General features: G+C 39.3%; 5 protein-coding genes, 2 non-coding genes and 2 pseudogenes across 10 annotated transcripts; 2 read left to right on the top strand and 7 right to left on the bottom strand.

Annotated features, from left to right (window-relative positions):
• Nucleotides 1-5118: 5118 nt before the first annotated feature.
• Nucleotides 5119-24914, top strand: LOC104602568 (AMP deaminase-like). 2 transcript variants are annotated; one of them, XM_010266296.3, is made up of 20 exons: nt 5121-5832; nt 7983-8164; nt 9467-9674; nt 10970-11148; nt 11293-11344; nt 11463-11590; nt 11694-11873; nt 12441-12508; nt 12601-12743; nt 14314-14375; nt 14878-14991; nt 20159-20299; nt 21186-21338; nt 21722-21775; nt 21860-21970; nt 22057-22230; nt 22340-22420; nt 23542-23640; nt 23960-24082; nt 24321-24914. In XM_010266296.3, the coding sequence occupies exons 1-19, from the start codon at nt 5448-5450 to the stop codon at nt 24026-24028; spliced, it is 2583 nt and encodes an 860-aa protein (XP_010264598.1). In that variant the 5' UTR covers nt 5121-5447; the 3' UTR covers nt 24029-24082; nt 24321-24914. The 2 variants fall into 2 exon arrangements, with proteins under 2 accessions (XP_088753319.1, XP_010264598.1); XM_088897193.1 differs by lacking the exon at nt 20159-20299 and having other exon boundaries at nt 5119-5832.
• Nucleotides 24450-26262, bottom strand: LOC148802164 (tetraspanin-8 pseudogene; annotated as a pseudogene). Its single transcript, XR_016082445.1, has one exon. The product of XR_016082445.1 is annotated as a tetraspanin-8 pseudogene (transcript).
• On the bottom strand, nt 24450-52696 carry LOC104602569 (uncharacterized; annotated as a pseudogene). The gene is made up of 8 exons (XR_016082444.1): nt 51836-52696; nt 51523-51708; nt 48973-49076; nt 43486-44158; nt 42051-42231; nt 40171-40260; nt 37603-37751; nt 24450-28150 (listed from the first exon to the last, which is right to left on the bottom strand). The product of XR_016082444.1 is annotated as an uncharacterized LOC104602569 (transcript).
• Nucleotides 52697-61269: 8573 nt separating this feature from the next.
• Nucleotides 61270-63286, bottom strand: LOC104602571 (UvrABC system C protein). The gene is made up of 5 exons (XM_010266300.3): nt 63149-63286; nt 62897-62991; nt 61765-61826; nt 61598-61656; nt 61270-61508 (listed from the first exon to the last, which is right to left on the bottom strand). Exons 2-5 carry the CDS (start codon nt 62971-62973, stop codon nt 61491-61493), a joined length of 216 nt encoding a protein of 71 aa, XP_010264602.1. The 5' UTR covers nt 62974-62991; nt 63149-63286; the 3' UTR covers nt 61270-61490.
• On the bottom strand, nt 61992-62136 carry LOC148802163 (small nucleolar RNA snoR136). Its single transcript, XR_016083330.1, has one exon. It is a non-coding gene; the product is annotated as a small nucleolar RNA snoR136 (small nucleolar RNA).
• On the bottom strand, nt 62301-62382 carry LOC148802162 (small nucleolar RNA SNORD25). Its single transcript, XR_016083201.1, has one exon. It is a non-coding gene; the product is annotated as a small nucleolar RNA SNORD25 (small nucleolar RNA).
• Nucleotides 63287-76947: 13661 nt separating the features above from the next.
• Nucleotides 76948-79357, top strand: LOC104602701 (endoglucanase 12-like). The gene is made up of 6 exons (XM_010266478.2): nt 76948-77208; nt 77345-77758; nt 77892-77978; nt 78107-78259; nt 78483-78764; nt 78888-79357. The coding sequence occupies exons 1-6, from the start codon at nt 77005-77007 to the stop codon at nt 79203-79205; spliced, it is 1458 nt and encodes a 485-aa protein (XP_010264780.2). The 5' UTR covers nt 76948-77004; the 3' UTR covers nt 79206-79357.
• Nucleotides 79358-85773: 6416 nt separating this feature from the next.
• LOC104602572 (uncharacterized) lies at nt 85774-88475 on the bottom strand. Its single transcript, XM_010266301.3, has 4 exons — nt 87945-88475; nt 87733-87830; nt 87576-87641; nt 85774-87144 (listed from the first exon to the last, which is right to left on the bottom strand). The coding sequence occupies exons 1-4, from the start codon at nt 88370-88372 to the stop codon at nt 85988-85990; spliced, it is 1749 nt and encodes a 582-aa protein (XP_010264603.1). The 5' UTR covers nt 88373-88475; the 3' UTR covers nt 85774-85987.
• Nucleotides 88476-97152: 8677 nt separating this feature from the next.
• On the bottom strand, nt 97153-102008 carry LOC104602573 (xylan O-acetyltransferase 1-like). Its single transcript, XM_010266302.3, has 5 exons — nt 101081-102008; nt 100729-100900; nt 100406-100605; nt 100155-100313; nt 97153-97660 (listed from the first exon to the last, which is right to left on the bottom strand). The coding sequence occupies exons 1-5, from the start codon at nt 101902-101904 to the stop codon at nt 97312-97314; spliced, it is 1704 nt and encodes a 567-aa protein (XP_010264604.1). The 5' UTR covers nt 101905-102008; the 3' UTR covers nt 97153-97311.
• Between the last annotated feature and the right edge of the window lie 22890 nt (nt 102009-124898).

Here is a 124898-nt window from a genome sequence, read left to right as displayed (position 1 = left end):
GGCCAAAAACCGTTGATTTGGTCAGCAAATCACTGATCTGGGCAGATAACAATTTTTTATCATTATTTAATTTTTCAACTTTTTTATTATTTTTTGTCAGAACGGACCATCCGTTTGATTCAAACAGTTAGATCATTTGACCCAGAAACCAGACACAGACCCAGTTATTAGATATGATCCTTTATATTTGCAAGCCAATCTACTATCTGATTTGTTTACTTATAAATGTTGACTTAGTAACATTAAGGCTCCATTTGAAAGGAGTCAAATACAAATATATAGAGCACAAAAATGTAAGGTTTTGCACTGTACATATTTGTATTTGTACTTCTTCCGAACTGAGCCTAAAGCTCAATTTGAAAATAGTGCAAATACAAATGTATACAGTACAAATCCTTGTATTTTACATTGCTAAGCCTGTATGTACATCAGTTTGGATGTCCTACCCACACCCATCCTAAACTGAGCATAAGAATCAAAATATCAACATTAATATTCCCCATATTAAATGTATTATATCTGTATCGGTGGACTTGAAGACACATGCATAGCATAGCATGGATGCATTGAGACTTATAAATATATAAGTGACTTCATCGATCCCCAAAATAATTGCTGGAATGTAAGTAAGTTACAGAGTTTGTTTGACCAAGGCACTGTTAACCTCATTTGCAATCTGGTGGTGAAAACAAACTGGTATGGACTCTAGACAATAAGTCTATGTTTGGTTTGAAGGAAAATGCAAGGAAAGGAAGGGAAAGGTAGGGGAACCTTTACAAACCTCGTATAGGTTCCCCTGTTTTTCCCTTCCTTTCCCTACCTTTTTCCTTCAAACCAAACATAGCCTAAAGGAAAATTCTCAATAAAGTCTGCTTATCATCTGGCTACCTTCCTTCAACATAACTAGAATGCTAGAGGCAGTCGTGTTATCTTGACCCCAAAAACATGGAAAAAGACTTGGGCTTTAAAAGTCCCCCCTAAGATTAAGCATTTCATCTGGAAATGCTGCCACAACAGTATTGCAGTGAATCAGGTTTTAGTCAAAAGAAAAATTAAATTGGACCCACTGTGTAATCTCTGTGGAATAGAGGAGGAAAGCATCTTGCATTCACTCTTTTCATGCGAACATGCAAGAGCAACCTGGTTTGGTAGCAGCTTGAGGGCCTGTTTGTTTCCTCTTAACTCTTATCTTTTAACAGGAATCTTTTAACTTTAAGAGAAAAATGGTTGTTCATTTCCTCTTATCTCTTAAAGTTCAATCATACAACTTTTTGTTTTTCAATAATACCCCCAAAAAGACAAACAAAAACTCTCACATATATGGGGTCAAAATGGATATTTGATCATTTTTAGAATTCAGAACAACATTCTTTGCATTCGGAGTTAAGAGGAAAGAAAGGTTCACCAATACCAATATACCTCTTAATGTAATTTTTGCACTTTCAGATGTCAGACTTCAGAGCAAACGAACAGGCCCTGAGTCTCGCTTGTTTAAATTTAAATTCATTAGGAAGCTTTGCAGAATGGTGGACTTGGTGGCTAAATCAGGACATTCATAATGCCGAAAATCCTAACCAGTTGCTAGAAGTATATATTGTTATTATCTGGAATATTTGGAATGCAAGAAACAAATTTGTCCTTGAAGAGGTGCAGCCTAACCCATTTGTAACTTTGATTCATGTAAACAGGATGATGAAGGAAGTGTGGAAAGCTTCCCATCCAGAATCAACTGATTCTTCTCTAACTGAAGCTGGTGTGAGCAAAGAAAGTGTGCCTTCTTAGAAGTTAGAAGGTTTCCTCTTCATGTAGAGCAAAAACATATGACAGTTTTTGTAATAGTGGGCAGGGGGGTTTGGTTTTTGGATTTCAAACGATTCAGGTTCTTTTTTGTTAGCTGGGTGTGGTATGTGTAAGTCTGTCTCAGCTGAATTCTCAGAATTGATAGCCATTTTGGAATGTTGTTTACCTGCTAAAAATTTGGATACATCTAGCATCATCATTGACTGTGACTCAACTAATATAGTACCTGTGCTGAATCAAAGATCTTTTGATTGTTCTCCTCTGCTGTGGCCTCTTTTACAAGATCTGTACTCTAGCAGATTTCTCTTTTCAAGTCAGATTCTGTAACAGATCTCAGAATGTTGGTGCTCATGAATTAGGTTGGAATTCTGTTTGGAGAAGCCCCCCTTCGTGGTTATTTTGGTTGATGCAGAAGGATAATGCAATCTCAACCTCTGCTGTGTGGGAGCCACCTTAGTGTGTGTGGAATGGTGGTTAGTCTTTTTTTTTTCTTTTTTCTTTTTCTTCCTGGTATCTCTGCTTCTGTTTTGTTTGTGTTCTGTTTTCTTGAGGAATTACCAAAAAAAAAAGCATGGATGCATTTATATACACCTGGTTGAAGGGTTTTAAAACCTAACGACTAACGACTATTACTTGATGTCCCTCTAATGCTTATAAAATATAAAAAAAAAGAAGTATCAACTTTATCCATACACATCCATACCCAAGCGTTGGGATTTGATGTATTGATATTTTGACCATTGGGTGATAAGAGCTTCATAGTCTTGTAATACTTTGTCAGATCTCTATATTGGGCTATTAACTTTCCATGGAGCTTCCAATTTTATGATTGTAGCACTTGTTCACTACTTCGAGTCTCTTTCAATTTGGATGTTGCAGTGCTTATTAAACTTGGAGCTTCAATAAAGTTTTTTTTTTTTCTTACAAAATATTAATAGGCTGCATTTGGTTGAAGTGCAATTTCATTTTGCACCAGTATAATGCATGGGAGTTGGTGCAGCACAATCTGGGCATTCTTAACTGGCTGAGAGTTGGTTCCTAGCAGTGATGGACGACACCTGAGAGGAAGAAGAAGGTGAAGGGTTCCCTAGGAGCTCTCTCGGAGGGAACACTCCGATGGCTAAGTTAGAACTTAGGGGAAAACTCAAAGAAGACACAGAGAGTTAAGAGTGCTGAAAGTGCTAGCTTCAATACCTTCGCTTCGTGAGGATTGGGGTCCTTTTATACCGGAGCTCGGTCACATCAGGTGTAACCGCCACTGCCCTAGCCGTTACCGCCAGGGCAGAGGTGGCAGGTGCAGGCTGCTGCTACAGGCTGCTACTGCAAGGTACGGACTTCGACAGGCATGCCATGCTTTTCAGAGGCGGTAGGCAGAACGTCGCCTGGCAAGGGATCCGGTAGGTACGGATGTCAGGCAGGCACGGATGTCAAGCAGATCTCCCTGTAGTCCGCCGAGCTACTGTACACCGAACTACCTGGGGCAGATTTGCCTTGCACCGAGGTGCCCGCATTGGAGGCGATCTTTAAGCAAGTTCGAACAGGAATCTCGATGGTGCTGCCCCGAGGTGTTTCTCCCTCGGGACACTTAGCCAAAAGCCGGGGTGCTCCCTTCTTAGGAAGGGAGAGCTCGGGCCCTGAGAGGGGTTCGGGATCTCCCACACTTGGTGGGAGTCAAGGTTGGTCGGGCGCTAGTCCCCGACGAGTCACTTAACCCGCCGAGCGGCCAATGTTAGACTTGGCGGGTCCCTCCTGTCGAGTCATGGTTGTGTTGTTAGGCTAAGCTGTTCATCGAGCCAGGTCACGCACACGTGTCCCTGTGCTACGAGGTCGGGCCAAATCACCTTCCATCAGGAGTGCAAATAGGCTATGTAAATCCTGATTTACTTTTGCTTTAGGTTTGATTTATCCTGTTTGTTTGTGAAGAGTAAAATAGTATGGTCTCCACCTTAAATGCAAGAGAATGAGGGGTAGTAAAGGGGTTATTTGTTTGGGAGTGAGATAGGAAACAAAGTGCCATAGTCCCCAATTTTATATGAAAGGGAATTGAGGTAGAAAGAAGGTGATACAAATTTGCATCAATTATTGAGATGCAAAATTAACACTGCTACTGAATTGAATACAAATGAGACAAGGCTAATTTAGACCGGATTTTCAGCCCTTCGGTCCTCACAAAAATGGTGCTTACTCACAACCACTTTGCAGCTGTGCATTGAGAATATCTCCCCATGAATAATAAAAACATACAATTATGGAGATATTTTCAATACACGGTTGCAAGTGGCTGTGAGGGCGGTGTGAGGACTGAATCCAAGTTAAGGCTCAGTTTGGGAAGAGTACAACTACAAATATATACAATGCAAATACATGCAAAATAAAACAAAATACAAATTTTTGCACTCTATGTATTTGTATTTGTATTCTTTCCAAATTAAGACAAAAACCAAAAATACAAATTTGGTATCATATAATAATGCAAATTATAATTACAAGCAAATAGATGCAAATTTGCATTGCAACCAAACACAGCCATGGAAAAAGTTTAACTCACAGAGAGTCCGAATCTGATACTCAAGAGCACTCCTTACACCAAACTCACAAGTCATACATTGATTTTTGGGAATAGTACTTATATGTTTGTTCATGAAAGATGTTCTCAATACACAGTAAGATGTCTTTTGTGAGGAGCCCGATTGAACCACAGCTTGGAATCTTGTGAAAATGGAAGAATATTTGGGGGTTATTAATAGTTTTATTTGCCACATGTTCATCATTCTTGCCACGTTGGACGAATGATTTACTGGCGCCATCATGAGGTAAGGTCTGAAAAAACGAAACGGAATTTCTTAAAATTAAAAAATCGCATAAATATTCTCGATGTGCGGCTAGATGCCGTGCTTTCACGATATTTGGACGGTTTTTGCTTTCAGGAGATCGGGGTTGAGAAATAAACACAAACAATTTAGCTTCGCCCCAAAATAGTCCCAATAGGGAATAGGCAGGCGATAACGAGAGGGACCGGGTACTCTACCGTCCACAGTCCATAGTTCCACACCTCCGAGTACGGGACCACGCCTTATCCCAAGAGACCGGATCTTCTCCTCACACCTAACGCTCACAGGCGTCTCACATACATCCTAGGAGCACTTTCCGTATTTGTTTGTTATTATTCACGCGAGATGTTTTCAATGCACGGTGGATGTGCATGTCACTTATCGAAAATTCCATTTCCGTACGAACCAAGCCATGGGTCCCACAACCACCAAGAGCTCCACCGGCCCACTCCCGCGAAATCCAAAAGCGGCAAGTGCTACAGCTGAATGCTGATGATGCAAATACAAGAGAGGAGAAGGCAGGAAGGTAATTTTCCTACCACCACCACCACCACCACCAGCTCAAAAGCAGATATACATACAGTCTGAAAATACCACAGCCAGCATCGGAATATGTCCTCCTCTTTCCTGTCTTCTTACACGTTATAAATACTCTAACAAACCTCATGATCTCTTCCAGATAAAGACGATCTCTTTCTCTATATCCACCTTCTTCTTTGGTCGTGTATTGAGTAGGGTTTCTGCCATTTACAGTCATACTCTTAGAAGAACCGAGTTAAAGATAGCGAGAGAGATAAGCAAAATAGTGAGTTTATAATGGATACATACACTCTGCATATGGTCATGGCGGCTTTCTTTGGGGCTTCTTTCGTGGCCGTTTCCGCCTACTACATGCACCGGAAAACCCTAACCCAGTTACTGGAGTTTGCGAAGACGGTTGAACGAGAGCGTGAAGATGGCGATGAGGTGGTGGACAAAGATGACTCGTCGAGGCATTTCAAGAAGCACGCAGATAAGCGGAGAAACCATGGGAGGCGTAAGGCAGCAGGGTATTACCGACGAACGTCCGCCTCGTTGCCGGATGTTATGATGATTGCCGCTGCTGCCGAAGTAGAGGAGAAGCGGAACGGCCCGCTTTCGGCGGAGGACCGTAATTTTTCGATTCCGGCTGGGTTGCCTCGTTTACACACGCTTCCTGAAGGCATGTATCTTCCTGACTTCTCTTTCTCTATGAAGTGAAAAAAAAGCTAACGTATTTGACGCCTTTTGGTGGTGAATTAGATTTTGCAGGTTTTGCTGCAATGTTATTCATGTTACCAAATAGATTATAAAACTTTTTTTTTAAAGAGATCATAAAACATTGGCACATTGCTGGTTTTACCACAGTTTAAACTCTCCATCGTATTCTTATATGTAGAAATTTGTTTAGGAAAAGTCAAATGAAATGCTTGATTTTGATCATTTTACTGACGACGCTGAATGAAATGAATGTCAAATGAGCATTTTGGGCTCTGGACTGGGCAGAAGAGACAGAACTATCATCTATGGACGATGTAACAACAATCTGCATGTACCAGGAGTGTGTTTTTTTCTTCTTCTTCTTCTTCTTTCCTTTGGCTGCCTCAGACTAACGTATTTTTTGTTGAGCTGACTCACTAAAATACTTAGGTCATGCACAGCGTATACTTGATTAAGTAGTCTTGGATTAACGCATCCTTTTTCTTTGACACTCATTTTTCTGGATCTCAATGCATTGTTCCACAGAACTCTCTTATCTTCAGAATACTTTACCCTCTTGGGGATTGGGGCTCTGACAAAGCTGCACCTTGAATTCCCACCTTGTAAGACAAGAGAGAATGTTGCCAAGAAATCATTATTCTGATCCTCATAGAATAACAGAGTGGAGCAAATCCTTTTGGCTTTCAATATGACTTTTTTAAACCGTCTTGCGTATTTTCTTCTTATCCAGGTATGAGTTTCCCACAGAGGGAGGATGGAGAGGCAAGTCCAATAATGAATAAAGGAGTAGTAATCAGTAACCAGAAGAAAAAAGTAGTGGCCAGTGTATAAAAAGCTTATGCCTTGAGGCTTGCCTTGATGCGAGGCTTAAGGAAAAAATGCTTGATGCTCATGCCTGAAAGCATAAAACCTTGAGACGCCTAATGCGTGTGTGGATATATGTTTATGTATATTTATATACATGTCTTAATGATTATATTTATGTTTGAACATATTTAAAGAGGTTGCTTTACGTTTAAAGCTTTATAAATTATTAAGTGGTTTTCAAGTTCCTGATATTCTTATAGTTTTTGTTTATATGATTATCTATTCATTTATATGTTCTTCTTGTATGCTGCTCTTTTCCTTGAAAAAAAATGGTAACTTATGAGGCTCATGTCTCTTGCTTCAAGGCTTTCTCCTCACACATCTAAAGGCCCAACCTTATGTCTCTTGCTACAAGGTCCCACCTTGCTTCAAGGCTCCTTTCCTTGTACATGTTTATTTTTTTTTTCAAAACCTTTTCAGAGGGGTTAGTTTAAGGCCTGTGGCCTGCCTACCCCCTGAAATGAGAAACCTTGAAAAGGGAAAAGAAAATGATGTAATAGTCAGATAAAGCCACATTTGTACCTTTCTGAGGGCTTTTCTCTTATCCTTCATTGTATGAAGAATCAACATCTCATGTTTTCAAGAGACAATGATTAAGATTGCAAAACATTAAGCATTGAAGATATGATACTCCCATAAAGAATCCTGTAACAAGTGAAAGCATGTCATTTTGGCTAGTATTTATGTGGATAAAATAGAAAAAAGCGAACCATTCAGAAGTTAGCTATTTCTTTTATTGGTAGGTTTTTCTTGTTAAAATTTGAAGCTTGCATTCTGCTCTTATAATGTTAAGAATTCTTGATGTTTCTCTCTCAATTCAAGGATTCAGGATGTAGATGTCTGAGATATTATAAAAGTTCTACTCTTATAATATCAAAACTTGTATGTGTTTTCAGATGTACCAACTAGAAACTAGAATGTAATGAGTTGATTAGAGTATGTGTTGTACTCAGGTGGCAATTATAGCTTGACTCCAAGTTACTTATATTCAATTTTGCTAGTTTGTTAAATGAACTATTGAAATGCATCTATCTGTGTCTACATCTACTACTACCTCTTGGTTATCTTGTAAGATTGGCCTCAGTGTCTAGCTAGGCACAGATGATGCCAGAGTCTTTCTGGAGGAGTCAAATTTTCATCTCATTGAAAATTACGAGCTACTATTTGCAATCTTCATTAATGATAAAGCATATATTTTTTCTGCCTCCATTGATTGTTTAATTTATTTTAGAACTGTTGTTTCAGGACAATCTGCAGGGAGAGCAAGCTCAACTAAGAGAACTGGACACATAATGAGACCAACTTGTCCCAAGTCTCCTGTTGCTAGTGCTAGTGCCTTTGAGAGTGTTGAAGGATCCGATGAAGAGGATGATTTAACTGATAATGCTAAACTAGACACTACATATATGCACGCCAATGGAAACACTGTAAGTTCATCATTCACTTTTGTATGTGCTTTTGCAATGCACTCATCTTTTTTTCTTTTTTTTTTTTTGATAAATGAATGGAAGTTTTATTAAGAAATGTAAAAGTGTACAATCATCCTAAGAGATGGCACAAGATGTTACCTCCCCTTAGAAATGAGAAAATGATCACACTCTAAACAGAATTACTATTATAAGGTAGCCCAAAACAATTCACCCCTTGATACCCCTTGTTTAGACAAAGAATCAGCCATTGTTTTGCCAATCTGCTAACCCACTGAAATCTCACTGACATGTTCCTTGTAAGCCAATTAACTTTCTTGAGAAGATCCCTGTAGCCCCAAAAAACTGTTTCTGGATCCAATGTCCAACCCACTACCACCTTAGTGTCCCCTTCAACTATCATGTTCTCCACTCCAAGTTGGTTAGCCACCTGTATTCCTCATTTCCTTGTACTGCTGCTATTATCTCAGACCTTGTAGAGTCACCAACTCCCACTGGTCTGGAAAATAAATAAGGATAGGATGTTGCTATCCTTATCTCTCAAAATCCTTCCTATACCCGAGGCCCTGGATTGCCTTGCAATGCACTTATCTTTGCAAGCAATGCGAATTCCTGCACATTGGTGGGGCAGCTTGGCATTACATTTGCATAAAAGCATACATTCTTTTAGATAGGTACCGATCTACATGTTTGTGTATATGTATGCATATTAGCATATGTATATAAACAGTACTATGGACCATCCTTTCTTTTCTTTCTGCACCCCAGTTGTAGACTTGTAGGTTCCTATAATCTCATGATAGTTGATATTTATATTCTCAAGGAATTTTATTTGTGTTAGTCCACCAAGCTCATCCATATTGTGGTAATACCAATGTTGCATGGACTCTCCTAAATAGTTAAAGTATCTGTGTTGGATGTTTATTAGATTCCGACAATCAGTAGATTATTTAGGGATGCGTCCACATAGCAATTTCCTTTTAAGTCTAACATAAATGAACAACTAATATACATGATGAATAGTATTTTTCCTATAGAACATTCTTAAAATAACAAATATAAGTTTTAGACCTTTTCCTATGGGTATATGTTATTAAAATTTGAAATATATGGGCTCTTTATAGTATTTAGTATTCTATAGAAGTCTTTGTGTGTCCATGCTTTTTTGTCTTACCAAGTCAGACTCCTAAACATGTATTGGGTTCTGGTTCCTGTGTCCATGTCCATACAACACTGGCTTATACATTATTTTGACAGTTGACAGAATCTTAAAAGAATGTATTTTGTATCTCTGATGGACAGGGACCTGAGTGTGGAAGTCTTCTCCAGAATTTGCCTGATAATATTAATGGCAATACCGAGGAGAAGCCAATAGCTGCTGCTAGCATGATCCGGTCCCATAGTGTATCTGGTGACCTGCATGGGGTTCAGCCTGACCCTGTAGCAGCTGATATTCTTAGGAAAGAACCAGAGCAGGAAACTTTTGTACGGTTGAAAATTACTCCAAGTGGTAATCACATCCTTCCATCTCTTGTCGGTGTACATCTTTGCATCTCGGAATTCTTGTATTTGTTATTAGAGTGGTTTTACATGTTTTAGTCAGTCTGTATTTGGATCTTCTCTTTTTGTCCATGTACACAGAAACTGGTTGCATTGGCTTGTAGATCCCAGAATGGAAAAGCAGCAAGTAGAAATGGTTTGTTCATATGTGTTCACAATTTTGGAAAAGATAATCATCTTGTGTAGAAAATAGTGTCTGTCAGATTCTTCTTATATAGGCCATTAAGCAAAGGAAGTAAACCAATTTATGGAATAACATAAAATTCCTGAAGCCAATTATTGTTTATTTATTTATTTTTTAGTCTTCCATTAATATACTAGACTAGTAGAGTTATATTTTAAGTTAAACTTCAAATGCAAGAAGAATGTAGTGACTAACTAGAAATTCAACCAAGGCAATCAGCATTGCACTATAAAGGGTTCTGGAATGAAGGCAGTGCAGACTTGACAGGAAGCTTACAATCCTTCAGATATTTTATGTTTTTATTGTTTAAAAAAATAGTTAAGTTCTCCTTATTATTTCCGTAGCACTATGTCCAAGTTTGCTGACAATGATGCTACTAGATGTTGTGTAACCATAGGCTATTAATTAATTAACTGATTTAGCAGTTAGTTTAGTTAGTTTGTGATTATTAAAACAGGTCTATTTGCTTCCAAAGTGGATCCTGAAATGGGTCTTGCTTTGCTTATAGTGCCTGGTATATGACATTCCACGCAGAGGGTGATCACAGCCATTAGTTTCTTGTTTCTTTGAGCTGACTTGTGAGTATAGTTCCTAATGTGGCACATGTTTTTCTAACTTCCATGGGGCTTCTGGAAAGCTGCCATATAATTTCTGATGCATACATACATTATGAGGCATCTTAAGATGTATAGAAAATTTAACACAAACATTTGTGCATGTATTTTACTGTTTTTTTAATTCTGGTGAAGTATTTTAGTCTAAACAAGCTACCTGATTTTTCTCTATTTTATTATTGTGGTCTGGATGCTTATAAGTTGCTATTTCATGGTCTACCAGTCAAGCAATTTAAAGGCATTGTGTATTTAATCCTGCATTGATATTGAGGCTGAAATATAACTATTGTAAATTTATTTGTAATAATGGTTGCTTATCAATAAAAAAGTACTCTTTCATTGTCTGTTGGCTGAACAATTTAAAGGTAACGTTACCATGTATTTAATCCTGTATGAATATTGAGGCTGAAATGTAATTATTGTAAATTTATCTGTAACCTTGGTTAGAGGTACCATCTCCGGATGAAGTGGAAGCTTATCTGGTACTTCAAGAATGCCTTGAGTTACGAGAAAGTTATCTGTTCAGAGAGCAAGTTGCTCCATGGGAGAAAGAAGTAATAACAGATCCTAGTACTCCAAAGCCTATTCCAAATCCATTTTCATATTCCCCTGAGGGGAAAAGTGATGTAAGTTTGTACTTTGACTTCTTACTTTTTATAATAGGTGCTTTCTATTTTTCCAATCCAGACTAGTATTAAAATATGTAATTTCATAAGTTGGTCTTTTCTGATGCCATTTATCATTGTCTTTTTTTTTTTTTAATTTCTCAGCATTATTTTCAGATGGAGGACGGAGTTGTTCAAGTTTATGCGAATAAATACTGTAAAATGCAAATCCAGTCATTTCTCTTGCCTTTTGTTGTTTGGTCTGTAGTCTTGATTCTGGAATACTTCCCTGTTCCACCCAAAATTCATGATATGCATACTTTGTCATATTTCAGCCAAAGAGAAACTTTTCCATGTAGCTGATGCAACGACCTTCTTCACTGATTTGCATCATATCCTTAAAGTAATTGCTGCAGGGAATATTCGAACTTTATGTCATCATAGACTGGTTCTTCTGGAACAGGTTTTATCCCTGCTGACAAATGTTTATTACAAGAATGAAATTTATATACTTAATGGCAAAATGCTGAATGCTGAATTGATTTTTCACCTTTACTTCCATTCAGAAGTTCAACCTTCATTTGATGCTTAATGCGGATAGGGAATTTCTTGCTCAGAAAAGTGCACCCCATCGTGATTTTTATAATGTAAGGAAGGTTGATACACATGTTCACCACTCGGCATGCATGAACCAGAAACATCTTTTGAGGTTTATAAAATCGAAGTTGAGAAAAGAACCTGATGAGGTACTGATTTGGATCAACTCCCTTGTACTGTTGCAATACTTTTTTTCTAAGTCAGTTCACATAAGAAGAACCTGACTTTGAAACCATTACCTCTTTGGAACAACTTAGGAATTAGGATCTATGCTATGTAGAGACCTGTGCAAGGGTGCCGTATTGTGTTGGATAGTTCAATTTTTAGTGTAAATTTCTTATCCAACACCTTGACCAGCTGTTTCCTTGCTGAATCTTGGCATCATTAGTCTAGGACTGTACTGTATAAGCAAATATGGAATCAAAGACTGCCTGACAGAGTTGCATACTTGATTACTTAGAACTAATAACTAGAACATTTTATTTTGAAGATAAGTTGCATTTGCATTACATTGAAGCCTTTAAATAGTAGCTTTGAATGTTTTATCTCTTTAGGACAGCTTAGGCTCTTATTTGGGCAAGCAACAGGACTGAAGCCTGTCCAATAATTCTACCATTGTTTGCCTGGAAATTAGTGACAAATATAACCTTTCCTTTTGAAAGCAAGTCACATTGCTATTACACTGAAGTACTATGCTTTCATGTACTTCTATGCAGGTTGTAATATTCCGAGATGGGACATATTTGACATTGAAAGAAGTTTTTGAGAGCTTGGATTTAACTGGGTAACATGAAATTCAGTTTTACTATTTTAAAATTGTCTAATATATAATGTATTTTGAGACTTGGTTGATAATTATGGTGTTTCTTCTGACAGGTATGATCTTAATGTGGATCTGCTAGATGTTCATGCTGATAAGTGTACATTTCATCGTTTTGATAAATTTAATCTAAAGTATAATCCTTGCGGTCAAAGCAGACTCAGGGAGATTTTCCTTAAACAGGATAATCTTATCCAAGGTACACAGTACACCCTATTAATTAGTTAATTTTCTTGTTTTAATACACAAACCTTGAAAGAGAGATTTTGAACATTCCAATTCTACAATCCTTGTTTATTATGTTTGGATGCTATGAGACTTGCACTGCATTCACCTTATTGTCATCAATTTAGCTTTCCTTGTTATCTCAATAGTTTAGATGTGAACATGGAACTGACCTGGATTGTCCAAAACTGGATGGTTCAATATGATTAGCGCATTCTTTTTTTCTAATATTCTGATGCAGGTCTACAGAATGGAGCCACTATACATGGTAAGTAGCAGATATTGGTATCTGTGGATGTGTCGGTCATCCAAATATCTTAAACATGTCAGAAATATCGAAAATATCATATGAAAATATTGTAATAAAATTCTAGACATGATGGAAAGTTGGAAACATTGTGAATATGCAAAAATATAGAACGATATGTTATGAAATGATAAAAGTAGCGTACACAGACCTTTTTAAATTATTATCTTGTTCTAAATCATTAAACAACTCTAAGAAACTAAGGTTGTAGACGAAATAATATATTGTCAAGTTGTCCTGTAAACCTTATGGCCCCGTTCGTTTGTTGGTAAGCTACTTTCCCGGGTAAGTGCATTTACCCATGTTCTTTTATTTCCCAGGTAAATAAGGCAATGGCCATTTTGTCCATAAAAATCCATTATTAAAAGGTGCATTTTTGTCCCATTCAAGTGTTGGCAACTTTCCCCCTAGGTGGGAAAGTTATTTACCCACCTATGAGATGGGTATCACTTACCCCAGGAAAATAAATTCTGGAAAAAGAACATCGGTTTCTTGGTCAATGGGAACCGAAATCCCATTGACCAACTTTCCCCCTCTCAAAATCCAAAAAAATAACGCCCCCTAAGAGTCAAAACTACATAATAGAACAAATTCAAGCAAAAATTAAAGTCAAAGAAAACCAAATGATTCTAGTAGGCCAACCAAGTAATCTATTACACAAACAAAAACTGACATTTAACTTCCTTTTTTTGGTAGAAATATGTAACTTCATGTTTGAAAAGAATATTGAACTCTCAAGTGGTAATCATGTCCATTAGGCAGGCAATAACATTGCTACTCCACATATTTACAATATTGTCACCAACTTATGTTATAACACTCTCTCTCTTCTACTCCTCATAGTGCTTGTGGTGTTCAGTAGGGAGTGGAGAATATGTTGATTCCTGTAAAATTTCTTGTCAGTACCCATAGAAATGGAAATATGTTGTGGAAATGTTAGGAAATTTATGGATATTTTAAATCATGAGTGGTAGTTTGTTTTTGATTTTCATTCACATTTGGATTCATATATTTTTTCTATGACAGAATAGTACTGAAATTACTTAATATAAAAAGTGAATAAAACAGTACAGAATCCAAAGTAGGGGTCTTGCCTCAGCTAACATACATGAATACAATCTGATAATTTCTTTGATTAGCCTGAAACTATGTTGGCAATCTTGCCTGCTTTCCAGTTGTATTTTGCCCATGATTCTGTTATTAAGGAGTAATTTTCATTTGCTTTCCTAACCAACAGGTCGTTTCCTTGCTGAGTTGACTAAACAAGTGTTTTCTGATCTTGCTGCAAGTAAATACCAGGTGCTTCATAGATCCTTTTCTCAAATATTTATTTTGTTCAGTGCTTTGGATTTAAATCTGCCATTGTGTTTTTTTTTTCAATAAAAAAATACCTTTTTCAAAAAAAAGTTTGATTTTTGGCTGAAGCAGATTCTTTATTGTGGCCTACGTTTCTTAAACTTGTTGGTTCAATGGGGTCTCATAACTGTATGGATTCTCAAGATGGGATTCTTGGATTCTTTCCAGGATTAAATAAAGAACTTAAGAGAGATTGGGGAAGGGCAGTGGAAGCAACATCAAAATCTTTTTAACTTACTTTCATAGAAAATATTCGGTTTGGAAATCTTTTATCTGGTTGGTGCACTTTTAATTTGGTAGGATTTAGTTTATTTAGAAGGATATGCATGGTTGGTCTTATGGACTTTGGTATTATGAATTTATGATCTTAAAGTCCAGGTGGTTTGTTTTTGCTTTCACGTGCCAAATTGGCAATGGTGACTGACGTTCATTGTTGTTTTGGCAGATGGCTGAATACAGGTTATCAATATATGGTAGAAAACAAAGCGAGTGGGACCAATTAGCTAGTTGGATAGTGAATAACGAACTATACAGTGAAAACGTTGTTTGGTTAATTCAGGTATTTTATGTCTCGTTGAAATTCACTACAAGCTGTACTGATAAAATATATACTCTATAATATGGTCTAATGCGTACTGTCATCTTGCTTGTATAACCAGTTACTTGGGTTCAAGGTGCAAGGACATTTATTTCTTGTTATATTTAAACATTTGATCTATTTTTTTGTACAAATAATGCACTTACTAACTTACAGTGTTAAATGGATGATCATTATATTAATGTTCCTTTAGTTTCTAGAACTTCCAATTGTTTTATAAAATTATTATGTCCTGAACAAATAGTAATGCAGCACAAGTAAGATATTTCTTTAGCTATTAGGAGCTAATAACTTCAACTAAAAGTGTTTTTTTTTTTCCTTGAGAAAGAGAAGTGTATTTGTATTATTGAAGTATAAATGGGACTATGGGAGGGACTTCCAGTATCACATTACAGCAAATGTCATAAAACTGAGAGAATTTGTTTTCAAAGACTATGCAGTTCCTCCATCCAGATTGACCATAGGACAGTGGCTGGCAGCAGGCGCCAAATAATCATGCCTTTACTGCCCAGTCCCTCAATATGCCAATTATCGAGGAAATCATGAGTTATCTTAGGGAAGATCCAACTCAACTGTAAATTGTTAAGAAAATGAACCCAGATTTGTCTGCTCATGGAGCAATGCAGGAAGAGATTTTCCACTGTCTCCAAGTCATAGTTACATAAAGGACAGCTTGTTGATGAAATGTTTATACCCCTCTTGATTAGTTTGTTGTTGGTTAGACGTTGTCCAAGATCAGCTGTTCAAACTAGAAAGGCCACCTTAGATTGTACATTACCCACCAGAACAGATTTATGGGGGAAGCTGGGAGCATTCGAACTTGGAAGTATGATGATGTATCGTGGATTTAAAAGCAACCAGATTTATTCTACCTCCCAACTCTTCTGTCCGTGTAATTGACATTGATTTGGTAATTTTGGAGCTGACAGAGCATCTGAATTTGGGGGATCATTATACAGATAAGTTCAGATAGAGAGAACATTTCAACCACAATGGCCTCCTTGTATCGTGGATTTAAAAGCAACCAGATCTATTCTACCTCCCAACTCTTCTGTCTGTGTAATTGACATTGATTTGGTAATTTTGGAGCTGACAGAGCATCTGAATTTGGGGGATCATTATACGGATAAGTTCAGATAGAGAGAACATTTCAACCACAATGGCCTCCTTGTTAGCTGCAATGTTAAAAGAAACTTGGGTAGGATTCTACTAGGGGCCTGTCTCCAAACCAATAATTGTGTTAAAATCTTAATCTTGTTCAATTGCCTAGTTTTAGAGTGATGCCTTAAAGGAAATGTGGTTGGGCTTTTATCATTCATCAACAAATGAGGTTGAGCTTTCTGAATACCCTTCCAAACTGATCACCCCCCATTTATAAGCCCATAGTTGGATACAATCATCTGTCTCCACCAGTTGTCCCTGTCAACATCGGATCTTGAGAGGCATTTTCTCAGGAGAGTTAGGTTTGTATCTTTTGTTATGTATAGTCCCAAACCACCCAATTGCTTCAGAGAGCAGATTTTTGCCCAATCTACCAGGTGGATCTTCTTGTCATCCTTCCACCCATTCCACAAGAACTCCCTTTACAACTTTTCTGCTTGTTTTTTATTTTTTATGGAATGTGATACAGCCATAGGAAGTGGCCAGTCATAACTGGCCTTCCATGAAGAGAGTTTTATATGACAAGCAACAGCACACTATACAATTGGATCCCACAGAGAGCAGGAGGAACCTTTTACACCAGGGGGAGAAGCCTAAGTAGGTAATAGGCTATAGGTAGAAAGGTAACCTTGCAGCTGAGGACATTTGCAAGGATCTGCGTTTGGTACTTGGTTCTATGGATCAAGGAGATCTTTTTCTAGGTTGATTCACAAGTCAGAAACAGTGAAACCATCTTAGGGTTTGTCAATGAAGAGGGAGAAAATTTGGTTACAAATCAAAATTTTGAGAACACGGTTTTGGAATTAGAGAGGATTAATGAGAAATCTAAGGATCCGAAGGATTTCAGGGAGACTCCTGCTGTGAGAATATTTAAGAGTCAGAGAAAACATCAATATGTTCTAGTTTCAAAAGCTTTCGATTGATTGAAAAGGAGTTCATTTGGGATAGGGCCAAACAAGAAGGTGAAAAAGAGTCTTTAAGAAGTAGAGTGGTTCATGTCCAAGCTATTGGAGAGATGAACAATGATGATTTGAGTTTGGAGTGTAAAGCTGATTGCATGCTTTTCTTGGTTTATAGGATTGTTGGCATTTGTGGGGGTGTGGTCTGTTTGTTCTTTCGGATGGGTTGGTAATTTGATTGTTTGAGCTTGTTGTATGGAAGTTGATATGTGTGGGCTGTCTGGTTGTTTGAGTTTGGATGTATGTTTTTTGATGTCACTGTTTGGAGAGATTGGTGTCTTAGTGATTGTTCTTGTTAGAGTGGTTTTTAGGTTGGAGTTGGTTGGGAATAGGTCTTGTCTTTTCTTTATTCTCTCAATTGACTTACGAGAGGTCTCTAATAAGAATAAAGTGTTGCCAGCAAATTGGAGAAGGCAGGTCTTGGGCATGTTGCTACTCATTTCAAATCCTGAAATATAACCACCTTCCATGGCTTTGTAAGTGAGGGTGGACAAAGCTTCAATGACACAAATGAAGAGAAGTGGGGAGAGGGGGTCAGATTGACAGAGCCCCGTTGAGCTCTTGAAGAATTCAGTTGGAGATCTATTGAGAAGGATGGAGAATTAGGAGTTCAGATGCATACTTTTGTCCAGATTCTCCATTTGCCACCAAAATTCATTCTTTCAAGAAGATGAAAAGATCACATTACCTAATATTGGTCCCAGCTGGCATGATCACAAGCCTTTTCTATATCTACTTTACATAGCACCCCTGACTTCCCTGGTTTCAGTCTCAAGGCAATCAATTCACTGGCCACTTAGTACTACATCTAGCATTTGTCTACTTGGGACAGAAGCTTCTTGGGAGTTTCTGATGATGCTGGATAAATTTCATTTGAATCTAGTTGTAAGCAGTTTCACCAGAATCTTGTAAATAATTCCCACTAATCTGATTTAGCCCAAAGTCCTTGATGTCAACTGCCCCACCTTTTTTAGCCATTAAGGCAATGAAAGTATTGATGAGATGTCTCTCAATAGAGTCATTTTTGTGGAAATCTGCAAAGTCTTTCAACAATTCAGGTTTTATTGTTCTCTTAGCAAAGTGTGCTTGGTAAATCATCCCTGCCATTGTGTTAGGAACTATCTGGGCTGAAAGAAACAATCGAATTTTTTGTAACAAGAAGAGGAGTCTGGATGTTTTAATTCAGCAGGCTGTTAGTAGAGTTGTATCTTGGGTCTTGGTTGTAAAAGATTTTAAGCATCAGAATGTGTCTCTGTTGCTTAAGTCTAGAAATTTGTGGGAGGTGTAATCTGTTGTTTCTTCCTGGGTGGGGGTGTTCACCCTAGGAGTCTGTTGTACCATGCTTTTCTGTTTTTTAATAAATTTACTTTACCTTTCCTTCAAAAAAAAAAGTTCTCATGGTGAACTCTTGAAGAAACACATGTCAAAATCATCTAACCAGGGGCTTATTTTGTCCTTGATTACTTCCCAAATTTCCTCACTTAAGGGGGTTTCAATGGCAGGCTGGCAGCTTGTTGGACTGAAGTTAATTGCTTGAACTGAAGATCATCTAGGTTGGGTCTCTTTGTTGTTTATTTCTTATATAAGCTCTTCCTTGTAGGTAAGTCTATCAAACATCAGCTTTGAATTGACTTGAATTTTTCTCTCCTCTTGGGAAATGCTTCCCAATTCCTCCTATATGTGTATTTCTTTTCCTAATGTTTTATGCATTCCACCAAATTCAAACTTTTATCTTTGAAGCCTTCTTCCTCAAGCCAGTGATTTTCCAAGTGGAAAGGCCCAGGAGCTCAAAAGAAAATGCCCCCAACTAGAAGCAGGGATGAATGGTGGGATGGGGGTCTGGATAGGGCTTCTTGGTAAGTGGCTGGGCATCATTCTAATCCCATTATATAACTCATGACTCGTATACATTGAAACCTTGGAACACTATATACACGATATCCTAGACTTTTAATATTTTGCATTTTTCTAGACCTAGGTACTTTCCTACACTTTTGTCCCCAAGAATGCCCCATTTTTGGTTTTTCTTTACCCCATAATATTTTTAATAGATTATAAAATTTAATAAATAGAAAAAGAAGGGAAAAGATCATTCGAGAAAATACCCCTCACCATTCCATCACCTGGAGGCCTAATAACTATAGCAAATTTTGCAGTGGCCATTCTCAGGCTCAAACCTGCATTGTATTGCTTTCCAGCCCGAGCTTTTACCATCATACCAAGCAATGTCCCACACACCAATTAAGGGGCCACTTGATAAACAACTGAAGTGGTTGATGCTTTATCTTTTGGTGGATAAAATAATTAAATGATAAAAGATTTGAAGATATGGTAATTAACCCAATTTCAGCTTCAACCCTAAGGAGCTCACAACCTCCTTCATAACTTATTCACTAAAATACAAGGCAGTAAGTCATTCAGTTCAGCCACTTAAGCTGTAATCAAACAGCCTCTAAGGTTAATAATCTCTTTACCCTACATTTGATAGGCATACACATGAAAACCCAAGCATTGAATGAATTGACTTTTCATAGACTCAAACACATCTGCCACAAATTTTGAATGAATTCTTATTAAATACCCTCTTTACAAATTTCAAGAAAATTCCTACTTCACCTTTGACAAAAAAAAAAAAACTAAGGTACCCTTTTTGTGTTGACACCATTTCCCTTGGGCTAGCTGAAATCCTGCTGATGAATTTGCTTGAATATATTGTTGAAAGAGAGCTTTGTTTGATTCCTCCAGTTGGAATAATCTTCTATTTGTTCCAGTCAATCCATAAATGATATTGGATGCAATAAATCATATAATTTAATCTTCTATTTATTTCGAAAGAGATCTTTCATGCATAAATCATATATAATTGAAATCGTATCATGTCATTGCGGATTTTCTTTTCATGGATTATGAAGGTTTCATTAGATAAGGAAAATACACTTAGCATCTTTAATTGTCATTTATTATACCTACAAGTTTTTACATTTATCTGAAATTTCTGGTTTCTCCAGCTGCCAAGGCTGTACAATGTATACAAGGAAATGGGCATTGTGACATCTTTCCAGAACATGCTTGACAATATTTTCCTTCCCCTTTTTGAGGTTACTGTTGACCCAGATTCACACCCACATTTGCATATTTTCTTGAAGCAGGTTTGCCTCATTCCTGTTATATGAATATAATTTTTCATTGTAGTTTGTGTTCGAGGTTGGCTAAAACTATGAATGTGAGTAAGAATGTTGCATGTTGTATCAATCATAAGAGATTTCTGAATTAAACTGATGCACTGCAAATGTAGGTTTTGTTTCTTGAGATATGTACTGTATTTTTTCCAATTTCCCACTATTTAGGTTAAAGGTTAAGTTGGTTTGTGCACCACATAATGTGTGGCTTTTCCATGGCTGCACATTGACAAAGGAAGGGAAATTTAACTCTTAAAGATAAACTTTTCTCTCTGATCTCTGTAAGCACATTGATTGAGTTGGATTCAAAATGTTCTGAGTACAGATGTGAATGTGGTCAAAGGAGGGCATAGATGGAAAATGATTGAGGTGCAATTTGCATATCACATGTGAACATTACATGAAGTGGTGATTTGGTTTGCTTTTATTATATTGATCTTAAACCATGTGGAATCCCACTGGTCTGTTAACTTGTAGATGCACCTCATTAAATAAGGCACTTTTTGGAGGGAATCAAGCACTGCAAACAAGTAACAAAATCCTTCAGGGGAACAGAAGAAACAATTTTATGGTAGAATTGCATTTGGAAACTCCATGAATGCAAATTACATTTTGAAGCTGCCTTATTGTGAAATGGTTTTTTCCTCCCTTTTTACTTGAAGCCAATGTTTTATCCCTTTTTAGTTCCATGTAGTTTTATGTGCCATGATCTACATTTTGCAAATTGAATAAAAGATGGTTGGTGTATAAAGTTAGAATTGCTTCCTGTTTTATTTTCTGGAATCATCAAATTGATATATTCAAACTTTATTATGTCAATTGGAATCATCATCATCATCATCTTCATCTTTTTCAGGTTGTGGGATTCGATTTGGTGGATGATGAAAGTAAGCCTGAAAGACGTCCAACGAAACACATGCCAACACCAGCTCAATGGACAAATATTTTTAATCCTGCATACTCATACTATGTGTATTACTGTTACGCCAACCTGTATATACTAAATAAGGTACAAATTAAACTTTCTGGAACAGCTATTTCTTCCTGCTTTGCCAAATACACATGCTTAGAAAGTCAGTTAGTCTGCTTTGGTGGATCATAGTAGCTACAGCTTATACACTGTCAAAGAGTTATAATGCAGAAAGACATTCTTCCTGCCTATACCACCTGTACCACATGAATGGCAGTATTGTTTGGACATTTCAATCAAAGCCTGTAGATGATCGAAAAAACAGCCTCATCAGATATTGATCATCTTATCTGTTGACCCTCCCCCTACCACGCACAATAGATAGATTTGTTCCTCATTTATGCATGGATGGAGGCTTCATCTGATCTAATGTTCTGGGACTGCATTAAAGGACTACTAATCTGTTTACTGTAATCTGTCAGCTTCGTGAATCAAAGGGCATGACAACAATCACTTTCCGTCCACATTCAGGAGAGGTATCCATGGACTCTTTTCAACTAATCAGGCTAGCACATAATCCAATGTTTTAGTGGTTGTCTCATGTGCATTGTTATTTTCAGGCTGGTGACATTGATCACCTTGCTGCAACTTTTCTTACGGCTCATAACATTGCCCATGGGATCAATTTGAGAAAATCTCCTGTCCTTCAATATTTGTATTACCTTGCACAGGTAACAGGAATGTTCTCATCAGCTAATTTTATTTTAAATGAGTTTCTCTCACATGTTTTTAACTCTGTTGGCATTTTGGTTTATAGATTGGCCTGGCTATGTCTCCTCTCAGCAACAACTCCTTATTTCTAGATTATCATCGGAACCCTTTCCCAATGTTTTTCCTACGTGGCCTCAATGTTTCACTTTCTACGGATGATCCATTACAAATCCATTTAACAAAAGAACCCTTGGTGGAAGAATACAGTATTGCAGCTTCTGTAAGATCTCTCTCTCTCTCTCTTTCTATATATATATATGTATGTATGTCCTTATGTACAGATATAGGCAGATAATTTAGCTCTAAAGAAACTAATCTCTAATTTACAGGTTTGGAAGTTGAGCTCATGTGATCTATGTGAGATCGCCCGCAATTCAGTTTACCAGTCAGGCTTTTCGCATGCTTTGAAGGTACATAACATTAGCACACAATACTAGTGTTTATTTCTGGCAAGGCAGTAAGCTGAAACTGGATTCTATTGTGCTTCCACATGGCACAGTATGCTGCACCAATTATTTCTTAATATCACTACAGATTTCTTTAAGATGTATCTGGACTCTAGGGTCTGTGGCACTCTTTTTTAAGATGAGAAGATAACAAAATCAGATGGGCTTTATTAGGAAGCTACATAATTTTTTCTTAGGATACTCCCTCAAAATCTTTTTTAGTTATTCCTGCACAGGGAAAGTTATAGTGAAACTTCTACAAAACTTGGCATAGCCAGAATGATATGCCCCCATCTGACTGGTTGGCACTGAAAATCTGGTAAGTGTGTCAAAAGTGGCATAGAACCTCCTTGTGTCATATCTATAGGAGCTCTTATTGAGAGTATACCTATTTGGTTCTTTGATTAGACTTGAGTGATATAATGCGGCTGTCATACAGGCATACATGTTCGAAGGGCAATAATAAGGACCTTTTCTTCCCTAATTTGTTTATTTACTAAAAACTTGGCATAGCCAGAATGATATGCTATCATCCATTCTTGGAATTATTTAAGTAAAACAGCAAGATGAGAGAAATCCCCTATCTGACTGGTTAGCACTGAAAATCTGGCAAGTGTGTCAGAAGTGGCATAGAACCTCCTTGTGTCATATCTATAGGAGCTCTTATTGAGAGTATACCTATTTGGTTCTTTGATTAGACTTGAGTGATATAATCCGGCTATGTCATACAGGCATACATGTTAGAAGGGCATTAATAAGGACCTTTTCTTCCCTAATTTGTTTATTTACTAAAAACTGCCATCATCTCTCTCATTGTACAGTGCTGCTATCAGTGAGAACTTGGAACTACATACATATTTTAGTTCACAATGTTTGGGAGCAGAAACTTCGTTGCTGATTGATTTTATTGAGATGCCTGTTCTACCATGTCCAATCTGTGCTTCTCAACTATAAGCAACATAAAGTGTTTTCTATGGCATGTTGGCATGTAGATAATATTCAAGTTAAATTAAATCCTACATACTTACGACACTGGTAAAATTACTTTACCTGTAACTGATGTGTTCGAACTCTTTTCATACTAGTCACACTGGATTGGGAGATCATACTACAAGAGAGGTCCAGATGGGAATGATATTCACAAAACAAATGTGCCTCATATCCGTGTGGAGTTCCGGGACATGGTATGTTTTCATCTGTTGTTTTCCACCTAAAAGTTTTTATCTTGGATCTGTATTGTGATGAACTAAGGGCTATTGCTTGGTGTTATGATAAAATCCTGGGCTGACAAGTGAGAACATGGGTTCAACTCTGAGAGTGACCACTTTGCACAAGAACAAAGGTTGGGTCTTCATCCAGGCTTGGACCAACTTTGCACAAAAGTTGAAATGAACTCATTCAAAAAACAGAAACTTAAATAAGAATGATAGAGAAGATGAAATGTTCATAAAAAAAATGATAGAGAAGATGAAAGTTAACAAAAATTCAAACAATTTTTTACAGATATGGAGAGAGGAGATGCAACAGGTTTATCTGGGTCGAGCTAATATTCCTGAAGAAGTGGACAAGTGAAGTGCATGATACATTGCCAATTTAGCTATTGGTGATTATTCAATTCTTTTCCTGGTAAGCTTTCAGTGGATGTTTAGAGGCAGTTTCTTCGCTTCATAGTTCTTTGAATTGCTCAGCATATGGGGAATTTTGTACATATGGGTCTGAATGAAATTTCCATTTTGCAATCCTCCTGATATTTAATCTCTGGGATCAGAAACTGAAATGTTTCTACTTTCTTAGTAATGATATATTCATGGTACAGATCTTCTAACTGCATCAATCTGTAATAAAGAATGTGTTTTGATTGCAGGATGGAGTTACAACGACGATGACTTTATTTGTGTGTTAAAGACGAGGTTACCTCTTTTGCTATAAGATTCAGGGGTGAATGCCTGAATGTCCATCAGTTCACACGGCATCAGGGGAGCGTTAAGTTGCCTGAATCAGTCAGATATTGAATGGGGTTAAAGTTGCCAGCGTTAAAATATATAAGCTTAAATACGTGATGAAATCAATTGGGCCAGAATTTGGACCAAAAGAAAATACATTGTGGCCTTGATGTGGCTTGACTTTACAGTTTGAGGCTCCGAGCAACATAATACAGGTTATACCAGAGTTACAGTTGCTGATTCAAAAAATAAGAATAAAAAATAACAGGTTTTACCAGAAGACCCTGTCTGTGGCTCATGTTAGGCTTCTTTAATCACCTATTCATTCCATTATTTGTAATAAGATAAGAAGCTGCTTATTCTTAAAAAAGTGGCATTACCCTTGTTTCCATCAAGGATGATAATTGTACCTTTCAAGTCCGAAACAGAAAGTAATTGGTCCACCAATTACATGTCAGTATATACATCAAAATTTTGGCACCAGACGGTATAAAGATGGTTGTTTTTGAGAACAATGGTTATTCTGTTTATTATTCTTGTGGCTGCCATGTCCTCTTGATTGTTCTGGGCAAGCGGCAAGCCCTTTCCAACGTTTTCTCTACTAATCCCGACTAGTAAACGCCTACGTGCATTTGCACGTTGGCAGTATCTAAGACAATTATTTATAGTTCATGAGTAGTGTTTGAACGGTTATAACTTATAAGTGGATAATTTTTTAACAGTTATGAGTGGGCAATTTCTGAAATGAGAGTAAAGGACATATATGCTCTCTTTATGCCCGCTGTGTGCTTAAAACTGATGGCTCATATCATGAGCCATTTTTATGGCTAACACTTGAAAACAGAGGACAACGTTCTGGGAAAGTGAATTGTAGAAAACTGAACTTATAATCTAAACGGCATCTCAGGAAAGATTGAGATATCAAAATTGAAATAGCAAGAAAAATAACAAAAACCAATGTTGAGCAATCAGTCAAAAAGAAAATTCATGTTTCAATCAGTAGTTTTTTAATAAAACCCAGTTACAAAAATGCAGTGAAAATTCAGTCATACTGTTGTGGTGATAGATGGTAGATACCCAAATCAACTGTAATTTGTACAAAGTGAAGGAAATTTTCTCAAATGTTTGTTTCAAGGAATAATGCTGTCAAACAAGAAGATAAAGGTAGGAAATCCAAAAAATGGGAGGGGATCTACCAAAAAGTTTCAAGATCAAAATCCCTAAAGTTGATAAAGAAAAAGAGAAGAGCTGATACAGATGAAACGGATTCTGAAAAAAAAATAAAAGTACCCACATTTAGATTTGTACACAAAGAATAAATAAAACGATATGAACAAGGGTATGATGTTACACACCCGAATCGATGACCAGTGCCGAGCATAAAACTGTTCAACTGTGTCGGTGGCATCGCTAAGGCTATTGCAGACATAACTATTCATCAAGCAACTCTTGATCTTGTTGCAGTTTTTGTTGTTGTTAACCCTCTTCTGCAACCAATTTGAATAGTCCCCTAATTTATACTCCTTATACCCTTTACACGACAAAACCTCTCTTGCACTCTTGTTAGTCACCACGAAAGTGAGGATCATGAAGCAGAAAAGAAGAACAATGAGGAGGAACATCACGCAGAGGTAAATTCAGAGAAGCCATGAGACCTGTATCGTGCACCTATGAGTTTGGCGAGAGACACCAACAAGAGAAACACCCTAGAGCGATAATGGATTTTTCAAGGAACTTCTCACAGTCAGTACTCACTCTGTTTGCCAGCCATATTCCACCTCCCAAGATCAAAATCGAGAACAAAAAGATCGCAAACTTCATAATTCCGATTAAGTTGTTACTACAACTTCCCTCGTTCTCGAAATATCAATCAATCTACTACAAAAGCAACTAAGATTAGGAAAAACATAATAGGAACAAAAAGAGAGAGATCAACGACGGATTGAAAGGAATACATATAGTTACTGTTCAGGACTCGGGGCTTTCGACGATTCAACGTTTGTTCATATAGTGATTTCATAGAAGGATGTGGAATACCTCCGCTGTGTCTGCTACAACGATCGTCGGAGTTGGACTTCTCTTCAACTCCAAGCTCAGATGAAAAGTAGCGGGAATGGGGAGAGATTTTGGTTCTGAGCAGTATCTAATTTATGGACAGTTATAAGTGCGCAGTTGCAGACAGGTGCTTTGAACCTCATATGTAGAGAGTATGTCGATAAACCACAGAGTATGTTGATAAACCACTTCAGTTAATTAGAGTGGTTAGCACAACTTCTGATTAAAGTGGGTCACTTATTTATAACGTGCATACCCACTATTATGTTCTTGAAACTGGGTTGACAGGTGTCCAAATGGTTGGAAGAAAAAGAAATGTTTTGAAATTGGAATGATAAATACTATTGAGCTTTTTCTTTCCTAAAATTAAGGAACCTGGCTAACCCACGTATAACAAACTTGACATAACTAAATTTGAACTTTACTTGCAATTGAAATTCTTCTTCCTGCAAGATTAAAATGTCACGTGTTTAACTGGAATGACAAATATACCTTCAATATTGCTCACCGAAGGCTAGACAAATGAGGGTAGAATTAATCCAATGAAAAGTCCAGAAAATTGTGTATCATTTTATATTTGCGCTTCATCGACGACGAGCGAGGCGAGGTTCATTGGAATTGGTTTTGAGAACAATTGTGCATCATTTCACAAAAATATAATGGGCTAGGCGAGGTTCAAATAATTTATGTGAAGAATTTGATGTCTGAAGAATTGTGCTTGCGTTTGCGAAACCGGGAAAGATCTTCACTCGCTAAACGTCCCAAACACTTTGGAAGAAACATATAAGCTGTACAGCATATAAACAGCTAGGTATTGGAAGAACATTAAAAATAGTGTTTCCCAAACAGTTGGCTCTCACATAAATCAAGAAAATATCTATTTAATAAACTCTTACCAAATAGCATTTTTGGAATAAACACCTGTGGCAATGAACTGACGCCAATTTTCAAATGAATGGCCAAAGAACCAAATACCATCTAGATTTACCATCATTTAATCTTAACATAGACTAACAGGTGATTGGGTTGATTCAAAATTTTCAGTCCCAGATAGATGAACCCACTTTACACAACAGTGGTGAAACAGAATTCATGTAGCCCACCCCATAGATGTGGTGATCATGATGATGAAGAACTCATTTGCTTCCGATTTGATTAACAATAGTATTTGCAAGTTTTACTTACATGTATGGCGGATCATTTACTCTTTTTTCTCAAAGATGTTGAATGATTTTAAACATCAATGACACGTACACTTTACTATATGTGATGTCTAAACCAAAAGAAAATTTATATTAAAAAATCTCACTTCTAATTTCTAAATGATGCTGCTGCAAATGTTGTTTTACATTGATATTTTGCTGGAAAAACTTTTTTTTTTTTTTTGAATGCTGGAAAAACTGGTATGGATATGCTCAAAGTATACCTGAACTATCATTCCAGTTTTGGCGGTCTCACCATATAAAGTAGCATTTCTCTAATTAACTAGATCCTCAAGCACAGAAAGACTAAACTAAAAGTCGCCCCTGAGAAACAGAGGTTACAAAATTCATGCGACAAAAGTAAATAAGAAAGTATAAGAGGGACCCAGAATCAAACTTTTTTATACTGATTTATCTCTTTAATTACCTTCAGCAAGTGCATCCACATCGTGGTTCTTCCCGAAAAACTTTACAAATTTCATGTCTGGTCCCGGCTGGACAGATTGGATAGTGACCAAACCTTTGGCATTATCTTGCATGAAGTAGCTGCCGAGACTGGAACCAACTTCCTACAAAAAAAAAAAAAAAAAAGAGACTGGAACCCACTTTTCTTATGTTGCTGCCTAATATTTGACCATTGCACTTTGCCTCTTAAAAGGGCCATTGGTCCTGATTAGGGTTGTCAGCAGGTCACATTCGGGCACCCCAACCCCAACCTGACTAAATGAAAGAGTTGTTGAACCCAACCCGACCGGATAACAACCAATTCCAATCTGATCCATAAACAGTATGCTATTCTTAACGAAGATTATATTTACAAATTTTTAAATGTTACTATCTCACTTGTTATATAAGATTTATGAATATTTCATTATAACTATCTGTCACCTGTCTAGAATTATGATAAACTTGGTTTCAGTTTTCATTTAAAGAAAAAACATAATCTCAAGTCCTCTTCAAACAAGAGAGAAATAACGCAACATCACCAAATTATCTAAACCAACAACATGACACCACCTCTAACAATAAGGAATAGAAAGGAAAAAAATGACTTAGTGATGCTTACGAATTGGGTTTGATGCAGGTTAGCCTTAACGAGGACCTGACAAGGATGATAGGGATGGAAAAAAAAATGTTGAACAAGGAAAATTAGGCGGTGTTTGGTTTCGTGTTCATCTCATGGATGGACCGTTTTGGTCTGGTCCATGGGATGAACACCCTGTTTGGTTGGCTGTGGACGGGACCAGTCCACACTATATCATGGACCGGTCCCGTCCACACCCCAATTTAGCAGCAACAGCAAAATCTTGTGGTTAGGATCCGCCCACAGTCTATTCTTTGATCCCCTGCTTCACACTCTCCCTGAAACCCTATTCTGCTTCACATTTTACCATTGGAGGTCTCCATCGCCTGCTGAAGCTCTCCACCGGTCCACCTGCCAAGGCTCCATCTTGAAGAAACTCACGATGTAAGTTTCTCTCTTTCTCTCTCTCTCTGTTCAGTTCCGTTTCAAGTGTTGTTCTTGACAAATGTTAGATCTGCATCCGAAAATCCTCTGTACTGTGTTTCCCTCTTGATGCTAAATCCTTCTTTATTGTGTGAATAGTACTGTGTTTCCCTCTTAGCTGTTGAATGATGTTAAATCCTGAACAGCCGATTGTTTGCTTTTGTGTTCTTGATGCATCCATCCGGTTTGTAAGGAAGGTTGCCTTAGAGTTACAGTCCCACCCCTAAAAAGCAAGGAAGGTTGAAACATATTGATATGCTGAAGACTAGGAAGGGCACTAAACTAAAGATGCCAAAATCAACAACTTGCGTTTAGACAATTGATTTCTTTTCTGTATCAAAAGCTCTTTCCAATCATGCCAACTTGGATGGTGGAATCAAATCTGTCAATTTATTCACTCTTCTCCTCTTCCCTCCAAATGCTGTGGAAAAAAAGTATTTTGTTGCTTCTTTTATTTTTGTTGCCAAACATACAAGGATAGGAACATTATGATGTAATGGGCATTGAACTTTCTAATGCAAAGTATTAATGCATGATTTAAAGATCTTTCGACTTTTATGTTGCCCTATAGTTTGATCCATAGAAAATGCATGTAGATAGGGAGAGCCATGACTTCATTATCAAATCAGCCATTTAAAAACAAAAAGAAGAAAATAAAATGGAAATATAGTGTAATTGTTCTAAATTTCTAATACCATTTGTTGGAGAAAGAGATATAATGAGAGAAGTAAATGAGTCTAAGTGATCTCTGTGATGTAGTTGGGTTGGGCTCTGTGAGGAGTAAAAGTGAGTAAGAAGACTGGTTGCATTACTGATGTCTTATCAAGTTTGGACTAGGGTTGATATTAATTCATTGATGCCTTTTTCAATATATTTATCATATAAAATGCAAAAATTAGATATTTATGATTAACTGTGTAGATCATTCATAAAATGTATATGAGATACATGGAATCAAAAAGTGTGGCGTGGACTGGTCCACACCACGCCTACAGAACGCCACTGTGGGTGTGGACTGGTCCAGTCCACACAGTTTGTCCACTATTCAGAACAGCTATGGACTGTGGTGTGGTGTGGATTGGTCCCTACCACAGGGTGTGGTGTGGACTAATCCACACCCACCAATTTCTCATCCACACTACAGAGCACCCCCTTAGATAAGGGGAGAATCGTGTGGGATGGTCATAGGCTTGGTTGTGTCTTGAAAGCCTTAATGGGATTTTCCTGGGTTCTGGAGTTTAATGGGCCGTGATGTCTTTTTTTTTTTATTGTTGGGTAAGGGGTAAAGCCGGTACCTAAAGGGATTGGAGGTTTCTGTCTTTTTTGGGGATTTGAGTTTTTTGTGTGTGATATCTTATCACCTCGTAGTACTTTCTACTTTATTCTCTATAATAAATTTTTCTTTATTATTTATTATCAAAAAAAGGACCTGACCAAGGATGAACAGGAATACTTCTTTGTTGGAATGAAGATGGCAAAATACATCCTGCATGGACATTTCTGGATATACTCTATAGCTTTAACACCTCAAAAATGTACATAGTATGTTTTAAGAAACCATGTTATAAAAAATCTGTTTAAGCTTCAAAAACTATATATAAAAGCATAACATAAGCATATTATATGGGATATACCTGTATCCATGTCCAAGATTTTGGGAAATGTAGTATCTCCGTTTGTTGTCTGTGTTGGTATCCATATCTGTTTATCATAGAGATCCCATAGTGGCACCAATTTCTTTTTCTCTTTTGGATTTGCCTATCTCTGCCTCCTTATTCCTGAGTGTTTCGCAGTTGGTAGATTCCTCAAATCCATCATATATAACATACTATCATGCCATATTTTACAGCTGCCCTAAAATGTGAAAGTAACATAGCAGGAGGGACCAAGCTTATGTCTCACATTTACCAAGTGATTTTAAATAAATTTGATTGGATGAATGAGACCATTCCCAAGGATCCCGGGATATGTGGCTATCAAATCATAGAGGCTATGCATTTGACTGCCAGGTTGAAGCCATCATTGCACTGAGCAATGTTTCAAAACTCATCAATCAGGATCCACGTCTGCACAATCTGGTTGGCCCTTACCAAGGAAATGGAGGGTTACCTTGCTTAAGTGAATTGTATATTCTATACATGGAAAGCTAGAAAATTTATGGGGATGCCTTTTTTCTTTGTGTCTGGAGTGGGTGGATGGCCTTGCCTTTGTAATGAAAATATGAAATATTTATGATAAAGAGAAGAGACTAATGTACTCGCTCATGTAAACAGCTGAGGAAGTGACAAGGTGGTGAGTTTCTGCTCACCTCGGAAGCCTCTTCGAGGGAGGCTTGACCTCCTGAAACAGAAGATGGAGAGAAAAAGAGAAGGGAAGGAAGGAATAAACTGGACTCAGGGAGAAGAAAATTAAAGGAGAATCATTCATTGCTTTCATTATATGATGATGGCCTTATATAGCTGGCCTACAGGTGTAATATCAGAGGGAATATCCTCTGATTTCTGGGTAACTAACTCTGGCAGATAACATGGATGGAATATCCTCTGGCGGCAGAGTAACCAACTTTGAGTGTAACTAATTCTGGGGCTCTGTCGCCTGTCTTCTCTGTCTCCTTGTGAATGGCTGAAGGGTGGTGGCCTGCTCCACTCCCCTAGTGGGTTCTGGAAGGAGTGTTTGGGTCTCAACAGTTCCTCCCCCCTTAGCACTGACCTTGCCCTCAAGGTCTAGGTTGGGAAACCTCTCATTCAACCTTAGATAAGGTTCCCAAGTGGCCTCTTCTGGAGGCAGTCCGGCCCATTCAACCTTGGCTTCTGGCACAACCTGCCCTCCTTGCCGAACCCATCGGAAATCCACAATCTTGATAGGCTCCGTGTAAATGTCCCCTTCCTCTGTAAATTGGGGTAAGTTGGGTGAGATAGGGGTATGATTCCCCACAGCTTTCCTGAGAAATGAGATGTGAAACACCGGGTGAAGCTTCGAGGTAGCAGGGAGGTCCAATCTGTAAGCAACAAGGCCCACTCTCTCCAGCACCTTATAGGGCCCATAATATCTGGGAGCTAGCTTGTGCCAAGCCCGTCTCATCACTGAGACCTGGCGGTAAGGTTGGAGCTTAAGGTAGACAAAAACACCTACCTGAAACTCTAGTGGGCGGTGGTGAGAGTCATAGTAGACCTTCATCCGTTGCTGGGCTTTAATCAAATTGGCCTTGAGCAGTCTAAGGATCTCGTCTCTTGCCAGTAGGCGAGTCTCTACTTCTGCCACCTTAGCCGACCCAAAATCATAAGGTAATATGGGAGGAGGTTCTCTGCCATATAGAGCCTTGAAGGGTGTCGTTCCTGCCGCTGACTGATAAGTCGTGTTGTACCAGTATTCTGCCCACGGAAGCCAGTGGGCCCACTGTTTGGGCTTCTCCCCTATGAAGCATCTCAGGTAGGCTTCTAAGCACCGATTAAGAACTTCAGTCTGTCCATCCGTCTGTGGGTGGTAACTTGTGGATGGGTGCAGTTGGGTTCCTTGCAATCGGAAGTATTCCTTCCAGAATGAACTCAGGAAGGCAGGGTCATGATCCGAGACAATGGATCTTGGTGTCCCATGCAATTTTGTGACGTCCCGTATGAAGATGTCAGCCACTGTTGCTGCGGTGTAAGGGTGAGGCAGGGCAGAGAAATGGCTATACTTGGTGAGACGGTCAACTACTACCATGATAACCTCCTTCCCTAAAGAACAGGGAAGTCCGGTGATGAAGTCCATGGAGAGGTTCGCGGGAGACTGTGAGGAGTATTTCTGTTGTTGACAGGTTTGGCATTCGGATACATAGTGTAACACATCCTTGCGCATTCCTACCCAATGGTAGTGGTTGCTGAGCCTCTTTAGAGTCCTTAGCACTCCTGAATGTCCCCCCAAAGTGGAATCATGAAACAACTTTAATAGTTCAGTTTTGTGGCTGGAATTTGGAGCAATCACGAACCTGCCCTTAAAGAAGAGGTCTGGTCCTACAATTTGGTAACCTGCAACCTGGGAAGGGTCCTGCCTCAATTTTTCCCTAATGTCCTGCAGCTGCGGGTCAGACCTTGCCTCTTGCCGTATAGCTTCAAACAAGGGAAAACTGGGCTGAGAGTAGGTTAGTTGGGCCAGCTCCTCTACCCACGATAAGGCATCAGCTACCCTGTTGGCGGGCCCAGGTTTATACTCTATTCGGTAGTCGAAGCCCATCAGTTTACTAAGCCACTTTTGCTGCTCCGGGGTGTGCACTCTTTGTTTTGTTCTGCTATATACTTCAGACTTCGTTGGTCTGATCTTATGATAAATTGGCGTCCCAATAGGTATGTACGCCATTTCTGGACTGCCATTACCACTGCCATCATCTCCTTGACATAAGTGGACTGGTTCTGGTGAGTGGCTGATAGGGCCTTGCTGAAGTAAGCAATGGGTTGTCCCTTCTGCATCAGGACGGCCCCTACCCCTGCACCTGAGGCATCACACTCTATCTCAAAGGGCTGGGTGAAGTCCGGAAGAGTAAGGACTGGAGGGCTCGAAACTGCTGTCTTCAAGTCTTCAAAGGCCCGTTGGGCCTCATCAGCCTAGCTGAAAGAATCCTTCTTGCACACACCATCACATAACATCTGACTTCCATTAGCCACATAGATCGAAAAGAGTGGAGTGGGTTGTATAGTCATACCTAGTTGCCTTGCTAATCGGCAAGTGATGAAATTCAGGGTAGAGCCACTGTCAATCAAGATCATCACAGATCGGCCCACCAACCTTCCTTCTACTCGCATGGACTGAAGAGGGTTGAGGCCCATGAGGACGTGTAAGGAGATCTCGGCTCCAATGGGTTCAGGTTCATCTGAGATCAGTTCACAGTCTTCTACGTGTTCTGGGACAGCCCCTTCCGGTTCTTCCTCCGTCTGAAGGAGAAACACTCGTTGGACTCTGCACTTATGGCTCGGTCCAAACTTGTCATCACAATTGTAACAGAGGCCCTTCTCGCGTCGGGGCTGCATCTCAGCCCATGAGAGGAGTTTGAAGGGCACAGTGGGCCTGGGCAAAATGGGCTTCTGAGAATCCCCAACTTGTTTCATGGGTTGCTGTTCGGCCCGCTGGGGAACCCTCACATTCGGGTAGGATAGCTTGCTGGTTCTGCGCATACTATCGATCTTCTCCTCTTGCAGGCGAGCCATACCCACCGCTGCCATGACTGTCGCTGGTCAAAGAGCTCTCACTTCCAGGCGGATGTCTTCTCTGAGACCTCCCACAAAACACCCTACCAAGGCCTTCTCCGACCATCCATGTACCCTGGTCGCCATTCTTTCGAACTCGAGCTGGTAGTCTGCTACCGTCCTCGTCTGTTTTAGTCGAGTGAGGAGTTCGTCGTAATCCACGACCGCTGTCGGCCCAAAACGGATGCACAGAGCTTCCGTGAACTCCGCCCAAGTTACCTGAGAATGGGTTTGTCGATACCACCGGAGCCAAAGAATAGCGTCTCCTTCTAGGTGAATGGAGGCGATGGCGACGCACTGGTGTGCAGGGGTTTCATGGTACTCGAAGAATCTCTCTGCTCGGAAAATCCAAGGGATGGGATCTCCACCAGAGTAGTTGGGAAAATTGATTTTAGTGACCTTTCCAGCGGGGTAATTCCCAGTTCCTTGGCTACCGGAAGCAGAGGCATCAGCCCCTGCTGGATGACTGGTCTCGCCGGACTGTTGTTGAGAGGCGAGGTTAGAGATGACCACCTTGAGATCCCTGAGTTCGTTCAGTACCTGGTGGAACCCAATCTCAAGTTGGTCGACTCTATCTTCCATGGTAGAGGATCTTGTCTGCGGCATAGCTAGTCTGCGACTTGGCTCTGATACCAACTTGGTGAGTTTCTGCTCACCTCAGAAGCCTCTTCGAGGGAGGCTTGACCTCCTGAAATAGAAAATGGAGAGAAAAAGAGAAGGGAAGGAAGGAATAAACTGTACTGGGAGAAGAAAATTAAAGGAGAATCATTCATTGCTTTCATTATATGATGATGGCCTTATATAGCTGGCCTACAGGTGTAATATCAGAGGGAATATCCTCTAATTTCTGGGTAACTAACTCTGGCAGATAACATGGATGGAATATCCTCTGGCGGCAGAGTAACCAACTCTGAGTGTAACTAATTCTGGGGCTCTGTCGCCTGTCTTCTCTGTCTCCTTGTGAATGGCTGAAGGGTGGTGGCCTGCTCCACTCCCCTAGTGGGTTCTGGAAGGAGTGTTTAGGTCTCAACACAAGGCATCAAAATGGCATCTAGAGACAAATAACCCGAAGGTGCAATTTCTCAAATAACCCACTCCTCCCAACATGATGACCCTTGCCAAGACTGTAAGCAACAAACTTGGAAGTTGGAAGACCTAGGAACGCATCCAAGTTAAATGTTTCATCTAAGAGCTCAAGGCTCTATTCTTCCTAATGGGATCATCAGAACCAAAACATAAAAACCAGCCAATGACAATCTAGGATCACTGTGCGTTTAATCCTAGGGAAAGAATCAACCTCAAAATCTAAAATAAAGCCATGATTTCAGCTCAGATTGTACATTTAACCTATCAAGCCATAAAAGACCAGGACAATTTCCCTGTGATCTATAAAAAATTCCATTTTGTCCAATTCCTGAAGGCCCTGGGTTCAGCAAGGAGCACCTACTATAGTTAAGCTTTGCAACTCCTTAAAAGATGCCAATATTGCATGGTGTGGCTTTCTGCAAAGTAAAATTCGTAATAAACTACCATATTCTGGCCACTGAATTCACAGAGAAATCCTTTGTAATGCCCTTTGCTTAAAAGTTAAAATCCCTTGGCCAGGGGATAGTGATTAAATCAATGATAGTCTTAGAGGGCTTAGATACCAATAAAAGAAGACAAATTTCAGCTTCCAATACTGTCTACAGTAGATTATCTTAAAGGTATTGATTTTCATGTAAACCACCACCAGCAAAATAAAAAAAAAAAAAACTCTACAATTTGGAGCAGATATCATCAGTTCTGGACATGAACAGAGCAGAGTGCAAGAGAAAGTCAAGGTGACTGGTCCTTGTGAAAAGGAATCTGGAACACATGTGCGTATACTTTTAATTGACAGAGAAAGAATGGATCAAAGAAGGAGAGAGGGTCAAAGGGTCTATTGACAAGGAGGTAGAAGGGGAAAAGGAGGTGGTGAAGGAAAAAGAGAAGGTGTTTTATGTTGCCGGAGGGAGAAGGGAGAGAAGGAAAGGAGGGAGGGTGGATACAGGGGCGGAAACAGCAGGTGAAGAAGGAGAAGCAGAGAGGGAGGGAAAGGGGTCTAGTGTTGAAGTGAATAAAGAAAAGGGTGGAGGGTCAGAGGTCAGGAAGGATCAAGAGGTAGTCAGCGGAGGGGTAAGATTTGATCCTTCAAATTCACAGGTTTACAAAAGGAAGAGAAAATACAGGATTAAAACAGTAGATGAAGTGGGGGAGAAGAGGAGCAGGACGATTTAGAGGTGGAAGTGGATGAGACTCATACAAGACCGTTTTTCTTTTTCTTTTTGGGAGGAGGGGGGAGGGCTTTCAGTGATTTGGAAGAGAGGGGTAAGAAAGTTGGAGTAGAGAAAGGTGGCAGGTCTGAGAAGAGGGGCAGGGGAGGAAGGAAGAAGGGGTGAGGTGCTTAAGAGGAAAACGGGAGGGTGGGGGTGGGGGAGAAAGGATGAGGGTATGTACATGAAATATTAGGGGGTTGAGGGATCCAAGGAGGAAGGAGGTGGAGGTGGTGACTGGTGAGGAATTCAGTGAGGTGGTTTAAGGTGGAGATGATTTTACTGCAAGGAACAAAATTGTAAGATTGGAACACGGTTTATGAGGTGTGGGGCTCGAGCAACAGGGATTGGGTGGTGTTGGAATCAAAAGGGTTGCCAGGTGGCCTGTTAACAATATGGAATTTGGGGGTTCTGGAAAGAGGGGTGTTCTCTTAGCTATTTGGATTGTGGTCAATTTTTTAGTTGTATTGGGTGATGCCTTATCACTTGGGCTCTCTTGTAAGACTTTTATTTTTATTGAAATTTTCTTTTTCTTAATCTTAAGGTGCCCCTACTTTCCTTGCAAAGGCTTCAAAAAATAGCAAAATGAATAGGGAATATATATATATATATATATATATATATATTGCAGCACGATCACTCATTAGACAAACAGACATGAAATGTAATAACATTCAACCATGCAAGGAGAAAAGTGAAAAACATAAAATACTAAAAAATCTTGGAAACAGTGGTGGGCCTTGGTGCAATGGTTGGGTTTCTCCATTGTGACCTGGGTTACCGTTTGCAGGGGTAAGGATGTGTACGTCTGTCCCTCCCCAGACCCTGCATTGGCAGGAGCCTCGTGCACTGGGCTACCGTTATACTAAAAATAAAAGATGGATATGTTAGGAACACTTAAAATGGCAAGAATACTGGCAAAATACACAAAGCAATACATACATGATTATACAGTGATCAACCAGGTAATCAGAGCCTTCCTTTTCTGTCTTCATATAATACACTCGATAAGCACATGCAACTTTCCTTATCTCTTCTGGTGTACCAGTTAACCCAATTAAATTTGGGTGAAACTCTGTAACAGGGATTGACATTTTAGGCACCTCATTTGATCAAATCTGATTTAAGAAAGGTTCAATTTTTTTTTTTTATCATCAAAGGAAACTTTTATTTGAAATTAGATTTAAGAAGTGTTACAACTTTGTGTATGGAACTAGAAGTCCCATACGATTACATATTTCTGTCCCTTTTACAATGCAGCCCAAAACAATTGTTGCCTCAAAGCCCCTTGTTTAGCAAGATGATCAGCTAGCTCATTTGCACTCCTTCTAACCCATTTAAATTCTGCCACTACCTCCTTTGCAACCTTTTCCACTTCCCTTATCACTTGTTTGAAGGTCCACGGAGTAGTTCTATTGTTATTAGCCCAAGAGATGATCACCTTGGAATCCCCTTCAACCTTAATTTGCCTCATTCCAAGTTGCTTGGCTATCTTCAATCCTTGTAGCAAAGCCATTACCTTAGCTTTTAGAGAGTTGCCCATGCCAATAGGTCCAGAGAATAATGCTAATATCCTCCCTTCAGAATTTCTGATTACTCCCCTGATACCTGACAATCCCGGATTTCCAAATGAACTTCCATCAAAATTCAGTTTAATTCTGTTACCATATGGGGGTTTCCATTCCGTCCTTACTCTCTCTTTCACTCTTGAAGATTGTGGTACTTCTGTCCAGGATCTTATAATGTCTATAGCTGAGAACTCTTGGAAGATATGCAAAGAGCTTACCCAATGGGCTACTTTAATTTTGATTGTGTCAATCACCTCCTTCGTGGTTCTACTCTTTTCTAAAAATATTCTGCTATTCCTTTCTTCCCATATCACCCAACAAATAGCTGCCTTTGTTGCTTTCCACATAACCTTCCTTCTTTTCTTTGATTGTCTAAAAAAATCTCAGTTAAAAAGACCTGCCACATTTTGAGGAGAAACCCAAACAAGATGCACAAAAGAACAAGATAAAAATAGGTGTGTCAAGGTCTCACCACTTTCCTTACAAAGGGAGCACATGTGAGGAGAAAGGCAAGCAAAAGGCCTTCTTTTTGCAGCATATAACATGTATTAACCTTGCCAAGGAAAATTTCCCAACAGAAGGCTTGAATTTTTGGGGGGATAGGCTTACTCCAAATTTCTTTTACAGGGAAGTCCCCATCCGGGTTGCTAGGTGAGGCAAGAACATTAAAGAAAGAGGAACAAGAGAATAGCCAATATGTGAAGCCTTTCCAAATTCTGGAATCTTCCAAGGACGGTTCCAAAAGAAATTGTCCTAGAAGATCTAGCAAGTGAATTAAGGATGCACATTCATTTTCCCTCAGGCCCCTTCTGAAACCCATATTCTAATTGACCCCCACTTGGGCTAGGAATACCCAAAAAACTTATTGTTTTCCCTTTGAAGTTTGACAAAGTGTAAAGGTCAGGGAAAAGGTCTTTGAGTGGACAATCTCCCACCCAAAGATCTTCCCAGAAACGAACTTTATTGCCCTGGCCCACATCAAACCGAATGGAATTAAGGAAAGTTGGGTAAATTTCATGAATAGCTTTCCAAGGAGAAAGGTTCAAAATTTTCAATTTTGACAAAAATTGTGATGCTTCAAAAATGAGAAATTTCACAGAGTTTGTAGAAACTGCCAAATGGTTTGAAGTTTTTAAACTTGATGGAAGCACTATGATGAATGAAACCTTACAGTAGAAGTGTAGATGATGCAGATGCAGAAGCAAGGAAAGATTTATAGGGAAACAAACCAATATTCCAATTCCTATACCAATTTCAGAATTTTTGGGTTATAAGATATTGGTATTGTCTCATTTTTTTATTTATTTTCTAGTTGTTGGTGTCTTAAGAACATAGTTCTGTTTTTTAGATTTTTATTTCGAAATTACTATTTATGGTAACTCCTGGACTTACTATTTATAGTAATTCTTGTAATTACTATTTTTAATAAGCTTTTACTATTTTTAGCAATTTCTGATGTCTTTAAATTAAGTTAGTTTTAGTAGGATTAAGAAAATATTATTAGAGTTGTGTAGGGATAGGAGTTGGAGCCCTCATTTAAGTGTCCTAATGGGTTACTTATGGATTTGTCTTAGCTTCAAAGCACTTGGGAGTTGTTTGGGTCAGTTTCCTAGTCCAAATTGAAATCTGAAAGGGGACCTCCTTTTTATGGTAAATTGAGATAGTCATTCCTCATGGAAAAGCATGCAAATGTGATATGGGTTGAGATATCTTATCTCATTTCCATTCATGGTTGAAATATAATGAGCATTTCATTTAAATAATGTAATTATTGAAATTGTGTCGATAGATACTCAGGACCCCTTAAAATGGAAATTTTGCGGGAATTATCAGCATATCATGGGGATATTGCAAACATGGATTTAAGACAGGATGGTATATGTAAAACAACGCAATTATATAAAAAGCTTTGATATTAGAAGGCACCTTTAACATGTTCCCCTACTTGCTCAACAGTGTCTCTCTCAGGATCAACTGAGATGAAAATTGGTACTATATCAATCCCTGCCTTTTCCTCTGCAAGATGGAAAGAAAACAATTTAGTCAGGATTTCATAACTGTCAGAAGTCCTAACATCATGGCAACCTTATATCAGAAATACTGTAACAGTTAAAGGAGGAGGATCATTTGCAGACAAATTCTGGTTATTAAAATACAATGTTACAATGCTGGTTGTAATCAAGGTTTAAAATGTCAGTGTCGGTGGAAATATTGGTCATTCAATATAGGAAACATGCCAGAAATGCCAGAAACATTGTATGGAAATATTGTAAAAAATATAGACATGGTGAAACCATCGTGAAGTATGCAACCAAGTGTCTTATAGAACACCCATGAAGATGCCTATCTCAAGGACCTCCTTTTTATGGTAAATAACAATTCATTAAAGGAAAATACTTATACAAAGAGTATACAGGCATAAAAAAAAAAAAAAATCCAAGTAGGTTATCTCAAGCTTCTCCAACCTTTCCTTCTTTCTCCAAAGGTTCTATAGATAAATTGCTCTAGTTTTTCGTTGGTATCCCCACATGACCGAAATAGTTTGTTTTAGGTCAGAAATAACTACTATTGTCAAAAAAGAGCCTCTATATCCAACTAAGGTGGCATTTGATAACTTTGAAGTCAAATGTCTGAAAAGTCAAAAGGTTATTTTTCAGGATTGAAGTCTAAATAGTGGCAGATATGGCCTATTTTACTCTCCCCCACCCCCTTTGCCATTGCCATTGACGCCGAACCAACAGCGGTAATTTCCCCGTTCCCTCCTCATTTTCTTCTTCTTGCTCTTCTCTCTCCCTTCCTATCACTCTTCCTCAACCTCCTTCTCAGTTGATGAGGTACAGTAGAACCATTAATCCTCTTCATCCTCCAAATGTCACAGAACACCACCATCACTGTCAATGCCTATAGTGCTCGTTGGAGAAGACATGACACAGATGATAATGGAGGAAGACGGTGTTCTCTTATATATTCATAAAAATAAAGACAGTGTTCTCTTCTATCATTTGAGAGGAAAGAACTCAAACTAGGGCTCGAATAAAGTTTAAAAGAAGGGGCAACACAGGTCATTTCAAAAAATTTTAGGGGCATTTAGAACTTTGGCTAGGCTCTGAAATGCACCTGGCTGCATTAAGCAACTTGCCCATGCCTTACCATTTCAGACCTATTTTATTTGATCAAAGTTGGTGTCCAGACCTAAACATAAATGGGTCGCAACTTGCACATCTGAAAAGTAAGTTTTTTAGACGTCTAAAAAGTGTTAGCAAACACCATCTAAAACTTAAAATTAAGTAAAAGAAAACTTCAACCATAGTCATGATCTTTTCCATTCTGCAAAATCCACAAATCCATTGAATAAGTCTTGATATAAATTAGTTCCCCTGGGTTTACACCATAATTTTGTCCAACCCAAAATATGACTTGACTTGAGTTTATGCCATAATTTTACACCTGTATCTTTACCAATATTTGCAAGCATTTCCCTAATAGTCTGATACAATCATATTCTCTACAATGCAAACATACTTTCCGCAAGTGATTGATAGTTTGATACTAATCATTCCCTTTGGTATTATTGAATTCAAATTTCTGGACATGCAATAATTCATTTGACCAAAAATTGCACCTACATGCCATCAGTAAAGAAGAGAATTTTCATATGCTTATACTGATAAACACAGGAAACTTAGATCAGTTAGATGTTTATAAGAACTTCAAACAGCAAAAATGGTTCGAGCTTTGGTAAAAGTGTATTTCATTTCTATATCTTCATCACAAGTCCAGCAATATTGAAACTACTAGCAACTTACTTATTTTGTCAATTGCAGCAGCCAACTTTTGTAGCTCATCTGGACAAATATCAGGGCAGTGTGTAAATCCAAAATATATCAAAGTCCATTTCCCCAAGAAGTCTCTATCTGTAACAGACTTCCCATTGTGATCAACAATGTTGAATGGACCCCCAATAGCAGATTTTCCTACAGAAGGCCCCTAAATACAAGAAGAAAGCATATCAATATATAACAAGGAAAAAGAAAGAAGCTTTTGTGTTAAGGGAGACAATATGAAGCCAATTCCAAGATGTAAGATGAACCAATAAGTAAGAGAAAAGTAGTGACTAATAAACAAAGATTAATGGTGCAGAACTATAAGTGAGACAGGCACAAGCTATGGCAAACAACTTGAATTGCCCATTCAACTGGGTGCCTAGGTGTGCCAATGATTTAGCAGACTCACTTGAAAGGGCAAGGGTGGGAAGAAATCAACTAGATTGGGGATGTCCAGCGCTGGATTTCAATTGTTTTTTTTTTTTTGAGAAAATTTAACCAGAATTCATTAAGATAAAGAGAGGGAACATGGGAAGATATACAAAGCAGGGGAAGAACCCCTACAAGTTACAAAGGAGGAAGCTTGTTGCTATACAAATGCTCCAAATACACATCAAATTTAGCTAGGCCATCTGCAGTATGATTGTGTTCCCTAGGAATCCAAACTAAGTTAACATTTAAACAGTCCAAAGAATCCCAAGCCTCTGTCAGATAATGATTCAGTCTCCAGGGACCCCCCCTCTTTGTCTCTTAACCATTTTATCGTATTTGCTGAATCACCTGCAATGGTCAAATTCTGAATTCCCAAATTTTTTATTATCCTGATTCCGGTGAGAGCAGCCATCACTTCAGCCTTTGTGGAGTTTCAACTGGGTGCCTAGGTGTGCCAATGATTTAGCAGACTCACTTGAAAGGGCAAGGGTGGGAAGAAATCAACTAGATTGGGGATGTCCAGTGCTGGATTTCAATTTTTTTTTTTTTGAGAAAATTTAACCAGAATTCATTAAGATAAAGAGAGGGAACATGGGAAGATATACAAAGCAGGGGAAGAACCCCTACAAGTTACAAAGGAGGAAGCTTGTTGCTATACAAATGCTCCAAATACACATCAAATTTAGCTAGGCCATCTGCAGTATGATTGTGTTCCCTAGGAATCCAAACTAAGTTAACATTTAAACAGTCCAAAGAATCCCAAGCCTCTGTCAGATAATGATTCAGTCTCCAGGGATCCCCCCTCTTTGTCTCTTAACCATTTTATCGTATTTGCTGAATCACCTGCAATGGTCAAATTCTGAATTCCCAAATTTTTTATTATCCTGATTCCGGTGAGAGCAGCCATCACTTCAGCCTTTGTGGAGTCAACCAAGCCAATTGGACCACTAAAAGTCCAGCATATATTGCCCCTTTCGTCCCTTACTGTACCTCCAATACCAGCTAATCCAGGGTTACCTAAGGCACAACCGTTGAAGTTAAGGGTCATCACTCCTTCACTGATGGGGACGGGGTGCCTCAAGGATGTTGGATGGGGATGAGGGAGAAACAGAAAGGGGTAAACATCTCTATTAAGATCATTGACTGAAAGTCCTTTGAACAGATATGAATTCACCGTCCAGAGGTTGTAAAGGTAAGTAATATCTGAGATTAATTCCTCCAGGGTTCTGCTTTTATTGTCAAAGAGGAGATTGTTTCTTTCATCCCAAACACCCCACAACACTGCATGTAGCACTGATTGCCAAAAGACTTTACCCCTTTTACTTAACCCTGTTCCTTGCCATTGATGCAATGTGTCCATAATATGTTTTGGAAAAACCCAGATATAACCTGCCATTTTCAAGAAGTGGGACCATATCTTTTGGGTAAATCTGCAGTGAAGAAGGATGTGATCTGCAGATTCACTTTCGCTGAAGCATAGAATACAAACATGAGGAGATATGGAGCGTCTTCCCAAAAGCTTTTTCTGCAGGAGATCACAAGTATTTACTTTCTGGAGACAAGCTTCCCAAACAAAGAAGCAAATTCTTGAAGGGATGTGGCTACACCAGATTTTCTTGTAAGGAAAGGAGGAATGATGTTCACCAGTGATCAAAGCCCTGAACATAGACTTAGAAGAGAAATCACCATTTGGGTGTAGGGTCCAGCACTGGATTTCAATCTGTAATTTTTTTTTTTTTTGAGAAAAGGTAAGCTTCATTCAAAAAAGGGAAGGGTGTACATGAGAAGATGTACAGAAGGGCTTCCTCGTTCCTCCTAGAGTTTGCTTCTTTATATGGAAGGTGGCTCATGGTGGCACTAATACTTTTGGTAGAATCTTGAGGAAGAGAAAGGGTGATTTGTACCCTGTCTCTGATGTGTGGTTATGGTGCCTAAAGGAAGGGGAATCTGAAGGGATGAGAGATCCATCCTATGGACGCCCAAAGATTGCGGAATAAGGGGCGAATTTCAAAAATTTTATCTCTCCCTTCAACTGGGAATCGTATTCCCTATTTAGAAAATCATATTTTCAAGGATCAATCTTGAACCATAAACTGAACCAGATCTGAACCGAAAGGAGTGGGAGAGGATAATACCTGATACGGAGAAATACTATCTCCCAACAGAGGTGTTCACGCCCAAGGAAGGATCCAAAAACTGCTCCCACTGAAGATGGCGCAGTGCAGGGTGGAGCAGAATCAGCAACGTTCTTCCAAAAGAACTTGACCCTTCTTAAGGATCAACTGGACGACTTGAGTACAGCTCCAACCAATCTTTTCCCTAAAAGATTGAAATCAAGATCCAATCTTGATTGCTCCCAAGAACTGGAGATCGAACTGAAGGAATGGCAAAAGCAGGAAGGTGGCGGCAGGAGAGAATTCGCAGTATGCAGGAAATCTCTCAATCTCTCTTTCTTCAAAGAGAAGAATGCTATGGATGTTGTTGTGTAGTAGGCTGCCGCCCCTTTCCCCTTTTATAATCTCAAAAGGGATCAGCTCCTAATCAGATTAGGAGCTGCTAATCCAAATCATATTTGGGTTAGAAGTCCCTTAGTGATAAGGGATAACCCTTATCTTATCTGCAGATAAGATCAGCTGTCTCCTAATCTAATTAGGAGGTTTCCAGATCTAAATCCCATTTAGATCTTGGACTCTCTGAGTGGATAGGGTCTAAGCCCAATCCTTTCAGCTGACCCTCTTTAGAATTCGCCCCCTTTAAATGACTGATCAAATCAGCCCAGTTCGAAATGGGCTTAAGGCCCATTTAAGGTTATGTACTCAAAAGGCTTCCAAATTGCTGCCCAGTTGGGCTTCCTTGTATGGCGTGGGACCCAAGCATTGATCTACACATCAGCCACATGGGTTCGGCCCAGCCTTTGCTACAAGGCCTGGCCGAATACACTGTTAATGACAGTGCACCCCCTGAAACCCATCAAATGGGCTCTATGGGCCCAACACTTACACTAAGTGGTCCCTGGGCCAAGCCACCTTGTAACACCCAGGGACTGTGGGCAGATGCAAGATTAGCCCATCAGGTATTATCCTCAATGGTCTTACACTTAACCTCTCAGCCCATAATGATCATACACTGCCCGACAAGAGAGGACCTCTCCCTCGGCTGCAAGGAACAGTGTTGCACTCTCCACTTATATGGATCCCGGGAATTAAAACCTTTTGCAAATATTTTAGAAACCATAATATATATACTTATATATCTGATATAAAATATATTTTGCAAAAACAAATCTCAACGGTTGAAATCGGCTGCCGGTAGTCTTGGTTTCCATCAGTGAGAGTGCATCCCCGATCATTACCTTTGTCCGACAAAGGGGCTGATCCTGTCACTATGATCACCCACTCAGATGAATTCTCGGACTGTCCCAACATACCCAGGTTTTGACCCCCGCTAAGGATCTCACTGATTGGTACATCAAAGATAGCCCAATCCGACACATAGTGCAGTATCATAATCGAGTCTAGGGGTCGGGTGTAACTTTCCAATTTTGCCCATCAATCTCCAAGGTCCAGGGCAATACTGGAAATCTGGTCCAGTTCAAAGATTCAATTAATCCTACACTGTATGTGCCTAGGGTCTCACCCTGGCAGCTGAGACAGGCCACCCCAACCGACTTGGTGGCACCACAGTGTCAGCCTTGTCAGGATAGGTCTCCCCAGACCGACCCACTGGTTGTGAACATTCTAAACTAACACGAGTCTCATTAAGTGTCTAGTTTAAGGGTATTACACAGAAACATACCAAGGGAACATGAATCAAATATGTATCTTTATTCATTTACAATAAACTCATAAAGTACATCATTCTGATTGAAGCTAAGGGCATACAAAACTGTCTAACAGCTCCCACTTGCACTTAGGTCCAATCAGGTACTAGCCGGAGTCCCATGCTTTCCACGTGTTTCTCAAACACTTTCTGTGATAGTGGCTTTGTCAATGGGTCTACTACATTTTCCGCTGACGCTACCTTCTGAATCAGGACGTCCCCTCTACCAACAATCTCCCGCAGTACGTGGTACTTCCTCTCGATGTGCTTCGACTTCGAGTGGGCTCGTGGCTCCTTAGCCTGAGCAATGGCTCCATTGTTGTCACACAACAATGGGATGGGTGATGTGCTGGACGGAACTACTCCCAACTCGTGAACGAACTTCTTCATCCACACGGCTTCTTTGGCAGCCTCACTTGCGGCAATGTACTCGGCCTCGGTCGTGGAGTCTACAATGGACCCCTGTTTGCTGCTTTTCCAGCAAACAGCACACGATCCTATCGTGAAAACATATCCAGATGTAGACTTTCTATCATCTGGGTCTGACTGGAAATCGGCATCTGTAAACCCTTGGATCTGTAGTGAGCTACCGTCGAATACTAGACAAAACTCTTTTGTCCTTCGAAGGTACTTAAGTATGTTTTTCACAGCAGTCCAATGCTCCTGCCCTGGGTTGGCCTGAAATCTGCTTACTACACTCAGTGCCTGAGCTATGTCAGGACGAGTGCACAGCATGGCATACATGATGCTCCCTACGGCTGAGGCATAAGGAACGTCTTTCATGCCATCAATCTCCTCAGACGTCTTGGGAGACATCTTCTTGGAGAGAGTGACTCCGTGCCTGAAAGGAACATTTCCTTTCTTGGAGTTTTCCATGCTGTATCTTTTGACTATTTTGTCAATGTAAGCAGATTGGGATAATCCTATTATCCGCTTCGATCTATCTCTATAGAGTCGAAGACCCAGTATATAAGAGGCTTCTCCAAGGTCTTTCATGGAGAATTGCTGCGAAAGCCATACTTTCACCGTAGTTAACATTCCCACATCATTCCCAATGAGTAGAATGTCATCTACATACAGAACCAAGAAGGTAACCTTATCCCCACTGTACTTCCTGTAGACACAGGGTTCATTCGGATTCTGCTCGAAGTCAAACGATTTGACAGCAGAGTTAAAACGGATGTTCCAACTTCTAGAAGCTTGCTTAAGCCCATAAATGGATCTGTTAAGTTTACATACCATGGTTTCCTGACCTGCAGCAACGAAGCCTTGCGGCTGCTGCATATAGATATCTTCAGCAAGATCTCCATTCAGGAATGCAGTTTTGACATCCATCTGCCAAATCTCATAATCATGGTATGCTGCTACAGCTAGCAGGATTCTAATGGATTTAAGCATGGCCACAGGCGAAAAGGTTTCCTCATAATCGATGCCCTCTTTCTGAGTGTACCCTTTCGCCACCAGACGAGCCTTGAAGGTCTCAACTTTACCATCGGGGCCCTTCTTCCTCTTGTAAATCCATTTGCAACCGATTGCCTTTACCCCGGAGGGCGGATCTACTAGAGTCCAGACTCCATTGGTCTCCATTGAGTCCATCTCTGCCCTCATGGCCTCCACCCACTTCTGGGAATCTATGTCCAACATAGCTTCCGCGTAAGTCACGGGATCCTCCTCACTAGTCAAGGTTTCCACCAGGTAACTATCCTGGTCATAACCATAACGGACTGGTGGCCTGGATGCCCGAGTGGATCTTCTAAGTTGGTCACTACCTGGAACTTGTGGGACATCTCCCACTGCTCCTGAGCTCTCCTCATCAAGAACTACTTCCTGACGATGGGTGTCCAGGATATAGTCGGTTTCCAAGAATTGCGCATTTCGACTGCAGAACACTTTCTGCTCACTTGGGTCATAGAAAAGGTAACTTACAGAGCCTTTTGGGTAGCCTACAAATAGGCAACGGCTGGTCTTAGATTCCAACTTGTCTGCACTCGTTCTTTTAACGTGTGCTGGACAACCCCAAATCTTCAAGTGTCTGACACTTGGTTTCTTTCCGGTCCAAAGTTCATATGGAGTATTCGGAACCGATTTGGTTGGAACCCGATTCAGCACGTAAATCGCAGTCTCTAATGCGTAACCCCAAAAGGATGTGGGTAACTCTGAGTGTATGAGAAGCGACCGGACCATATCTAATAAGGTCCTATTCCTCCTCTCTGAAACACCGTTAAGTTGTGGTGTAGCAGGAGGAGCTAATTGTGATACTATCCCATTGTCCTTTAAGTAGTCCCTGAATTCGTCAGAGAGATATTCGCCACCTCGATCAGATCGAAGGGCTTTAATTTCTCTCCCTAACTATTTCTCGACCTCTTGTCTAAACTCTTTGAACTTTTCAAAGGATTCAGACTTGTGTCTCATTAGGTACACGTAACCATATCGTGAAAAATCATCTGTGAAGGTGATGAAATACACGTGTTGATTTCGTGTCCTAACACTCAGGGGACCACATACATCAGTATGTATTAGGTCAAGTGTGCCTGTACATCTTTCAGGCTTACCGTCAAATGGTCGTTTCGTCATCAGGGGTCAAAGTGATGCCCCCAATTACATGAGATTTTGTCACTCTAAAACCTTGTACTATTCTTAGAATCCTACTCACCATGGTAATCTACCTTCAATGTGCCGCTTCTTCTCCTTGTCATAATAAAATATAAGCCCTGCTCCAGTTGTAATCAGAAAGAGAAAGCTCAACCATGAAACAGGCTGCAAGAGGCAATTCATATGGATTGTTTAAAACAGATTTTGCTCGAATGTCAACCATATCTAATAAGAATATGTGCCTTAGAGAACAGTCCATTGAAAGCATGACGTCTCTTGGAAGCAAAACAAGGATACATATCACCTTCCTGTGTATAGGTTGTCATTACCTACTGAAACATCATTTGTTCATATGGGTAATTCACTGGTTAAAACAGTAAAAATAAAATAATACTAAAAATCACAAACAGCATTAAGCCTGACATATTATAGTAACATCGAAGTCATACAAGCTGATACAAAAACATCAACGTCACACAAAGCATCACTACCCATTTATTACACATGCTTTAAAACCCTGCTTGCTGAGAAATAATTGCCCATGAAAAAGTTGATGAATTCATTTGAATGGTGAAAGTCTTCTTCAACTTCTATGAGTACATTACAGATTTAAAATGGACGAGGTAGTCGCCCTTGAAGGTGACATGTTTTTCTTTCCACTTCATGAAACTAACACACAAAGTTGATCCTTTAGAGTTGGATACAATTTTTTTGGAATCTAATTTCTTTGGATATAACTTGGAGTCTATGGCAGGAAAAGAAGAGCCAAAACTATGAAAGTATGAAGCCAAGGGGAGATTCCTGGTGTGGAATGAGTAAAGTGTAAATATCTACAAACAAATTAATAACTGGAACTAAAAAAATCAACTGAAATGAAAATTTTTAACACAAGAAAAGAGTAAACTCTCATTGCTTTGGGTTTTGACAAAATCCTGGCTAAGGGTGGCTAGCAGATCATGATAGATGGATGTTGGCTGCTACATCAGAGAGGTGAGATATTTTTCTTTTCTTTTCTTTTCTTTTTTTTTTTTTTTGAGAGAGAGAGAAGGTAAAGTATAATGCCATTGAAATAAACAAAAAAGCATGTAGAACAAGCTGAAATTTGATAGGTAACGTATTTATTGATGAGGCTGAAATTTTCATCCCACCATAATCAAGATCTGTCGACTCAGTTGTTAGGTCAAATTGGAAGACATTATACCTTGTGGTTTTTATAAGGGCATGTTTTATGCTTTGGGTGTGGTGCTATGCTGTTTTTCTGCATGCTCCCTCTCCCTTTTAGGGGTAGGTCCCATCTTCTATCTCTCTATTAATAATCAGTATAAATGACATTTTGGTTAATGCCTACTTAATTAATGGACACAGGCAATGGCATTTTAAGAATGGTAACAATTCCAATTAATGACAGCTCAGTAAAAGCTAGAACTGTAAGGTCACTCTGACAAGTGATGGATCAAAGTTCAAATGTGAATTCATCAACACCGTCATCTAAACCATGTCCTAACTAAACAGCATTGGCTATATGACTCCTGTTCCAACATTAGTTCTGTTCATTGCCATATTTTTTCTTAAATTATGAGTTGTAATATCATTTCTCACTACATCAACCCATGTCCTTTTTGGTCTGCCCCATAGCTCTTCTAGACCCTTCAAACTGTAAGAAATCACTTCTTCTTACTGGTGTTGTAGATGGTCTTCTCTGCACATGACTACACCACCAAAGTCTACTTTCCTTCATTTTATTACCTATTGGAGCTACTCCTAGGTTCCTTCAAGTAAGTTTGTTCCTGACCCTATCCTTTTTAGCTTTCCAACTCGCACACTATTCCTGCCACTCATTTTATGGACAAAATAATTCTTTGAGAAGATCTGCATTTCCATATTTGGAATTTAGAATATGATGAAATCCCTAGGGATGAAATCTCATAAAAAAATTACAATGTTTTATATTCTTTAAAGGTTTTACTCCTATTTTTTATCCAATTTTAGGTGTTCTTTCAAACATCAAGGGAAATTGGTGCCTCAAAACAAAAATTGAAGAATGGATCAGAGAAGTGTACCATAGCTACAGTACAATGATAATTACCAGCTATGAGAATTCAATCCATTATGTGGGAATGAATTAGTCAAAACCTTTTTCCTAAGAAAATGACCAGGTTTGGCTTTCATTACATAAACCAAATTAGATTGTATTGTATTGTATGATACCGCTATAATTCCCTTCAGTCCTTTCACCCTCGAACATGAAATTTATAGCTAATTACATAGTTTAATCCTAACCAGCTATTGTCATAATTATGTAAATTTTCAAAAAAAAAAAAAGGTTACCTAAGTAAATCAACAAAATGTGAAACAATTTGTTGTGAACTGGTAGATTTGGGACAGAAAAAAGGAATTCATATCACTACACTGGCATTAAATACCCTTAAATGATATCTGTTAGATGATATACAACCCGTTGGCATGAAATAACCTGCTATCTGAATAAACTTAATAGGCCTATCAAGTCGGAGTTACATTCTCATAGCAAAGTGATCCAAGGATAATTTAGTCAAACAAAAATCTCAGCTAATATAGTAGAAGCATATGGAGTAACAAAAATTTACCCCGCCCCGAACAGGCGAACAGGCTTTCCGGTTTCACCAGTCCTTTGTGATTCGCCAGATTTCTCACTCTCCTCATGATTAGATTCTACAGGCTTCTTTGGTGCTATGTTTTCAGGATTAACAGTAGTGCTATTACATAGACATCTTTGAATTACAGTGCACGATTGTGTTCCATAACCTAGATAACTAACCTGCAAAATAAAGCGAAGCAGGAAAAACAGGAAAAAACATAAGAGAATGAATTCCATGATAACATTCATTTTAACCGGTAAATAAAGTTAAGCTGAAACATCGTTAAGAATATATAAGATGACAGACCGATGGGATGGCTGGGTCTGGGTTGGCTCCAAATGGGGGAATGTCCGGGACTCCATGGAAGCGTTGAATATAGGGAGATGATGCCTTAATTAGCTTCGAGTGATGCTGACTGTAGAAGAGGAGACTGCGACGAATGAAGCAACAATATGTGTTTCTCGAAATAGCAGACGCCATTGCTACTAGTGCCCTCACCTAAACTGCAAAAACTAATAACGGGTCTCGTCAGATAGGGAAGGAATGAAGGATGCAGAGAAGAAAGAAGATGGCGAGTCTGAATTCTGAAAGGCCAATGCCTGCTTTGCTTTGTAAACTGTAATTGTAGCGCACTGCGCATGTTAATTATAAGAGACGACATCCCCTACAACTACAACGTTATAACTACTAATCACAACCAACTGACAATACCATTGACACCTGCTGAGCTTAGCTAAGCTGATTGGCTGATCCCATTGCACCGGTGCCTTAATTACAAATCCACGGGTAGGATGCGGTTTATAAGGATTATTAATAGACTATGGGCTGTAATTTCAGAATTTCGCAGTGGCCTGTAATTTATAAGGGCTACTAGTAGACTATTCTTTTTATAACATGGTTTGACAGCATTAGTGACGCTTTAAGGGCTACTAACAGAGGGCGCCTCACAATAACTTCACGGCAAATGAAACATTTTCCGTACTTATATGTTATTATTTATGGGAGATCTAATGCATGGTGAGATGTGCATGTGAAGTCAGTGTGAGACACTCCCTAAGGAGCAAATTCTAATCTAGTACGAGATTAGATCTACTTCTGATAGAGGGTGTCTCGCAAAGACCTCACAGGCACATCTCACTATGCATTGAGAACATCTTCCGTATTTATACGTAATTATTCACGGGAAATGTTCTCAATACATGGTGAGATATGCACGTGACATTGGTGTGAGGCACCCCCGTAATGAGTAGATCCCAATTTCAGTACGAGACCAGATCTACTCCTAATAAAGGGTGCCTCACGACAACTTGACAAGCACATCTCACCATGCATTGGGAACATCTCTCGTGCTTATATGTTATTATTCACAGGAGATGTTCTCAATGCATGGTGAGATGTGCATGTGAGGTCGGTGTGAGGCACCCTCTGTAAGGAGCAGATCCCAATTCCTACAGTATGCATCCAATTATTCTTGTTTGCACATTTAGATTTTAAGATAAGATTACATTGGTGCCCCGGTAGCGCCTCACAGAACATCTAACTGTGTATGCATAACAATCTCCCAATGACAAGCAAAAATCAGATTCGGTCAGTGCAAGGCCCATTCGAACACCCATTATAGCCTTGTATTAGGAATATATCCCCATGAAATAAAGCACAAAAGTGCAGAGATATTCTCGATGCAAGGCTGTGAAGGTTGTTTGAACGTTTCTTGCACTAACTAAAGCCGACCTCTAACAAGCACGAGAGGTGTTCCTAATGCACGCTGAGATTTACATGTGGGGTGCAATGTGTTGGCCAATGTGAACTCTTCTTAGATTTTTCTTTCTTAGATTTGAAGGACCTTTATGATATTTTTAATTAAACGATGCTCATTTAAGTAAAATTCAAGAATTATTTTTTTTATTATGTCTAATTTATTTTAACATAATTCAAGTTTCACTTTAGTGAAAATGGCTAATTATATATGCTCTATATAAATTTGTATTATGTTTTGGATCTTAATGCTAATTTTTTATTAATTCTTAAATTTTATTAATATGTAATTATTTTTTATTAATTTTAGGTAAAATTAAAAAAAAAACTCCTCTTATAACAATTCTATAAATCATCATTGTGTTTTAACCCCTATTGCTTTGAAAAAAATGCAAATACCTCCTTTTCTTTAGCTTTTAGTAACAACAAACACTTGAATTATATTTTAAATTGTAAGTAACAATAGTTTATGTATATAAATTAAATTTTAAACTATAATTAATAGCAATAATATTTATACTATAATTAATAGTAATAATATTTATATTGTATTTTAAATACATATAGTTTAAGTTAAAATATAAATTACATGTTAAGTTATATTTAAATTATAAATTTGTTGATAAAATTAAAAAAATTATTATTTTTAAACTTAAATATTATTAATTTTAAATCCCCTAATTGTTATGAGCACCCGCACCACACGGCAGCAGTTGAGGCAGCAACACGCACACGACCGGCATCGCACGACAGCGGCACCATGAGTCGCGCGCACGCACTGCGCGGCAGCGGCACCGCACGCACGCACGGTGCGGCACTGCGCGCACGCACCCGGCAGCAGCAATAGAGCGGGGCCCACGCGACAGCTCATAGGGTGGGCCCACCCTTATCTGGACACGTCAAGAGAACGCGCCTTATCCCTTATCCCACTCTCCCTTATATTGTCCCCTATTCTTAGAAGGAATTGTAGTACCATTAAAAGTAGGTAGTCTAATTAGAAGTAGGAGTTTGAGTCCATTTAGGACTAACCTATCTGAATCCAACAAGGAACCCTCCTCTTGTAATCTTCTATTTAAGGAGACGCCATTATTGAATGAAGATATTGAATATTCAGTCAAGGAAGAGAGTAAAGGAGAGTTAGGTGATCTCTTGGACAAATCACCCGCGAGATAGTCAAAATAGGGCCTGTACGCAAGGCCAAGGGCAAGGAAAGATCTGAGGTTCCTGTGGTGGAGCGACCCGTGACGCGATCCTACGCTCGGGCCCATAACATCTTGGTATCAGAGCCTACCGTCATGGGGGAATAGAAGCCGCTGTCTTTCAGAGTCTATGAATTGAAGCATAGGCTCGCAAAGACCAGTATGGAGGTCCGAGAGGTCAAAGATGATGTTTAGGAGCTGTGTCACCTGTTAGAAGTGTTCCTCTCCAACAAAGAAAAGAACTCGGAGGGACTAGCCTCTACCAGCAGTCGCCGCACGGACGGGACAGAATCAGCCAACGAACATCAAGCCACCGCACCGACGACTGCAGTTGTCCCCAAATTCAGCCAGCTTGAGTTTCCATCTTACGACGGCACCGGAGACCCATTAGGTTGGTTGTACCGCTACGAGCAGTTCTTCCGCAACCAGCGCACGGATGACAGAGACAAGGTTAGCCTGGCAGCTTTCCACCTTACGGAAGAGGCACAACTCTGGTTCTATCGCGTGGAGCAAGAAGAACCCGGGCTCAGTTGGGAGCAATTCAGGTCCTATTGCCTCCTCAGGTTTGGACCCCCGATGACGAGCAACCCGTTGGGTGAGCTAATCAATCTCAAGCAAATGGGAACCGTGGCTGAATATCAACGCCAGTTCCAAACGTTGCTTGCCAGAGCGGCCACGGTTAGGCCAGATCAGCAAGTGGACATGTTCACAACAGGCTGATAAAACCCTTAAGGGTAGACGTAGAGATGCAGCACCCCCCAAATCTGGTTACGGCAATGAACCTCGCCCGCGCCTTTGAACGGAAGATGCAGCTTACTCACGGACCCTTCAGCATTGGACGGCTAGCCACGACTTGGGCACCGTCAAGGCCAGCGGGAGTGTCTACCCCTGTGCCCAACAGGGAGCAGAGGACCCACACCGGTAACCCCTCTAGATCAGTATCACAGACAGGGAGCAGCAGGGTGTCACCCCCCATCCGGCGTCTGTCCCGAGTCGAGATGGCATAACGGCGCACGAAGGGGCAGTGCTTCAATTGCGATGATCTATACTCCGCAGGGCATAGATGCAAGAAAATATTCTGCCTTCTAGTAGACGAGACTGAAGAGGATGAGGAAGAGCCATCACCAACTGAACCCGAGATCTCACTCCATGCAATCACAGGGATTAGAACCTCCCAGACAATGCAATTAAGGGCGCTAGTAACGGGGAAACCCATGCGCATTCTGGTAGACTTCGAAGGCACCCACAATTTCATCAGTAATCAGGCGGCCCGCAAGTTGGAGTTGCCCATGGAAGTCAGGCCACAACTACAGGTAGCCGTGGCGAACGGGAAGAGTTCACAGCCCCGGTATCTGCAAGAACACCAGAATTCAGGTTGAAAAAGAATCCTTCCGAGCAGATTTATTTGTACTATCCTTGGATGAATTTGAAATCGTCCTAGGCGTCAAATGGCTGATCATGCTAGGCCCAATCCTGTGGGACTTCGCTGCCCTGACCATGACCTTCCACTTAGATGGCAAACTGGTTACTTGGCAGGGAACCCGGACAAGGACCAAGACACAACTACATGCACTCCAGGGGGAGAATTCGCGCACAACTGATGTGGAGAGGCTTCTCACTGATTACTCAGCCGTTTTCCAAGAACCCAAGGGCCTCCCGCCTCCTAGAGCCTGCGACCACCGGATCCCTCTAATAGTAGGGTCAGACCCGGTTGTGGTTCGGCCCTATCGCTACCCCCACCGACAGAAAGATGAGTTAGAGAAGCAATGCGCAGATATGCTACAGCAGGGGATCATTCGGCCCAGCCACTCCCCTTTTTCCTCCCCAGTTCTGTTGGTACCCAAACAGGATGGGACTTGGAGATTTTGTGTGGACTATAGGGAACTCAATAGCTGAACCGTCAAAGATAAATTCCCGATCCCCATCGTAGACGAATTATTGGACGAACTCCATGGCACACAATTCTTCTCCAAATTAGACCTCAGGTCAGGCTATTTCCAGGTCAGGATGTCTTCCGCAGATGTAGAAAAGACAGCCTTCAGGACGCATCATGGCCATTTCGAGTTCCTAGTTATGCCATTCGGCCTTTGCAACGCCCCTTCCACATTCCAGGCCCTGATGAAAGAAGTCTTCCACTCCCACCTCCGTAAATATGTACTGGTTTTCTTCGACGACATCTTGGTCTATAGCAAGACGTGGGTGGAACACATTCAGCATCTGTGGGTCGTGCTCGAGCTCCTAAAGCAGCACTGACTCTTCCTTAAAAGATCCAAGTGTTCCTTTGGGGAACACCAAGTCCTTTACCTTGGACATGTAATCAGCGGGCAAGGTGTAACTGTGGACAGCTCCAAAACTCAGGCCATCAAGGACTGGCCCCGGCCACAGTCTGCCAAGGCCCTCCGTGGGTTCCTAGAGCTAACAGGGTACTACCGAAAGTTCGTACAGAATTATGGCCTGTTAGCAGCCCCGCTTACCAACCTGCTTAAGAAAAATGCCTTCCACTAGGATAGCACAGCCGATGGAGCCTTCGTAAGCCTAAGGGAAGCCCTCTCTTCCACACCAGTCCTCTAGCTACCAAACTTTGATCTTGAGTTCACAGTCGAGTGTGATGCTTCCGGCACAGGCATAGGAGCCATCCTTCAGCAGCAAGGGCACTCGGTAGCCTTCTTCAGCCGCAAGCTAGCTGACCGCCATCTCAAACTACCCACCTATGAATGCAAGCTCATTGGCCTAGCCAAGGCAGTACAACACTGGAGGCCATACTTGTGGGGCAGACCCTTCGTCGTCAAAACAAACCACTACAGCCTCAAATACTTGTTGGAACAACGACTGACCACCTCCCCACAGCAACATTGGGTTAGCAAGCTCCTGGGTTTTGATTTCCGGGTGGACTACAAGGCAGGGTCCCTAAACCGTGCAGCAAATGCCCTGTCCCGATGAGAAGAAGATAGTATGCTCCTCCATGCGATCTCCCAACCACGAGCCACCCTACTAGAAGACATTCGGAACACACTGCCACAGTCATCAGAATGGAACGACCTGGTCCAACAAATACAGTATGGGTCTACTAACCCGAACTGGTCTCTCCACGATGGGCTGGTGCTCTACAAAAAGAAGATCTACCTTCCCACCGATTGCCCCCTAATCCCCTCCATCATCGCCAGCATACACCACTCGACACACGAGGGTATCCAAAAAACGCTACATCGTATTCACGCTGACTTCCACTGGCAAGCTATAAGGGCCTCGGTGCGGGACTTTATCCAGAACTGCGCAGTTTGCCAACAGCAAAAATGGGAAAATCTGCACCCCGCAGGCTTGCTCCAACCTCTCTCCCTCCCAACGCAGATCTGGGCCGATATTGCCATGGATTTCATCGAAGGGCTGCCCAAAGTCGGGGGGAAGTCAGTCCTGTTCGTGGTAGTAGACCGGTTCTCCAAATATGCTCACTTCCTCCCTTTATCCCATCCTTATACCGCAGTCTCGGTCGCCCGTACCTTCTTCACCCACATTTTTCGCCTACATGGACTCCCCGATTCCATCGTCAGTGACCGGGAGCCGATCTTCACAAGCACATTCTGGAAGGAACTCTATAGATTATAGGGCACGGCCCTCGCCTTCTCCTCAGCCTACCATCCACAGTCAGACGGCCAAACAGAGGTGGTGAACCGGACAATTGAGATGTACCTTCGCTGCTTCGTGGGTGACCAGCCACAACGCTGGGTGGAGTACCTCCCATGGGCTGAATACTACTACAATACATCTTATCACTCCTCCCTTGGAATGACTCCCTTTAGAGTTGTGTACGGTCGAGATCCTCCATGCCTTCTATCCTACGAGTCGGGCTCAACGCAGTTGGAAGAAGTGGACCGCAGCCTCCAAGCTCGCGATGCCCTCCTGGCTGAAGTCTCCTTGCGCTTACAGCAGGCGCAGGCGCGTATGAAACACGCTTACGATCAGCGGCACCGCAAAGTCACCTTCGAACCGGGGCAGTACGTTTGGCTGAAACTCCGACCATACAGGCAGTTGTCTCTCAGGCGCAGGGGGCCCCCTAAGCTGGCCCCTAAATTCTACGGGCCCTTCAAGATTCTAAGGAAGATAGGAAAGGTTGCTTATCAACTCGAGCTCCCGGAGCACAGCAGGACCCACGACACCTTCCATGTGTCCCTCTTAAAGCTTTTTGTTGGCCCTCCTCCCGACCATGTGCCTCCCCTACCCCCTTTGCAGAACGGCAGACCTATCCTCCAGCCTCGCACCCTCATCCTATCCTGCATCCATCAAGGCACCTTCGAGGTTTTAGTAGAATGGGAGGGACTACCCCCAGCAGAGGCCACCTGGATCCCCTGGACCGATCTCCACAATGCCTATCCAGACCTCGAGCTTGAGGACAAGCTTGTAGTCCAGGAGGGGAGTGATGTTATGAGCACCTGCACCACACGGCAGCAGTTGAGGCAGCAGTGCGCACACGACCGACACCGCACGGCAGCGGCACCATGAGCCGCGCACACGCATCATGCGGCAGCGACACCACGCGCGCACACCGCGCGGCGGCGGCACCATGAGCCGCGCGCACGCACCTAGCAGCAACAGCAGAGCAGGGCCCACGCGACAACTCATAGGGTGGGCCCACCCTTATCTGGACACGTCAAGAGAACGCGCCTTATCCCTTATCCCACTCTCCCTTATTTTGTCCCCTATTCTTAGAAGGAATTGTAGTACCATTAAAAGTAAGTAGTCTTATTAGAAGTAGGAGTTTGAGTCCGTTTAGGACTAACCTAGCGGAATCTAACAAGGAACCCTCCTCTTGTAATCTCCTATTTAAGGAGACGCTATTATTAAATGAAGATATCGAATATTCAGTCAAGGAAGAGAGTAAAGGAGAGTTAGGTGATCTCGTGGACAAATCACTCGCGAGATAGTCAAAATAGGGCCTGTACGCAAGGCCAAGGGCAAGGAAAGATCTGAGGTTCCTGTGGTGGAGCGACCCGTGACGCGATCCTACGCTCAGGCCCATAACACTAATCTATTTAGACAACTAAACTTAGTACTAAATAAAAATTTAGTAAAATTTAAAACAATTTAATAAAAATAAAAAAAAATAATACAATTTGGAATGCCACAATGCTCCTTGGAGTTCAACTTGGTTGAATTGGGTCGAGTTGAGGGTTGACCCAAGTAGGGATGGTAATGGGGCGGGTTCGGGGAGGGTTTTGTAAATTCTAGACCCTGCCCACCTCCCTAAACCTCCCAACTCGTACTTGCCCCAAAATCCGTAGTAGGTTGGATTTTGAGAATGCAAACCCTACCTGCACATGAAAATGCAAAACCCTCCCTAACCCTACCCTCCCCACATTCAAGGGTAGGGGTGAGTTTGATTTAGAACCTATATCTAATTTCCTATTTTTTCTTGTCATACATAAGTAATAAATAAGTAAAATAACACAAATAAACAATAAAAATTCCAATTATTTGATTAAGACATGTAGAAAACACATAAACTACCAACCCAACAATATGCGGGTCAGGGAGGGTTGGGTTTAGCCTAATATCATACCCTATGGGTACTCTATGGGTTGTAGAATCCTAAAAGCCATCCCCACCCCAAAACCCATCCTTCACCTTCAAGCAAAAAAAAAAAAAAAAACCCGCCTTGTTAGGGAGGGTTGGGGTGGATACCACTAGGTAAGGTAGAAATTGCCATCCCTAGACCCAAGCCCAACCTTAAGTCACACAAACCTCGAACTTAGACTTGGCCCAACTCAAGGTTAAGCATCTCGGGTTGGGCTTGGGCTTGTGTGTATTAGACTTTGTAGCATAATTTTCAAGTATAATCGATTGATAGTATGTAAATGTGTATGTCATAAAATATTAGGTGGGCTCAAATTGGACTGACTAGAGCTTAGGCTACCTGAGACCTCAAGGCCCAGCCTTGTGCATGTTGAACTTTGTAACCTAATTTTCAAGTAAAATAGATTGATAATATGTAAATATGTATATCATAAAATATAGGGCGGGCTCAAATTGGACTGATTAGAGCTTCGGCTTCCTGAGGCCTCAACCCAAGCCCAAGGTGAATTTAGGTTTGGCCCAAGCTCAACTTGTAGTTAGAAACTCAAGCACAACCTAATGCAAAATGATTTTTCATTTCAACTGCAAAGGCATCATGATTTGATGATTCAGAATCCAATTTTCATTGTTGATTCCCAATAATTCTTATTACAAGTCTAATTTGAGTGCGTGAGCAAGAACACACAAGCTCTTTTACAGTTTTTACCTTCTATCTGGCTGGCATCATTCACCATGTGATTCAAACTGTATACGATGATAAAAATCAATGGCATGTATCTCACAACTGGACTTTCTTGTACGGGCCGGGCTAGGGCTTGGCTTTTGTCAAAATTCTAATAGGCCAAGCCCAAACCCGAGAAAGTGTAAAGTTGGGCCCAAAGCCCGGGATAACTTCCCATATACTTGCTTGCACGTCTTTTCTTCATTCGAGAAAGATCGTAGTAGCAGTGCCTACTGGTGTTTGAATGTGTCTGTTTGTTTCTAGATACTTGGTACGATTGGTTGAACTTTCACCACTTTGATTTTGCCCGTCAAAACAGAAACAGAATCCAATGAGCTGTTTTGTTTATGTCTTTTTCTGCTTAACATGGCGATTTCATAACAAATGAAAACATATATTATGTTATAGAAGTATAGAACCCCCCCCGCCGCTTTAAAGTTCAAACAACCATTAACAAACCAAGACGTAACAAAACATCTCTGACTCACAACATAACATACAGGAAAAGGAAATATATGCTGGTTTTTATTACTAATAAAATTAATGCATTTAAAGAGCTTGCGTGATGTAACCTTTGTACCCAAAATAGGGAAATTTGTTGTTAATTATCACATTACACGAGAAAGAAAACACAAGTATATATACACTGGGGCACCATTCGGATCAGTAGTTCACAAGGAGACACTGCTGCATGTTAACTCGAATTAGGTATGATTCATCACTGGTTTTTGTTAGACTGTTGAACAACAAAGAAGAACAAGTTAGCAGTAAGCGACTCAGCAAAAACAAAACAAATCAAATTTATATAACAACGAATATCCTCGCCTCGAGATTCTTGGATAAGTCCTGCAACTGCTCTTTAAGTACTTGCCTCTTCTGTGCAGCTACATTGGAACAACAAACACGTCCTCGTTACAATATTACCAAGAATTAAGGCAATTAATATTTAAACGCAATATGGAAAGCATCACAGAACTTGATAAGAAGCATACCCATATTAGAAATGTCCTCTATTCTCTTGGACGTCCTCACTGCAAACCTCTGAAAAGCAGGGCTATGAATAGAGAGAAATGAAACATTATTAATACAGACCAAAATCAGCGAGGTTGAAGAAATGGTAGCAGAGTATAAAAATTAAACCACACGATCACTTGGGAGAAACCATTGGTCTGATAACTTGCACATTTGTGACATTAACAGAGGACTACATGAATAATGAATATATTGTTCCCCAACGTCCAAATGCAGCATAGACGCTACACTGGATAGCGAGAGGAACGTTATTCTGGCTTCACATAAACAGTCGCACTAGAATTTAAGCTATCAAGGAGTCCATTTTGGGTAGATCAAGAAAGTGAAGCTGTGGTTCACATTAAAATGGCTACGTGTGTAGCAAAGAACGAAAACAAAGAAGTGACTCAGACCCTTAAACAAATGTAAGGTTGCGGTCATCACCGCAGCCGGTAAAGGTCTATAGAGTCATCCATTTGGTATTGAATAAGCAAACAAAAATGTAAATAGTAATTATGGAAACTCAGTCCCTTAGATGTTCTTAGAGTTGCGATCATATTCGCAAATCATTACATGTCTGTATACTCGTCATCGTTGCTCAAAAAGTAAAACCTAAAAAACAAATGCCCAAATCAAATTAAAAGCATTGGACTTTCAATTTTAACAATAAATATAAAAAACCAAAATAAAGGATTATTTAGGTGTCCCATTATTCCCCAGAGAAAAAATGCATACAAAGAGGAAAATTATGGTTCAAGAACATCATATCCGTATCGCTTCAAGGGAACGAGTCAAATTGGAATCAAATAATCACAATGACCAGATAATGAAGCAAAACCTAAAACAAATCGATTCGTATACATAATCTTCTCAACTTTCATAAGCTGCAGTACAATTGATGTGACGCAGCAGAAGAAAATAGCACAAACGGAAAAATTGAACCAAATATCGCTTCAAGGGAACGAGTCAATCGAGAACAAATGAATCCCGGCGACCAGATAAAGAAGCTTGAGGAAAGTTATAGACTAAAAGAACAAACGAAAAGATCTAAAAGGAGTCGGATAAAAAAGCAAACGAAGAAAAACGAAGCGTAAAATCTACAAAGTGAACTACCTGTTTGCTAGACCATTGACGATTAACTCATTAGCAACGTAAGAAATCACCCTGTGCATGAAATTTCCACCTGCCATGATCCTTAAATTCCTCTCCTGTGAAGAATGACAAGTATAGAGACTATTCAGATCCAAAACAAAGGTAGAACGAAAGGGAATCGATGACATGTTCGTATAAGAAAAGTTAGAGAGTACAGAAATTCACGGATTCTAAATCAAAGAAACCCTAATTAAGAGAAGACTAGTCAGGTACCAGGAGAGTGCAAAACGCGATTTCAGTTCAGGGAAGAAAAAAACCCTAGAACCCTTGACGCGCTGCGGGTGGCATCCGCTTTTATAGGGAAATGCTAACGAGATCGAACGGTTGGTATGCACATTCCCAATACGAACGCGTTGGATGTTTATCATCAGGTTCGATTCGGGCCATTCGGCTCCGAACCGTGATAGTAGAACTATAGAAGTTTATTACAAGGTAGGGTTTGATTCGAAATGGATCCACTCACGAGGAAGTGGGAGTACGCTTTTGTCGTAGGCTATAGATCGTTTGGTCAAAGATGTAGCGGCTGTAGCCACGATGCTCGGATTTAGGGATGGCAATTTTCCCCTCCCGACGGTACCCGCTTTCCCGACCCGATGACGATTTCTTTAGCGTTGCGGGGACGGGGACAGGGACAGGGATTACTAAATTCAGTTCGGATTTTTTGTCCACACAAACTACTCACATAATATTGCAATAATATATGGAGAATATCTCATCCTTCTACATAGTATTATGCAGGGGGAGATGTTTCCAATTCACGAGGATAGTGTATTGTGGAAAGATGTAGGCAGAGTTCACGTGGATAAGAAATCTGGAGTCTGCTAAATCCCCGGACTGGGGTCAGGGTCGGGGATGAGGGTAGTGTGTTGTGGGTAGATGTGAACAAAGTTCACATGAGTAGAAAATCTGGAATCTACTAAATCCCCAGACTGGGCTAGGGTTGGGGATAGGGAATAAAGTCTCTGCCTCAATCCCAATAGGGAAAATCTATGATAGTATAGAAAGAGTTTTGATCAATCAAAACCCATCCATGAATTTTGATAAATGATACCTTATTCACGATCACGTTTTTTGTTTCAATTTATTGTTTAGTTGTTTTTTGGATATCATATCTTTTCCATATGATAGCTGAACCCATTTAAAATATTGTTTATATTTTAAAATTTTTATTAATTTTAAATAAATTTACTTTTCAAAATATACTGTTAATTAAAAAAATTCGAGGATTTTGATCCCCGCAACAATTGCCCTTGGCATAAGTACATTTGAAATTAAGATTCATGGCTCTAGGAAAGGTTGGTATGGTTAGAAAAATACTTTTTTTAGAAAATGACAATGTATTTTTTGAACCATGCTATCTATTCGGTTGAAAAATTCTTGGGGTCGTGTCCTGAATTCTGAACCATACAATACAATACAGTCGCTACATCTTGTTTTGTTTATGATTAATATTGTAGATACAACACCGTTTTCTCGTGTGGGTTGAAAACGATGTATTTTTTTTTTGTTTGACCATGTTGGTGTCAGGTAGGATGTTTCTTGGAGCAACAACATTTTATGATTGGTATCTGATGGAGGGTGATTTGGCCCAACCTCATAACACGGGGACACGTGGACACAACCTAGCATAAGTGACAACTTAGCATGACAGCTTGGCCATAACTCGGCGTAACGGACTCGCCGAAGCCCGGCCAAACAACTCGGTGGACGTGGCAACTCGCTGAGAAATAATATACGGCTTACTCCGAATTCTCCCTAAGGGAGGAGCACCCCGAGCTCCCTCCAAGCGAGGAGTCCCGAGCTCTTCCCAGTGAGCCCCGAACTCTTCCTTCCTGAGAAGGGAACACCCCGATCTACGGATAAGTATCCCGAAGTGGAAACACTTCGGGTTAGCCCCATTAAGCACTCTTGCCCATACTTGCCTAAGGCTCGCCTCAAGCATAAGCACCTCAGTGCACTCCCAGCACCTCGGCGTAAGGTAGCTCGGCCCAAGGTAACTCGGTGCAAAGTAGCTTGACAACCTACAGGAAAGATCTGTCTAACAATAGTACCTGCCGAATCTGGAGGCTGCGCCCATGTCTCTCGTCAGGCGGCGTCATGTCTGCCTTTTCTGCCAGATGGTGCACGTCTTACAGGTCCGTACCCTGCAACGGCTGCCTGCATCCGCCACCTCGGCTCTGGCAGTAACGGTTGTGGCAGAGGTGGTTACGCCTGATTTGGCAGATCTCCAATATAAAAGGACCCTGACCCCCAAGGAGCAAAGGTACTGAACTTGTGCCTTCTGCACTCTTAGCTCTCTCTTTGCATTCTCTACAGTTCTCTCAGAATTCTAACTTAAGCATCGAAGTGTTCTCACCGGGCAAGCTCCCCGGGAATTATTCACTTTCCTCTTCGTCTCAGGTACCGTCCGTCGCCAGCTAGGAGCCAGGTTTCTGCCAGCTAGGAGTGTCCGGATCGCGTTGCATCAGTATCAATGCTATTATCCAGTGCCACGTCATGTCTCTGTTGGCAGCAACGAGCTGCAGTTCTAGGAAACACCAAATTCGGTGTTGCTCCAAGCCACACCTTCCTGATTTTCAAGGTGTGGCTTGGAGCACCGTTTTTTATGGAAAAACAGTTTCAAACAAACAGGCGTTTCCTGAAGCATCGTTTTTTTCCAACGTGACGTTGATGTGTCGCTGTTTTCTGGAGCAACGGCATCGATGCCAAACATACGCTTAGTATATGTTTGGCATGGATGTTGTAGATACAACACCGTTTTCTTGGTGCTGCTGATGTGTGGGTTGGAAGCACTATTTTTTGAGAAAACGATGTCTTTTTTTTTTGTTTGGAAACGTTGTTTCTAGGTAGGACGTTTCTTGAAGCAACAACACCATCTGTTTGGTACTGGTGCTCCATATCTATTTTCAGCACATCAACAAACTCTAATATGAGAAAACGTCAAATTCAACGTTGCTCCAAACCACACCTTCTCAATTTCCAAGGCGTGGCTTGGAGCACCATTTTTTATAGAAAAACGGTTCCAAATATATTGACATTTCCTGGAGCACCGTTTTTTCCAACGTGGCATTGATGTATCATCGTTTTCTGGAGCAACGACATCAATCCCAAACATACCTACTGAACCAAGCATGTGAATGTTGATTTTGTGTGACTAACATTTATATATACACTAGTGAATGACCCCATATTCAATTTACATTATGGAATCAAAAATGTAAAATTTATATTTATTAATATTTTAAATAATTATTAAAATTTCAAAAAATACTTATTTCAATAAATAGCTTTTCAATAATTATTAGAATATGGATAGTTTTATTTTGCTATGATATATAGAGGGTTAATGATTAATTGAGATTGATAGAATGTAGACAGAAGTGGTTGTAGATAACCAATTTTGCATTTTTTAGGAATGGATCGAAAATGGTGGTAGTGGGTTGTGGGCTTTAGCAACAACTTCTCAGAAAATGCCATGTGTTTAGCTTTTCAGAAAAATGAAAAAGCCATGTGTTTGAATGGTAGGAGGCTATAGCCTAGTAGTGGATTGTGTGCTTTACCAGGAATTTTTCAAAAATTGCCATGTATCTAAATTTAAAAAATCCACGTATCTAAATGATGGGGTTGTAGCCTGAAATTCGCCTCCCATCATAGATTGTTGATCGTATGGTTTTTGAGCAAAGGTTGAAAACACAACAAATTGGCATATTCAATGAAAGGGGGATTGTGATGATTTTGAAACGAAGGATTGCAGGTCCCCATCAGCGAGTTGGCACCTTCTATATTCCTTAAGACCGTAATGCTTGGTATGTTAAAATGCTACAGACTATTTTGTGGGAGAAATGATGAAAGTTTGAATTATTTTGTTCTAGTCCAAGTGTTCAATTATAAACTTGTCTGCCGCTAAAGGATATAGGATACTTTAATAAAAAACCGGAAAATTGAAATAACCTTAGGTTCAGTTTGGAAGGAGTATAAATATAAATATGTAGAGTACAAAACTTTATATTTTGTATTATTTTGTATGTATTTGCACTGTATATATCTGCATATGTACTCATTTCAAACTGATCCTTATGTCCAATCCCATAAGCCACGGCCATGGGAGATCACCATAATGAAGGGCGTTGACCTGGTGGTTGAACGGTTGATCTGTTCGACTTGGATAATGGTTTTGATCGTTTTTTATTTTAATTATTTTTTAATTTTTTATTTTTTAAATAAGAATTGGTCATCCGTTCGAACCGGATGGTCTAGCCATTGACGTAGAAACTAGTGGCCAAAGCGGTTCTAGTTCGGAGGAATTTTTAAAACCTTGAACACAAGATTCCATTGGGAAAAATATGCTATTAGATTTAAATATATTCAAGGAAGAGCAATGACTCTATTAGCATGCCCAAAACCTCTAGGATAAGACTTTAAGGTAAAACAATTTAAAATAAGGGCAAATCTCTTAATGTACCCTTAAGTTTTAAGAAATTGACATACTCTACCGCTATTATTTACATATTGTCTTAAAGTCCCCCCTAAGTTTTCTGACAATTGACTAAATCCTCCTTGTCATTAGCTTTTGTTAATAGAAAAATGGATAAGACTATTTTATCTTTCATTCTTCTTTAAATTCTCAAAATTCTACCCTCTAGATGTTAGAGCTTTCTTTGTGTTCCATCGCTTTATTTTCCTCCGCCAATCCGTTCATCTCTCTCTAGCTAACTTGCTGATTTGATCTCCTCTAGAGTCTAGACTTTTGAAAGAACTAGTTGGACTAAAGCTTGTTCGTGTGTGGAACAGGATACTGGAATTTTTGCAATAGGAGTGAAAGATGATGCTTGGTGGTTCTAAAGCATTACCAAAGGACATAAATCTTTTGTTTCCTTCTTCCTTCAAGAATCCAGAGGAACTGCAGTCAAAGAGAAGAGGAGTCATGGATTCAAATTCCCACTTTCATCATCATCATCATCAGCACACAATGCAGTCACAACAACATCAACAGGCTTGGTCTGTCGAGTCCATTGCTTGTGAATGTTATTGCGGTAGTAGCGGTAATGTTGAATATGGATGCGAGAATTTCCTCCAAACCCTGAAGCAGAGAGCATGTTTGTGAGGTTTATGTCTTTTGCTGGTAGTGGTGATTCTACTCTTCCTGATCCACGGGAAATCGGAGAGAAACCTTTAACATTATCTTCATCCACCAAAGTTGTTAACCATAAAATTTCTCAGTTGGCACCAAGCCACCAACAAAGCATGAAGGCAAGGTTAGGGAACATCTTTTGCACAATTGATTACCTCGGTCAACCTTCCTTTCAACTCTCCAACCTCCACCTACAGGCTGAATTTCAAAGAGATTATATTGTTGTCTTGGTAGTCGCATAGAAACTAAAATGCTAAGTGTGACCATTAAAACATATGCTATTTCTATTTGTTTTCTATCTCAACCTAAAATAGAGACGAATATCAATCAAGTTATATGTCAGTTCTTCTTCTTTACATCATCACGGGTTCAAGCAAAACCATTGATAGATGAACGTAACTTTAGAGGCAACCAAGCCAAAGCCCATTCCAGGCCAAAATCACCTGCAACTCATCACTATGGCCACGTTCCACACACAAATTTCTAAAAGAATTGAAGCCAAACATAAAAAATCTCAGTTTTCTCGGACCCGTGGGTTCCAACTATCATAAGGGGAATCCCACATCCAAAAGACACAACAACCGAGTCTCACCGTAACCAACATGTGTCATCACTATTGAACCCAGATTGGAGTTGGAACCACCATATTCCGGCCCAATTTTTTGATGAACAAATATGCTCTCATATCCTTCAAATTACCCCCGACATAGAGTCAAGCCAAGATAACATTTTGTGGAAACGCAACACCTCCGGAACATACACAGTGAAGTCGGCATTCAGGGTTTTTGAAAACCAGAAATCATCATCCTCTGAAGCACATTTCCCATGGAAAAACCTGTGGAAACTGAACATCCCCTATAGGTGTATAGTATTCATTTGGAAAGTGGTGTGGAATGGCTTCCTAACTCGAAGTAAATGCACAAAATGGCTCCATCCCTCTGAAGCATATTGCCCTTTCTATAGATATCAAAAGGAAACAACCTCACATATACTCTTTACATGCCCTTTCAGAAGAACAGTTTGGTGTGAGGCCCAGGTAGGGCTGAACCCGAATGACATCAAAGAGGAAGAGGAAGTTTATGTTTCCATCATAAAGTAGTGGAAAAAATTAAAAAAGAACTTATCGCCACAAGAGGCTATACATCTTGTAAGGAAGGGTTGTATTATACTATATCTCATATGGAGAGCCAGAAATGACCTCATTTTTTTACCACAAGAATACCACCCAAAAGACATTATTTCTCGAGTGTGGAAGTATCAGTGCTCTCATGACTAATGCTTTGAAAATATAAGGATTATCACCCCAACAGACAAGAGACGGAACACCCTCACCACACTTTGCATTGATGGATTGTGTGACTTACTCTTAGGTCTTGCAGGACGAACTTTCATCATCCAATGCACAGACAGAGGCACAGTCTTCGCTGAAGGAGAACCATGTTGGGCCATCGACAGTTATGATGCGGAACTCCGGGCTCTAATTCAAGGGCTCAAAGCTGTCAGCCAACTCAAGGTATCCAGGATCATGATATATAGTGACTTGTTGCAGTTGATAGATTTTTTGCAAGATAAAAGTCAACCAAAGAAATAGATAGACCGGTTACATTGGACACAATTATCAAAACTTTTATCTACTTTTGAACAATTAGAGTTTGTACATATAAACAGAAACTACAACAAGGCTGCTCATACACTAGCCTATCTGGCATGCAAAGGCTAGGTGAAAATACTCTATAACCAACGTTTATCCACATCTGTAAAGTTCGATTTAACTTAAAAAAAAAACCTTTAGAGGCGACCAAATCTTTTTCCTTTTTTTGTAATACTGGATATGAATTGGGCCTACATTGGAAAAATTGAAGGAAAGGAAAGGCCATTATAGATCAGAAAGGGGGTGGCTATGCTCTCAGCAATCTAAGCAAGTGATTGTAAGTTGCAGAGACCTATGGTGTCGATGAACATACATGTGTCTTTGCTAGTATTCCTTGTGAGATGTCAATGATGTATGATTCAACAACAACGGTTCTTGTGCCAATAAAAGAAGGGTGGAGAGTGGTGACTGGTCTGTAATTGAAGAGGTGATTTTCCTCCCTATAATGTTGAAGTTGAGGACGTGGCACTTTGGCACTCTTGTTTTGAAGGGTAATATTGAATTTTAAAATTAAATTGTTTTTTACATATATGATGTTACATGTGAAGAGATTGCGATGGAATGTTAACAAACGCTAATGGCAGGGGAGCATTTAATCAATTGTTAAAAAACTTAGATTATTTAAGACAATATATAAATAGTAGGGGCAGAGTTAGTCAATTTTCTAAAGTTTAAGGGTATTTTAACAGATTTGCCCTTAATATAACAGTCTTCTTATAAAATTCTCTATTTTCTTTTTTTTTGAAACCATATAAAACTCTACGAGTCTATATATTAAATCAAATAAAGATTTTTGGTCAAATATTAAAATTGCATATTCCCTAGCCCAATGATATCCAAATATCCGATTCCGAATTCGAATTCAATCATATTAAGCATGATCCGAATCCGATCTGTTTGCAATTGGATCAAATATGAATTTATCTGTATCTGATCCAATATAATTTGATTTGATTCGATTTAAATATATACTAGCGGAGGGGGCCCTGCGTTACAAGGGCTCGCTCATAAACTATCAGGCTCGAGTTTGATTCGAATTAGAGACTTCAGCTCGAGCTCGGCTCGAGTCAAAATCTTGGAAGTTCAAGCTCATCTACCTTTGATTGTAGGCTTCTCAAGCAGTCGAAGTGCCGAGCTGAGGTCTCCCTCAATTGCCGAGGTGCCAAATCGAGGTCTCCCTCAACTACTGAAGTGTCGAGCTAAGGTTTCCCTAACAGGCGAGGTGTTGAGCTAAGGTCTCCCTTAGTTGACAAGGTGCCAAGCTGAGGTCTCCCTCAGTTGTCGAGCTGCTGAGCCGAGATCTCTCTTAGTGACCAAGGTGTCGAGCCGAGGTCTCTCTCAGTGGTCAAAGTGTCATCTAGCTCGAGCTCGATTCGAATTAGAGACTTGAGCTTGAGCTCAAAAGTTCGAGCTCGACTCGACTCAAACTTGACTACCTTTGATTGCAGGTCCCCTAGCAGCCGAGATGCCGAGCTGAGGTCTCCCTCAATTGAAGAGAGTGGCATTCTTGTAATTTATAAGGAGGAAGAGAAAAAGATGGTATGAGAGAAAGATGACATTCTTGTAATTTGTAAGAAAAAGAGAGAGAGCGGCAATTTTTGAAAATTGAAAGAAAAAAAGCAAGAGAGAGAGTTGGTAGAGAGTGACATTCTTGTAATTTCTATGAGAAAAAGGCAAAAAATACTGTTAGATTTCATTTTCCTCATCCTGAGGCTTCTTACGTACACATTTCAGCTTAATATATTTATATAAATAAGTTGGTCTTAATGTTATATTTTTCCACTAAATTGTCATATGTTCAGGTTTTATCAAGTAATTTTCAATTCATTCTGTTCATAAAATATATTATTAAAGACATTTTTAGCTAATAATATATAATATTTTGGTCATTTTTAGTCTAATTTATTTGTACTATTTAATATCAATTATAATCCAAATTCGATTTGAATCCGCTAGATATTTGATAGTTATGATCCGATTTGGATTCAAATGTTAACAAATCAAATTCAGATATGCCTATATCCGATTCGATCTGATTCATTTGCAACCTTAATATTCCCACATCCCTACCGCACCTATGATATCCCATGGATAAAGATGTGGGAACAGCTTGTGATCGAGCCCTGCATATTATGCATAAAAAGCTTGTGCCGTTTGATAATTGCTGAAACCACAGAACTGATTGGCTTATTGCTTTGTCTTTTAATTGAAAAAATAATTAACTAACAAAAAAATGGAATATAATAACCAACTTTAGAGCCTCAGTTAGCTCTGATACCACAAACTATGCATAAAAAACTAGTGCCGTTTGATAATTGCTGAAATTGAAGAACTGATTGACTTATTACCTTGTCTTCAGTTGATAAAAATATGGGCGCTGAAACAAAAGAACTGATTGGCTTATTACTTTGCCTTTAGTTGATAAAATAATTAACTGGGGCCAAGCCAGCCTCAGCTCAGATATTAAGGAGTTCATAACCTCCTTAATAATACACGATAAGCAATTAACCGTGTGGGAATGAGATTTGATCACAAGTCTCTGTTACAATTTAAAGATCCTATCCTACACCATCAGTCGGTAATAAAGCAATAACCATTCAGTTAAGCATTATCAAACGATTGTAATTAAAGTGAAAAGCATATCTTCTATCATAAATCATTTGTAGTTTGAAGCTATGTTTTAATTTTATTTGTAGTTTAAAGATTATGAAATCCATTCGTACTACAAAAGCTGATTTATGTGGGCATCCTTTTACCAAGGATTTAAGTGGATTTTAATGAATAGAAACAACTTTGTTTAACTAAAATAAATGCTTTAGTTTATTGAAGTAAAACCAGTTATTCTAACAAATGCAAGTGAAACCGCTTCATTTAATGAAGTGAAACTACTTGATTTAATGGGCATTTGGTAGATAGCTCTCCATGTTTTTTTGAAATTTTTTTTGGCTAAAATATCCCTCTTTTTGAACTTGGTCCTCACTATTGTTAGCATAGAAGTTGTAATTTGAATATTACTTTTTAATGCATTTCATTCCTTTATTAAGTCTCATATTTAAGGCATTAACTTCCATTCTCTCTCATTGAATCCTATGTTTAAGCATTTTTGTCCATCATCATTAAATTCTACTAATTAACTCGATGAACACTGATACTAATAATATAAAAACTATATTTTAAAATCAATCAAAAACAAAACCGTTTTTTAGGTCCTAGATTAATGGTTATATTGTTTGGACCAAACATGTGAACCCAAGATACCATAATTAAATACTAAAAACTTAAAAATAGATAAAATTGCATAAATAAAAAATTAAAAAAATAGGTGCATCTTTAATATTATGTATTTGTCATTATTAAACAAAAACATGTATGATAAATAAGAAGTATTTTTATTGATGATGGAAATGGAATGCAATATCTAAAATTGATCTATAAATGGGACCATTTTTCTCCCTGAGTGGTGGGTCAATGGTTTAACCATTCAGATCAATGGATCAACCCATGACATCATAATAAAATAATATTTTATTCTAAAAACATAAAAATTATAAAAAATACATAAAATATATAAACTAGAGAAGTTTAGACACTTTTCTAACATTATATATTGATTCATATTAAAAAAATAAGTATAATAAATAAGAATTATTTTTATTAACGATGTGATAAAATACAAAATTTAAAACCCAAAGGGTAAAATGTCTAAGTCAAATGGGTCAACCCATGTTGTTAACAAAATTTAAAAAATATAGAAATACAAAAAAAAAACAGTGGAAAATTTGGCAATATCTAATATTATATAGCTATCATATTAAAAAAAAATAAGTGCAATAAATAAAAATTATTTTTATTGATGGTGGAAACGAAATACAAAAAAAAATTGTCTTGAAAAGAAATTTGTTTTCCATTCAAGGAATAGTTCAAAAAATCAAGAGTCTAGGTTAATCCATGATGTCATAATTAAATAATAAAAAAAGAAAAATGGATAGAAATACTAAAAGTTATAAAAAATAGAAAAAGTTTATAGAAAAATTAGGAGACATTGTCCTTGATATTATACAGTTATCGCATTATACAAAAAATAACTATATTTATTCGTAATGAATTGAGTAGAAATTTTAATACTTATATAAAAATAAATCCATTTGTTGTGTTATTTCAAATGGGATAGTTCATGATATTAAGATTAAATAATGAAAGTTTTAAATTAGAGAAAAATATAAAATATTATAGAAGAAATTTGAAAAAATCTAAACATATCTTTGATATTGTTATTGTTATTACAATTAGACCTGTTAATGGGCAAGGTAGCTCAACGGGCTGACCCGGCCCATTATAAGTCAGACTTGGTCATAATAAGTCAGCTTGAGCTTGAGCTTGACTTGATACTATAGATTAAAAGATAAAAATATATTTTATTTAATAATATATATATATATATATAATATTTTTTCTTTGTTCTTCTTTTATTTTTTCTAAGTAATAGTGAGATGTTTATTATTTTTTATTTTTAAAGGTTTTTAACATAAATAAAATACTTTTTATTGAATAAAAAAGAAAAAAATTATGTTTTCAAATTTTTGGCCGGGCTCAAGCTCAAGACCTAGGCCTGGTCAGGCTGGGCTCGGGCTCAGGCCCAAGTATATTCTGTTGATACATATACAAAGCCCAGCCCGGCTTGACCCGACCCATGAACAGGTAATTACAATTATTATCTAAAATTGCCACATGCAACGTGCAATGCACTTGTACATTTAGTCATTTACTAGTTTTGTTCAAAAACATGATCTAAAGTCAAAATACTTTGAAGCCCGAGAACAGAAAGCCTAAAATTGGGGCTTTGTACTTTGGGCGTTTAAAAAAACAAAATCTTGAAGCTTATCGAGAAGCACCCTAAGTTATTTTACTTAAAAGAAAAACAACTATTGAGACCAGAAAATTTAATACTTGCACACAATTGTTGCCCATGATCACTAAGGTAATTTCTATATATTTAAGATATCCACTCTCCATTTCCCTTTAAACTGTGTTTGGTTTGATGGAAAATAAGAGAGAAACAAAAATCAAGGGAAAGTTCTTAAGGAACTTTATAGAACTTCTTAAGAACCTTCCCTCAACTTTCCGTTCCTCTTTTATTTCTATCAAACCAAACATAGTGTTAGGGTGTATTTGGATTGTCAAATTGGAAAATATAAAATCAAACTTATCTTTTTAATATGATGAATACAAAATATTGGAAATGCACCCAAATGTAGTTTTACAAAATTTCTGTTGTTTTTAATACTTCTTTGTGTTTCTATCTTTTTAAAGTTTTTATTATTTAATTATGACATCACGGGTTGACCCATTTGACCTAGATGATTGAAATATGGACCTACCACTTGAATGAAAGAATGGCGAATAGGTTCTAAACACAGCTTTTGTATTTTAAAATTACGATTTAAATAGTATAATTTATTGGTGGAAAACAAAAATAACCCAAGTATATGACTTATTGAGAGAAAATGGTAATTAACAGCTTAAATGTAGGTCTTAATGAGAGGGGATGGAAATTAAACCTTAAATATAAAAAAATAATGAGAGAGAGTAATAAAGTGAACTTAAAATAATAATTTAAATTGCATTTATACCCTCACAATAAAAAGGAACAGTATACAAAAATAAGGATATTTTATTAGTTGAGAAAAGTCCAAAAACTAAACTTCATTTTACACTAACTCACCACCCACATCACACCTTTAAATAATACATAGATATTTCAATTAATATGCATTTTTATTTCTTCCAATTCATGCACTCCAGACACACCTTTAAATAATTTTAATTTAATTACCAGGACACTCTTCATTAATTATCCCTTTCTCTCTACAACCTGAAATGAGGATGAATTCGGTGCAAAAATTGTCTTTGGGCCGGCTTTTTCAAAAACAAACAAATAAATAGATACAAATTATTTAGAAAATCTCTAGTCCAAATTTAAATATACCTCGTGAATACACTAGTTTTCCTTAATCACGATATAATGGAATCTATATATCAATATATGAATAACAATATCCATGCATGTTGGGTAAGAGTGGATTCGAGCTGAGCTGAATAGTACCAGGTTCGAGCTTGGCTTGAGATTGTTCTACAAGGCTCAAGCTCGAGTTTGATTCGAGCCAGAACCTTGAGCTCGAGTAAAAAAATTATAAGGTTGAGCTCGGCTCGGCTCGAGCTTGATTTTGAGAAAAAATATTTCATAAAATAAAATTATATATAAAAATATTTTTTTTTTATTTATAATAATTAATAATTATAATATTTTTATTATATATATTATTTTCTATATATATATATATATTTGAGCCGGCTTGCGAGCCTCATAAGCCGAGCTCTAATATGCTCGAGCTCGAATTCAAGCTTGAACTCGGTTTCAACTGAGCCGAGCCAAACTTTTCATGAACCGAACTCGAACAACTCGTGAAAAGCTCGACTTATTACTGCCCCAAATATTGGAATTCCGATTTAGTCTTTATAAAATCATCATTACAACCCTTACAGTCATACATCGAGAATATCTCAGCATAAATAAAAACATACAAATAAGTTGATGTTCTCAAACTACATGTGAGGACGGTTTTGGGAGGACCAAATCCGAATTATGTATGCTCATTTTCTTAATTGGGTAAAGTGAACCAATATTTCGAATCGTTATTGCATGATCCGGACAGTCGGACCGTTCCGCCTAAAAACCATTCAGACAATCGATTTCATTTTATTTCAAACCCGATCTTTAGCTAAAAAACTGATGAATTGAGTGGTCAAACAATGAACCCGTTAGACCCATTTAACGTTTTTTAGCCTTTCTTATTTTAATTATTATTTTTAATTTATTTTTCAGAACGAGCCATCCGTTGGCCAGAACGATTCCGATTCCGGATCGTTTATTAAAACATTGAAGTGAACTACTGTCTACTGGCCCCATAATTTACTGGTTCACATCCCATTTTTTCGCTGAAATATATTGCTTCATATCAACATCCTTCCTTCGTACAATTAAGATTCATTCTTCATTTGGCCTATATTTTTAAAAGGATGCCTTATTAAGGCTAAAAGCACCGACTTTTGCTAAAAAGTAAAAAACAGAAATAATAAAAATAGCATATCCGACTCATTGATGAAATGTACATAAATGGCCGCACAATTTCGTCTATAAATTGAGTGACCATCTCAACTCTCAAAGCACTGCGCACAGACGAGAAGAACAACCTTCTACGTTTTGTACTTCCGAATTTTTTCCATACAATGTCTGCGTCGACCCAAGCCAGTCTCTTGGGTCTATGGTTTTCTCTCCTACTTTTGTCCCAAGGAGTTGCTTCAGTAGATTATGCATCGGCTCTAACAAAGTCTCTGCTATATTATGAAGCTCAGAGATCCGGAAACTTACCTCCCAACCAGAGAGTGCAATGGCGAGGGAACTCTGGTCTCCAAGATGGAAAGGATGCGGGCGTAAGAAAACTGTTCCTTCGCTTGTAAAATCCATTAAGTGGGGGACCGATTACTTGATACGACTTCATATATATATATATATGAGTAGTACTTGATACGACTTCATTAATAATGTAATTTTGCTTGTGGGTGGCAGATTGATCTCGTCGGAGGGTACTATGACGCCGGGGACAACGTGAAATTCGGGTTTCCGATGGCATTTACAGTGACGATGCTTTCATGGAGCGCAGTGGAGTTTGGGGCTGAGCTCTCGGCAAAGAAAGAGCTCAAACATGCCTTGGATGCCATTAAGTGGGGGACCGATTACTTGATCAAAGCTCACCCACAGCCCGACGTTCTGTATGGCGAAGTTGGGGACGGCAACTCCGATCATGCCTGCTGGATGAGACCAGAAGATATGACCACCCCAAGAACTGCTTATAGGATTGATGACCAACACCCTGGAGCAGACCTCGCTGGAGAAACAGCAGCTGCTCTTGCCGCTGCATCGATAGCTTTCCGCAAAGCCAATCCTCAATATGCTTCTAAACTTCTCACTCATGCAAAGCAGGTTATTATTAAGCCGCTCTAGTTTTGGAGAAAAACGTTTTATTTTTTGGCTTAAAAGAGAAATAATTAATTACTATTTAAAACAAGAAGTTACATTCACATTATTGGTTCAATTCTATTTAAATGTTTTTCAGCTCTTTGTCTTTGCTCGCAATCACCCGGGCGTGTATCAAACCAGCATTCCGGTCGCCGGAGCGTTTTACTCCAGCAGTGGATTTGAGGTAACCTTTTTTGTTTCTGCTGCCATGCATCAGCTTTGACGTATTTTATTAGTTTCTTTGTGATAACAAACATTTTAGTACTGGAAATTAATGAATTGATGTCATTGTTTGGTCTGTGTTGTCAACAGGATGAACTGCTCTGGGCAGCTGCATGGCTCCATCGAAACACAAATGATCATACTTACTTGGATTACCTTGGCAGCTCCGGTAACACAGGCGGCACTAGATCCATGTTTTCTTGGGACGACAAATTTGTGGGAGCCCAGGTTCTAGTCTCAAAGGTATTAATTAACAGTTTAATACACCAACCAAATCTGTTATTGTAAAACCTGTTCAGTCCTGTTCCACCCCACCAAGTTCTGTGAGACCCATTCCGAACCCATCACTACCCGGATTCTGAGATCTAAGCATTAAGTTGGATGGGTCAAAATCAAACCCATTTTGAATAATTAAGAAACCCTGTAAGCCATCGATCTGATTTCGGTTTTATTTCATCAATTATAGCTTGTTCTGGAAGGAAAAGTTCAAAACACAGGGAAGTGGGCAGAATACAGGAGTGAGGCGGAGCAGTTCATCTGCAATTGCGTTCAGAAAGGGAATAACAACGTGCAGAGGAGTCCCGGGGGTCTGTTGTGGTGGCAGCCGTGGAACGACCTTCAATATACCACCTCCGCTATGTTCGTCGCAACCGCCTATTCTGAGTATCTGACGGCCGCCCGTGCCACCATCCAGTGCCAAGGGGGTAGAGTTGGGCCTTCGGATCTAATTTCATTCGTTCGTTCACAGGTATTACTAATCACAAGCAGCTTTAGTTAAAAGTTAAAAGTTAAAAGCTAAAAGAAAAAAAAAAACTCTTTTTCATTGATTTATGGATCGATTCTGATGATCCATTTCAATATGTATGTTCAGGCGAATTACATTCTGGGTTCAAACCCGAAGGGAATGAGTTATATGGTGGGATTCGGGTCAAGCTATCCTCAAATGGTCCATCATAGAGGTGCTTCCATTGTGTCGATCAAGAAGGACAGGACACCGGTGACATGCAAAGGTGGCTACGACATGTGGTTTAACAGAAATGCACCGAATCCGAACGTGTTGGTCGGGGCCATCGTCGGAGGCCCGGATCAGAATGATGCTTACACAGATTCGAGGTCAAACTTCCAGCAAGCAGAGCCTGCAACCGTTAATACAGCACCTTTCGTTGGAGTTTTGGCCAAACTTGCATGAACCTTGTGATTTATTCTTCTTCTTTATACTAAATTGAATGTAATCTCAAAAGGATATAGTTTTGTGACCTTACCTTAAAACTGAAAAGAGTTATTAAATAGATGTGGTAAATTGGTTAATGATAATATTTATATAATAAATATTTTGGTAAATGGTGGTAATGATTTTAAATAAATTAGTTGCATTCTGATTTATCAAAGCACAATGTTGCCCAAGCAAATTTTTTTTTTTATATATATGAAGCAATTAATTAGTATAATTGTTATCCTCGATATATTTGCGCTTAACTGGGTAAATGCACTTACAGCTTAAAATGTAAAGAATATAAATACAGATATATACAAAATAATACAAAATACAAGGTTTTGCACTGTATATATTTATATTTGTACTCCTTCGAAATTGAGCATATGGGAGTAAGCATTTTTTAGGTAAATTCATTTACCCATATTTGATCTTTTGCCTCACCTACTTTCCTCATAAAGTAGTCATTTTTACCATGCATGTTGCAAATGACCACTTATAGGATTATTTTTGTGATTAAAATTTGGTTTCTTTCCCTCCCTAACGGGAAATTAACCCACTTATGAGGTGAATAAGATTTTTCTGTGTAAGTGGCCAAAATAGTTACTCAAAGAAAGTTATCTCTGTGGGTTCCATAAATGTTTTTCACAGAATGTTGGTCAATTTTCCGACCCCAAATTACTTATAAACAATTTTACCAAAAAAATAAAAACTTGTAAACAACCAGTTCCTTAAATAAATAGTACATTGAACACCACATTATTAATTGGAGAGGATAGTGATTTATTATTTATTTATGATTTTGCCATCAAAGTAATTATACATCAGATGTTTTATTTTTGGGGGTAAATTGCTGAAACCTCCTCTGAAATTTTTGGTTCTTGCTAAAACCTCTCGTAAGGTTTTCATAATTGTAATCACCTACCCTGAACTTTCTCTGACATAGTTGCAAGTAGACCCCCTCTGGTAGAATATTCTAAAAAGAGACAATGAAAATGTCTAAAATACCCATGCAATTGCTTTTGACAGAAATATTTACTTTCCAAATTTTTCTTCATATAAATCATTACCCCAAACCCTTCTGATAACTTTTGTGAAATTGATTTATTTTTCAAATTTGCCCATAAAATCAATCACTCAAAGGGCTGCAATTTTAAATTCTCTTTGTTTTTATTGTTCATAAAGCTTGTATTGTTTTTTTGGAAGAAACCAATCTCATAACTTCATGGGTATTTTGGGCATTTTCTTGCCCCTTTTTACAAGATTCTATAAGAGGGGGGGTCTATTTGCAACTGTATCAAAAAGCTTAGGGGAGGTGTTTGCAATTACTAAACTTTAGGAGAGGTTTCAACAATGATTAGAAACTTTAAGGGAGGTTTCATCAAGTTATCCTTTTTTTTAATATGGCCCTAAGGCCACTTTCATTCATCAGCAATGTATTGGTTTACAAGGCTCTCATAAGTGTAAATGTCATGAAGAATGAGATATCGTATCCAATGAGGGATCTCTGTGAACCAAAAATTGAAAGTAGAAGAGTTTAGTTTGGCTAGATGATGAGCATCTTGATTGTAAACATTGTTTTAAAAGGCTTAAGCCTTGAGGTGTGAGGTGTATGCCTTGAGACGAGGCTTAAACCAATAGGATTGTAAACAGATTTTGCCTCAAGGCTTAAACCTCACAACTTTGATGTGAGGCTTAAGCCTTTGTTAAAATGAGACGTAAGCCTCAAGTCTTAAGGCATGAGGCGTAAGCTTGAGGTATAAAAAGGTGTAAGCCTCAAGTATTAATGATTAATTAGTGATTTAATGCAAAAAATATGTATTTTTATAATTTAAAACATATAGAAAAAAACACTTTAATAATAATGGGCCAAATAAAAAAGTACAAATGCATGAAAAACCAATAAAACAAATCAAATTCTATTAGTTATTCATAGTGTTTTAAGAAAGTTCAATGCAAAATGGACTAATCAAGTTCTTAGTTTCTTTTGGATAAATTAAGTGAGATTATTATTATTATTATTACAAGGATCAAATCAACTAAATTGTTTCCTTTCTTTTTAACTATTGGATGGCCATAAATCTAATATCAATTATGTGGATGATTCTTCATATGTTTCCTTTCTTCTAAATTGTTTTTTACATGAAATGTAAATTGTTTATAATTGCTAGTTGATTAGTTATTTTATTTTATGCTTAAATTCCAAAACTTATTGCGTATAAACTTTTAGTTTATGGACATGTGTAACTTCTATCATTTTAATTTGGTATATTATATGTTATTTTTATTTATTTACAAACATTAATTAATTTTTTTCCCTAAACTTTGAGGCTTACGCCTTGTAACTCCTCGAGACTTATGCCTCACAATTTTTGGGCCATTACACCTTTAGCCTTTTAAAACCTTGATTGTAAGATCGTTTGACATGAATAACCAACACTAAGTCAAACTTCCTACAATCAAATACATAAACATGTATGGACTATGTTCTTCTTCTTCCAACTGGAATTGGATAAGTTCCAAACAATCTCCATCGAAAATCGAAAGTAGAATAGCAACCTGATTGTAAGACCCTTTGACAAGCGTAACCAACACTCAGTAGTCAAATAAGGGAAGAAGCTTAATTACATAAACATGTATAGACCATGTTCTTGTTCTTCCAACTGGAATTGGATAGGTTCCAAAGAATGAAGAGCTTAGTTTGTTTAGATGATGATGAGATATCGTATCCAATGAGGGATCTCTGTGAACCAAAAATTGAAAGTAGAAGAGCTTAATTAGTTTGGCTAGACGATGAGCAACCTGGTTGTAAAGATCATTTGACATGAATAACCAACACTGAGTCAAGTAAGGGAGGAAGCTTCCTTCAACCTGTCGCATATGCATGTATGGACCTAGGTGGGGAAGGAAATAGGAATGTTCTTCCAACTGGAATTGGATTGGTTCCAAAGCATCTCCCTCGAAAATAATGTTGCAAAACTGAACATGTTTGGCGAACTTTAATTCTTCAACTACTGAACATGTTTGCCTTGTGTGTAGGGACGCAAGTTAGGTTTCCAATTTGAAGAATTTATACAGCAGTGGGCTGGACCCATTCAAATTTTAGCAAATCCTCAACCCAAGTTCTATCCCTACTAAGATCACCATTGCGTATGTCTAACTCTTTATTTTAATTTAGCAAATCCCCAACCCGAGTCCACCTAGTTGTAACCCCACTGATTAATACCACTTTGCGTATGTCTAACTCTTTCTTTTATTTTTGATGACTATAATTTCTTTGAAACTCTTTGTTTGGTACAACTACAAGGTCTCTTCTCATTAGTAATTATTGGAAAAATGGAGATGAAGGCAGCTATGACAAGACGACCAAGGAGAATATGGGATTCTCAAGTTGAACCCACAAGACAGAAACTCACTACAATTTCATCTGCATGGTACAAGAGAAGATGATAAAAATTTCCTTACTTTTGCTTTTAAGAGGTTATGAATTGTAAAATTTGTCTTGAGCTGTTCTAGTTGTCATTCAATTGGTGAAGTCAATAAACACAGAAATTATTTGTAAACTGTGATCTCCAAATATCTTTCTAACTTAACAGGGATGCAGGATGTATCCTCAGCAGTTGTGCCAATGAGGCCATTATATGCACTAGAATGATCGTTGATGCTAGATTTCCAACAAAAGATAAAGTAATTGGCATTTTTTTTTTCATAAATTCTCATCTCGCTAATTTTGCAAAAAAAAAAAAAAATAGCAATACCAGTTTTCATTCTTTTTTATTCAAAAGATGAACGAATAATTTGAGAACTAACTCAGCTGGTATGAGATATAAGGTCAAAATTAGAAGTTTCTTTGCTTTATTATATATTTTTTAGTTATATGATTTAGATATACTTTAATATTTATACTGATCCATGTAAAAATAGTTGGTTATATAACAAATAAAATTTTAAAAGGCCAAGTGTTTTAACCCAAAAGTTTAAAATTAAAGTGCTTTATACATGAACATGTATATATATATTTTTTTTGGGTTCGACTTTCATACTCAAAAAACTTACAGCCAATCAACCGGTATCATAAAAAAAAAATTGACTAATCAGGTGGCATTCAACAAAATTCTCAGGGTGCTAATGCTTTGATTGGTCAAAGGTCTCTCTGCAAAATATCTTTTTGATATCACAGATTTTCCCATATTTTTATAATTTTTTTTACAATTCTAGGTATTGAATTTTTAAATAAAATTTTGACCATTTTTCTTATAATTTTTAGGGTAAAAATATAAAAACATACTTGAGTTTTCATAAATTAACTTCAACATACCCTGATTTTTTTTTTAACTTAAATATACATTGTGAATTTTTTATCCTTTATTTTTCATTCAATTTTTCAAAAGATACACTGATCAATAGACTATTTATATTGCCTTGTGAGTTCTTTATTACATATTCACCCTAGTGAACTGAAACACTTGTTTGTTTATAGAGGGGATAAATCCATAAAGGATAACTTGGAGATGGGGGCGGGGGAGGTGAAAGCACGACTCTATCACTATCAATCTCATCAATGACATTGGGTTGCCAACTGATTTGGGACCAAGTGCAACAGCCCACTCTAAGTAGGATGCCATATTGCCATTAGACCTGTTCATGGGCCTGGTAGCCCGATGGGCTGGCCCGGTCTAAGTTAAGCTTGAACAGGATTTCAGGCCTGTAGGCACGGACTCGGACTTAAAATATCATGTCCAACCTTTTTTGGGTCGGGTTCGGAGTCTCAGGCTGGGAGTCTCTGAGTTGATAATGTATTATATAATAAAAATATATTTTATATAATAAAATATTCATATATAATATTTTTTTCTTTGTTATTCTTCCCTTTTTTCAAACAATGATGAGATCTTTCATTATTTTTTAGGTTTTGAGGTCTTTTAATATAAATAAAATAGTTTTTAATTAAAGAAAAAGAAAAAAAATATTTTCTCCATATTTCTCACCGGACTCAAGCTCAAGACCTAGGCCCAGTGGTCAGGCCGGACTCAGGCTCGGGCCTGAATATATTTTATTAATGTAAAGGAAAAGCCCGGCTGGACCCGTGAACAGGTCTAATTGCCATCCATCAAAAATTGAAAACCCAAATTGCTTATGAGCACCCTACGCTTTTAGAGGAGAAATTCTTGGCTCTTGGACTCACTTGTGGCCTAAGCCAAATCCAAGCTTATCTTATTTACTATCTAAACACCTCTGTACTATCAAACATAGCTTGCCAAGTGAAGTTAAGATCACATTAATGTTCTCTCTTTTTTTGTTAACCGAGCCAATCCGTTGGCCATCTTTTTTCTCTTCTCTTCTCTCATGTTCTTATTCTCGTCCGAATAGGCAAAATAGGATTTTTAAAATTTTAAATAACTTCACATATTCCTCTTCATTGATGGAGGGTATGTTCAAGTCCAATGAGATCAGACCACAAGGTATAATTAAACCTTTTTGAAAACCTATAAAAAATCTTTTTGAAAAACTCAAGATAGGCATAAATCAATTTATGAAAACTCAGGCATATTTAAATCCTTTTGAAAAACATACGATATGTTTAAGGCTAGAACTAGGAGTGCTTAAACATAAGCACTTATTTTGGGTTTATTTTTAAGTGCTTATACTAACTCCTGTTTGAAATAAATGCTTTTTCACCAAGAAAACTTAAAATAAGCACTCTCAAACTTATTTTGGTAACAAGAGTATTTTTATTATTGATTGCAAAAATTGTTACAATAATCTCGTTTCCATCACCAATTTCTAAATACCAACCTAAAGGCCAAACAGTCTTTGCCTTTGTCATGGCCTCATGGGTCATCATCTAGGTCAAATAGGTCGAGCTGTGTCACATCAACAAATTTAATATACACATATGTATATTTGTATATAACTATTTGTATATTATCAATAATTAATGTATGATTATATTATACTTGTAATACATGCATTATTTTATATTTAATTTATAGTTTTAATTCAGTTCTTAATTTTGGGTTTCTTGCAAAACTAGCATGTTGTATTGGGATGTATAGATCTTAAAAAATTGACCAAAACAAAAACCAAAATCACCCTATAGGACATTCAAGCAAATAAGTTATGACCTCCCAAAATTTGAATATGCATTTAGTGTGCAACCCATGACTAGATGTCTAGGTCAGTTTGGTATTTCAGTTGGATATTGTTTGAATCTTAAATAAATAAAGATCAACATTCAAGTATAAATTTCCTCGAGGAGAAGTTGCAGGACTATTGAGCAATTGGGTCCCAAACCACTGTAAAGAAATGAGGAAGAAGCTAGATGCTGGTATTTGCTTTTTTTTTTTCTTTTGTTCTGCGGGAAGTGCAACTAGCAACCCATGTAAAATGATGCAACAAATTGCTAATAGAAATAGACCAAATTATAATCTACTAAAAACAAGAATGCACCTAAACCAACACCAACTTAAAGAAACCGGATCATATAATTTAGTATTACTAAATATAAATTGTTTATAGCTTGAACGTAAACCCTATCAGCAAATACCACAATCACTACCAAACAATTAATATTGTCAAAATGCAAGTTTCATCATATGAATCATATGGAAACAAGAAAAGAGAGATCCAGTCTAATCGCCAAAACTTTCAACTTAGAACACTCAATGCCAGATGCATACAAGATAGCAAAGACAGGTTTGAGCACGGATGTTGACAAAACTTCAATTTATATTCGCCGCCAAGGTGTCATTCCCAAGCTAAAAGTTCCTACTTGCAACAGGTTCATAATCTCCACTGGGCATGTCTCGTGTTTGGTAATCCCTATTTGGTGTATTTCCCATATTCATACTGCTCGGCTTCTGGTAGCTTCTGCTCTCAGCATTGTTCATGCTTATGTTACCAGGTACGTCTCTGTCTTGGTAATCTCTACTTGGTATGTTTCCCACGCCCATGTTAGTGGGCATTTCCCTGCTGTGGTATTCTCCATTTGGCAGACCTCCCATATGTGTCCCCCGATTCTGATAATCACTGTTCGATACATTTTCAATGTCCCTGGCCTGGAAGTCCTGATTTTGAACTGGTGGTCTCACATCCCTACTCTGATAATTCCAGTTTTGAGAGGGAGGTGGGATGTCTCTACTCTGAGAGTTCCAATTCTGTGTTGTTGGTGGTGTGTTCATATCCCTATTCTGTGAGTTCCACGTCTGCACTGGAGATGGAGGCATGTTCATGCCCCTACTCTCGGAATTCCATGTCTGTGCTGGAGGTGGAGGAGGTATATTCATGTCCCTACCCTGGGAATTCCAAGTCTGTGTTGGAGGAGGCTGAGAATTCCAATTTGGTGTAGCAGGCGGCATGCTTGTGTCCCTAATCTGGGAATTCCAATTTTGAACCGGTGGCGGTGTGTTCCAATTCTGCATCTGAGGAGGTACGTTCATATCTCTAGCTTGGAAATTCTGATTTTGCACAGGGTGTGTTGTATAGCTATTCTGGAAATCACGATTCTGCATCGGCGGTGGTGGTGGTGGTCGGTTCTGGAAACCTGGGTTCTGCACTGGTGGTGGTACATTTAAATTTGGTGGTTGCACATTCTGAGTCTGACTTGCAAAAGTCTGATTTGGCATTGGGGAAGGTGGTCCCTGGTTCTGGAACTCATGATTACCAACGGGGGGCACTCCCTGGTTAGGACCACCCTGGTTCTGAGGCACAGAGTTTGGTGTTGAAGGGGGTGGAGGTGGCGGCATATCCCTGTTCATCATATTCTCCCTCCGCCTCTCAAAGTTTCTCGACCTATCATAATTCCTTGGCCTGTCATTACGCCTTGATCTTTCATTTGCCCGGGCATTATTTCGGACCCATTCTTCATGATACTTGGGATCATATGGCACAGCTTGTCCATCAATAAACGGTTCCCCTATGGACAGATTTCGAAGAAAAAAATGAAATAGAATGCACCAGAGATCAAATCACTCATCACAAATGCAAAACAGGAAAATATAAAAAAAAAGAAGCAAAATTCATTCTGCCATCAGCATCAAGTGTAGAAAAAGAATCAGAGTGCAGTTAAAAAAACATATAAATTGAAGTTCTCGATCATAAAGAGGAGAGTTTCATTAGAAAGTCATTTCAGGAAAATAAGCATGAAAAATGACAAATTAAGCTCCAAGTAGCAAGTGGGATGGGAATTAAGGATCCATAAAAGAGAAAATAAGATATTATAAGAACACAACTTGAAGTTCAGGAGATGTGAAAAGGGAAGTTAAACCCCGTAAAAATATACAGAAAGACTGAAATGGGCACCAGTAACTAAGGCATTGTTGTACATGAAGAAGAATAGAATTATACCTCCATAGCTCTTATTCTTGACATCCAGATAAGAATCGGGAAGTACCCATCTAACCCTTGGCAGCTCTGTTTCAAATAAAAAAAGATAAACTAAAATACATATGCCAGAGAGAGTTCCTCCAAAACCAAAATAAAAAATGCCAAAGACGCTAAGTACCCTTGATTTTATACGAGAGTTCCTCTGAAACAAGGCATCCAAAGGCAAAGTAATGCCTCGTCGATACCGAGTAAATCTTTCTCCGTGCTTCGTCTTCACTGCAACAAATTAAAGAAAGAGACAATTCAAGAAAGGAAAAACCCTAATCATAGAATACCCTCCACATCCGCAGTGAGACCAAGGCAGAGACTTTTAAATGTAAGTGGCAATACCTGCCAAGAACCTGAGCTAGGGTTTTGATATAGCTGTCAATGATTTCGTCACGAGTGATATTAGGGTCGGGAGGCTCCATGACGACAAGCCAATGCTCGAAGTCGCATCCATCCAGGAGTATCGTCTCCTTAGGAGGCCTATTTGACGAGTCATTCATCGACCGCGTGGACAAATTCCGAACAACCAAGACTCCATTGCTAACCATATCATTGTTGTTACCTGCTACAGAAACCCAAGGACAATAACAGGAGAGATATCTTAAGGAGGGCTTCTTTTGATTCTGCGATAGCGCGGAATTAAAAAGTGAATCAAGGTTAGGTTTTGTTGTTCCATAAGTGGAGGAAAAACGAGGGACGGTGGTGTTGGGCTTGCTGGCTGCCCCTGCTGCTTGCCGCCTGAGAGAAACCAGGGCTCGACGAGGAATCATTTTGACCTCCTTCTCTCTCTCTCTCACCGCTTAAACCCTGCGGCACGATTTTGAGAGGGGCGGGGATTTAAGAACTTATATACAGTATGAAAGAACAATCTAGTATCTAGGGTCCTCAATGTCGTGTATACATTATTACAGCGATGACCACTTGGCCGAACCGTTGGATCTGTTTATTCTTAAGCTTAGGTCGTTGGGCTCGGCGGGATGCTGTCATGCTGGTTCAACGAGGATCGATCGTAGATGCTTTACAAAGTTTAGTTTAAATTTCTTAAACTACCCTTTTGATTTACAAAGTTTAGGATAAATTTCTTAAACTATCGGTTTAATTAATTTATTAAATATATCCTTACTGATTAGGGGTGAGTATTATTCATGGTTAAAATTGAAATATCGAATCGAAAATTTTAGTTTTGGTTTATCGGTTCGGTTTTTTTGGTTTTTGTGTAATTCGGTTCAATTAATTTGATTTTTATAAATTTCGATTTTCAGTTTTAGTTTTTAAGGTTAAAAATTCGGTTAATCAAAAAAATCAAATTAACTGAAATTCATTATATAATATACAATATATAGCATACTATATATTTATATATTAATATATTATATATAATGTATTTATAATGAAATTCAATTTCATAATATATATATATATATATTATAGGTTATAATATATAATATTCTATAGGGAAAATTTCTGATTAGTACCTTGTACTTTGGCTCGAGTGATAATTTGGTCCCCGAACTTTAAAATGTAACAATCCAGTATCCGAACTTTCAAAATGTGACAATCCAATATCTACCGTTAACTAGTTCATTAATCAATCATTAAGTGACATTTGAAAAAAATAAAAAACACCATAAGAATGCCATCTAATTCTCTTTATCAACCATCCAAACATTGAAAATAAAATGAACAATCCCAAATTCTAGATTATTCTAAATAATCACCAACTTTTTGGAATAGAAGAGGCTAAGATTTGGCACTGTTCAGTTTTTTTTTTTTTTTTTTTTGTCAAAGTTTGGAAGATTGATAAAGAGAATTAAATGGCATTCAAAGGGCATTTTTGACTTTTCAAATGTCACTTAACGACTGATTAATGAATTGGTTAATGACATGTGCTGGATTGTCACATTTTGAAAGCTCGAGTGCTGAATTGTCATATTTTGAAAGTTCGAATACTGAATTGCCGCATTTTAAAGTTTAGGAACCAAATTATCACTTGAGCCAAAGTACAAGGTATTGATCGGGAATTTTCCCTATTATATATATATATATTAATTAAATTCGATTTTTAACTGAAATAACTAAAAACCAAACAAAAAATTTCAATTTCAATTATTTCAGTTTTCTTATAATTTGATTTCGGTTCAATTTTCAATTTTTGTTTATTTTGGTTTTTAAAATTTTGATTTATTTAATTCGATTTTTAACTAAATAAAACGAATGCTCATCCCTATTACTGACTATTGTCTAACGCTATCACTACTGCTTTTGAGTTTTGACAATTGACTATCTGTATGAAGTATAATTTTCTTCCTTAATTAAGCCTTACCGTTACCATTAACATCCATTAATTAAACTTTACCGTCAACATCGATTAATTAAACCTTACCCTTACCTTGAAAGTTGAAACAGCCATAAACCGAGCTGACTCGGTCCTTAACCAGTGGTGGCAATAACCCCCTCTCTCTCTCCGCCCTCTCTCTCTCTTCAGTTGATCGTCACTGCCTTCTAGACAGTACCATTGCGGAGCTAACAGACTATCCAGTGGATCGTGGATTGGAACGTTAGATAAATTGAAGCAAACACCACCAAGGAACGCTTCAGATGCTCCATCCCAGACCGAGATCTCTAATGTGGCATTACCAAAATCCGGCCTATTTTGCAAGTTTATGGGCCGGCTTAACCACCTGCCTATTTATATACAATAACTCTACATTAACAAAAGATATTGAAGTTCCCAAGTGATGTTTTTATCAGTTCATTTTAATTTTAAAAACATTTTATTGGCATCTCATAGCAAAAAACCGTTTTCATAACCCATATAAAACAATTTGTACAAACCTCTTATTATTGCCCAGAACTCGACTGATGATGATGATCTTACTATGCAAGATTGTCCTTCTAGAAGGAGAAAGAGAGATCCATGTGAAAACATTAAGAGCCTATAGATGCACTTTGTGTGGTAGTGTTCCACGATCATCCACTAAGATGATAATGGTAATTTGTTGAACTGTAAGGGTAGTATTAAACAATAGTCAAAGAGTAAGGGTATACTTAATCAATTAGCTAATAAAAGCACTTCGTTCGTTCTGACTTAAAGAAAAATGCTTCTGGGTAAAATAGGTATTTTGAAAATTATATGGACTAAAATGGACAAGAAACATAATAAGTATTTCTAAAAAGCACTAGAAAAAAGACAAAGTTTTGAGTTTATTCAAAACAGGCTTATATTTGAAAAAAAAAAGAGCTTATTTGGACTTATTTCCCAAACGCATATGTTATTGTATACTTCCATTGTAATTGCTTAAAAATAAACACTCTTCAATATATATATATATATATGATAATTATGTATATTTTATTTAAATTTATTTTTAGGGTAAATTACAAATAGGTAGCCTATACTTTGGGGTAGTAAAAGATAGGTTCCTTGAACTCCCAAAATTAGACACTTAGTTCCATTCCTTAGTATTCTATCAGTAAAAATTACATAATACCAAAAATGCCCTTATCATGTATTTTTTAGAACATTCGTGGGTAACTGAACGTCTCCCCATGATGATGTTTTCACATAAACAACAAATAACATATTCAAATTTTCAGATGACAGTATTCTCTCATGATGATTTTACTTTATAGAATGATCTTAAAAATACATAAGAAAGGCATTTTTGACATTATAAAATGTTTAATTTACAAAATACTAACAGGTGAACCCAAGTGTTTATTTTTAAAAGTTTAAGATACTCAAATGTTAGCAATTAAAAGTTTAAGATACCTATGTATCATAATCCCCAAAGTACATGAAACCTATCTGTAATTTACCCTTATTTTTAATCACCTTAAACAACAAGCGTGATAAAACCAATGTTTTGAACGGTTAAGCAGATGGTCAAACTGGTGACCCGGTGACCCATCTCGTCGGTTGCCCAAGTTTTATTGTATTTCAGTATTACCAGGGTTGGCTGGCTGGGCTCCCTAGTTCTTTGGGTTGGGCTAGGTGGGCCGACCGTAAACTAGCCAAGCTTAATGCATATCATTACAATGTGTCAAAATGCTGGTTGAGCTTTGTTGATAACATGGATGCCTTACCAAATTGACGTTAGTTACCCCTTGATTTATTTGGGATTGTTTTGCAGGTCGATGTTGATTCCACTTATATTTTTATAGATTTTTGTCATTAATAAATACCATATTAGACCTAGCCATTTGGGCTCTGTTTGGATAATTTCTTTTGCTTTTGGGCCTTGGTTTTAAAAACAAAATTGAGCCGAAGAATGTGCTTGGGTGCTTGACAAGATTTAAGAGTTATCTCTGACTCGTTGTAGCAGAGACGTGGGATCAATATCAAAACCCGCTGCCACCAGGGGGTTTGGAGGGGAGGGGGGGGGGGGGACTTTAGCTGTTGGGGGCCAAAGAATTTTTGGGAATGCCACATTACTATGAGAATGGGTAAATTAGTAATTATATTTTAATTTAGGCGTGAATAGGTGAACTGCCTAGAACGTGCCCAGCCCAGAAACTGTCTCAACAGCCTATGCTGTTGGACCCAACAGCCAAAGTTAACTGGGGGGGGGGGGGGTTAAGGAGATGGGGATTGGCTACCCCTGAGTTGTGTGGCCCCATGAAGAAAAAAAGTTATCTTTAAAAGCATAAAAAAAGTTATCTTGAGTAACTCACATGGTTTTCAATACTGGACTGGACCGGATGGGCAGACCGAAAAACGGGAGCTGGGCAGGTGACCGTTCCATTTTACTTCAGAATTGTTATTTTGCCAAAAATCATTGATTTGGTTAGCAAATTGCTGACCTGGGCAGTTGAACCATTTGAACTATCCAACAGTTTTGACCGTTTTTTATTATTTTTATTTTTTTGTTAGAACTGGCTGTCCATTCAGTTCAAACGGTCGGACTGTTCGACCTGAAAACCGAACCCCTGACCAATTCGTTATCCGGTTCAATTTTAAAAACCTTGGTATCTCACCATTTTGAATTTAGTTTGTTTTTTTGGTAACTCACTTGGATAAATGCGCTTATCTCGATAAGTGCAGTTACCTTTATTTCATAGGGGCAATTTTTATCAGAAAAATTTATAACATTTATTCTCCACTCAGAAATTTTCATTTACCTATATAAGGTCTATGTGATACAATTTTACCCATGAAACTACCATTATTAACAAACAATTGTGGGATTGGCTGAAAGCGGGGGCCTAGGTCTGGCCTATAATGGGCTTGGGTTTAACTTTGTCCCAGGCTTGTTAAAATAAAAACGTTGAGATGAACCCACCATGAATCAAACCCTAGTTGAGATGTCCTATAATGGGCTTACGTCGACTTTGCACCCTAACCAATATTGAATCAAACCCTATTTAATCCGAAGGAGGGTGTTACATCTATCACCGACACAAGCACCCACGAATAAATTATGTATTATATTGAATCAAACCCTTCTGTTTAGAACAATGATTTTCACTTGTATCAGGTGCAGAGCTTGCACAAATCGACAGTGCACATCTTGCATCCAAAAAATGGTGCAAATTTTGCATCACCTTCCTCCTACGTTCTCTGGCATATTAAGTGGGAAAAATATCATCTTATTTTCTATTTTTTGCTCTCCCCCAAACAAATAACATTAGGCCTGCCGTCATCCACTTTTGCATAGAATGGGGATTACATCATTTTACATCCTATTTTATTCCTCACAAACCAACAAAAGAAAGTAAAAGATGAGGCAAAAGAAACCAGATTTTAGGCTCAAGCAGTTTGCAATTTCTATACATTTATATATATCAGTGAAAATTTGCACTGTAAACAAATAGAGTCAATAGTCAAAACCAATATTTTTGAATCACCATTGACCTGGACAGTTGGACCTCTCGGCCCAGAAATCATTCAAGCAGTCTGTTTCATTTTATTTCAAACTTGATCCTTGGCCAAAAACCATTGAATTGATCAATGACCTGCTGATCTGAACAGTTAAACTGTCAATTCATTCAACCTGTTCAACAGTTTTGGCTTTTCTTTTTTTTTTAATTTTACTTTTTTTTTATTAAAATGGGCCATCCAAATTTGAATGTACGATTCAGTTTTGGTTCCGGATTAGTTTTTAAAACCTTGATAAAAACTGAGCTACATCCAAATTTGAATATACAATTCAGGAATATGGATAATCCGTTTTCTGGCTATGTAACTCCAAGTCTAGTTTGTATTTAACTTGTACAGTTGATATTAAATTTTCTCTTGATAACTCAGAGAAGTTAGCTAGAGAACATGATTGAGTTGACTAACTAACTTCTATTATCTGTCTCACCCTTTTCTGGCATGAAAACTTAATTAGGAAGATAGAGAAAGAAAAAGTCCGTCTGTGTGAGCTGTATATACCAACTCAGTCCCATAAACTCTTATAATATACCAAGCGGTTGAATAAAAAGTTTTAGTATTTGAGAGTAGTGACACTCAGCATTCCACACATTTGATTCCGATAAGTTACAAATTGATAAATTTTGAAAGAAAGGCCATTACCTAACCGACTGGACCCTGTTATAGAGAGAGTTGGGTCTGCATTTTGAGTTTTAATTATTAATAATTAACTTCTACGTCTACATTATAAACTCCATGATTACAATTTAGACTAAGTTTATCTGTTTCTAATTATTTATCTACAATATTTCATATAGGATACCTAACGTTGCCATATTATAGGGGATATGTAAAATATTTTGAGAAGACAAGAGTAGGGCCATTTGCAACTAAAGGCTTATTAATTATTGTTGGTTTGATCGGGTTAAACACAATAAACCCAATTAATGGTAAGGCCTCTTCTGGTTTTATTAATATATAGGGTATGGGTTAGGGCCAAAGTTATAAAGTATTGGTATCATGAATATAATTTTAAGAGATGTATTAATAAAAATACATTTATAAAATATATGAATATAAGAAAAGTCAAATAAATCATAAAGATATTATAGCACTAAATCTGAGTCTCAAGTGAATATTAATAGGATATATACACATGAGAAAATATTTTAATAGTTTATATGACGTGTGAACTACTGTGATACAGTTGGAAAATCATGGGAAATAGTGGAAGAACTAATGCATGGCTCAAATCATGAAAAGTTATTATTTTAATGACCAATAAATTATTTATTTATTTTTTTAGTTTTCTAATTGAAATAGACATTAAATTTGAATCCATTCCATCAGTGCCATGTATTGTGAGCTATGGTTTTTAAAATCGTCCCGGAGACCGAAACGAATGGTCGGCCCATTCTAACAAAAAATAAAAAAATGAAAACCGGTTAAAACCATTCGAATTGTTTGAAAGGTTAATCGCCCAAGTAAGCAGTTTGTTGATTAAAATCAACGATTTTTATGAAAAATCTGATTTTAGAGAAAATCGAAATTGGTCACCTGATCAGTTCCCGATTTTTTCAGTCTGACCGTCCGGTTCGATCCAATTTTGAAAACCATGTTGTGAGCCCCAAACTGATATACATCAGAGAATATCAACCAATGTGTACTGATACTTCAAACCCTGGTTAAGACTGGGTTGGAGGTTGGATTTTTTTTCCTTTTCTTTTTTCTTTTAGTTTGATGACTCTGACCAGTTCCCATATCAATTGGGTTTGAGAATTCTATCACAGGTGATGATAGAGGTGAGCTAGTGAGGTTACCTTACAACCAAGCCACTGTTCGAATCTCTAACAACAAGCTTTGAGTCTCTGACATAGAGGAAAAAAATAGAAAAGGCTATTTCTTGTTAAATTCATTGACATATAAAGGATCTTCTAAACGCTTCATTACCTACAATCACTTGGAATTTTCAACAATAAAAGGGTTTATTTCTTTTGTATTAATCAATGCCTGAATCCTCCACTGGGGACATTACTTTTTCTATGAACAGCATAACATCACGTCAATAACCAGTTTGGTATATATTTATATACCAACTCTTTTTCTTTCAAACTTCAAAGACGATAGTAGCGGGACTTAAGCTGCATCTTCGCTAAGACGAATCATCCAATTTACCAATTGCGCTATCTCTCAGTTATCAACAATAAAAGGGTTGGTTCAAAGTAATCTCCATTGGTCCATCATTAAAGCATTACTACGGTACTACCCGTCAGTGCATGCAACACATTTATTGTTTTCTTTTTTATTTTTTTAATTTCTATTCAATACCTGGCTGCCATTTTATTTTTATATTTCCAAGAGGTCATGTTTTACTATTCATCTTATTCATCTAAGACCTAAAAATGCATTCTTGCTTTAGGCAATAACCAAGAAGGCTACGTGCATTGGCTTCGGTATAAATTTTATTTGTATTAGCATAGAATAATAAATAGGGAAAATTCTACTTTAGCATCCTGAATCAAGGTTTTTAAAAACTGAACCGGTCAGGGGTCCGGTTCCGGGTCGAATGATTTGATTGTTCGAACCAAACAGACAATTCTTTCTAACAAAAAAATAAAAAATAAAAAACAAAAGCCAAAATTGTTGGACAATTTGAACGATTCGAACACCCGGGTCAGCGGTTTGTTGATCAAATCAATGGTTTTTGGCGAAATAACGGTTCTGGGGTAAAATAGAACCGATCACCTGACCGGTGCTGCTTTTTCCAGTCCAACCATCCAGTCTGGTCCGATTTTGAAAATCATGCCCTGAACTTTGGGGGTAGTGTCAAATTAGTACCTAAACTTTCTAATGTGTAGTACTTAAACTTTCAAAAAGTGTCAAGTTGGTCCCTGTTATTAACCAATCGTCATTTATCTATTGAAAATACCAAAAATACCCTTCAAAAGAAGACACTATTCATGTCTTTTACCTTGAGACTGAATTGATTGAGGTGTTTTAGATTCTAGATTAATGAAGTAATTGTCTTCTACATTTAGATCTGGAGCACATTATTGTCTAGTTATTTCTTTGCTTTTAGTTATTGTTTCCTTCTATCATATTTCATATTTTTTCTACTTTTTTCTTTGAAGATAACTGGTTCAGTCTCAAGGTAGAAGACAATGAACAATGTCTTCTTTTGAAGGGTAGTTTTGACATTTTCAACAAATAATTTATGGTCGGTTAACGACAAGGACCAACTTGACACTTTTTGAAAGTTCAGGTACTGCAGTGACATGTTTGAAAGCTCGAGTACTAACTTGACACTACCCGCAAAATTCAGGGTACTAAAGTGGAATTTTTCCTAATAAATATTGGAAGTGCAAGTGGGCTAAGTGTAAATTTTGGTTTGCTCAAATTTGACTTTGTTTTATTTGTTTATGAAAAATAAAAATAAATAAAAAAATGATATAATCCCACCTTATATTGCAAGAAAATGGAAATAGGAGGAGGGTTATTTGTTTGAGAATGACATAGAAAACAAAATGATAAGGTTTTCCATTTTATATAACAGAGAATTGGAGTAGTAGGAAGGTGGTGTGAATTACATAAGTTCTTGATATATAAAATTTGCACCAACAATAAGTGCAAATGAGACAAAAAGTACAAATTTTATATGAAATTAGAGTACAAATCATAATTACAAACATACAAATGCAAAACTGAACAGGTGCAAAATATATACTTGATTCAGCTTTACACTGCAAACAAACAGATCTGAAAGACCAAAAAGTTTGGTACCCAATAAAAAAATGGGGACGATATTTGAATTACAAAGCAAGGAATAACAAAAAAGAGGGGAGGGGAGTTGTTCGGTCATGAGCGAGAGAAGATACGGGTATAGAGTAACTCATTCCATGTATCGGGTAAGCCTGGTAGACACCAGTGGATACAATCGGCATATATGGCGGGATCGGCCTTCTGTTCGGGTGTGAGTAGGTTGCCTTGACGAATGGTGTAGACAGAGGTGTGTGCGTCCTTCCGGTACTCGGAGAGGGTTGTTATGTTAAGAAAGCGGACGGGCACCTTCATCGACTGTGTCACGTTGGCAGCCACGACAAAGAGCCGACGGTCTGTGCCCACCTCCAACCGGGTGGTCATGTTCACCACCGGCATTGTCTCCTTAGCACACTTGATCCCATCCGGGTTGTTCCAGTCCGTGCTCCTGCACCCACCACCAATTCAATAATGTATCAACACTTTTGTAACTACCACTAAAGCAGATAGGCTGTGTTTGGTTGCGGTGCAAATTTATTTGTATTAGTACAAATGCAGGGGAGTGTAAATGTAAAAAAATGTGAATTCTTGTTTAATTTTGCTTCGGATTTTATTTTATTCTGATTTATGTCTTAATTTATTTATGTATTGTAATTAAAGAAAATAAGCTAAAATTTAAAACAAAAATAGGTTAGAATTACACAAATTATTTGTATTGTCATGATTTTACATCAGTGTAAATTTATTTGCATTGCAACCAAACACAACCTAAGGAAGTCACATCTGCCCCTCACAGAATGCCCAAAAATGTCTCACAGCACATCCCAACTGTGTATTGAGAACATCTCTCAATGACAAGTATGGAAGATGTTCTCAATGCACGTTGAGATGTGCACATGGGGCACATTCTCCGGGGGACAGATGTGAACTCGTAGATAAGCATTGCTTCACCAACCAAGTAACCAACAATTGAAAAAGGATATATTGCTTAATAAACGCTGAATCCTCATCTGCGCCCCATAGATGCCCCACAGCACATCCCAACCGTATATTGGGAACATCTTCCAATGACAGCTACGGGATGCCTCCAATGCATTTTGAGATGTGCATGTGGGGTGTGTGTGGGGTGCCGATGTCAACTCATAAACGCAGATTTAACTTGATCATCCAATACCAGAACAACCAAACCCTTGTATGTCATGACATTAGGGCTGGACCAACTGGTCAAACTGATAAAATTGGTCCCCCTGGAGAGTTACTTTCACAGGGTAGATCACATCAGTGCCCTATATGCACATCTCAGCGTGCATTAGGAATATCTCCCGGATTTGTTATAGGAAGATGTTCCTAACACATGGTAAAGATGTGCTGTGGGGCACTGATGTGATCTCTTCACAGGGTAAATTGGAGAAGGCCCTCCTCCTGTCAAACCTAAGGGTCCGAATTTAGTCAGTGCAATACCCGTTCCAACAACCTTTAGAGCTTTGCATTGGGAATATCTCCCACAATGTAAGGCTGTTCAAACGGGTCTTGCACTGACAGAAGCCGATCCACAAACCTAATTGGTTGATTGGCTCCGGCTTACCTCACATTGGGATCTGTGATTCGCCATGCTGCATAAAAAATGGGATCTATGTAATCAATTACAAGTGAATACACGCATGTATATAGGACACTGGTGTATTCACTTGGTAATAGGAGACAGGATGGGCTCTCTACAAAGCGTGCCCCACAGCCCATCTGAGAGATGTTCCCAATTTCCCATTACAAGGGGATGGGCTGTGGGTTGTGCGTGGGACATGCTTTATGCGGAGCGCATCCGAACCTTGGTTGTAGGGCCGTAGGGGGCCAACAGCATCTGTGCTGTTGAGAACGAGTCTGGCTTCGGTCAGGGACTCAGGGTAAAGCCCGTTTTAACAGCCTCTTATAACCTTGTATTGGAAACACCTTCTTAATTATGTGTTTTATTTTATAGATAGATATTCCTAATGTAAGGTTATAAGAGGTTGAGTACGAGCTTAATTGACCGAAGCCGAACTCGTTGAAAATATTTTTGGGAATGCCATGTTACCATGTAATTATTCCTTATTTTCTTTTTAACTATAATCATAGACATGAACAACATGAATTGATATCAGCATAGGCTGCTGTTGGGGCCAACAGGCAAAGTTAACTCGGATAAGTAGCTTTTTTACACACAGTAAGATGAGCAGTAGATCCGGGCCCAACAAACCCAATTCATGAACCGTCTTTAAATGGATCAAATACAACAAGATGGGAGGAGATCCGATCCAATGGACCGGTCCTGAAGGTATCAACTTCACTAATCAAACAAATTTGACACATAGTAAACCCTACCCTACTGATTAAATAAACCGAAAAGGTTAAGGAGCATTATTAGCGTGGGGGGCTCCCCTGATCAACTCTTGCTTATTATCATATTAATTATAGGGTGAGCTGGAGGTTGATGACCCATATTTAATAATTAATAGTGGAGTGAGGTCAATGCATTGAAAAATAGAGTTGATAGGATTGTGGGAGAGGGACTAGTTAAAATGACAACCACCACTGAACAAGTAAGCCAAATGCTAAGTATACAATAAAAGAATATAAATCAAGCAGACCCTTAGGAGGAGAGTATCATTCATCTTCTAGATGGACTAATTTATTAAGAAACCACAGTGAGGGGAATCTCTATTTGCGTCTACTTCATTAGTATCTGAGTTTTCGGTAGAATCCAGATTTCCTATTCTTTATTTATGGTAAATTGCAGCGGCACATCTCACAATACAAATGACAATGTATGACTACAATTCATGGCGGATAGAATGTAGATAGAGAGTAGACGGCAGAAAATCCGGTTTGTTTTCGGCCTGCCTCCCTATTATGTTTGTTTAAAATTGTAGAGATATATAGAGAGAGAGAGAGGGAGAGAGGTTTACTTGATATGAAGAGGAGACATGCTGTTGAAGAAAACTGAAGTACGTTGTGGATCGACATTTTCCTCTACCCAGTTGGCCCAGGTCCTTAAAACCCTTGCATATGCAATTGGGCGTTCAACCTCATCGAATTCCGTGTCCCCTTCATCGAATGATCCTCGGCTTTTGCATCAGTACAAATAAAATATATATAAGGTCCACAATTCAGATCGAAGTTGAGGAATTAATGGTTGAAGCACAACGGCAGCACTTACAGAACTTTCATCTTAGGGGTGTTCATCCACCATATATATGTATTGAAAATCAAATAGTCCACGCCCTTCCAATGTTTCCCGTGCTTCGCGATTGATTCGGGCATTATAATCCGGTCCAAAATGCTATGCATCCTTGGATCATCCGAGTTTGATTGGACCAAAAATGGGGCCCAGTAAAACTCCACACTAACCCCATATTCCTTCACGTCACAAAATTCCCACGTCAAAAGAAAAGTAGAAAATTACTCAATATTCAACTCGAATTATTCGAAATTCCGAATCGCACCGACGGCGCAGAGAGAGAGAGAGAGAGAGAGAGAGACCTCAGCTCTGAAAACAGAGAGCGAGCCAGACTTGTTTACGCTCTTCTTTCCAGGAAGGATGACAGATTGAATTAGACAAACGATGGATTCCCATTGGTTCCGATTCAACGAGTCGCCAACGAACATAAGCCGTTTTCCTCGGAGCTTCTCAAGCAGCAATCTTGCACTGAACCTGAACGAAGACATTCAATAAACAAAATTGAAACAGAAAGTCTTATCAACGATCCAAGAGAGAGAGAGCAAGAGAGAGAGAGAGAGAGAGAGAGTGAGATAGAGAGAGAGAGAGAGAAAGAAAACAATTAAAGAAAGAAAGAAAATAATTAAATTAAGATGGTTTAAATTAGTTCCTTACTTGGGTAAGGAACAATGTCTGGGCTGCCATCTCCAATTCTGGTATAGAGAATCCTCCCTACCATTCCTCATGCATGTTACCTGTGCGGTGAGGAACTCACACTCGTCTTCTCTATAGAGGGGATGGGAGACGTTGTCGAAAACCCACTCGCCCGTAAAGAGATCGCAATCTTCTGGAGGCACATCGACCACCTCGTCTTCTTCTTTGAGGGTTACAGGTAATTCGATTGCTTCATTTTCTTGCTTTGCTATGATCGTCTTCATATTAAGAGCTTCTGCCGTTTCGTCAGTGCTCTCCTCCTGTGCTTCTTTACTACTACTTGAATTCGTTAAAATTGGCTTCTGATCATCCTTCTTGTCGGTTTCTTGCACTGAGTTGTCTGAGTTCGAGAGGTTTTGCTGGAGGTCTTGAGGTTTAGGACCAGAGAATGGAAATTGTGCGATCGATTTGACGTCTTCATTATATATGAAGACCGCGAAGATAAGGACGATTAAGACGATGACAAAGATGGAGATATTGCTGCTTCTCCGGCCACTTCCGCTGTGCTTCATTGGGGCGGCGTCTGAGAGAAAGAGGGGCACTTTCCGGCGAAGTGGCCACATGAAGAGACAACAGTAAAGGAAAAGGGAAGAGAAAGCAGGTGATATAGGGAATGAAAGAGAGAGTAGGAGATAGAAAATATGTATTTGGTTAAATGGGTTTGGTGAGGTGGGGTTTCCTTTAAGAAAACTGATTTGGATTTTGGAGGGAGAATTGTCCTTCTCAGTTTTTCTTGTATTAACTACTTTGATTCCAAACCATGAAGAAGGTATTTCATGGCTCATACTCGGGAATAGAGGGAGACATTACCAAAAAAATAAAGAAGAAGGAGAGAGAGAAATCAAGTCATCAAAGAGTGAGATCAAAGCTTTGCCAAATGGACCTTTCAAACTAGTTTTCTACTTTGTAGTCTGTAGTCTTATATATATATATATATATATATATATACTTGGAGGAAAGACAACTCAATTTAACGACCACAAGCTTTCAATCCCATATAGAATTTTAGTTTGGGAGTTGGGACCAAGATATCTATTGGGTGATGGGTGCTGAAACCATGTGACACGGCGCTTTACCTCCCTAGCGAGTACATGGCTCACACATGGTCCACCAACTAATTGACTAACAAGAGCAATTATTTAGCCTTGATTTGATGTGCATAAATAGTCAGGCTAGCTAAGCCTTGTCAAATGGTGATTCACTGGTCCTGTGAGGGTTGGGCTGGATTTATGGACCTAATCTTTCACATTTATAACCACTTCCAGACGTGAAAACAATTTGGTGTTTTCAAGCCTCCATTATTTTTGCAATGCAATCTAATTTGCATTAATATAAGTGCAAATCAGAAGGATGTAAATGTTGGTTTACTTTTGCTTTAAATTTACATTACTTTGTTTCGTGTTTTATTTTACTTCATTTACATTCTGCAAACAAGCAAGACAAAGTACAACTTAGAACAAAAAGAAACCAGAATTTGCATTTGCATTTGACTCATTTGCAATCCCATGTTTTGCACCAGTGCAAATAAAATTGCACTACAAACAAATTTGGGCCTAATGGAAAATCAAGAATATTGCTTCTCTGTTCATCAAATTTTGATATCACGAGGATCATAAGGAGCTACAAAGGGATAAAAAATGCAAATGCAAAAATATTATATGTACGAACGCCTATTTTATCATAAGATTAACATCATAACCACAATTGAAAAGAACAGAAAGCAATTAAGACAATATGGACAGCTATTTAATCTTAAGATTCACATCATACCCACAACCGAAAAGAACAGAAAACAAATTAAGCCATAAAGAAAAGAAAGTGATTATCTTTGTCAAATGGACTCTAGAAGAACACTGATGTGGGCACAACCTTTTTTTTATTAAAGTGAATTGTCATTGATCTTGATCATCTAAATACAAAAACAAAAGAATACATAAATTGGCGTTTTCAATTTTTTTTTTTATTCTTTTACACTGACTATTGGAGGTATGACTTCTTTTATGAAAAATGGAATGTGCCCAAATCACTCCCCTTCAAAAATCCCGTTTCTATATATTTCTGACACATGGCAACAGATGTGGCAATCAGAATGTACTGATGTGGCAATGCCCTGCATACTCCTTTTTCCTTGGAAAAAAATAAAGAGAAGTACATAAATATTCAAGAGCTATTATTTGACGTGGAAAAGTGAACCCAACTGTGGTCCATGGGTCAGAAAATGAAGGGATGAAAGAACTGCCTGAAGTGGTTAACTGTAAGTCGGAGGCATGGATCTTCCATTGTGGGCCTGTGGCTACAAACCTTACTGTTGCTGTCCGGCTAAGACGTGACTTGAAGAGGGAAGATATTCAGAATGTTCTTCCTACTTTGATGAGTGTCCGCACGATCTTTCCTTTATCTCAACTACTACCGACCAACAACCATTGCAATTTGGAAGACTGATAATCAGCTTGGGTTGGGCTCAATCTCGATTGTCACAGTCATATCGATTATCGAATATAGATCTGTTAGGTTTAGGTTTGATCTCAATTTGATGGGCTAGTACACTCACTATAATGGGCCCATTTAGGACCCAGAATTGCAGGGACATTGGGCCAGGTCTAAATAAGAAAAGGAGAGAATATGTCTATTCCATTATGGGAGAGAGAGTGTTTGTGAAGTTCCAGTAGCAGCACCCGGGCAACCATATATTTTTATGTTATCTTCCAAGTTCCTTCAGGTTTCGGCTAGCAAGATAAACTTGAGGCTTGGGATGGGCTCATGCAGTGGATACACTAGCCCGGGCTTACAGCTAGACCTGACAATTGGGTTCAAGTTGGGCCAGGGCAATTTCAGATCATTTTGAGTTGGGTCACCATTCAGGTTGGGCTGGCAAAGGCTAGACCCCAATCCTAAATATTAAGGTTAGGGGTCAAACAGGTCAATGATTCAACAACTTGGGTCAGCTGGTCTTTGAAAAAGTCAATGGTTTTTACCAAAAATGTGAATTTAACCATGTGGTTCAAACAGTTTGATCTGTTCAACCATCTAAGGGGGTGTTCTGTAATATGGATGAGAAATTGAGTGATGTATTCTCGACCACACCGCACCTGTAGTTTGGCTGAGAACACACTACACCACAGCAGTGTTTTGTACTGTGGACAAAAACAGGTAGTCTGAACCACACCACACCCATAGAGGTGTTTTATAGGGTGTGGTGCAGTCCTGGCCACACCTTGTGTTTTGATCCTATCTATCTCAAATACACAATGTGAGATAATCCACAATGTCAATCTATAGTAATAATTTTTCTTTTGTTTTTTAAGAAAAATGCAAATTAATTTAAAATGTGATTAATTTAACAATAGCAAATACAAATTAATAAAAAAAATTAACAAATGAATTCAAACAATTAATAATGACTAAAATATTAAAAATAATAAAAAATATAAAACACACACATAAGATAACTAATATATTCATGATAAATAATTAATAAACATTAATCTAGAATTATTAAAATTAATGAAAACATAAAAAAGTAAAATTCCTACTTTTAATACCAATTTATAATAATTGTAATGGCAATATAAATATTATTAATTAGATATAAGATAAATATTAATAGATAGAGAGAGGGGCCTGTGGTATGGTTGTGACCATGAGATAATGATGCGATCAATATTTTGGGGTGTGGTGTAATCCAGATAGTGGGTTTTAATCCACACCACATCATAGCAGAACATATTAAATTGGCGTGGTGTATTTTGAAGCAAACTATCTCGTGGATTCACTACACTACCGAACACCACCTGAGTCAATATTAATTTAAAAATGTTATCGTAAAAAGAGGTGACCCAATGGTAACCCGACCCTAACCTGCTTTGTTCGGGTTAAATTGGATTGGATCAGGTCGGGTCAACTTTTTACCAAGTCTACTTAAGGTGCTCATGACTATAAGACAATTGACAGGCGACAACAACACGTTTAAGAAAACTTAATATTTGAGAAATGTAAAGGCCAAGCGACTTCATTCAGTAGTCAGTACAGAGCAACAGACCCTCATCTGTACTTGCTTCGTTCCCTATTTTTAAATGTTAGTTGAATGGTTGAAACATCGCTTTCTTTCCAAGTTAAAGCAAGTAAATGTTGCAACTTGCAAGGCTAGTTAATTTACTGCAGGGACCTTCCAAATCTTTAGCACCCAACTTCCATTCATCATTTTCTTATTTTCTTCTCGATTTTATGCTTATATTGCTGGTGGATTCATCTCGCTTGAGCTCATCTCTCTCTCTGGCTTCCCTATGACACCTTTAGTTTTCTATTAATAAAGAAGGAAATTCTTAAAGCCAAACCTGAGAAAGTGGGAACTGAAAGGATTACTCGAAAGTTGAGTGGCAGTTGGCAAAAGCTCAATTAATATGGAGAAAATGTTTTATCTATAAATTTAGGGTCTATTTGGTTCGTAATTGGAATTGGAATCAAAATCTTCTGAAATTGGAACCGAAATAGTCTATTCTTATAATCTATTTGATTCAGAAAAGAATGAAAATGAAAATTAAAATCAGCAAGGATTGAATTACATTCTCGAAGGAAAGGCAAGGTGCCAATTCCCTCAAATGGGAAAATACTATCCCAACAGGAATGAAAATGAGATTCTGATTCCACCCAATCAAACTTGGTATTTCTAAATTAATGGGGGTGTAAATTAAAAGGAACTTGGTTTAGGGTTCTGTCCCAGATCTTTCTAGCTTTTGCATAGGCCCACCCTAAGCCTGGTCTGATTTCGGTATACCAACTTGGGACTTAGAACTCTTGGTGAGCTGGTGTCCACAACCATAACAAGCATAGTTGAGTTTGGTACCTGTCCTCTTCAGTCTTCACAGCATGTCTAAATGTTTTCTCGCGTAAATGATCTGGATTCTGGACTCAACCATCTCTTTAGTCCCAACAAAAGCATTCAAATGCTAGCTGTTGCATTGCCTTCGAGCTTTGCACGTAGTAGCGGTTCACGTGGTCGAACCAAAAATAAGTCCAAGCGCTCGACCACTTGTCCTTATTGTGGTATGGTAGCAATTGAATTTTGAAGGGCAAAACATTTTTGTCATGCCACTTTCCATGTTGTAGAAATAAGCATATGATACATTTGCCACGTGGCAAAGGAAAAATATTAAATGATTCGCATTTGTAAAGGAATAGCTTTCGATTCAATGGCTGTCATTCACAAATCCCAAAAGAAAAGGTGAACATAAGCCGGTGGAGAGCTGGGTTTAATCCGAGTGTCAGATTGACTTGATTAGTTTGAGGCTTTGAGCGAAAAATTTAAATCATTTTCCTGGTACTTGACTTAGAAAACAAACCAAAAGGATTGAAATTTGAGAAAGCCCACAGTAATATTAGATGAAATACTTCAATTTCAAAAACTTATTTACACCCCTTTTACAATTGAAAGAACAGAACACAACTAAAAATTTGAAACTTCAATGGCTTCGATTGATAAGTGAGTAGCGCATAACATCGTACAGAAGCGGAACTTGTATGAATTGGGATAGTCAAAGATGAAATCAATTCAAACTCAAAGGATTCAACCAAGTAATAGCTCCTTGTTTAGTTGAAACCATGATAGGGAATTCTCACCTTCCATCCATGGAGTGTGTGACTTGTATCGTGAGAAAAATAGCAATTATTCTTGTGATGTTCAAACATATTCTAATAGAAGGTAATAGGTTTGCTGACTTTCTAGCAAATCTGGGTGTAGATGAAGAGAGATTAATGTGATGGGTAATAGGTTTCCCGATCTTTGCATCGGTTAATGTGATGGCTTTGTTTTGTTGATGTATAGTCTTGTGTTTTTCCTTCTCGTTTTTGTTCTCTTCCTTTGAAAGGGAGAGTTTTTGTATCTTGGGTTAGGGGGGAGGTGGACTACGTTCTCCCCTAATCTCTTTTCTTCCTTTTTAATAATAGTTAATAATCCATTGATCGGGGTCATTTGATAACAGCTGAAGTAGCTGAATTGAAAAGTTTGTTGTTTTATTTTTTAATGAATAAATATTTAAGGAGGTTGTGGATTTATTAATATAGCTGAATCTAAAATTGGGTAGATTACTATATCTTTCAATATTTTATTATTTAATTACCTTTTCAACTAAAAAATACGGCAATAAGTACTTCAGTTTAGCAACTTCAGTCATTATCGAATTGCCCCAAGTCCTACACCAGCCCAAATTTCATTTTGGATTGTCCAGAATCCGGATAGATATAACAAACCATCTCGGTCCGTTCGAATGGACTGCAGACGTTTGAGGGGGAGGGTCCAATTTGCTGAATGTGGCCTAAGCTGATTTGGTTATACCTGGGCTAAGGGAGTAGACAACTTGCCATGGACTGACTGGACTTGGGCCTAGGTTAGAGAATGTTCTCGGATGAGTGGGCAAACGCCTTAGCATGAAAATACCCATAACAAGGATGTGACATCCATCTTGACTATGTTGTTGACAGAATGAGATCTATATCCAATAGCCACTGCATAGAAAACTAGAAATGGGTTCTCGAGGGAATAATCTCCAAACAAGTTAGACTAGTTCGTCATCTGGTTCTGTACATGTTCTTTGTAAAATTTAACATCAAAGTTAAATTCATTAACTCGCATGCATCGTACCAGTAAGTCTTAGGCCTCGTTTGCTTTTTGGTAAGTTATTTACTCATGTAGATGTACTTATTCAGATAAGTGTTTCTCAGGAAAGACTTACACGAGTAAATACATTTATCCATGTTCTTTTATTTCCCATGTAAATAAGGCAATGACCATTTCATCCATAAAAGTCTATTATTAAAAGGGGCGTTTTTGTCCCATTCAAGTATTGGCAATTTTCTCCAGGTGGGAAAGTTATTTACTCACCTAAGAGATGGGTATCACTTACCCGGGTAAATAATACACAGGAAAATAAATTTTCCCTGGTCCCTACATAAATATGAAAAAAGAATATGAGATTCTTGATCAATGAGAATCAAAATACCATTGACCAACTTTTCCCCCTCACAAATTCCAGAAAAAGAACGCCCCCTTAACTACAACCAGAAATGCAGGGTATCATTGAGGCCCAGACATTTTTTTTTTTCAGGATCCACCTACTCTAATTAGTCCAGCCAGGTCCAACATGCCAAAATCCACCCCAAATATCTGTACGTTAAAGAACTTTCAGTAGTTACCAACTTACCATACAAACCCTTTGTTATAGGCCTAAATTCAGCCCAAATATTAATGTTAAAAAACTTTGGGCTTGGGTCAATTACAACTTGAACTTTGTAGCCCAATTCAGCAAGACATGCCGAAGAGAATATCATAGGCTAGCCGGCTCAAGAGCTGCTTGCGTTGAAGACAGGCAAAGGAGAATGAAAAAGATATGAAAGGAAATAAATCTTTGACTCTTTGTTGTTCATAGGTGGGTGTAGCAAAAGGTGGAAATGTTATCACCAAATTAAGTCTATAACTGCAAAAAGATTAATTGCAAGTATCACAAATCAAACTCTCTCCACCAAGGCACTTGGATATATTTGCATTACACTAAATAATCTACTTCCACTTAAAATTATAATCCATTGATATTCCATTTTAAAATAATAAAAGTTAATTAACCAAACAAAAATAATTTAATAAGTTACTTAAATAAAATAAAATAATTATTAATTATTGTTATTGATTGAAATATTTTTATTAATATAATAAAAAGAATTTAATTAATAAAAGGAATAAGATAAATTAAGAACTAATATCAATTTAAAATTAATATAAAAATGATACAAAATTATCAAACAACTATTAGTTTTATAAATAAATTTTATTAATTTTAAACCAACTTAATTTCCACTGAAAAATAAAAATTTATATAGTTAATTAGATTTCATAAGGATTTTAAATTCAATAAAAACATAATATACTTAAATAAATTCAATTTTTATTAATTTAAAAAGTTAATAAAATATTAATTTTAAATATAGTTTAATTATTTTAAAATCAATTTAATTCCATTTAAAAATAATGAAAATTATAAAAACCTCCATTGGTTTTCTAACAATCCGATGAAACTCCCAAGTGTTTTGACCTTAGCAAAAACCTTCCCTATTGTTTTGAAAAAAAGGTAAAAATAGCTTCCTTTTGTCATCATTCCAAATAAAAATTGTTGATGCAATGCATTAATTTTACTTCACTTCTACCTTTTTATCTTACTTTCTCCAAGAAGAGTAAGATTCTTTGAAAGTTGTCTTGCAAAATAAATTAGTAAAAGGTAAGGTTGAAACTTTAAATTATGTATGATAATGCATTAACAATGATAAGGGCATTTTGGCAACTTCAATGTCTTTGTTATCGAAAAGCCAAGGAAAATGAGGTATTTGCACTTTTTTTTTAAAACTTTTGCACTTTTTTCTTAAAACTATAGGAGAGGTCTATGTTAGGGTCAAAACACAAAGGTGGTTTATAGAATTGTTATAAGAGGATGTTTTTTTACAATTTTACCTAAAAATAATAATAAACCAATAAAAATTAATAAAAAAACTTGAATTGAATTTAGATGGACACCATTTAATTGAAAATGTCATAAAGCCCATATTCAATTTTGCTTATTAATAAAGCTTGTGCATCGCATGGGTCCTGACTAGTTCATCTACATGGTAGAAGTAGGTGAAATCTTATAGATAAACTCTGTACTTGACCTACAAAGAAACCCTTTTCTAATATTGTTATTTTGTGAGGTACGGTGCGGTTTGTTTAGTTCGGCGTCTTGGAGGCAAAGTGCTGGAGTGGTGTGCGAGGTTAAGTCTTGAGTTCGGATAGAGGTGTGGCCTGAACTGCCATGGGCCAGGCCAGTTCGGGTTGTTTCGTAAGGCTCAGGGCCTAAGGGAGAGCCCGGGCTCCTTGCGGGGAGTTCGGGCTCTTTGTGGGGAGTTCGGGCTCCTTGTAGGGAGTTCGGGCCGCTGGTTCCTCCCTTCGGAGCTCGCGCCTTGGGCGTGCTGTTGTGTCGAGCTGTTGCCTTTGCCACGCGTTGAGTGGTTACGAGGTCGGACCAAATCTTCCTTCATCAATTGCCCCCCACTCCTCGCGCAAAGAGAATTGCCCTGGCACGGGGAGTTTGCGAGGTGGCGGGTGGATTTGTCCCGTACTTCGAACTGGCTTTGACTGACAGCGCGAAGTGCACGCTCATTAGGATCTTCCTGAATTTCTCGAGTGCCAAAAAGTCGGGAAAATGCGCCAATCCGTCTATAAATGTTGACAGACGTGACAACGCGCGTTTTTTCAAAATTCAAAAAAGCGCGCCGCTGGGAGACGTGACAACGGGCATCTTTTCAAATTTGGAAAAAGCGCGCTGCAACCACCTTTAATGCGAGGCGACGTGTGCTGGCGCTCTTTTAGTTTCAAAAGACGTGTGGCCAGTCACGTCTCAGTCTCAGGAGACGTGCGGTCAGTCACGTCTCGGTCTCAGGAAACGTGCGGTCAGCGGGACTGCGGGTCGTCGGATCTGCTTTGATCAGAACCGTTGATTTTTGGTTTCTGTGGGTATAAATAGTGGGGGACCCCAGTCGCTTTGTCACTTCTGTGCTTTGCTTCTTGAGCTCGTGTCCAAATTTCAGCTCGCGTCCAAGCCTTTAGCTCGCATTCAAGCTTTTAGCTCGCGTTCGAGTTCCCGTAGTCCGTTCAAGCCTTTTTCCGGGTGAGTACTTTCCTGGAATCCATCTTCTCCTCCCGATGTCGACCTCGGATAGCTCAGACAGTTCTTCAAGGGGGTCTGATGCAGGTTCTACGAACCGAGTTGCATCCCCTGACAGTCCTAGCGAACCTAAGGTAGAGCTCGAGGAAGAGTTCGAATCCATAGGCCGAGTCGCCTCGGGTAGTTTGGCGTCCTCATCCCGCCGAGGTTGAACGTTAGGCAAATTTGGGCCTTCGACCATGACGCCTGAGGGGATTCACTCCCTTATTACCCAGTTTAACTTGCCTAGGGAGTACACCTATTTTATACCCTCGGGCAGTTTCCCTTGGGAACACGGTCCTGATGAGATCGTGATATTCCGGGAGCAGCTCACTACTGGGTTGCGCTTGCCTTTCCACCCCTTTATAGTCGAGGTCATGAACCACTTCGGCATTACAGTCGGCCAGCTTCACCCGAATTCTATTCGTAACTTGGTGGGGACAATCTCCCTATTTTGCGAACAGATCTTGCCCATAAACTTGGAGATTCTTTCTTCCATTCTAATGCTTAAGAAGCAAGCAAGTCCCCTTCCCGGGTGTAGACGGGCGTATTACCTATCTCCTCGCCCGGGCTTTAAGGTTTTACACGATCTTCCCAATAAGGTCCCGGCGTGGAAACGGGACTACTTCGGGGTGCGAAGTGCATTGGGGTGGCCGTTCCAAACCGGGTGGGGGATGGCTGCCCCTGATGCCGGTGTTACGCTTGATAAGGAGACGGCGAAGGGCCTCCGGGAATGGGCACGACTTGGGCTAAAATGTCACCATTATCTGCCGGAGGCCAAGCTCATCGAGGCCGGTCTGAGTTCGGGTAGGTTCCTTACTCAAAGGCTTACCTTTTGTTTTTGCTTTGTTCTTTCGTTTTCTTGATGCCGAGCTCTTTTTGCAGGTGTGATGGACGCAGAGAAGACTCATGGTGGGAATCTGTTTCACACCATGAAGAGGAGGAAGCGAGTTGCCAAGCGAACTCGTGCCGAGCTGCCCCGAGATGCGGAGCCCGAGGTACCAGACTACCCGTCAGTGGATCCGCCCAGGGAGCCCGAGATGGCCCCTCCAGTACAAGAAGCGGCAGGGGTCCCTTATGCCGAGGCTACTTACACGGGGGCTCCCGCTTATTCTGAGTCTGCTTATACCCGAGCTGGGCCTTCAGGCTCGGGATACCAAGGTGAGTTCAGGAGTGTGTTGTCGTCGAACCACGCTCTTCAGAAGAGTAGGGAGGCCATTTATCCTGAGGAGGTCGCGGCGTGGACCGATCTCCCTCTGAACCAGGTGGCTTGTCGTGCTATCACTCATGCCATGGTGGTAAGTTAGCGATTTTCTTGTCGGGCTCTTTGCTTTTATCTTTCTTGCTATCGTTCTTTTGATCATTTGTTATTTTTCCTTTTGGTAGGTGAATTCTTCTATCCACGCCTTTGCGGCCCAAGTGGAAAGGAGCTCGAGGTAGGCGCGAGTTGCTGAAGAGGCTTCCCGTGCTGCCGAGGTGGCTTCTCGAGCTGCTAAGACGACTTATCGTGCTGCTCAGGCCAGGCTGGCGAGGTCTCAGAGGTATACCGAGGCCATGGGAGTTGTCGTGAAACATATGGCGGACCTGAGGCTGGATTTGCAGCATCAGGTTGAATACCTTCGGGAGGACATTAGGGAGAGGACACAAATCTTTTCTCAAGGCATCGAGGATGCCAAGAAGAACGCCGTTGATGAATAGATCACCTCGTCGCGCTTTGACGACCTGATGGTGGGCTCGTACAGAAGGGGCTTTAAACTAAGCCGGTGGATGATCCAGAATACGTACCCCGAGCTCGATATCAGCGCCATAAATACTTCGCGCATTACTCAGGAGATGGCCAACGCTGCAAACGCTGAACCGGACTCTGAGGATGAGGCAGGTTCTTCGGGCGTTGTTGAAGTGGTCTCTGATGATGACAAAATGCCTCCGGGCCTGTGAGCTCGACATGTATTTTTTCTTTTGGAAATGTACACTCCCTTATTTTGAAATGGAATTTCTTTTGGTTAAGTGTTGGTTGCTCTTTCTCCTGAACTGACCGTATTTGCCGAACTGACTATATGCCCGATTTGTTTTTTGCCTAGGTTACTGCACTCGCACGGCCTATTTTGGTGTTAATACTTAGCCTCTGAGATGCCGATGCCCTTATTAGTTTGTTGTCAACACTTCGCCTGAGCCTTTGGTTGACACTTTTTTCCTTTGCTTGCCTATGCCGAGGTTTTTTCGTTAGCTCGGCATCCTAGCCCTTAGGCTCTGGTAGCGACTTTGTCCACTTCGCTTGGTGGTCTATAGGTAGTATCGCCTTAAGTTGACGACGTTCCACGCTTGGGGTACTTGTTTGCCCTCTAAGGTTTCGAGCTCGTATGCCCCCCCCCCTGAGCGCTCTCTTTACTCTGTAGGGCCCTTCCCAATTTGGTCCAAGTTTTCCCACGCCAGGTTCGGGTGCCATGATCTTACGGAGAACCAGGTCGCCGACGCGAAAGCTCCGCTTCTTTACTCTGGCATTGTAGTACCGAGCTACTTTTTGCTGGTAAGCTACTGTCCGGATGTACGCGAGGTCTCTTACCTCGTCCAGTAGGTCGAGGTTGGTACGTAACTCGTCTCCGTTTGTCTGATCGTCATATGCTTCTAGTCGCAGTGTAGGTACTTCGATCTCCGCCGAGATTATCACTTCAGCGCCGCAGGTGAGGTTAAAGGGGGTCTCTCCCGTGGTGGTTTTTTCCGTAGTTCGGTGAGCCCATAGAACACTTGGTAGCTCGTCCGCCCACAACCCTTTAGCTCGGTCTAGTCGTGCTTTCAGTCCGCGGAGGATGGCTCTGTTCATTACTTCTGTCTGACTGTTTGCCTGCGAGTGTGCGACCGATGTGAAGTTCTGACGAATTCCCATATCTTGGCACCATTCCTGGAACTTAATATCTTTGAACTGCTTGCCATTGTCGAAGATCAGTACTTGAGGTAACCCGAAGCGACATACTATGTTCTTCCAAAAGAAGTTCTGTATGTTTTGGGCTATAACTGTTGCCAGAGGTTCAACTTCTATCCACTTCGTAAAGTAATCTACCGCCACCACTAGGAACTTCCTCCCACCTGTTGCTGGCAAGAATGGCCCCAGGAGGTCAATGCCCCATTGCGCAAAGGGCCATGGACTGGTGAAGTACTTGAGGTCGGCGACAGGCTGATGGTGGATATTGGCATGCTTTTGACACTTGTCGCATTTTCTGACGAGCTCGACGGCCTCTGCCTTCATTGTTGGCCAGTAGTACCCTTGTCGAAGTGCCTTTTGGGCAAGGGCCCTGCCTCCCAAGTGTCCACCGCACAGACCTTCATGAGTGTCGCGGAGTACGAGCTCAGCTTTGGTAGGTCGCAAGCAACACAGGTAGGGGAGAGTGTATGACCGTCGGTACAGCCGTTCGTCTATTATGACGTATTTGGCTGCCTGGTGTCGCACCCTCTTGGCTGCATTGCAGTCCACAGGGAGGGTTCCATCTAGCAAGAATCTCGCGAGTGGGTCGATCCAGCTCGGCTCTGCTTCAAGGACGGGAGCGACCTCCTCTGCCCCACCGAGAATGCTAGGTCGAGGTATGTCCTCTATGTACACGATTCTCATGGTGTTGTGACTCGTGCTGGCTAACCGGGATAGGGCATCGGCCTCAGTGTTCTTTGACCTCGGTATTTGCTTGATGAAGTGTGACTGGAAGTTGAGCAGAGCCTCCTTTACTTTTGCCAAGTAGGCGATCATATTCAGCTCGCATGCTTCGTATTCGTCCGTAACCTGGTTGACCACAAGCTGGGAATCGTTATAGATAACTATGTGTTTTGCTCTTACTTTTTGCGCTAGGTTCAGTCCGGCTATCAGTGCCTCATACTCCGCCTCGTTGTTGGATGCCGCGAACTCAAAGCATAGTGTGTATTCCAATTTCGTGCCAGCTGGGCCGCGCAGCACTATTCCAGCCCTGCTGGTTCGAGGAGCCATCTACGTGAAGGATCATGGGCTCCTCATCCCAGTTTGCGTTTGGCCTAACCAGGAGAGATGCCACACTGGCTGCTACTTCATGGGGTTCAAACTCTATTGGCTTAGGAGCTCCGTGCTCACCCAAACTGGGGATCTCGGGCTCAACCGGCCTGGGGACTTCAAGGCTGAATGTGCACTCGGCGATAAAATCTGCTAGGGCTTGGGTCTTAATAGCGGTTCGTGGCTTATACTGGAGGTCGTACTCGCTGAGCTCGATGGCCCACTTTGTCAGCTGACCGGAAACCTCGGGCTTGAGTAAGACTTGCCTCAGAGGTTTGTCAGTCAAGACGATGACAGTGTGAGCCTGGAAATATGGGTGGAGTTTTCGAGCTGCAATTACCAGTGCATATGCTAGCTTTTCTATCTACGGGTATCTCGTCTCTACTCCCTGCAAATATGGGTCGTTGGACCCGATCTACTTTTTTTATTAGTACCGAACTGACCACCTCGTCGCTTGCTGAGAGGTACAGTTCCAAGACCTCGCCCTCCTCGGGCCGAGTTAATATCGACACACTAGCGAGGTAGTTTTTTAGCTCATCGAACGCGAGCTGGCAGTCTCGGGTCCATTCGAACCCTTTGCCTTTGATTGCTTTAAAGAAAGGCAGGCAACGGTCTGCTGATTTGGACATCAGAGCGGCTATGTGGTCGTTTAGCCTCTGAACCTCTTTTACTTTTCGGGGTGGTCTCATATCTAGGATGGCCTTTATCTTGTCCGAGTTGGCCTCAATACCGCACCGGCTGACAGTGTACCCTAAAAACTTACCCGAGGTGACACCGAAGACACACTTGTTTGGGTTCAGTTTCATGCTAAATTGACGCAGAATTTGGAAGACAGAATCTAAGTCTTGTATTAATTCCTGAGAAAACTGCATCTTGACGACCATGTCGTCTACATAACATTCTATTTTTCGTGCTAATTAAGGGCCGAAACAGCTTATTCACAAGTCTTTGGAAGGTCGCCCCAACATTCTTCAATCCGAAGGGCATGACCTTGTAGCAGTACAGGCCTAACTCGGTTATGAAGCTGGTTTTTTTCACATTGGACAGGTCCATCCTGATTTGGTTGTAGCCCGAGTAGGCGTCCAAGAACCTCAACAACTCATGTCCCGATGTCGCGTCCACTAGACGGTCAATTCTGGGGAGGGGGAAGCAATCTTTCGGGCAAGCTCGGTTCAGGTCGGTGTAGTCGACGCACATGCGCCACTTGCCGTTTGCCTTTTTCACCAGCACTAGGTGGGCTACCTATCTCGGGTAATGAACTTCCCTTATGAAGTCTGCTGCGAGGAGCTTTTCGACCTCCTCGTCGACCGCCCTCCAGCGCTCTGGGGCTAAGTTGCGTTTCTTCTGTCTAATGAGTCTGACTACAGGGTCAGTATTAAGTTTGTGAGTTATAAGGCTGGGGTCAATACCGGGCATATCGGCCATGGACCATGCAAAAATATCTAAATTTTGCAGTAAAAAACTCACCAGTTCGGTTCGTAGAGGTTCCTTGACGAAAGCACCGATCTGTAGCGTACGAGCCGGGTCCATAGCCGAAGTCGGGATTGCGATCGTTTCCTCTGTGGGCGAAGCTCGTTCCTCGCCTTGCTCCGTAGGCCGCTCCAGTTCAAGGTCGTCGGCCGCGTTGGTTTTTCCCTTCAGGGCGACAACATAACACTTGCGGGACTCAAGCTGGTCGCCCCACGCTACCCCCACACCGAAGTCTGTAGGGAACTTTATTGCCAAATAGTAGGTGGAGACCACTGCCCGCAGGATATGCGTAATTGGCCGCCCTATTATGGCATTGTATGGAGAGGGGGTCGCGACCACCAGGAAATCGTGGTTGAGTCTGACCGCACAAGGCCATGTGCCGACTTCCACAGGTACTGTTATTTTCCCGAGGGGCCTGACTTCCTCTTCGCTGAAGCCCACCAGAGGAGTGTTCGTGGGCTTCAGCTCGCTTCTCTGCAATTGTAGCTGGTCAAATGCTGACTTGAAGAGGATGTCTACCGAGCTGCCCGAATCCACAGGTACGCATTTGACCTCGAAGTCGCTAATCCTTAATTTTATGACAAGCGCGCCATCGTGGGGGTAGTGGACCCCTCACACATCGTCTTCCATGAAGAAGATCGGTTCTTCCGTCTTCGGCCTCTTTGGAGGGTTATGTTTTTCTCGGGCTGCTTCGCGAACTGACATCCGGGCCGCTGCCGAAGTACAACCTGCTACCACCGAACCTCCCACTATCACATGGATGGTTCCCCGAACTGGCCTCTCTTCCGGAGGCTGTCGTTGCAACGGTTCGGCTGGCCTGCTGCTGGATTCGGGGGCATCCCTTCCGTACTCCCCTTGCCGACCTGCCTTATTGTTATTATTATTATCATGCTGTACAAAATTTCTCAAGTATCCGCGACGGATGAGTCCCTCTATCTCATCCCGGAGATTATTACACTGTTCAGTACTATGACCGTGATTTCTATGGAAACTACAATAGAAGTTTTTATTTCTCTCGTTTGTGTTCCCCTTTAGGCGAGGTGGCCATTTTACGTATGGGGCGTCTTTGATCGTCATCAAGATCTCAGTCCGCCTCGTGTTTAACGGTGTGTAGTCCGTCCGAACTGTTAAGGGAGCTCGGAATGGCTGGCTCGGCTTCGACTCCCGGGCCAGGTTTTTTCTTTTGTCGACTGGGTTGGAGGGCTCGCCTTCCCTCTTTCTTTTCTCAATCCCGCTTTCGGTCCTTTGGTTGATCTCTTCCTCTGTTCTCATCAACTTATCCGCGAGCTTGAGGAATTCGGCCACGGTTGCGGGCTGGTTAGTTACCATGTGCCATTTGAACTCCTTGTGTGTTACTCCTCTCTTGGCCGCCGCAAGCTGCACTGCGGGGTCCAATCGCGGTATCTGCAAGCACGCGCCATTGAATCGCTTGATGTAACCCCGGATGGACTCTCCTTCCCTCTGGACTACTCCAAAGATGCTCTCCTCGGTTCTGGGGCATCGCTTGCTGGTGACAAAGTGCGCGGCGAAGACCTGCACGAACTGAGTCCAGCTTCTTACCAACCCGGGGGCCAGGTTCCTGTACCAAGTGCGGGCCACCCCCTGAAAGTGGTTGTGAAGGCAACGGACATGCACGATTCACTGGCCCTAGCTAGGTGCATTTGGGACTGGAAAGCATCGACGTGGTCGTTAGGGTCGAAGGAACCGTCATACTTGTCCAAAGGTGGGAGCTTGAAGTCTTTGGGCATGGGGACTGCCAGGAGTTCCGATGCGAGGGAGGAAGGAACTGAGAGAATCGGGGCGGCTTTTACCTCGTCCGAGCTTGTCTCTTCTTTACCTCTGAGGTCCGGTAGGACACGGGTGGCAGTTCGGCAACTTCGCCGGCGCCTTCATTGCTGAGTGGGCCTGGTGCTGGCGCTGCTGGCCTCTGTGTTGTCGAGCTCGATGGGCCCAGACTGTTGGTAGTCTGCCGCTAGGACGCTGAATCGATCCTCTGTCAGCGGGAGGTCAGACTTGGAGTGCCAAGATACGGACTTGGCGGGCGAGGTTCCCGACCCGCCGGCGAGCTGCGAGGCGGGGGTGATTTTTCTTTCCCCTCGACCTGGGGATGAGGCTTGGCTCTTGTGGGGGTTCTGAGGTTGGGAGGCCTCTCCTCGGTGACGGCGTCCACCCTGAGGCGAGGGCTTAACCGGCTTTGGAGCAGGGTGCCGAGGTGGAAGCAGTGGTTGGTTCAAAGGCAGTTGGGGGAATTGATACTGATAGTGATACTGAGAGATGTGGTGCAGTACTTGGTGCTGCTGGAGCTGATGTTGCTGGAATTGTTGCATTTGGGCTTGCATTGCCCGCATGCATTGCGTTAGGTCATCCAAATGGTTGTGGCTGGTCGCCAGGGGGACAACAGTTGGTTCAGTAAAGGTTGTTTCGACAGGGAGAGGAAAGGGGACGTTCATGGCAGGAAGGTTTACGGGCGCCACTGCTTGTGGCGCATTCAGGCTGGGGATCCCATCCACCGGAAGGGGGATGGTGAACTGTCTGATGCACACCACGGGGACTTGAAATTGTTCCCCGGTGGTGTTCATCTCCGTGCCACATCCGGCATTGCTGGAAGAATCCATGAGTGTTGGGGTTTTTGGAAAAAAGAGGTTATGAGAGTTTTAGAGGGAGGCTTTTAGAAGCGTTCCCATAGACGGCGCCAATTGATGGTGCGCAATCCGGCGGGTCCTAGCTGTCAAAGATCTTGCCTCGGGCTGGTGTAGAAGGTGCCTGAAATGAAGGGGAAAGAGAGTAATCTCCGGGGAAGAACCCGGTGAATATGCTCCAAAGCTCAAGTTAGTATTTCCTCAAAGGCAAGATAAAACCAGATGGCGCAAAGTTCACATACCTTTTTCTTGGGGGGTAGAAAGCCTTTTATAACCACTTCGCGCACTCACTCCTAAGCTTCTGTCAGGTCGAGTATGATTACTTCTATGCTTCTGCCAGTTCGGGTGTCATCACCTCTGCTGGGGTAGAACCGCCACTGCTCTCTTTGTTGGAGCCGTCTCTGTAACTGAAGATGGCGGTGGCAGGTGGCCGTTGAAGTGCGGCTGTCAAGCGTCAGATCCCAAGTCAGTCAAGTGCGCCGCCCCTGGATACGGACTCCTTCGGTGTCAGGTACGGTGCGGTTTGTTTAGTTCGGCGTCCTGGAGGCGAAGTGCTGGAGTGGTGTGCGAGGTTAAGTCTTGAGTTCGGATAGAGGTGTGGCCCGAACTGCCATGGGCCGGGCCTGTTCGGGTTGTTTCGTAAGGCTCGGGGCTTAAGGGAGAGCTTGGGCTCCTTACGGGGAGTTCGGGCTCTTTGTGGGGAGTTCGAGCTCCTTGTAGGGAGTTCAGGCCGTTGGTTCCTCCCTTCGGAGCTCGTGCCTTGGGCATGCTGTTGTGTCGAGCTGTGGCCTTTGCCACGCGTTGAGTGGTTACGAGGTCGGGCGAAATCTTCCTTCATCAAGTCTCATATTGATGGTGCACTGTAACTCAGATAGAGTCTACCTTCTTAATTAAGTCAACAAGTCTCCCATCAATCCACTATAGGTCTATTGCCGGATATTGGGATCATCTCCTTATTTATTTCAAGGTTCAAAGTATAAGAAATGCAATTTATATCAACAATTTTGAGAGATGTAGTTTGATATACAGATGAAAAATCAAAATATAGATAGATACCCTAGAAAATTCAAATAAATTGTAAAAAGTATTAATAAAAATAAATATGAGTTTTATATGATTATAACCTAGTTACTTAAACATAAAAAAAAATCATATTTTAATGGTATTTATAAAGTGTTAGAGATTGGGACACAATTGATAACCGTTGAAAAATGTTATAATTAAAATGTGTATATATGTACCTTAGTTTTTTAAACAGTAATATAATTTGTATTAATATTTAATAGTATATAGATTTTAATAATCAATTTTAACATTGACAAGCATTCACTAAGGAGATAAAAGTTGCTTAAGAATTAAAATGCATATTATTATGACCACGGTTTGTAATTTCAATATCAATGAACATTTACCATATAGAATTAGAGAAATTGCGGAGATATTTCACTAATTTTGCTATGATATTTGAAAAATAAAATAAGAAAATTCTCTAGAAACATGGATTTAATCAATAAACCTTCAAGAGATCAATAGAAATATAATTGTGCATTTAAGGCTCAAAACCATAGCAAAAAACTATATAAATCAAATACTAAAATTAAGAGATTGTAGTAGGTATATTTCTTTGTCTCCCTTTTGGTCATTAGCTATCTTCTCTTCTTTATATATGTCAAATATTTGCCACTTTTTCTGTTTTGTCTTTATTGTTACGATATGTTTTGATTAGATTGAAACTACTCTTTTGTAGTTATATGCATTTTTTTTCTTTTTAAACTATAGTGACTTAGTGAATCATATCGAAGTAGTAAGCCAATTATCCAATCACCCAATTCCATATTAGTTTCTTTAAGAAAATATTTTTAAAAAAATCATGATGATTTTAGTGAAATATTAAAATTTTTTAATAAAATTCTAAAATTGTAATTTTTAAATATATAGTCTATCAATGAAATTTGAAATATCAGCAAAACATCAACAAAATATTGGGGACAAAAAGAAATGAAACAATGAAATTCTACATGTTTCCTATATCAGCCAATATGGACTAATACATTGTGATTTTTTTTATTGAAGCGATTGCATAAAAACCTCAGCCACTAGTCAGGGAAATTGAGATCATGAAGGGGGAAGCATGCCAATTCAAGTAGGAAGGGGGCAGGTGGTGGCATATGGTAGGAAGCATGCCGATTCAAGAAGACATAGGGTGGCTCATAGTTATTTTGATATCACATTACAAAAAAATAAAAAATTCAAAAAAAAAAAAAAACTTTTGGACACACTAACATTTGCCTTTTGTTCCCACATGCCCTTTGAAAGTCGAGTGCCCAATTCAAGTTAGTGTGTTCCCACACACTAACTTTTGGACACACTAAAATTAATGACCTCGGCTGTTCCATCTCCGATCTCAATCCATGATGCCATAGATTGAAAACGAAAAGCGAGATGGTTTTCATGATCTTGAATCACTTTTGCTCCTATAAAGTAGGTATTTTGTCGTTTTTATGATAGATGATAAGGCCATATCTCTTGTATTTTTTTTTTTTTTAATATTTAAACGTTCTTTGACGTCCACCATAAAAGAGTGAAAGTATCTAATTCATTAGAGGATTGAAAGCAAATTTTTTGAAACATCAACAGAGAGAGGGGATTGGGGGAATGAATCCAAGGTTTTTAAAGCCAAATCGTACAACGAATTGGTCAGGGTCCGATTTTCGAGTCAAATGGTTCAACTGTTCAAATTGAATAGACAACAAAAAAAATTTTAAAAATTAAAAAAAATAAAAAACGATCAAAACTATTAAACAGTTCAAACGGTTTAACTGCCTGGATTAGCGGTTTATTAATCAAATCAACATTTTTTTGACAAATTCCAGTTTTGGGGAAAGCAATGAATGAATCTTTAGGGTGGAGGCAATGGATCTCTGATGGTTCCAATGGTTCAGCCTTAACTTGATATAGAAGAATAGAGTCAACAAGATGAAAACTAATAATGATGAAATGTAGGGAACTGTGAATTGGTTCAGATGGCTCACTTTTCAACCTGGTTTTTTAATCATATTCAGCAGTTGTAGCTACAGTTTGGCAGTTTTTATTTAATCTGGTTCAATTGGTTGGTTCGATAAGGTTTTCAAAACATTGTCTAATAATAAGGTTATGTTTGGTATCATTGCTTTCTAATTTCTACTTGATATGTTTTGGCTTGATCAATATAAACTAGTATACATTCATTATTTGAGGCTATTTAATTATAATTGAAATAGGTATACCTTCAAAATGCATGTGTAATTTTAATTGAGATAATTCTTACATATAATGTGATAACATATATTTCTCACCAATTTGTATTGATCAACTGAAAACATTTAAGCTAGAATCAGCAAAGGTTCCAAACAAAAGTAAATAAGAATTTTTAGAATTTTATTACCTCATGTGCTTAGTAGGATCTTGCCATCTCGGTGCCCTAATCCTCTTATAGTCACACCCTAACTCATGCATCTTTGAATTGCAGATTACACGACTTTGTAGCGTAATGCATTTCAACTACATTTCTGAAACACAAAATTTGTTGAATTGCAATTCAAAAAGGAACTTTCCCAATATTATCCAATGCATTCATCTCTCTCTCCCTTTAAATAAATAAATAAGATCCATCTATCTATTTACCTTATCATAGCATGGATGATATCATCTGTGGTCCAATGTAATGAAAGAGATAATTAAGTTTGGCTTTTGGAAAAAAAAAAAAAAAATCTGATCTGTTTTGAAGCTTCATGTGAATGGCATGTTAAGATATGTATGGGGTAAACGAATAATTGCAATTTATATTTTTTTAATTAAAAAAAATAAAAAACTAAATAGGATAATGTATCAGGTGCCATGTGCATTAAGCTTCAAAGTACGCCAGGCTGTATTTTACAAACAGTTAAGCCTTTCTCGTAGCTGAAAAAGCTGTCACATGGCAGATTGGGTTAATTGGCCTGCAATTAAGATCAGCCCCTAGCCGTTGCTGGGCTCAATTTTTGATCCTATTGTCCACATGCTTTCCAACAATCTCAATTTATTGAAGCATTTTAAAAAGGGTTATGTTCAAGTGGCTTCTTCAAATACGTGGCTTTTTTAAATTTACACACATGGCATTTTCTAAGAAGTTGTTGCTAAAATCTATAGTTCACGACCACCATTCAAACAAGTGGCTTTATCATTTTCTAGAAAGTTAGACACGTAGCAATTTTTGAGATATTCCTGTTAAAGCCCACAACCCACTACTAGGCTATAGCTCTCCACCATTCAGACACATGGCCTTCTCATTTTTCTGAAAAACTAGACACGTGACATTTTCTGAGAAGTTGCTACTAAAGCCCACAACCCACTACCACCATTTTCAATCAATTCCTAAAAAAATACAGAAAATGCAAAAATATTTATCCACAACCACTTTTGCCTACATTCTATCAATCTCAGTTAATCATTAACCCTTATCGTAACAAAAGAAAATTGTCCATATTCTAATAATTATTGAAAAGTTATTTTTAACATTATTGATTCCATAATATAAATTTAACATTACTGATTCCCGTACTTAATACGGGGTCATTCACTAGTTTGTAAATAATAAAGATACATATTTGAGTAGAGATTTTGAAATTTAACACTTTAGCTTAGGGATGTCATCTGATCATCTGGTACACTTTTTTTTTTTTTTTTTTGGTGATACACCCATATTGGATCAAACTTATATATAAAAGTAGGGGTGGCAATTTTTCACCCAACTAGTTGAACCCACCTAGCATCTAATCCACCCAATCCGCCAATTTATTTGGTAGGTTGGAAATGGGTTGATCACCCATTGGGTCAATTTAAATGGGTTGGGTTGGGTTGTGGATAACCATTGGGTTAACCACTACAGATATAAGTGTTAAATCCTTAGCCATTTTTTTAATTTTCTTTCTTTTGAATGAAATAATTTATAATTAATGCCTTAATTTTCTATTAATTATTTACTAAAATTAGGTTTGTCTCGAATCAACACACTTCACCCAAATTGACATAAATCAAAATCAACTTGACCCGAGTCAGGACCAGCTCAACTTAATCTAAATATGAACAAACCCGATCACCTCACTTCAGTTTGTTTGGGTCGGTCAGTCCAATCCGAACCCGACTGGACCCAGGACAAGACGATCTGGGTCGATTCGAATCCAAAATGGCTCGTTCAGATGATTCAACTTGACCCAAAATCCGCCCCGCTTGCTTTGTCCGGCTTGGATCATCTGACCGGACCAATCTGATTTACTTCTCTTAACCCGCTTTGGTCCCATACCCGTGCACAAACCTAATATGGACCGGTCCAAGTCAATCTGTCATTGACTGAACCGATCTGGTATGGTCTAATCGGACTGATCCAGACCTAAACGATTCAACCACCCTTGATGTGATTAGCTCGAAGACAATCCAGTTAAATAGTTCAAGTTGGTCTGACCGGTTTGAACCTAAGTGGTTCGGTCAAACCCAAATCCCAAACATAGTCGAATGGCTTCGCCGCTTGTGTAAAAATAACATGCATGTAATGTGATTTGAGCATTCACCACTTGTATAAATAACAAATACCATTACCACCAAGCTATGACCAACTTATTTGTCAAAAGAGAGTTAGTTTTTTGTTTTAAGTACATATATATAAGATTAATGGGTTTGGGCGGGTTGGATTTGGTTAAAGTGGGTTTGGGTTGAACCCAACCTATTAAATTTTATATAACAGGGTCATTAATGGGTTGGGTTGAAGCTCAACCCAAATCAAACCAAACCAAACCAAACCAACCCAACCTGCCCAATTGCTACTACTATATAAAAGTATTTAAATGATGCAATAACAATGGGAAGGATTTAGCATGGATCCACCATTACCCAAAACTCAATAAACGCTAGTTAGAACCATTGAT

This window comes from Nelumbo nucifera, chromosome 2 (assembly GCF_055504915.1).
Source record: "Nelumbo nucifera cultivar China Antique chromosome 2, China Antique-T2T, whole genome shotgun sequence".
NCBI classification, from domain to species: Eukaryota; Viridiplantae; Streptophyta; class Magnoliopsida; order Proteales; family Nelumbonaceae; genus Nelumbo; species Nelumbo nucifera.
Note: the sequence above shows the minus strand (reverse complement) of the source record. Positions and strands in the feature narration are given on the sequence as shown.

Coding starts and splice junctions, on each gene's coding strand:
- LOC104602568 (XM_010266296.3), top strand. CDS start 5,448: ATGGATACATACACTCTGCATATGGTCATGGCGGCTTTCTTTGGGGCT. Junction 9,675..10,969: donor GTTGAAAATTACTCCAAGTG/GTAATCACATCC, acceptor AACCTTGGTTAG/AGGTACCATCTCCGGATGAA. Junction 12,509..12,600: donor GAGAGCTTGGATTTAACTGG/GTAACATGAAAT, acceptor TTCTTCTGACAG/GTATGATCTTAATGTGGATC.
- LOC104602571 (XM_010266300.3), bottom strand. CDS start 62,973: ATGGCAGGTGGAAATTTCATGCACAGGGTGATTTCTTACGTTGCTAAT. Junction 61,827..62,896: donor GTCAATGGTCTAGCAAACAG/GTAGTTCACTTT, acceptor CTCTATTCATAG/CCCTGCTTTTCAGAGGTTTG. Junction 61,657..61,764: donor AGAGGACATTTCTAATATGG/GTATGCTTCTTA, acceptor GTTCCAATGTAG/CTGCACAGAAGAGGCAAGTA.
- LOC104602701 (XM_010266478.2), top strand. CDS start 77,005: ATGTCTGCGTCGACCCAAGCCAGTCTCTTGGGTCTATGGTTTTCTCTC. Junction 77,759..77,891: donor TTCTCACTCATGCAAAGCAG/GTTATTATTAAG, acceptor AATGTTTTTCAG/CTCTTTGTCTTTGCTCGCAA. Junction 78,260..78,482: donor CCCAGGTTCTAGTCTCAAAG/GTATTAATTAAC, acceptor CATCAATTATAG/CTTGTTCTGGAAGGAAAAGT.
- LOC104602572 (XM_010266301.3), bottom strand. CDS start 88,372: ATGATTCCTCGTCGAGCCCTGGTTTCTCTCAGGCGGCAAGCAGCAGGG. Junction 87,642..87,732: donor ACTCTCGTATAAAATCAAGG/GTACTTAGCGTC, acceptor TATTTGAAACAG/AGCTGCCAAGGGTTAGATGG. Junction 87,145..87,575: donor CAAGAATAAGAGCTATGGAG/GTATAATTCTAT, acceptor ATCTGTCCATAG/GGGAACCGTTTATTGATGGA.
- LOC104602573 (XM_010266302.3), bottom strand. CDS start 101,904: ATGAGCCATGAAATACCTTCTTCATGGTTTGGAATCAAAGTAGTTAAT. Junction 100,314..100,405: donor ACCCCTAAGATGAAAGTTCT/GTAAGTGCTGCC, acceptor CTGATGCAAAAG/CCGAGGATCATTCGATGAAG. Junction 97,661..100,154: donor ATGTCTCCTCTTCATATCAA/GTAAACCTCTCT, acceptor TGGTGGGTGCAG/GAGCACGGACTGGAACAACC.